Raw genomic sequence first — 144,179 nt, forward strand, 5'->3', positions numbered from 1 at the left:
TAGGAAGGTATCGCCCCTCCACCAGAGGAGAAGGAAAACTGAGACTCAAACAGATTTTGTCCAAAGACTTACAGCTAGTAAGTGATGGAGCTGGGAGTTACATCCAGGAACGTATGTTGTCTCCAGAGCTATGTGTTTTCTATGTGCTAACTATACCACACTGAAATAGAGGAGATGTAAACTGTGCTTTAGAAATGTTCTGAAATCCATGTCATAAGCCTGCAGCACAGTAGTGGGCCACTGGCAACCACCAGCAACAGATGGCTGAGGCAGGGCTTTTTAAACAAAAGCCACACTGTGCTCCAGTGGAGGAGCTAGTGGTGCAAACAGGAGAAAGCACCACCAGAAGTGGCTGAGGCTGTGAATGAAAGCACAGTGCTCTGTGGAAGGACTCATCATTTCACACTGGGCTCATTAGCATTTCCTCACACACAGGCAGTGACCACCATTGTGGGGCATCACCCTCGGATAAGGCACAGCTGAAATATCAGATGCTCAGAGGTAAATTTAAAATTTTATATCTGTCACTCATATGAAGCATATGAGTGCTTCATAAATACGAGGCATTAAAATGATTCAGCATCTACAAAGCAGTCTGGGAAGAGGAACGGTTTTGTCTGACTGGTCTCATAAAGCTTATTGACTGCCAAAACAATAGTGTCAAAAAGGAATTCGGTTCAGACAACTCAGGGAAGCTTATTATACTGCCAACTTGAACCTTTCTTCTTTTCCCACTAAAACATGTTTTGGAAAATCTATGTATGTATCCTATTGTATAGGGAACTTCAAAAGGCTCCAGTGGACCACTGCAGAAACCTCAGAATACTGTCTTGAGAATACTTCAAAGATTTCCAAAACACATCAGGATAAAACATCTGCACTGTAAATTCAAGATGCCAATTGGGTTGCCAGCAAAGACAAAGTTTAATATTCCCAGATGTTACTATACAGTATCTATGATATGTTGGCTGAACAGGGTATGCACATTTGCACAACATGCTATTTTTTCAAAATGTAAATTTAGTCCCTGGAGATATAACAATAGCAAGGCTGAATAAATTGTCTAAAACGTAAAATTCATATTTTTTTGTTAGTTTAAAAGATGGGGAAAAGAGAGAGCAGTAAAGCTAATTCATATATTAAATGGCATTTAAAAAATTGAGATAGTACCCTCAAAATCTTAAAAGCGTGAATAGATCTGAAATAAATAGCTTTTTATTTTGGCAGTGATTATTCCCATTACCAGCACTTCGTAAGGACACAATGAAAGCTAAGTATGCTAAATTACTTAATCAACTCTCTTTTTCAGAGGATATCATAGCATACTCCATTTAAAAAGCATCTTATATATTAAGACTATTGACTGAATTCTTTCTAGAGTGTTCAAAACAAAATGAAGCATGATAATTTTACATCAAAGAAGCCATACCTACATTAAAGAACTATTTTGGAGGATTTAGTAGTTCACAGCATCTTTGTCCTTGTGGGAGGTCATAGCAAGGATGGAATTGTGGAAGCAATTTGATTATGGAAGTTTTCTTTTACTTCACTTCATTTGTAGTTAAGCCTCAGTGGTGATAACCATAAAAAGTATTTTTAAGTACAAAGTTATTTTGGTTAACCCAAAGAACAATGTTTATCCGGTCACTGTCTAGTTTAATTATTAAAAGGATTTTGAACTCAAAATATCATTATTGAAAGCAGAAAGGAAAAGTTGTCAAGTATGTATGCCCTTTATACAGGTAATACGGCTGAAGTATCAGTCTCCAAATACTTTGGTTTTGTCTAAGGATCTTCAAGGTAGAGGTCAGTAAACTAGGTTTCTAGACTCTATCACTAACCAGTCAGGTGACCTAGGAAAAATAATTGCAGCTCTTTGGAACTATGTTTCTTCATTTTCAAAATAACATTGGATTGGACTAGTTTTTCTGACGAGCTTCATCCCTGGAGGACCTCGTTTCAGCAGCTGTCTTGGGAATCCTGATTGGGAAACTTTGATTAGTCTATGTGGTTAATTTGAGGTCAAACATACAATGGCTATCAAGTGTTAGGCTCAGATCGTCGAAGTCCTGAAGTTTCCTTCCAACACTAACAGTCCTTATTGGGACTTATTTGGTGCCTATCCTTCAATCATCATCAACAATAATGAGTTATGGAATACCTATTATTTTACCACATTGTGCTAGTCAAGGGGATACTAAAAGGTTTAAAAGATTCCTGCTCGATCTGGTTGGGAAGATGGGTTAGATAGATAAAATTAAGGAAACAGAGTAATGTGTACAGGATAGAAATGACAACCTAGGCCCAGGGCCTTTGGGAAGACCTTCACAGAGGGGACTTTAGAAAGGTTAAGGTAGAATGGGGCGATAAGGTCTTAACAGACAAGATAAATGGAGTCACCAGAAATATGAGAGCTGGAATATTCAATGCCTGGCTTGGAATAAAGAGTAAGGTAGTTTGGCTGGAAAGAATTGTGTTATTAGTTAATGAGCCTTTAATCCCAAATTGTGTACAGCAGCTTAGCTGTTATTTTAGCAAATGTGGTAGCTATTGTTGCTATAGCTATATTTAGCCAACCTATGGTACATCAGACTATCCAACTGTTTACAATTACTTTTATTAACCCTAGGGAAATTATTGATGTGTCTCAGAATGTAACATTGACACAGCGGAATAATCGACGAATATTTATTGAATCCATATAGTGTGCAAGTCTTTATGGGGTATAAAACTGGATTGGAAAGTTTCTTGCCCTAAGGGAACAAACCAGTTGCATTTGTCTGAAAAAGACTGTATCTTTCCTTCATGCATGAAGCTTAGTTTCGCTGGTTACAAAACTCTTGGCTGATAATTGCTTTGTTTGAGGAGGCTAAAGATAGGGCCCCATTCCCTTCTAGCTTGTAGGTTTCTGCTGAGAAAATGCTGTTAATCTGATAGGGTACCTGGTGCTTTTGTCTCGCAGCTCTTAAGATTCTTTCCTTCAGGCCGGGCGCGGTGGCTCAAGCCTGTAATCCCAGCACTTTGGGAGGCCGAGGCGGGTGGATCACGAGGTCAGGAGATCGAGACCATCCTGGCTAACATGGTGAAACCCCGTCTCTACTAAAAATACAAAAAATTAGCCGGGCGCGGTGGCGGGCGCCTGTAGTCCCAGCTACTCCGAGGCTGAGGCAGGAGAATGGCGTAAACCCGGGAGGCGGAGCTTGCAGTGAGCCGAGATCGCGCCACTGCACTCCAGCCTGGGTGACACAGCGAGACTCCGTCTCAAAAAAAAAAAAAAAGATTCTTTCCTTCATCTTAACTTTATGTAACCTGATGACAAAGTACTTAGGTGATGATCTCTTTGCGATTAATTTCTCAGATGTTCGTTGTGCTTCCTTGTATTTGGGTGTCTAGGTCTCTAGCAAGGCTGGGGAAGTTTTCCTCCATTATTCCTTCAAATATGTTTTCCAAACTTTTAGATTTCTCTTCTTCTTCAAGAACACTGATTATCCTTAGGTTTTGTTGCTTAACATAATCCCAGACTTCTTGGAGGCTTTGTTCATATTTTCTTATTCTTTTTTCTTTGTCTTTGTTAGATTGGGTTAATTCGAAGACCTTGTCTTCGAGCTCTGAATTTCTTTCTTCTACTTGTTCAATTCTATTCCTGAGACTTTCCAAAGTATTTTGCATTTCTTTTTTTCTTTTCTTTTCTTTTCTTTCTTTCTTTCTTTTTTTTTTTAAAGACGGAATCTTGCTCCATCACCCAGGCTGGAATAGAGTGGTACAATCTCAGCTCACGGCAACCTCCACCTACCGGGTTCAAATGATTCTCCTGCCTCAGACCCGCTGAGTAGCTGGGATTACAGGTGCGCACCACCATGCCTGGCTAGTTTTTGTATTTTTTTTAGTAGAGACGGGGTTTCACCATGTTGGTCAGGCTGGTCTCAATCTCCTGACCTCAGGTGATCCGCCCACCTCCCAAAGTGCTAAGATTACAGGCGTGAGCCACCACTACCAGCCAGCATTTTGCATTTCTATAAGCGTGTCTATTGTTTCCTGAAGTTTGCATTGTTTTTTATGTTATCTATTTCCTTGAATATTTCTCCCTTCACTTCTTGTGTCATTTTTTAGATTTCCTTGCACTGGGCTTCACCTTTCTCTATTGTCTCCCTGATTAGCTTAATAACTAACCTCCCGAATTCTTTTTTAGGTAAATCAGGGATTCCTTCTTGGTTTGGGTCCATTGCTGGTGAGCTAATGTGATTTTTGGGGGGTGTTAAATAACTTTATTTTGTCATATTACCAGAGTTGGTTTTCTGGTTCCTTCTCATTTGGGTAGGCTCTGTCAGAGGGAGGGTCTAGGGCTGAAGGCTGTTGTTCAGATTGTTTTATCTCACAGGGTGTTCCCTTGATGTAGTACTCTTGCCCTTTTCCTGTGGGAGTGGCTTCCTGAGAGCCAAGCTGTAGTGATTGTTATCTCTCTTCTGGATCTAGCCACCTATTAAGTCTACCAGGCTCCAGGCTGGTACTGGGGGTTGTCTGCACAGAGTCCTGTGATGTGAACTGTCTGTGGATCTCTCAGTGGTGGATACCAGCACAGTATTTGGGGTGTCTTCTGGGTCTTGCAGGAGGAATCCACTTCCTTCAGGTCACACCCCACTTTTGTGTATTGGATGTGGCTTCTGATGATGATGACAATGATAAGGATGCTTGCTCTCCTCCGCCCTCTGCAGGGTTCCCCTGGGCACTGCACTCCTCCACAGTCACTTTCCTCCTGACACCTGCCTCACTCTGATGTTTTCCATTCCAAAGTTTAAGTTCCAAATAGAATACATATTTTTTCTCCCTGACACATCATCTCCCCTGCACCCCACAACAAGCAAATATAAGAAAAACAGAAACCACTTCAATTGATATCTCCATCCCCCACAAAACAACAAAACCCCACCAAACCATTCTTTCTCTGACAATTCCTACCCTTGGTGAATGGTACTACTTCCAACAACCCAGTCCCCAGGTCAGAAGATTTGGGCACTGGGAGAAAGGCACAGTGGGATGGGGGAAGATTGTGTACCTGAAAGGGTAGGGACAAAGGATTTCCATGAGGCCGAGGGATGTGTTCCTCCTGTTCATTGTATTTCTACAGGACCTATAACAGTAATTGGCACTGAGTAATTGGTTAGTAAGTATTTGTCAGATTAAGCAGAAATTTGCTCAAACATAGAAATCATTGCCTTATCAAAAGGGGGGAATACATTACTATATCCTTTTGTTCTTTCCTTGACAGCATAAAGTTTGATCCACAGATTCTTGAACTGGTATGATTAGTACTTTGGTTCTGTTTCATCAAAGGCTGAATAGACTTTTGTGAGCTAGCTCCGAAATTTAAGCTGCGTTTATAATAGGACTTCTGAGGGAAATGGTATGTAGCATTTCAAGCAGCCAATTTACAAGCATGCTTTTGGAACACATCTTGTGTATAAAATTGGGGGTTCTCTGTATTCATTATGACAAATATTAAATGGATGTGTCAGATACTAGACACTAAAGGTGTACTGAAGAGGGCAAGATTACTTCCAGTGGGGTAGGTGAGAGAACTTTTCAAGATGGAGGATTTATGCAGAGCCTTTAAGAATAGGTAGGAGTTGGAAAGGCAGAGAGAAGGTAGAAGGGCAAACTAGATGATAGGAAAATTATGAGCAAATGCAAGAATTAACAAAGGGAACAAGGGGATAATGAGTAAATGTTTAAGTTGTGCACAGAAGTATCTGATATGTAGAAAACATGTTACCACAAGAGTAGCATTTTAGCAAGATTAACCTCAGGGTTATCTGTGGCATGATTTGGAGTTGGGCAAGATTGGAAACAGGAAAATCCATTAAGAGTCTGTTTCATAAGTCCTGACATGAGTTAATGGCCCAAACAAGAGTGGTAGTGAATATGCAAAGAAAATGGAAAAAGACAATAGGAAATGAATTATATTTTATTATTAATACTTCACAGAGCAGAAGATATATCCAGGTCTTTTGTTTTATAGCAAATGTATAAACTACAGTGGCATGTTCTCTGAAATATTCATTAGTAGGGCCTTGCATTATTTCTGTTGAAGGTACTTTTGTTCATGTAAAAGACATATTGAATAATATATAATTATACTGACAGTTGACCTTTTCATTATTAAAAAGACATACTGGCATTACTATTTATAGAAAAACTGTGGATTAAAAACCTGAAAAACTCTCCCGTTGTAAATAATTTGGAAGGCCCGGAGCAGTGGCTCACACCTGTAATCCCAGCACTTTGGGAGGCCGAGGCAGGTGGATCACCTGAGGTCAGGAGTTCGAGACCAGCCTGGCCAACATGACAAAATCTCATCTCTACTAAAAATACAAAAATTATCTGGGTGTGGTGGCGGGTGTCTGTAGTCCCAACTACTTGGGAGGCTGAGGCAAGAGAATCGCTTGAACCCAGGAGGTGGAGGTTGCAGTGAGCTGAGTTTGCACCGCTACACTCCAGCCTGGGTGATAGAGCAAGACTCTCTCTCAATAACAAAACAAAACAAAAAGCATTAAAAAATCATTTTGAAATTCAGGGTAAAAGAAAACATATCCATGCACCAAAAATGAAGAAGGAATTGAAAACCAAAGTGGTGCCAGGGAAGATGATGTTATGGGTGCCTGAAGAGTTTGTTGGTCTTGTTAACCTAGAGCCTCGGGTTTACTCTTCCATGTAAGAGCAGGAGAGACCTTGGGCCAGTGACAGGTTAAATTCCCACATAATGCTAGACTTCTCAAAAAGTTGTGACCTCAAAAAAAAGGGCTAGCTAACAAAAATATGCCTACCAACACAGGAAGGCAAAAGAAAGCTTGATTTTCATGTATGCTCCGTATGGACCAAAATAGTATCCTCTTAAAATTCGTAACCATAAGCCCTCATTTGTCATTTGAACTCACACCACCTGTAGAACCCAGGAACACTCCCACACTGAAAAATTAACCTAAAAAAAGTAATCAAGGCCAGGCTGGTAAACCTCCAGGGTGCTTGGTGGAGGCAAACGCAGTATCTTTCTGGAGGGTACCTCTTACACCCTAGTTGCACATAAATTCCATACAGCAAGCAGAGCAGATAAAAACTTACCAAAGACACAAGGAAATAATCTACTATGAGTGAAAGTTAGCAGATATATCAAATAGCATGATCATATTTCAAGAACTTCAATTAATAGAAGTATTGATTAGTTATTACAAAATCTTTTTTTTTTTTTTTTTATATGGAGTCTCACTCTTGTTGCCCAGGCTGGAGTGCAACCTCCACCTCCCAAGTTCAAGCGATTCTCCTGCCTCAGCCTCCCAAGTAGCTGGGATTACAGGTGCCAGCCACCAAGCCTGGCTAATTTTTAGTAGAGAGGAGGTTTCACCATGTTGGCCAGGCTGGTCTCAAACTCCTGACCTCAGGTGATCCACCTGCCTCGGCCTCCCAAAGTGCTGGGATTACAGGCGTGGGCCACCGCGCCCAGCCTACAAAATCTTTATATACTTGTAGACTTCAAAAAAGAAATTAAAAACATTAGAAAAGAACAAGTCATTAACTTTAAAAAAAGATATTTTGAGACCTCATTCTGGGCAGGTTATTGGGAAAGGGGAGAGAGTTGGGCACAAAGCAGGGCTAAGATGAATGTCTGGGAATTGTCAACACTTCAGACCTCGTGTCCAAGGGGCTAGTGTGAACTTCCATTCTATTCAATTAATGCTGATATTTAAAATGTCAGCTTTTCTTAGTGAAGCCTCGTGACACGGATCTTCATTAAGTGGTGGTAATTTGAGTAAAATGGTGGAAGAATAGTGGCTGTGAAATTCTGTTCAGTTGAAAGCAAGACTCTAGCCACCAGGTAGCAGGGGTGGAGGGGTCAGAGTAGGGGTGGAAGATAGCAGCTGACAAGGACTTGGGTGACTGTCAAGACCCTGGTCAAGAGGGCTTGAATGTAGGGAAGATATATATACCAGCAGAGAAATGAGTTACAAGATAAATTGGGAAAGAAGTCCTGTAATACAGATTAGGCAGGCATGAGGAAGATAGAAAGCAGGAATGACATAGTTCAGGGTTGGAAACAGGAGTACCCTGGATACCAGACTTAGGTTAACATGGCTAGTTCCAGACCCTACATGCTGATGGGAATGGAGTTTCCAATGTGCTGCCAGGTTTTCTTGCTCAGATCTTGAGCAAATTTAGGGCCTAATGCTAGTTGGAGTTTCATGATGCAGGAACTGATACAACCAACTATATTTATATATCCACTTATCTCTAGATTGTGCAATACCCTTAGGACTTAAAAAATGAAGACTCTTGCATTAGTATTGGTTAATAAAACAACTGTCATCCCTTTAACTTTCTTCAAAACATCATGCAAAATACTTCTTTTTGCAGACATGACTTCTATTTGAATGAATATTGAATCTCAGTGAACACATTTATGATAAGTCCATCCAATTCTGCTATCTGGCTTCCACTATCACTAAAATTTCTTTTAAGGCGTTTATGAAAAAAAGCACTTTTTTCAGGAGTAATCTTTACAGGAGTAATTTTTCATTTTAGAAAATTTTACTTTGAAATTTCCAAGATTCCCCCCCAAGTTTAGAATGTTTTCTGTTTTAGAAATGGAATCCCACTTGACCCTCATCTCTCCACCCTAATGGCCTGCTGTATTGCTGTCCAGCTGCAGGTTCAGTCCAGATGAGCTGCTCTCTTCTTTCTGGAAATAGCCTGCAGCTTCCCTACTCCTAGGGTTGAGGGTTTGCTTCTGAGAACCACAAGGTCGTTCTGGCCCTTTTGGGTCAGATCTCTTGGGAACTGATGCTGCCCAATTGCATTTGAGATTCCAAATTCTCCTGGACCCTTGACTCAAATGGCTCCTTGTTCTTCCCCGCTGCCCTCCACAGAGCCCTCCTCCTCCTCAGCCCATTCTCTTGCTGTCTCCATCAGTCTCCAGCGCACAGTTCCTGCTTTAGAGGAGTTTCAGCATTCTGTTCAGCTGGGGCTGTGCAAAATGCTAGGAGTACCAGCAATCTTCCAGAGTTAGAAAGTGCTGTTTTCCATAAATAAAAATAGGATTCTGAGCTTCTATGTTTGACTTTGAAGGCAGAGAGAAAGTTAAGGAAGATTAGTTTACAGTGTGCTCTAAAATTTCCAGTGTATTCCATGATACATCTCATCTTGAGAAATGCCTAGGAGAAAAACAAGCTAGGTCAAAGTACTTGAGGTGAAATTGGTTAAATAAATTTATAGAAATCTGCATACTATCCTTGCTCATAGAAATTTGCAATCCACAACAGCATGCTAACAGCCCTGAGAAGCCCTGTAGTAAGGCAACCTGTTTGACTTTGATTAATACAACGTTTTCCAAACTTTTTGACCTCTGCAACTTTTTTTGGAATAATACATATTATCATCCAGAAGCAGCTAGAGTGATGGGGACCACACTTTGGAAAACGCTAGAACCACTTGCATCTAACGGCATTGACTCAGGCCTCATTTCCTTTGCAGCTACTGTTGTCTTGCCAGAGAGGCCCATTTTCCCCTTCTGGACCTTTCTTCTTTCTTGGTCTCTGTGATGTTCCTTATTCTAGTGCTCCTCCTACCTCCTCATGGTGTCCTAAACCTGGGTGTTCTCCAAGGTGCAGGCCTCAGCTCAGTTTTTTCTTTTCTTCCTTAGGGGTCACATTCTATATATCGTCTTCAATCATCACTCGTATTTGAACTTAAAAAAATGAATCCCTACTATCTCTCCAAGCTCTAGTGCTGCGTCTCAAAATGCCCCAGAACGTTTTCACTTGTATATTTTGCTGGCACCTCAAATTCAACAGATTTATGTCTCACTTTCCATAAAATGCAGGGTTTTTTGGCCTTCCCCCAAGGACTGGTCACTTTGGCTATGATTTTTGTGGACAATATTTTTTAGAAATATTAAATAAGGGCTTCATTTGAATAGAAACCTGTCATTTGGCATTATTTTTTGCTGACATAGACATTGGTGGGGGGAAAAGCTCCTCAAAATCTAGCACTTTCAGCCCTGCATTATGTACTATGGATACTAGATTAAGAGAAACTATGGTGGTAAGAAATGATATCACTCTTTTTTTTTTTTTTTTTTTTTTTTTTGAGACGGAGTCTCGCTCTGTCGCCCAGGCTGGAGGCAGTGGCCGGATCTCAGCTCACTGCAAGCTCCACCTCCTGGGTTCAGGCCATTCTCCAGCCTCAGCCTCCCGAGTAGCTGGGACTACAGGCACACGCCACCTTGCCCGGCTACTTTTTGTGTATTTTTTAGTAGAGACGGGGTTTCACCGTGTTAGCCAGGAAGGTCTCGATCTCCTGACCTCGTGATCCACCCGTCTCAGCCTCCCAAAGTGCTGGGATTACAGGCTTGAGCCACCGTGCCTGGCTATGATATCACTCTTAATGTCCTTTTTTAAAATCACAAAGGATAACCTCTATTTAGTCACCAAAGTTAACTATATAACATTTAAAATATAAGGCAAAATGTCAAAAATGAATAGCCTTCATATGCATAACCAATAACCAATTACAGTCCATAAAGTTACAGAAAAATCCCATTTTAATAGCAATAAAGAAGATGAAAAACTCAGGAATAAACATAATATGAAATATGAAAAACCTAGATGTGAACAATTTAAAACACTCCTGAAAGCCAGAAAAGTAGACGTGTGCAAATGGAAAGACAATCTCTATTCTTGGGTAAGATGAGTCAATATTATAGACATATCAGTTATCCTTAAATCAATTTACAGATTTAATGCAATCTCAAAAAAATTACCAAGATGCTTTTTTATTGACTTATACAAGTTGACACAAAGTTCATGTGGAAAAACAAACATGCAAGAATAGTCAGGATAACACTGAAAAACAAAAACTACAAGAAAAGAAAAACACTGAAGAAGATAAAGTACTTCATGTAAAAAGGGGGTTTTAAGAAAATAAACATTTATCTGCCTGCTTTTGCAAAAGGAATGCAGGAGGGATAAACCAGAAACAATGAGATTGGTTAACTACAGGCAGTGGACAAAGATGGGGTGGAAAGAATGTGTAGGAAGAATGAGGGGAGAGTGCCACTTCTCTGTGTAGACCTTTTGTTTTTGCTTTGCTTTGTTTTTGAGACAGGGTCTGGCTCCGTCACCTGGGCTGGATTGCAGTGGTATGATGATGGCTCACTACAGCCTCGAACCCCAAGGCTCAAACAATCCTTCCACTTCAGCCTTTGGAGTAGCTGGGACTACAGGTACGCACCACCACACCTGGCTAATTTTTTTTTAATTTTTTTTTTTTTGAGACAGAGTCTTGCTCCGTTGCCAGGCTGAAGTGCAGTGGTGCAATTGCGGCTCACTGCAACACCCGCCTCCCACGTTCAAGCAATTCTCCTGCCTCAGCCTCCTGAGTAGCTGGGACTACAGGTGCGTGCCACAATGCCCAGCTAATTTTTGTATTCTTAGTAGAGATGGAGCTTCACCAAGTTGGCCAGGCTGGGCTCCTGACCTCAGGTGATCCACCTCCCTTGGCCTCCAAAAGTGCTGGGATTACAGGCGTGAGCCATCACGCCCGGCCCGCCTGGCTGATTTAAAAAATTTTTTGTACAGGTGGGGGTGTTACTATGTTGTTCAGGCTGGTCTTGAACTCATGGGCTTAGGTGATCCTTCTGCCCAGGCCTCCCAAAGCGCTGGGATTACAGGCCTGAGCCACCATGCCAGGACTGTACATCTTTCTGTATAGCTCTGACTGTCATAAACATGGTAACAGCCCACATATGCACCTCCCCAAATAAATAATTAAAATCACCCAGGATGTGGGGGAACCCCAAATGGAATATGAAGAGTGGTGGATGAAACTAAGTGTATTAAATGAATAACATAATCACACTGAAGTAAGTGGGGAAGGAAAGAACTAACTTGAATATCCTTGGAAAATAGTATTTTGACTATAAACTGTAAGATGAAAGACCAAAAACCTGGATAGAAATATTGTACTCTAATTAGTAAATTTGTTTCTTGGGGAGATTGGTTTGCAATTCTTAAAGTGCTTCATGTGTACACATTATTATGACTGAACAAATAAAAAAATATATTGTGGATAATAAGAGCCAGGTTTCCCACTGTCAGAGAAAAAAGTTACAAATAAGGAAACAGGGGAAGGCTAAGAATGAACTTTGTGTTGGATTAAAATGGAAGGTATCAGTATAAACTCATGGTTTTATATACACATACACGCACAGATATTTTTACAAATAAATGCAGACGTGTGAGTGTGTTAAAATACACACATAAATCCTGTCTTTCTGGGCTGAGAAGACCTGAAAGAAATGATGACCCAGGAATATTGGGCATACCTAACAAACAGATATTGGTTTCTTTTCTTTTCCTTTCTTTTATTTTTTTATTTTTTTTGTGTGAGATGGAGTCTCACTCTGTGGCCCAGGCTGGAGTACAGTGACACAATCTTGGCTCACTGCAACCTATGCATCCCAAGTTCAGGCGAGTCTCTTGCCTCAGCCTCCTGAGTAGCTGGGATTACAGGTGCGCACCACCACACCTGGCTAATTTTTTTGTATTTTTAATAGAGATGGGGTTTCGCTATGTTGGCCAGGATGGCCTAGAACTCCTGACTTCATGTGATCTGCCTGCCTTGGCCTCCCAAAGTGCTGGGATTACAGGTCTAAGCCACCACGCCTCTCCCAGATCTTGGTTTCTAAATATCATTCTCCATTAAGAGAAACCAAGGCTCCTTGGAAAATGATTGCTTCTGTGTCTGGGGCAGGGAAAGTAGAAAATTAGTCTAGAATATCTTCTAGCACCAGAAAATAAGGAAGTAAAGAATTGCTCAAAAGACAACACAGGCATTTTTGGAAGGACACAGAAATCAACTTGAAAGATAGCCAATTGACCAATCTGGGAAAAATTGAGCAAAAAAAAAAAAAAAGTTACTTGTTGATTATAACCAATAGAATTCCTGAAATAAATAACCATACACTTATACTGATATAAATAATCAAATAAATAAATAAAGGGGGAGAAGGCACAACTCTTCTTTACAAGTAGAATTTAAATGAATAAATGTGGAAAAAATGTTGAAAATATTACAGAAAGTCACCATTAGGCAAACACCAAAGCAATCATTGTTGCAAGCAAGAACCATCCACCAATACTAAAGTTGCTGGACAAAAGTATGATTACAAACAGGATTTTTCATAGTTTCAATGTAGCTCCCACAATGTGCTTATTAATTACAAAGAAAAGAAAGTTACTTTATAATGGAGAAGCCTGGCAGATACTACCTTAACTAAATGATCACATTTAACATTACCAGTAATAAAATATATTGACGTGTACCCCGTAACATGATGTACTGGCAAAGGCACAATGTCGCTTCAATGGTATGCTTACCAAAAACATATAACCTCAATTTATCATGAGCAATATCAGGCAAATTCAAATTAAGAGACATTGCACAAAAGAACTGACTAGTATTTATCAAAAGTGTCAATGTCATGGAAGACAAAGATAAAAGAAAAACTGAGGAACTGTCACTGATTGGAAACTAGGGACATGACAACTAAATGCAATGTGAGATCCTGGACCAGAAGAAGGAAGTTAGTGGGAAAATGGAAGAAATTAGAATAAACTTTGTAGATTGGTCAATTGTATTATAATTTCCTGGTTTAAATAATTTTACTATGTTATATTTTATACTTAACAAATACATGTACATTTTACAAATACAAGTATACTACATTTACAAATACCACTTTGTATTTACATAAAATAAAAAATTCTATTTCTCTATTAGATATTAACATTAGAGAAATCTGAGTGAAGGGCATATGAGAATTATCTGTACAATGTTTGCCACTTTTCTATAAGTCTAAAATTATTCAAAATAAAAGTTAAAGACAATTAGATAAATTAGGACATGATTTTCAGCCATTAGGAGTAAATAATACTCAAGAACTGAAATTAAAAGAAACCTAGTGAAAAGGCAATGATATTTAATTTAATTTTTGGCCTGTTACAGTATATTTTAATCCAATTTACATTTTCTTTAAAGTATTTTCTATGTAGCTGAGTAGCACAGTAGAAGCATGCCGGGCCCATAAAGTATTTTCTTATGACAACATAATTTGGCAGGGCTGGTAAGCTTAATATGTTTTCTAGTATGCCCATTTTTTCCTAAAATCTTGCGTCTTGCTGTTAACATATGGTTCAACATGATAATGGGCATTAAGGAAAAGTTGAGAGATATAAGAAAAATATATAGGTTACTTAAATGACCTTTAAATTGTTGTTAGAGACCAAAGTAAATTTATTATTTTTAAAAAGTAAAGTATTATCTTTGTTTACCCTGACTTCATTTCATTTTAAGACACTAAAATTGCTTTCCATATTTGCATTTTTGTATGTGCACAACTATACTCCTAGATATATAAGCTAGTTCTCTTTTCTCAGCTGTGTAGTGATCTAGTTACAAATCCCCTGGAGAAAACTGGATGAGGGAGTTGTGTGGAGAAATTGAATTATCTGATCCTTTCCTAAGCTAGTGAAAGGCCTTCTTGAGTTTTTAATACTTCAGCCTTAGATTGCAGTGTAGATGCAACTAATGTGCTTGGAGTGCTCCATACAAAAAATATCCTTTTTTTTCCTGAACTGGAGGCGTAGCCTGACAGCACTACCGGCATTTTAAATACAACTTTAAACAAAGCAGAGGCAGATAGGATTTTTAATACTTGGAATTAGGTTCTTTACTTGCAGTAAAATGCAGACAAAACTAAATAGAAGATAAAGTTCATGTGGATTCATGTGAATAACTGGGTTCAACAGGGAAGAGAAGAATATTCAGTCAATTTAAAAAATCCAGAGAAAAAATGGAAACGATTGCTGTGATTGGCAGGAGGAACTACTATCTGATATTAGTCGTTTTTATTCCTTTTGAGTTTCTGTGCTTTATTTCTGGGATACTGTTAAGAAAAAGAAAAAGGAAGTTGGCAAGATACCAAATATTTCATACTAACCAGCAGCTTAAAATGGTTGCTTTCAATAATGTTGAAGAGTTATATGGTGTGATGTTTTCATTTTATGTAGAAAGGAAGAAATTGCTATGAACAAAGCATGTTGTGCCTCTGAGGAACTGTGAGGTTCAAGCATGTGCCAAAACAAGGTTGGTCATTATTCTTGTGAACGCTGAGATATTTAATGAGGTTTCAAATATCTGAAATTACTGAAGGTGCATTTTCCATTAGCCCAGTTAGTTATTTTTCAGATATCCAAATTTTGGAAAGTCATTTGGTATCCTGGCAAGGACATATCACTCACCCTGAAGAGTGTAGTAGCTGTGCAACATGGCAATATAAAACCTCTCTTAGATAACATTGCCTGTAACTTTGAATGTGTTTGCATACTCTTTCAGTAGCATGTATTACACTGTGTTGAAATGGCCTGTTTGCTTGACCATCTTCTCAATTGGATGGTAAATCCCTGGAGAGCAGACATTGACTTCCATTCACCATGTATCTCTAGACGTTGAGGACCCAACACTCCAAAATGAGATTCAATAATTACCTGAAGAATGAATGAGTGAATGAATCTCATTCTCTACTATAGATTCTGATTCGAACAGAAGGCAAAGGAAAATGGTGATGACCATGCTGTTTTGCATTACCTTCTAGATGCCAGCTTTGTGTTAGAGGGACCTATTTCTCCATCATGGTAGCCTCTTCCTCAAAGTAGTTCCAAGTATTCAGGAGTCCTTTCAAATTTCTGCTTTCTTAGGGTAAACTCTTTACCAGTTATTTGCCAATGCTCTTGCTTCAGGGTTCCTTAAGCCTCATTGCCATCCTTTCAGCTTTGTTTAGGGGCTATGAGGTAAAATGTAATGACTCAAATACGGTTTAAAACCAATGTCAAATTAACAAAAGGGTCTATAACTGATCTACGAAGTTTGCCAATTTTTCCCTGCTTAACACATTATCTAGTATTCAACAATAGAAATCACATATCCATATGTGTCTTGCCAATTTGTATACAGTCTTTTTTTTTTTTTTTTTTTTTTTTTGAGATAGAGTCTCCTTTTGTTGCCCAGGCTGGAGTGCAGTGGCATGATCTCTGCTCACCACAAACTCTGCCTCCCGGGTTCACGCCATTCTCCTGTCTCAGCCTCCCGAGTAGCTGGGACTACAGGCGCCCACCACCACGCCTGGCTAATTTTTTGTATTTTTAGTAGAGATGGGGTTTCATCGTGTTAGCCAGGATGGTCTTGATCTCCTGACCTCGTGATCCGCCTGCCTCGGCCTCCCAAAGTGCTGGGATTACAGGTGTGAGCCACAGCGCCTGGCCGGTATAGAGTCTCAAATAAGAATAATCAAACAATAATGTATTTGGTTGTTCTGTCTGCACATATTCTCTCATTATTACCATAAGAGTGAATCTCTGCCATGGAACATCAAACATGGAGCTGGTTAGAAATAGCCTGTCAGCAGTATAATTAATAGGCTGTCTATTATGCAAGACCTAGATGCAGACAGGTTAGAGCACTTGCTATATTAGTCACTTTTAAAGAAGTTCTACCCAGTGTGACAAAACGCCTTTTTTCCCCAAATGGTAAAAGTGGCATAAAAATATTCCAGGAAGTTTAGAAGGCAGCAAAAATAAAAATAAAAATCCCATGTTGCCTTGATAGAACAGTGTTACTACATTTGAGAAATCCCATCCAATTTCTTTATATACATGCTTTTTGCATACTTGTATTCACAAGAAAATACATTTTGCATTCTGCTGTTTTTCCTTAACATTGCATCATTTACATTTTTCATGCTATTACATGGATTTCATACATATTAATTATAGCTTCAGAAAGAAAGTATATCCTTGTTAGCCAGGTCTGGAAGCACAATATACACCAAAGGATAAGGCAATTGTATGTGTGTTTTTTGCTTTATCTTAAAAATGTTAAAATGTATTGCTAAGGTGATTTGGTGTTGACTGTTTTTGTTAGCGTTGTTTAGGGTTAATTATATTTATGAAAGAAGGTAGTTATTTTCACAGGTATATAATACTTCTATTGAAGGCATCTTCAGTTTTGTTCCTCTTGATTAACCCAATTATCTGAATTCCCCCTCCTGCCCACCCCAGGGGTTGTAATTAATGCATCATTAGATTTTACTACTTCTTTCATAGAAATGAAAAATATTAAAAGGTTTAGATGACTTGTCCAAGTTTTAAAACAACAGTATCCATAGTACAGCACTATAATTCTTGTATATATACATATATATATACGTGTGTATATATACATATATATACGTGTGTATATATACATGTACATATATATACGTGTGTGTGTGTGTGTGTGTGTGTGTGTGTGTGTGTGTGTGTATTTTGAGACAGGGTCTCACTCTGTCATCCCAGCTGGAATGCAGTGAGCAATCACAGCTCACTGCAGCCTCAAGCAGATCCTACCGTCAGGTGCATACCACCACACCAGGCTAATTTTGACATTTTTTATAAAGATGGGGTTTCAGTATGTTGCCCAGGCTGGTCTGGAACCTGCCTCAACCTCCCAAAGTGCAGGGATGACAGGCGTGAGCCACCTCACCCAACCTCAAGCATATTTTCTCCCATTTTCCTTCTTGTCGCAGGTCGCATTTCCCCCTGGCCTGGTAAATCATTCAGCCCGTTCACTTGGACAAAGTAATTAATCCAGAGTGAGACCACGCAAGCAAGGACAATTAAAATTCTTCCCTGAAATGAATACAGCATTAGGAAGTTGGAAGAGAGTAACTCTCTTTACTCTTGGGTTGCCAAGCCTGGAAGATGTCAAGTTGGTGCTGCTGGCTGCTATTTTTTCTGCCATCTGAGAGAAGACATGTCTTCAGTTAAAAATAATAAAGCTGAACAGAGATGAGAGATAGAGAGCTGGAGGACTAAGCTATTGGTTCCTAGAACCCTCCATTCTGTTCTGTGAATAATTTCTGTATCTTTTCTTCCACTATGAGGCAATAAAATTAAACTTTCTTAAGCTGAGTTTGTGTGTGTATTTTTTTTATAACTTACAACCAGAAAAGTCCTAACTAATACAGTTCCTGTAACTGTAGATAAGACATTACCACCACCAGCAAAGAGCAGTCAATAGAGTAAAAAGATTCAGCTCCTTATAATATGGTAAAGCTATGAAAATGAGGCAACATATAGGCTCAAGGTGGAAGAATATTTTGGAAATGTAGCATCTTAATATATTTTGAAAAGCAGTTAATATTTGAAGAATCTAGGTCCACTACAATCAATATTGTAGATATTTCCCAAAGCATGGTCAAATATGCCATAGTTTATGTGAGAGTGTGGTAGCCTAAAACAGGGGGTAAGAACAGAAAGCGATAAAAAGGTAATATGTAACAGTCCTGAGTTGGTTATAATTTCTTAGGAATTATAAATGGAGAAAAGGAGTTGAGGGATATAAGGATGAATGACTGTCACATTTATCTACCCTTTTAAAAATATCTTTGTAAACCTTATATATTAGATTGCTTATAGTTGTCTACAGCTTGTTTCTAAAGCAGTAAAGAGTATTAACAGAGGAACTTAAGGCATTGAAGCATAACATTGTTACTGATATGGTTTGGATTTGCATCCCTGCTCAAATCTCCTGTACAATTGGAGGAGAGGCCTGGTGGGAGGTGATTGGATCATGGAGGCAGATTTCCCCCTTGCTATTCTTGTGATAGTGAGTTTTCATGAGATCTGATCCTTTGAAGGTGTGGGGCACTTCTCCCTTCTCTCTCTCTTCCTCCTGCTCCACCATGGTAAGACATGCTTGCTTCCCCTTTGCCTTCCACCATGATTGTAAGTTTCCTGAGGCCTCCCAGTCATGCTTCCTGTTCAGACTGCAGACTGTGAATCAATGAAACCTCTTTTCTTTATAAATTACCCAGTCTCAGGTAGTTCTTTATAGCAGTGTGAGAATGAACTAATACAGTTACTTCAGTGTTTTTAACTATATTAACACTCTATTTGGGTTGATTGATTTAACCATAGTTAATTCTGTTGATGGGGTATGAGGGAGTAATTTGATAAAAAGGTCTGGATTTATATATTGTTCTTAAGTAAATAGTAATTTTAAAGGAATCATAGACAAAAATGTTATCTTGCTGACACCTTTTTAAAAATAAAATATTTACCTTAAAATATTAACATTCTGTCAGAGAAAATTAAAATGTAGATAAAATATCTTAGCATTTCAATCTTAATAAAGTGTATATTCATCATAATAACTGCTTATTTTCTTATATTTAATACAGCAACATGAAAGTCTAGATTAGGGACATGAAAATATTCTATAATAGTTTTGCAAGAAAGTGATTTTTTTAGGGCTAGCAACAAGACTGTTAATGCCATGCATTGATATTTTATTTTAAAAATTGTGTAATTATTTTTTTAGTAACATATGGATTCCCCAGCACTTTTGTTTTATAACTCATTTTTTAAAATTCTGGTGGCTTGTTTTCTTGTATTTCCCTCAATTGTGGTGATCTTAAACAGATCTTGAGTTTTAAATCTGCCATTCATTCTAATACAGATGCGTAAATATATTTTCTCCAGTTGCCTATTTATTACAAAGACAGTTTATTTGTGGGCACCATACAGACATCTGCATGTTATTGGACTTAATTTTTGGTAATAAAGACCTCCCACATTACAGATTCTTTCCAGCCTAAATGTGTCTGTGTGGGAAGCAAAAGAACCATCAGTCGGGGGAAAAAGTGAATCCATATGGTGCTCATGATTCTACTTCCCTGGCTTAAATGAAGAAAGAGTTGAGTATAGACAATGCCCCCAGCACATCTCTGTTTTTTTTTTTTTCTAAAAAGCATGCTGCTATGGTTTGAATGTTTGTGTCCCTCAACAACTCATATGTTGAAACTTAATTGCCAATGTGATAGTATTAAGAAGAGATGGGGAATTTAGGAGGTAATTAGGTCAAGAGGGCTCTGCCCTTGTGTATGGGATTAGTGTCATTATAAAAGAGGCCCAAGGGAGTTTATTTGCCCCTTTTGCCTTCTGCCATGTGAGGACATGTCCAAGGTGCTATCTATGAGAACTGGGACCCCCAAGACACTCAATCTACTGGTGCCTTGATCGTGGACTTTCCAACCTCCAAAAGTGAGGGCAGTACATTTCTGTTTATAAATTATCCAGACTAAGATATTTTGTTGGAGCAGCCCTAATGGACTAAGGCACTTGCCATAATAAAGAAGATTGGTGTCAGTTCCAAACCAGTACCTTTGAGCCAGCTCAGTTCATGCATGTACCATGTATCAAGCCATGGGTACTTAACTTAAATTTTAAGGGCACATTCTATTTTGCCTCTAATCTTGCTCTGTTTCTCTTGCATCTGTGTCTAGTCTCTGGCTCTTTCCAGTCTCTTCCACTTTGGGGCTCACTTCTACCCTTTGGATATGTTTGATTTTGGTTTCCCCAGTTGAATCTTCATTACTCTCCAGGGACTTTGGCTTCAGTTCCCACACAGGCCCTATGATATGGAGAAATCTTAAACTTCAAATCTGCCAAAAAGTAGTCAAAATATTGTGTCTTCAGCTTTATAAAAACGACAAACCAAAATTGATAATATAACTTAAAGTGATGATATGTCTTCTTCGTTATTACAGTTATACATAATTCTCCACTGTGAGGAGAACGGACAGGGCCAGAAAGCTTTTCTTTTGATTGATAACAAAGTATCTGGAACAGCTCATTTCTCTTGGTCAATAATACCTACGGGATGAGGAGGAAATTGAATCTCATGTATTCATTACCATCAGTGTTACCTCTCTCTGCACAAACAAGAAAAACCTAATATTACCTTCCCTGTATTTCTACTATTCACAGCTGTTTGTCAACTCTGAATTTCAGCTATAGAGAAGACACTACTTCCTAAGACACTGCTGTGTTCATGTCAGTGTAAATTATTGGGTAAATTTAAATGCAGTTTAAGAAACTTTCTTTTGCTGAGGGAAATGAAAATATGACTTAACCTTAAAAAATATTATGGGGCCGGGCATGGTGGCTCACGCCTGTAATTCCAGCACTTTGGGAAGCCAAGGTGGGTGGATCATGAGGTCAGGAGTTCGAAACCAGCCTGGCCAACACAGTGAAACCTGGTCTCTACTAAAAATACAAAAATTAGCCGGGCATGGTGGCACGCGCCTGTAATCTCAGCTATTTGGGCGGCCGAGGCAGGAGAATCGCTTGAGCCTGGAAAGTGGAGGTTGCAGTGGGCCGAGATCACGCCACCGCACTCCAGCCTAGGTGACAGAGCAAGACTCTGTCTCAAAAAAAAAAAAAAAGAAATCATGGTAAGACAAGGTCCTACTGGATTAGAGTGGGGGTCCCTAACATAATGACTGGTGTTATTTCTCAAGAAGAGAGAAATCTGAACACATTGACATGCAGGGGGAATGCCATGTGATGTGGTGGCAGAAATTGGAGTGATGTATCTACAAGGCAAGGTACATGGAAGATTGCCGGCAACTCCCTTCTCTGGAGCCTTACAAGACATCAGATAGCCCTGCTGACACCTTGATTTCAGACTTCTAGCCTCCAGAATTGTGAGAATGAATTTCTGTTGTTTAGCCAACCAGTTTGTGGTAATCTGGCAGCTCTGGGAAACCAACACACTAGTTAGGGAGGCAGAACGAACAGTAATAGAGATCTATGGATAAAAAGAATGGAAATATAGCTTTCTAAATGTCGTGGACAGTAATTCTTAGAATACAGGTTTCCTCTGCAAAAATCTAGTAAGCTGTCTGACATTTTGATTTACTGTGTGATTTAAAACGAGTTACCTCACCTCTCTGAACCTGTTTCTCATCAGTGAAGGGGGCTTTGGGTTACCAGCTCTGAAGCCTGTCCCACTTGTAATACCATCAATCTGTAATGCATATGATTTTTCTTTAATTGTGTAATTTAAGAAGCTATTAGGTTAAGAGAAAGTCACTCAGGGTATTTAGTTTCTCCTCTATCTGTCCCGTTCACCCCCGAAGGTGAGAAGTGTGTGAAACTAAAGTATCTTATTCTCCAAGCTGAGCATCATTTCGGGTGTATGTAGTTGAAGCACAAATTATCTTCTGGCTTAGGTGCTGCTCAAGCCTCCTTTCTGCCAAGCATGTTTGAAAAAATAAAAAAATGAACACCAATGTGTACCCATGGACTAATCAACCCAGCAATATAATGGAAAAGAGGGAATTCACGCAGCCTTGAATCTGGGCCTCAGAGGACTGCCTGGGCAGGCGGTTTAAACTCCTTTAAGCCTATATTCTTATCCGTAAAATGGCGATATTATTACTTTAATGGGTTGTTGAGAGGACGAAGTCAAATCGAATATATGTATATATATGTATACATGTGTATATATGTATATGTGTGCACATATGTATATATGTGTATATATGTATATAAGTTTGTGTAGATATATGTATATAAGTGCCTACTATCCAGTGGGCGTTTACAAATGTTACTTGCTTACAAAACTCTGGCTTACAGAAAGCACGCTAAAAAATCTCCCAGATCCCCCTGCCAGTCCCCTGGGTGAGAGACTAGCCGGGTACTTCGCTTTCCTCTGCGAAGACCCTACGCAGAGCCTGGAATTGGCGGGATGCAGCTCGCAGCGCCTGCGCCCGGTAGGACGGCGCGGGGGCGGGGCCGGCGGAAGCGCTCGAGTGTCGTTTCGGCTGCGCCGGAAGTTCCTAGCCGGGCCTGGTGGTAACCTTCGGGGCGTCGCTGTAGCTGCCGCTGGTGCTGCAGTGGGCTTTGCGGGTCTGAACCTCGGCGGGGCTAAGCTAGTTAACTGCCGAGAGTTGCCAGGTTTGCGGTGGAGGACGCTGAGGCCCGTGGGGGGCAGGCACACGGGCGCAGGGCCTCCCAGCCGACATGTCTCTAGTGGCGGAAGCCTTCGTCTCCCAGATTGCAGGTAGCGCGGGTGGCCGTAGACCCAGAAGGTGGCGGCGCGGTCTCGGGGAGTCGCGTGGGGTACAGGGTGGAGCATTCCTCCACCGTTGTGGCATTATACGCTGAACCCAGCCCAGAGGGTGGAGGCAGGCACGGACTACCAACCTTATCTCACGCATGGAAAAACTAAGGAGACACTTGGCCAAGGTCACTCCGCAGGAGCTGGAGTCGCGTCTCCTTCCCTTGGGCGGTACTTTGTCCCACCTCCCCATTCTGTTGGGAGGTGCTGGAGTATGAGGAGGAGGCCTTGGATTGGGATTGAGGTGGGGGGCGTGACCACAGGGGCAAACATCTGAACGCTTCAGTCTAAGAGTAGGGGCAGTTTCTGGGTCTTGGTACCCAAAGTTTAAGGTGACTGTCACTAATCAGTTGTTACCTATTGTTGTTGAGGGAACACCAGACTTCTTGCTTCCTCTCCCAGCGACACAGTAGTGCCATTTGCTAAGACTCTAGGAGTTATTTATTTATTTATTTTGTGAGACGGAGTTTCTCTTTTGTCACCGAGGTTGGAGTGCAGTGGCACGACGTGGCTCCCTGCAACCTCCGCTTCCCGGGTTCAAGCAATTCTCCTACCTTAGCCTCCTGAGTAGTTGGGATTATGGGCACCAGCCACCACGTCTGCGCGGATTCATTGAGATATTTTTAAATCTGCATGTACTTTAAAGAAATACCTTAGAGTCGGTGCATTGAAAATGACTGATGTATATAGATTTCTGATTTCTCTTATTGAGGTTCTTATTTATTGCCATGAAAGAATAAATATTGTTGAGAAAGTGAGGAGACCAAACATAGGTACTTTGAGATACAGGCTGATAGAATTAGTCATAACTCCCTAGCAGTGTTTTCAACATGAGTACAGTAATGAAGACAGTCACCACAATAAATAGGTGCATTTGAAGTAATAAGATAGTATTTTGGAAATGGGAAGTACAGAATGTGTCATAAAATTTGCTGGAATGTTTTTTACTGCTTTGCGTTTGTGTAAACATACATTTCTTTTTTTTCCTTCTTCACTTGAAAATATTATTTTCTAGAAGAGAGAAGCTCCTACTAGATTGCAAGCTTCTTTAAAGTAGGGATCAAACTTATTTTATTCCCCATTGTGTTCATAGTCAGTTGGTGCTCAGTAAGTATTTGTAACCCAAATCAATGACTAATCTTGAGATTTCAAGGAATGATTATTTCCATTTTTACCATTCATATTGAAAACAAAATCAGGCTTATATAGTTAGATCAGCGATTTAATTTAGTTTGCTACTATGTTTAAAAAAAAAAAAAAACCTTCACAGTGTATGTTGAGAGTGGTTCACTGGCTGCATGTGTCCTAATGTGTGATTTCTTTTAATGAGAAAATGATGAATGTCTTTTAATAAACTTTTGATACTGCTTTAAGTAGTGACGTTTAAAAATTTCTAGGCATTTTGTCTGTCTGCCGTCTCAGCTATTTGTAGTGATCTGTTACTCTAGGAGAAAGCATTGAAAGATGGATAATTCAATAAATGGTGTTGGAACAACTCGTAAGTCATTACACCACATGAATAAATTCCAGATAGATTAAAGATCTAAATATAAAACAACAAAATTGTAATAAAATAATTAGGGGAAAACATAGATTATTTTAATAATTCTTGGATAGCAGAAGAGGTCTAAGCAAAACTTAAGAATTCATAATCCATAAGAGAAAAAATTGGCAGATTTGATTGCAGAAAGAATTTAAAAACTTTGGTGAAAGACATCTAGGAAGTTAGTACAAATAAGAAGAAGACAAACCAACAGAATCAAGGACAAAGGATTGGAACAGGCATTTCACAAAAGGGTGAAATATAGATGGACAGTGAACAGATGAAAAGATGTTCTGTGTCACTAAAAATGTATAGCATCCTCCCGCCCCCCATCAGATGGACAAAAGTGAATATGATTTCTAGTACTAATAGGGCATGGGGAAAACAGTTACTCTCAAACTATTGGTTCTGTAAGTTAGTATTACTTTTTGGGGACTTAATGTAGCAATATTTATTAAAATGACATTCTCTCTCCTGAAAATTCTGCTTATGGGGGTTTATCTGATAGAAATGTAAAGACCAGTACTTAAAGAAATATACAATGATATTAATTGCAGCATTATTTGTAATAGCGAAAAATTAGAAATATTTTCAATATATGTCAAATTATTGTGTACCAGTCCAGCAATTCCACTTATGGTCATGTATCCAAAGGGATTGAAATTGTCTAAGAGGTATGTGCACTCCCATGTTCATTGCAGCAGTATTTACAATAGCCAAGATATGGAAGCCACCCAGGTGTTTATCAGTGGATGAATGGATAAAGAAAATGTATATAAGATACAATGGAATACTATTCAGCCTTAAAAAAGAAGGAAACCCTATCATTTGTGATAGAATGGATGGATCTGGAGGACATTATGCTAAATGAAATAAGCTAGACAGAAAGACAAGTAGTGATCTAAAATCTAATCTTTTTAGGGAAATCTAAGAAAGTTGATCTCCTAGAAACAGAATACAAAGGTGGTTACCAGAGGCTGAGGGGACAGAGGTGGGAGATGGGGAAGAGGAATGGAGAAGAGGAGATGTTGATCAAAGGGAACAAAGTATGTTTGACTAGAAGAAAAAATTTTAGTGATCTATTGCACTGCAAGGTGACCACGGTTAATAATAATGTATTATATATTTCAAAATTGCTAAAGGCTTAGATTTATAATATTCTCACCACAAAAATTTAAGTTGGTGTGGTGATGGACATATTAATTAGCTTGATTGATTTATTCTATTCTTTGATTTATTCTTTAGATCAAAATACCACGTTGTACCTCCTAAATATACACAGTTATTATTTGTCAAAAACGTACAAAAATTATGATATGGTCACATTTTTACAGATCCGAAAATGAAGAGGTGTATTTGTTAAACACATTGTCTTGAAAGCTATGGTTATATTAAGTAAAAAGTTATATATTTTGTATGAACTCATGAAATCTATATAAACATATGTATATTTATATATGTTAATAATATTCAACTAATTTTAAGTAGCGATTGAGATAATAAAAATAGAGTGTTGGTAGAGGGTGGAGGAACTTTATTTCTGAATTGTTTGAATTACTATAGTGTGCATAGTTTTGTAATTTAAATGATTGTAATTGTTAAAATTTTTAAGATTATATTTTGTCAAGAAGTGGCATTACATTATGGATAAGGAGGCTGTCTTAATCTGTTTTGTGTTGCTATAATGGAATACCACAGACTAGGTAAGTTATAAAGAAAAAAAATTTAAGTCTCACATTTCTGGAGGCAATGAACTCCAGCTTCAAGGTGCCAGTATCTGATGCGAGCCTTTGTGCTGCATTATCCTGTGGCAGAAGGTGAAAATGCCAGGGAGGGCAAGAGCCAGGGACTGAGAGGGCTGAACTTGCTTTTATAACAACCTACTCTTGGGATAAAGAGATGAATCCATTCATGAGGGTGGAGCCCTCATGACCTAATCACCTCTGAACAATCCCACCTCTTAATACTGTCAGAGTGGCAATTCCATTTCAGCATGAGTTGTGGAGGGGATATTCAGACTATAGCAGTGGTTAAAGTAATAATTTATCAGAAACACTATGTTTGACTTGTAAATGACTTACAAATGTGACTCAAATCCAGCAACTGTTCTCAATATTCTGTTTCTGATAGTACAGGTTAGAGATATGTGTCTATGTAGACCTATTATAACTTAAGTAATTATGAATCTGTTTTTGTAATTGAGAGCTCTAATTTATAGTGTATCTAACACTTTGCTTATTACCCTTCCTTCCTGTGGACATGAGCTAACACTGAGTATTTCTTTTGGAAATGTTTAACGATATCTGGCATCTCTCTGTGGTATTCTTGAAGTGACTTCTTTGAGATCCTTATTCATAAGGATATCTTTTTAGAAGTCTTCTCTGAACTCCCCAGTTTAAGTGAACTGCTTCTGCCTCCTTACTACCAGTATTTCCCTTGCCAACTTTTTTCAGTTATTATTCCTAAATAGTACTTGTTCTATCCATTTCTACTGCTGTTACCTTAGTTCAAAGCTTTGTCATTTTTTGCTTAGATAACTGTAGTAGTGTCTGAAATGATTTCTCTGCTTCCAGTCTGGCTTCCTTCCAGTAGAGTCCATACACTGCAAGCCTCGTGGGTTTTTTGTTTGTTTTAATTTTCTTTAAAAACAAAAAAACAAAACCTCCTCTTGTTTTAACATTTTGTTGGTTTCCCATTGTCAGTAGAACAGCCTCATGTCTTGTCACTTCTTTCCTTGCCCCTTGCCTGAGATGTCCACTTTGCTTGAATAACTCCTGTTCATCCTTTAAGACTCTGGGCACCATTTTAACCATTTAATGTAAGTCTACTTGACGTTTTTTTCCTGTCAAATCAGAAAGGTTTGTTGTTGAGTTTTTTTCCTAATAATGATAATGATATGTTGCCATTATGGAAAATGAAAACAATCTAGAGATAAAGTAAAAATTACCTGAAATCATACCACCCAGATGAAGACTTTAGAATTCCATCCTCATCATTAAAACTTTGATGAACAAAGCTATTTCATTCTCTTTCCCTGAATTAAAAAAACGACGTAATATATAATATGCATAATTTTTTGTAACCTGTTTTGTCATATATTGGGATCTCTTTTCATATCTGTGAATGGAATTACACATCATCATTTTAAAATGGTTATATAGTATTTCATTGTAATGAAGAAGCCAAAATTTATTAATGTAGTATTACTTAGATGGGTATTTAGGGAGTTGTTATCAGTCAGTTCAACCAGAGAAGCAGATGTACCAGGATATCTGTTTCTCTCTTTAGCCACACACACACACATGCATGTGCATACACAAACACATGCAAAGAATTGGCTCTTAATGTGGGGGCTGGCAAAGTAAGTGCAAAGCATGCAAGGCAGGCAGTCAGGATGGGGAGATCCAGGACTAAGAGAGCACTGGCAAGAACAGGTACTGCTTGGAGTGTCTGATCCCAGGGAGGACTTAGACCCTTTTTAAAAGGGCTTTCAACTGATGAAATCAGGCCACTTAGGATACTCTCCCTTTTGATTAATGTAAAGCTAACTAAGTAAGGACTTCAATTATATCAGCAGAATCCCTTTATGGCATCACCTAGATTAGGGTTAGAAAAGCTAGGAGGAAGTGTGTGTCTGCTACAAAATGACTATTGCCTCGCTTCTCTTCCCGGCACCTGGCGAAGAATATCCCTTGTAGCCCACTTTAACTGGAGACGTAGTAGAAAGGGAATTTTGGGAAGTGTGTTCAGTGTAGGTAAGCTGATGTGTCCCAAAGCCATCACATGTGTGTGTGATTTTGGTCTGTTGTAAGCAGTGCTCACATAAACATATTTTTGCATCTGTTCAGTCGTGTTTTGGAATATATTTGGTTTTGTTTTTCTTTCTTTTTTTTTTTTTTTTTTGAGACGGAGTCTCGCTCTGTTGCCCAGGCTGGAGTGCAGTGGCCGGATCTCGGCTCACTGCAAGCTCCGCCTCCCGGGTTCACGCCATTCTCCTGCCTCAGCCTCCCGAGTAGCTGGGACTACAGGCGCCCGCCACCTCGCCCGGCTAGTTTTTTGTATTTTTTAGTAGAGATGGGGTTTCACCGTGTTAGCCAGGATGGTCTCGATCTCCTGACCTCGTGATCCACGCGTCTCGGCCTCCCAAAGTGCTGGGATTACAGGCTTGAGCCACCACGCCCGGCCTGTATATTTGTTAAAGTGGAAGATAATTTTGAATTTTTCTTTTAGCTTAATATGGAAAGAAATGGTAAGTTATCTTTTTGAATGAATAGTTGTTTCTCTACATGATGATGTGCTGGATTTAGAATTTTTTTTTTTTTTTTTTTTTTTTTTTTTTGAGATGGCGTTTTGCCCTTGTCACCCAGGCTGGAGGGCAGTGGCACAATCTTGGCTCACTGCAACCTCTACCTCCTGGGTTCAAGTGATTCTCCTGCCTCAGCCTTCTGAGTAGCTGGGATTACAGGTGTCTGCCACCATGCCCAGCTAATTTTTATGTTTTTAGTAGAGATGGGATTTCACCATGTTGGCCAGGCTTGTCTTGAACTGCTGGCCTCAAGTGATCCGCCTACTTTAGCCTCCCAAAGTTCTGGGATTACAGGTGTGAGCCACTGCGCCTGGCCTAGAATTTTAAAAGAAGGATAAAAATGGACCTGGATGTTATTAAAAAATAGTTTAAAAATATTTTATAACCTGTATATTTAAGTTTTCATTTTTTTTAATGGCAAGATTTTTCAATACATTACTCACATTTTTTTTTTTTAAATTTCGTTCTTCAGTTGGGTATGAATATATCATAGGGGAGGATTGTGTAATCCCATTTGGGCTACATGACCACATTTGGAGCAGCTAAAAGGGTAGAATACTTGGGTGGACAGGCCTAACTCACTTGCCCATCCCTGTGCCAGTAGTGGCTCCAGGTATTAGGGCTCCATAGTGCCACCAGATACACAAAAGAAGGGAGAGAGGTGTAGAGCACTAAACAGCGGAAATTGGCTGCAGTGTGGATTGCTTCCTTCACCTTGCTTTTACACTTTCTTTGGATTTTGAAGTGAAAAGTCTAACCTGGGTTCTTATTCAGCTACTTCCTAGCTGTGTGAACTTGGGCAAATTAACTGCCTGTTTAAGTCTGAGATTTCTCATTTGTAAAATGGTGAAAATAATAATATGTTACTTTAAAGATACAATTTTGGTAAAGCTTTAAAAAGTTATTTGTGAATAACATATAATTCAATAATAGGAAGCATCTACATAGTTATTGCCATTATTAAAATTACTTAGGAATGTATCCTAGAATACTTTGTTATTCCAGGATATTTATTTCAAGATATATGCTTCAGCCATGTTTGTCTTCATTATAAAATTGAATCTTGGTATAAGTCATATTGGTGGTCTGTTAATTAGAATTGCCATAGCTGGTTACTGATAATAAGAGTAAGCTTTTGAGCTACCGTGTTAAATGATTTATGTATGTAATTGCTAATAGTAACAATTTGGTCTTGTTAGATAGGTATTTTGTGGATATGAATACTGAAACTCAGTATAAAGGTTAGGAGTAAGATCATTGGAGTAAGAGCTGAGTTCTAAGCTCAATCCTGCTTCTTGTTCTGTGATCTTGGACAAGCCTTTCTAGTCCTCAGTTTCCTCATTTGTAAAAGGGGATAATAGATTTTACAATGTATATTAAGTGTCTAGTATAGGGTGGTTGATAATAAATGTTCAGTACATGTTACTTTCTATTGTTACTTTTATTGCCCAAAAGCCTTTCACCTTATAGTAAGGGGTCCTTTGAGGATATTAACTCTTAACATCTGGTATCCCATTACCATTTTGGACAGAAGAAAATGCCCAAAGTATTCTTATTTTTCTTTACTCATATACCATCTTTTCTGATTTATTACTCCATTGGTGCCTTGCCATATTTTAAGCACATCAGTTAGTTTCATCATACTATAATTTATTAATCTTTTGAAATAAGCATGATATCTGTTCTGTTCTTTATTTAGAAGCTCAGTAAACTATATAAAGGATGAAAAAAGAATGGTCGGAATATTCCATTTATCTCATTGTGGGCATTTGGGTGCTTAATTATTTAAATTTGTTAATAACTTCATTTAAGCAGTAGCATTAATTTATAGTATGAGCTAGGAAAGTAGTTTTGCAGGGTTCCATGGAACCCATATGTAAGCATCTTGAAAGTAAGTGTGATCAAAACGGGTATGTTCTTAAAAATTTGTTTTTATATTGGTAATAAAGCGCTTTCATTCCGTCTCTCCTCACATGAGTACTGGGGAATCTGGACTGTAAAAGCATTCAGAAGAGTTCCAGAGGCTAAAGGAAGTACAAAATATAGGTTTAAAGGCTTTTGTAATATAGAAGTGATGCTATTGCTCACAGTGAAGAAAATGATGGTAAAGGCTTGTACATGCATGTATCAGAATATTTTAGTGATGGCAGGTGCAACAGGTAATTGAAAAAATACAATGCATTAAATTCTTTTTTTTGAGATGGAGTTTTGCTCTTGTTGCCCAGGCTGGAGTGCAATGGCACAATCTTGGCTCACCACAACCTCCGCCTTCTGGGTTCAAGTGATTCTCCTGCTTCATACTCCTGAGTAGCTGGGATTACAGGGATGTGCCACCACACCTGGCTAATTTTGTATTTTTAGTAGAGGCCTGGTTTCTCCACATTGGTCAGGCTGGTCTCGAACTCCCAACCTCAGGTGATCTGCCCACCTCGGCCTCCCAAAAGTGCTGTGATTACAGGTGTGAGCCACCGTGCCCAGCCTTAAATCTTTTGCTCTTGAAAATAAAGATGTTTTGTTATTTTTACGTAGATTTTGGGGATTTTCCAGTATTGAGGAAGGCACTGAGGAATTACTAAAAAGTTATTGAACTGACCGTCAAGTTTCAGAGAATTAAAAAAAAAATCATATTAGTCATATGAATAATTTTACACAGTTGTGCTTATGACTTTGGAGATACGAAGCTGAGATTGAATGGTGCAGATGGTAAAGCAAAACAGTGATAAAATAGGTTATACTTCAGACTAGAGGCAAGATATAGTTTATTGACAGCAGTGGATCCTGTACTTTATTATACCATATTCCTGAGTAGATTGAAACTAATTTTTTTTTTTTTTTTGAGATGGAGTCTTGCTCTGTTGCCCAGGCTGAAGTACAGTGGGGTAATCTCAGCTCACTGCAACCTCTGCCTCCCAGGTTCAAGTGTTCTCCTGCCTCAGCCTCCCAAGTAGCTGGGATTATAGGTACCCAACACCACACCTCGCTAATTTTTGTATTTTCAGTAAAGACGGGATTTCACCATGTTGGCCAGGCTGGTCTCGAACCGCTGACCTTATGTGATCTGCCCGCGTCGGCCTCCCAAAGTGCTGGGATTACAGGTGTGAGCCACCCCACCTGGCCAAAACTAAATTCTTAAGAGCAGTGTTATGTAAATTTTTGAAAACTTGGATAATAAGATCCCTTCAAAGGCTTGTTTTCTGTTAATGGAATAGTTCATAGGCTGTAATTTGAGTTTTAATTTTCTTAATGTGATTTATTAACATATTATACTCTGAAATTACATGATTTTTAGTTGTTAACTTAAAACTGGTGATGGGTGCCCCATAAAATTTGTCAGTCTTTCTTGAAGACTTTTGAGTTATTAATGTTAGCCCAAGCTTGCCATATTTTGGTGAAAATTGAAAGAAAATGCCACCAAACTTCTTAATATTTTTCAAACATTTTTGAAATGTCTTGATAAGCAGTTATCAGATGAACTGAAGATATCAAATACAGATGAGATATTGAAAATTCAGGCTTCTCTTTTTTTTGTTCAAAGACAGAAGTTATAATATTCAGAAAATCCAGGAATAGACATTTATATGTAGAAGAGAAGTATTTGCCTTGCCAGTAAGAGAAATGCATGCTTTAATTTTTTGTTGCTTTGTAAATGAGCCTCTCCTCTATTCTTGAACACTTTTCTTATTTTTATATGCTCTATAAATGAATGATGGCTTTGAACTTTTTTACATCAGTAATAAAAATGAAATTTGATTGGTTAGTAATAAAGAAGCTTCTTTTCATAAAAACAATCATTTTGTCATGACAATTCTCATTAACTGTAACTGTGTTGGCAAAATAGAAACCATAAAATGCATTTCACTGTTTTTATGCACTTAGCTATGTTTTTTTGCTGATTATATATTTTATCTCTAAGAACTTGTATAAGCCAAAGAATTTCTTCATAACTTAATCTGTCTTTAGATGGAAAAAAATAGACTTTTGATGTGTATATTTTTTCCAGTGGATACAGTATCTTTGAGTATTACAATGGTATTTACCCCCACGTGGTCATATTTTATTACCTGGTCAATTTAGAGCACTAATTAGAACTTTATATGAATAAATTGTGTCATTTTTATAACATGAAGAGGCCATTATTATTCAAACTGTTTATTTCTGTAAAGTAATATTGGCGGCTGACTCTTCAATGATCTAGCCATTTTTTGATCTCCATTTCTTTTGATTGTTAGCTTTTATGTTATAGAAAAATGTTTTGGCATCATGACTTACAAGTAATGTTTCTAACTTTCTTATTTTATACATTTAAAGAAAGATTATGTGTCTTTATAAGAAATAACATGAAAATAAAAGTTGCTATCTAGTTTTCATTAGATGCTATCATTGTTATTTTTACTATTACTGTTATTACTGTTCATCGATTTAAGATTCTAATTTGGCTAGTCCAGGAGAACTAGTTACATAATGTTAACTTTTTAAGTGATAATTGACATTTGTTATTACATTGAGATTGTGAATTATTTTTGATGTATTTTCTCCCTAAGCAGTGTTCTCCTTTTTGCCATCTACTTGCACTGATTTTCTCATACTAGCATTTGGTGGCTGTTTGGAAAATATAAAATAATTTTAATATTAAAATAAATATTTAGAAAAGGTGCTAATGTGTGAGAAATTACAGAGTGCAAATTAAAGGCAAATATAAAGTATGCTTTCATTATTTACTGTTTTGGATTATCTTTGTATCATAGGTAAATGACTATTGGTCTGACTTCTATGAAAAGATATAGTTAGATTTGACTTTAGCTAGAGTTGTTTCTCTCTTGGAGTCTCTTTTGTTTCCTCAATCTGTGAATAATACAGCAACTGCCATTCAGGTCAGTTTTTAAAGATGGATGTAAGCCATTCTAGTCACTGGGTACCAAATCCTGGAGGTTAGGGAGTCATGGTGATGCGGTCAGCAAATTGGAGATACAGTGAGATTTCAGGAAGGCAAAGATTGAAGATATTGGATTAATAAAGTGAAACTGACTGGAGGGAAAGTGCAAGTGTCAAAATCTATGTCTGAAGCAGTAAAGTGGAATTTATAAACAATGTCAGGAGTCAGCTTGGTAACTGATTTAGATAAACAGGGAATTCTGAGGCTTCAGATGAGTCGACGTTTTGTGTGATTAATAGTTTTAGATAAACAGGGAATTCTGAGGCTTCAGATGAGTCAACGTTTTGTGTGATTAATAGTAGCTATCAAAAGTCTTAACTGTCAAGTTACTTTTGCGGTGTAACAAACCACCCTAAATTTAGAGGTGTGTAACAGCCACTTTCTTATGTTCATGGATCCTGTGGGTCAGTAATCCAGACAGGGCACATGTTGCGAGTGGCACAAGGTGAGACATAACCATATCCACACACATTTGTGTCTTTCCACAAGGTCAGACTTTTGATGCTTATTCAGTCATAAAAGCAATAAGAAATATCGAGTTGCTTAAGGAGGCAATTCTCCTTAGTACTACCTGTTGACTCAGTAGTCAGAGCTGTGGCACATAGACTAAACCAATCCACAAGTCAGTCAATATTGTAAACCACACGTAGTAGTATACTTAATATATAAATGTTATGGATTAAAATTTCCACATCAAACGGTAACATTTAACATCAAGAGAAAAGGGGACAGGAAAAGATGTAATGAACCAGTCTAAGGAGAGCGTCGTGGACAAGGAGTGTCCTGGGCTGATCTGGACAGTTGTCAGTGTCTTGCAAGGAAGAGTTCTTGATTTGGGCAGAGCATTTGGCAGCAGATGCTGGGTGCTGATCTTGAGTGACTGCCAGACAGTGTCTTAAGATGGCCATCTTGAGTTGGTGGAGTTCTGCTCTTTTTATGGCCCTCAAATCTTCTGGTGAGGACTGATAGTAAAAAGTGTGTCTGGTTATGTCTTTATCTGGTTGGTACGTGTAGTCTCTGTTGATTAGATGAACATGTGGTCCCGGTTGGCATGATGCCTTTTTAAATGTAAGGTGGAGTCTTTTTCTAAGATAGGGTTACTTATGTATAGGGTGCTGTATACAGCACAGGAAAGATGGTTTGTCTCTCACTCATGATGTCTGGGTCTTCAGCTGAAAAGACTCAAAGGCTGGGAATGATCCAGTGGTTGAGGGTTGGAAACATCTGGAAGCATCTTCACTTACATATCTGACAATTGATTCTGGCTAGGACTTCTGCTGGGGTTGTTTTCTGGAATGCTTACATGTGGCTTGGCTTCCTCACAGCTTGGTGGCCTGAGAGTAGTCAGACTTTTTATGTAGTGACTCAGTATACCACATACAAGTGCCTAAGCTAGCAAGGTAGAAGTTGCACCACCTTTTATAACCTACTCTCAATTGTCCTGCAGCATCACTTCCACAATATTCTGTGGGTTACAGTGGAGCTACAAGCCGGCCCAGATTCAAGGGAAGGGGAATTATAGGACAGGAATTACTGTTGTGGACGTATTTAAGACATATACTTTGCCACAGTAACCAAGCTGGTACTGCCTGTTTTCGTTAGATCTGGGAACTGACAAAGCACACTCATGACTGAATAGAGGTTCTAAAGAAGGATGGGGATAGATGGGGAGTTGGGGGTGAGTAGTGTGGGTGGTCTTGTACATTATAATTAGTTACCTGTGGAACTCTCTGAAGCTAGTGATGCCTGCCTAAACATGCATGCATATACAAATACTCCTTTATTCTCACCAAAGGCCTATTATATGGAAAAATTGAGGATGGAGTTAAGAAAAGTATAGTTTTCAAATACTCTATGTGTCTTTGGTTAGGAATCACTGAATGATTTGGAGAGAAAGTGAATTCTTGAGTTTACACTGTTGAATTTGGTACCCATTGTTGAGATGTTATCATTCCTTAAATTGGTTCAATGATTTTATTTTTAGAGTTTTAGCAGTGTTTTTTGTTTTTGTTTTTTGCTGTCAGATACCTTTCAGGCTTTAGATAGCAAAAGACCTGCTTGTATTTTCTGCAGAATATGTTCATTGAGTACCTAATTTGAGCTAGGTGCTCTGCCAGGTGTTGGGGGTGTAAAAATAAGTAACAATTCTTGCCTTTCTTGAACTTATATTCTTTTGCAGAAATAGATCATTTTAACATGAAGAGCTATATCCTATAGTAGAAATCTGCACAGAGGTATCTAGTTTAGTTAGGCTTTGCTGAACATTTTGCCTCCCTTTCCTCAAACTGCGTTGGGGGTGTTAGGTTTTTGGTAAATATCTAAACTCGTCTTCATGCCCCCTACCTTCTATCTGGCATGTTTTGGATTCTTTTTTTGGATCCAATTCAGATTTCATCTCCTTTTGTGAATTCTTTCCTGTTTTCCTCAGGCAGATTTAGTTATTTCTTCATGAATATTTCTATAGGGCTTTATACACACTTTTGTTCTAATGTGGATATTAAGAATTATTGATTGAAAATATACTGTGAGCTGGAGACTTTATAGGGTACTTACATAGTTTATCTACTTTTTTTTTTTTGAGATGGAATCTTGCTCTTTTGCCCAGACTAGAGTGCAGTGGCACGATCTCAGCTAACTGCAGCCTCCATCTCCTGGGTTCAAGCGATTCTCCTGCCTCAGCCCCCTGAGTAGCTGGAATTATAGGCGCGCACCACCACGCCTGGCTAATTTTTGTATTTTTAGTAGAGAAGGGGTTTCACCATGTTGGTCAGGCTGGTCTCAAACTCCTGACCTTTTGATCTGGCCACCTTGGCCTCTCAAAGTGCTGGGATTACAGGCATGAGCCATCATGCCTGGCCAGTCTAGTTTTATTCTTCCAATAACCTAACAAGATAATTAATATTTCCCTCTTTTACAGTGAGGTAATTGAGACAAGAATAGGTTAACCAGTTTGGCCAAGATAACTCATACAATAAGTTGTAGAATTGGGAGGGGAAGCCAGGTATGTGTGACTCTGAAATGTATGTTTTTTCCCTACACCACCTGTATTTGCTTAATGTATTTTAAATGGTTATGTGTACCTTAGTCACCCCTAATCCCAACTCCCTCTTTGTTCTTCACTTGCTCAACAAAATTAGATCCTAGAGGGCAATAACAGTTTTATATTCATCTTTGTCTTTGTATTATAGTTTTGAGTACATTTTGGATGTTTATCACCTGTTTGTTCATTTAAATGCTTTTAATATTTTTTAGGGGGAATCCTCTGAGCATTTTCTACTGTGTTCTCATATTCATAGGGAAAGTCTTTGATGGAAAGACTATTACCTCATTTCCTGTTTTCTTCTTCTTGGAGAATCTTGCAGTTTTGTTAACATTTCAGGCAGTATACTAATAAGTCAGATTCTGTGGGGGATAATTTGTTCTATAACTAGCTGGGAGTAATGAAGGAAGAGCAATAGTTTTTTGGTTAACTACCTTGATATGAGATAGCGAAGTATATGTACAGTACCTGGAACCATAATCACGTAGTAGATACTTAAAAAAAATAGGTGCTGTCATTACAGTGATTGTATTTGGTTTAGATGGGAAGAACTACTTAGTTTGAAGGATATTTGTTTTCTATCTCTAGAGTTAGATTTAGAGAACCATTAAACTATTGCACTGTGAAGGTTAATGTTATTGAGGTCTGATAGTTGTGTGGGGCTGTTTTTGTATCTGTTTTTTGGCCAGATGGATTGGACCTTTACTCTTAACCAGCTGTTTTTCTATAGTTCTGCTGTTGATCTCATACTCATTTTTAGTTCTGTGAAAAGCTCAGTCATTTTAAATTTCAGATTACCATTTTGAAAATGAAAATTAAAAGTTTGAGTACCAACTACAAGACTCTTCTCTGTTAATTTATCATAATCATATGCAGTTGGCCTGCTTTTTATTGGAAATTAATGAAAAATAATGGATTTTTTTTTTTTCTTTTTGTGATGGAGTCTTGTTATGTTGCCCAGGCGTGCCTCAAACTTCTGGGCTTAAGGGATCCTCCTGCTTCAGCCTCCCAGGTAGCTGGTATTACAGGTGCACACCACCATGTCCAGCTATGATGGATTATTTTTATAATGGATCAAAGTCTAAACATAACCATTTGAGAACATGACACATACATACTTATTAAGAAAGAATGGAAGGTTTTAAATTTGACTTGTATTTATTTACTTTACCCTGAGTTATTGGCTTGTTGGTGTTGTGAATTTGTTTTCTTGACCCTTGTTAACCTCTAGAAGTTTGTCGGGTTTACGAAATTGGTCCTTGAATACCATTTTGAAATTGATCTCTAGTTACAAATAGATAGATATCACAACTGATGTTCATAATTCCTAACTTATTTTTACTTTCCTTATCTAATACTTCTAATGGAAAAACTATCATGTTACCACTTTGATTCCAAAGTAAGTGTGGCCTGAGTTCATTTATCTTAAAGGCTTTTTCTTGAACATTGTAAAATAGCAACATGTTACTAAGGCATGTTTTAAAACATGGCTTTAAGCCATAGCCACAATGCTTAAGGAGAAAAAGATAGTCAAAAATCTTCTTGAAAAAAATTTATCTACACACATCCTTACTACCATTTTCTCTGAGATAAACGAATGAAAGAGATAAAAAGAACGTAATCTTATCTCAAGTGCCATCTGTGTCTCTAGGATAGTCTTTGTTGTGGTGTTCACAGACCATCTGCATCAGATTTACCAGGAGCGCTTGTTAAAGATGCAGATTTTTGGTCCTCATCTCTACAGTATCAGAATTTGAGTTTAGGAAATACATAACTGTATCAAGTTCCTCAAGTGTACAGGAAGAGTTGAGAACTACTGTTGTAAGATAATTATAATTGCTTTAATTCTAATAATTATTACCCAAGAATGTTTATTTGTGAGCTCTGCAGGAGGTTAGCTAATTTAGTTGTGTGTTCACCGTAGAGTAATACTACTTGAGTTCAAATCCTGGCTGCTGTCACTTACTAGCATTGTGACTTTGGACAAATTACTTATGCTTGTGCCTCAGTTTTCTTATTGTAAAATTGGGAAAATAATAATAGTATCTACCTCATAAAGTTGTGGGGTGTTTAATATATGTCAAGCACTTACATGTACAGTAAGTACAATAAGTCTTTTAAGATTTTCTATTCAGCTTTCTTGAGATATAATTTACATACCATTTTAAATTTATAATTCAATGATTTTTAGTATATTTACATAATTGTGTGACTATTACCACAATCTTTTTTTTTTTTTTTTTTTTTTAATTTTCCACTCACCTCTCCAGTTACCACAGTCTAACAGTAGGTTTCCATCACCTCCAAAAGAAACTCCTTGCCCATTTGCAGCCACTCCTCATTGCCACCACCAGCTTGAGTCAACCATTGGTCTACTCTGTTTCTGTAGATTTGCCTCTTCTGGACATGTCATATAAATGGAATCATATGTTTTCTTTTGTGTCTGGCTTTTTTTTTCATTGGACATAATGGTTTTTGAGGTTCATCCATGTATTCATGTTGTAGCATGTATCAGTACTTACTTGGTTCTTTCTTATTGCCAAAAAGTATTCCATCATATGGATATACTGCATTTTGTCTGTCGATTCACCAGTTAATGAACGTTTGAGTTGCTTTCCTTTTTGACTATTGTGAATAATGCTGCTATGAACGTTTGTATATATGTCTTTATGTGGATATTTATTTTTATTTCCCCTGGGTGAATACATAGGAGTGTAATTGTTGGGTCATATGGTAAATTTCTGTGTTTAACATTTTGAGAAACTGCCAAACTTTTCATGGTCCCACCAAGCAACATGTGAGAATTTTCGATTTCTCCACATTTGCAAAACATTTGTTATTGTCTGTCTTGTTGATTATAACCTTCTTATTGGGTGTGAAGTGGCATCTTATGGTGGTTTTTATTTGTATTTCCCTAATGACTAATGATGGTGAGTATCTTTTCCTGTGCTTTTTGGCGGTTTGTATATCTCCTTTGGAAAAATGGCTATTCACATTCCTTGCTCAATTTTAAAAGTTGGATTATGTTGTCTTTTTATTATAGGGTTGTAAGAGTTTCTTACATATTTTGGATATATGCTGTGTGAGTTTTGCGGAATCTTAATTGCTATCATTATCATAATCATCATCTGCCTAAATAGAAGTCTAGTTTGTATCTGGCCGGGAGATAGATTCTAGTTATTCTCTGGTTTTATTGGGCTCCAACTTTGGTTGTGAGAGGGAAGTTCTGCCTTCATTTTTCTGTGTTTTCAATCTTTGTTGCTTTTCATCTTGTGCTTCTAGAATGGCAGGGTATTAAGACCCATCTGCCTTGGGTATTCGACTGTCCTCATTCATTCATTATTACTCACTCTGAGTCTTTTTTTTTTTTAATTTATTCTCGAGATGGAGTTTCACTCTGGTTGCCCAGGCTGGAGTGCAGTGGTGTGATCTTAGCTCACTGCAACCTCCGTCTCCCAGGTTCAAGCGATTCTCCTGCCTCTCAGCTTCCCAAGTAGCTGGGATTACAGGTATGCACCACCATGCCCGGCTAATTTTGTATTTTGTATTTTTAGTAGAGATGAGGTTTCACCATGTTAGCCAGGCTGATCTCGAACTCCTGACCTCAGGTGATCCACCCACCTCAGCCTCCCAAAGTGCTGGGATTACAGGCGTGAGCCACCGCACCCAGCCCACTCTGGGTCATTTTAGTCTTTTGCTTACTACCTTGTTCCAAATGAATGGGTTCCTGGAGATAGTTATTTGTGGAATATTATTTGAGTTATTTGCCGTAGTTCAGTAAATTGGAATTCATTTGGTATTTTGGAGATTATACACTGTCGTGTATGTTTTTTTCCTTGGTTTTTGTGTAATGTGTAGCCCAAACAGAATTAAGCCTTGTTATATGTATACCAGATAATATTGTCATAATGAGGTAGACTTCAGTATTTTTTAGTGTTTTTAACTTCAGGCGTTGTAAAGGTACACATAAGGAGACAGGCCACATGTGCCTCTAAAATAGAAGTGCCTTATGGGCAGTTACTTGGTTTTCTTTATAATTTTGCCTTTAGCTCTTAGAATAGTGCCTGACACTTTATATGCATTCAATGTATTTATTGAATGAATGGTAAAACTGATTTGTAGCTGTGGCTAAATTTACTTTCTGAAATAAGATATATGTATAATTTACTATCCATATTTATATACACTGAGTATCCCCAATTTGAAAGTCCAAAATCTGAAAATGCTCCAAAATCCAAATTTTTTTGAGTGCCAACATGATGCTCAAAGGAAATGCTTATTGAAGTGTTTTGGATTTTTGATTTTTGGGTTAGGGTTGCATAGCTGGTAAGTATATAATGCAAGTATTCCAAAATGTGAGAAAAATCCAAAATTTGAAACACTTCTAGTGTCAGGAATTTTGGATAGGGGATACTCAACCTGTATGCAACAAGCGATAATGGATATACAATAGACTCTTATGTCAGTCAGTAAGTTTCTTTTTCCTAAAAACTTATGATGATAGGTAGCCAAAGGAATAGTTCTGGTCTGAATCTTCTTCTAGAAGAATCTTCTGGAATCTAGGACTACTTTTGTATTTGTGTCTAATACTTATGTATTTTGTCCTAGAATGTTTGCTTTCTGCTTCAGGATTTCTATTTTAATTTAATTGTATCTACACCTGCTTGCAAGTGTGTTTTTTAAGTAGCCTTACCACTGTGCTACACAATACTGCCTGCTTTTTTTTTTTTTTTTTTAACGTTTATGGAAATGACAGTGTGACGCTGCACTTTCCTGTTCTCCAACACAAGCCATTTCTGACATAAACACTAATCTCTGACTATTGAGATAATGGGAAAATGGTTTTAAACACCTTTTGTGGGAAGAGTCACTTCTGCTTACACATCCTGTATCATATCATTAAACATTCCCTATGAAACACTATCTAAGGGGCATTACTATTTAATAATTTCATGATCATCATTATATAGTGTTATTTTTGACTTGCACTATAGTTTGCATTTTGATTTTCTTTTGAATTTAATACATAGCCCTTAAAATTCCAGTTTTGATAAAGTCCCATATCATCATATTTTAAGTCTAAACATCTTAAAAATCTATTTTAAATTAAACCTTCATATATTGCCTAAAACTTGATGGGTTTTGAACATGGTGTCTATGTTGATATCACTGATATAATTAGTATAATATTTATGTCAAATTAACAAATTTCCTTCTTTTCTCTGTGTGTCTTGCAGTAACTTGTCCATGTTTAAGAGCTGCCGAATGCTCTTTGAACATTTTGTTCTATTAGCAGTATTTGCATATACAACTTTGGCAGGAAGCCATCCAAATTTGGAGATAGGCTACACATGTTTCTTGCTTCTTTTATATAACACTGTCTAAATAGTCTTGCTGTGCTGAAGAGATGACATCTATGAGGTTTCGGAATCTAGTTGCCTAAGGATAAACTGAGTTTGACTTCATTAGTGCACAAATGATAGGTTTGTGTAGAGTTATTACAGCATTAATCAATTTGATGGATTGGAAATATGACAGAACTGAAGCAGCATGTAATATTAGTGCCTATTATTCTACAAATTATGTCTTCACCTACATTCATATGGCAGAGGAGTCATGTACATCGAGAGTGCAGAACTTAAAAAAAAAGAAACAAACAACAGAGGACATCTCTTTCATGGCCCTTCTCTTATCCTCTTACATTAGATCATTGAGAGATGGATTTCAGAATTAGACTAATTTTTTTTAGGTCATAGCACTTTCATACTTTGAAATACCTTGATTTGAATGGAATAAATAGATATTTAATCCTAACCTAATATTTAAGAGAATACTACAAGTAATATATAAAGTCTTTAAGAGACTTATGGCCATACATATGTGAATTTATTGGTTAGCAGTCATTTCATTAAAAATGATAATGGATTAGTAGTAAAGAATATTGATTTTTTGTTGTATTGGTTGATAAAGCTTAAAAATAGGTAACTTAAAGGTAATTAAAATGAATGAGAAGCAAATACTGTTTTTGGGGGTTGTGGGTGTTGCTTTATCATGTGTGCATTTCTAACATTTATGCATTATTTATTTTATGGCATTCAAAAGTTCAAGAATATGTGTCACTTCTTTTTGATTTTACTTTGTTCTCCAACGTAAATACTCATGAGCTTCTTTAAGAAATATTAATTTGCAAAAAAACTCTCCCACTAAAGCCTGAAACCTTAAGCAGCATCTCTTTTGCTCCTGGTAAAGAAGACACTAAATGTAGCATAATCAGGGCCTGGGCAAAATTGGGAAATAGGTAAAGAACTAACTGGACTTTTAATAACTAATTGGATATGCACTTAGTTATGAGGTGCTCTGATATTTGCTTTATTTCTAGGTATTCTTTTTGTCTGCAATATAGGGATATGTTTCTTCTTTATAAAAATGATAAAAATTTAATGGATCTTTTGTTAGAGAATACTATTAGAATAGTAATTCTAATTTTAAAGAGTGAATTAATGTAGGTCACTAGGAGTACCTTAGAGTAAGTTACTGCTTTAGTATGAAAGTGGTACAGGAATTTCTTTATCATGAAATAATTAATTTCTAAAAGGTGGGTAGTTTAATTTAGAACTCTTATAATAAAGATATTAGCTTAAATGATGCCTATATAAAATTTAATCGTTGTTAATTTAAATTTCATATTTTGGCATGTATTATTGTAGAAGTCATCTTCAGTTTGGAGCAGTTGAGGAGCCAAGATTTTAATTAATAACCTCGGGACCACAAGAATTTTTCACATTCTAGGAATTTACCTCCTAGAAAGAGAGAAAAGATATTGACATAACAGTATGATAGAGTAGAAAATGATATATAAGAAAAATGCAAACTGCTGTGGACAGTATAGATAAAGGAGAAATTAGATTTGCTTAGTCCTAAAAGCCTTTTTGATGGATGTGGCATTTAAACTTGGTTGAGAAAGGTATAGGATTTGGGTATATGGCAGTGAAGGAGTATTCTGAACTTAAGGGGAACAATTTGAGCAAAGTCACAAAGATGAGAAAGTATGAAGTTTGTGGGGGAAATTTGAAGTACTCTGGTTGATACAAGGGTCATGTTAGGGAGGTAGTAGGCAGGGATCCCCATTCTCCTCACTAATTCATGTGTGTTCCCCCCGCAAGCTTTCTCCTTGGTCAAAAAGGATGATTTTATCAGAAGAGAGCAAGACTCTTCCTTGCTCCAGAGTACATGAATGACTGGGTTTCCTGCAAAAACTTCAAATAAGTTGTTATTTAATTAGAACGGTGTTCTCCAATGTTGGATGAGATGTATGTAAGAGCAAGGGGTGATTACTGACTTTGTCTGACCTTGGGAAAGAGAAGAGTAGAGAAGAAGTTGTCCTTTTGGATTTTGTCTTTTCCCAAACCAAGAGATCAGCTTTTTATAAGGTGTGGATAATAATTTTCATGATTCATATATTTACATATGAAGACAATTATAGAGCTCGTTTCCTAGAATGATAGCTACGTGGTTGATTTGTAGATTCATTGCCCAGTTTAGGATTTCCACTTTGGGCACTCCTAGGGAATAACTAGTTTTTTTTTTTTTTTTTCCCTTTCATGTCATGCTTTACATGTAATGTATGTGCAAGACAATCCTTTGAAATACAGGAAGAAAAACATATAAATTAACTATATATTACTTACCTTTGCACTAACCCTAAAACTGGAAATCTCTTTCTATACAATGTTTTTTTTTTTTTTTTTTTTTTTTGAGACGGAGTCTCGCTCTGTCGCCCAGACTGGAGTGCAGTGGCGCGATCTCGGCTCACTGCAAGCTCCGCCTCCCGGGTTCACGCCATTCTCCTGCCTCAGCCTCCGGAGTAGCTGGGACTACAGGCGCCCGCCACCACGCCCGGCTAATTTCTTTTTGTATTTTTAGTAGAGACGGGGTTTCACCGTGTTAGCCAGGATGGTCTCGATCTCCTGACCTCGTGATCCGCCCACCTCGGCCTCCCAAAGTGCTGGGATTACAGGCTTGAGCCACCGCGCCCGGCCAATGTTTTTTATTAAATATATAGTTTACATCAGATGTTACTGCTGTATCACTCCTCAGTTCAACTTACCTGGCAATCTCACTGTTCCCCTTTCCATTTCCTATGACTCTAACCCAAGAATCACCATTTATGAAAATTTCATGTCCTTATCAATAAAAATTTGAGCATGCAGGCCTGAATTTAGAAATCATAAAATTGTTAATTGCTGAGCCGATATATCATGCAAATTATAAAACATATACTAAAAAAGAAAGTAGAGTTAGAAAAGATAAAAATTCGAATTCCAGGAATTTTAGGCAGCTATGTAATATTTTTTTGAGTTGTGTTATTGGTTGTAGTGTTGAAGTTGTTTGAGTAAAGTTTATTTTATTTTTTATGTTTTGCCATGAATTTTTGTTATCTTCCCTGCTACATTCTTAGCCTGCATAGTACAGAGTAATAACAACAATGATGATACTGCTAATAATGAAAACAAATGTTTATTCAGCCGGCATTTACTGATAACCTGCTATGTGCTAGGTTCTAGGGATGAAGTGGTAAGCAAAAATCAGACGTGAATGGTGGATTCATGGTGCGTATTTTCTCATGGAGAAGGTAAACAATCAACTACTTAAATGTAAAAATACAGACGGGAGTGCATGCTATAAGAGCTTGTAAAAGGAGTGTTTGAACTATTAAGGGAGGTCAGCGAAGACTTCCCTGAGGATAGGACTGGCTACATAATTTTTAAGGCCTAGTGCAAAATGAAAATGTTCAAAAATTACTCACTTTCAAGACTGAGACAGCAGAACATTAAACCAAGCAGGGGGCCCTTCCAACTGCAGGCCCTATGCAACTGCACGGGCTATACGCTCATGAACCTGGCTGTACCTGAGGAAGTGATTTTCGAGCTGAGATGTGCCAGTATCATAGGAGGATAAAATTGTTCCAGGCAGAAGAAACTGCAGGGGGGAAAGTGGTGCATTCAGAAACTGGATGAAGGCCAGTGTGGCTGGAGTGCAGAGTCAAGGTGGGGAATGTGTGTGTGATGAGGTAGGCTGGTAGAGAGGGTAACTTCAGAGACCAAGTAGAGCCCTGTAGGCCATGTTGAGGATTTTGGTCTTTATTCCAAGAACCACATGTAACTATTGATGTGTCTTAAACGTAAGATTTACTTTTGATGTGGTAAGAAAACAAGTAACTTGCACTTTGACTGCATTGGACAACTTTCTTCCTCAGCCTCCATTTCTTGCCAACCCCCTTTTTAGAAACTTTCTGTCTCACCTTCTATGTTTTTTCTAAGGCTGTCCCTTCATTTAGGTGTGTTTAAAATGGCACTTCACACCAGAGGTGCTTTTGGTGTTAGAAACTGAAAATAGGTAGAGTAGGCGAGTCATGACATTTTATTTACTATTGAAGTAGTTTGTGGTCTAAAACGTTTCAGGTCAACTGAAGAAAAACTAGTAAAATATAAAAATGTTTTATTATTGTTTTAAAATGATTTTTCTTTTAAAATGCCACAGATTTTTAAGATGTATATTGTCAGCGCCATGATTTTAAATCCTTAATCTCTCTTTTACACATGCTGAGGAACAAGGGGTGATTACTGACTTTGTCTGACCTTGGGAAAGAGAAGCGTAGGGAAGAAGTTGTCTTTTTGGACTTTGTCTTTTGCATAATAGGTATTCCCAAACCAACACATAAGCTTGCTTTCTGTTAGGTGTGGATAATAATTTTCATGATTCATAGGTTTACGTATGAAGACAGTTATAGAGCTCATTTCCTAGAATGATACCTGTGTGATTGATTTGTAGATCCATTGCCCAGTTTAGGATTTTCACTTTTGGCACTCTTAGGGAATAACAAACTAGAGATTTTTTTTTTCTCTCGTGTCATGCTTTACATGTAATTATATGAGCTCTGTCACTGATACGGTTTGGATGTTTGTTCCCTGCAAATCTCCTGTTGAGATTTAATCCCCATTGTTGGAGGTGGGTCCTGGTGGAGGTGTTTGGATCATGGGGGTGGATCCCTCATGAATGGCTCAGTGCTATCCTTGATAGTGAGTTCTCTCTTTGAGTTCACACGAGATCTGGTTGTTTAAAAGAGAGTGGCATCTCCCCACCTTCTCTTGCTCCTGCTCTTGCTATGTGTGACACCTGCTCCCCCTTTGCCCTCTGTTCATGTAAGCTTCCTGCAGCTCTCACCAGAAGCAGATGCTGGCACTGTGCTTCTTGTACAGTCTGCAGAACTATGAGCCAAAACAAACTTCTTTTCTTTATAAATTACCCAACCTCAGATATTTCTTTACAACAATACCAACAGCCTAACAGAATCATGTAAGGTGATGCACTTAAGTCAGTGATATTTATATTCTCTGAGCTGCTCATGGGTAAGATAGGCAGCTGGTCATTCTTTGTATACTCTACCATTTCCTGTCTACTGCATGATAAATTGCAATTCCTGGCTGCTGGCTAAATGGGTTTATATCAGTCTATTTGCCTTCTCTTTTTAAGTCATAAATTCTATTTGTGATGAAAACACTGGATGTTTTGGTAGAGTTACCTTCTGAGAATTTATTTTCAATAATGATTTCTGAGTTGAAACAGAGTTTATGTCTTAGATTGAGTAAAATATTCACCCTTTTCACCTATTTCCAGCTTTAGATTCTTAATAACAGAGCTTTTGGTATTTGTAGGCAGCTTCTTTGATCTTATTTGCAGTGAAGTAGTATGTTGCAAACTTTCTGTTACTTTCATGTTTGTCTTTTGGATGAGATCTGGAGAATCCATGGGGGTGATGATGAATTAACTTTTTTTTTTTTTTTTTTTTTTTTTGAGACAGAGTCTCACTCTGTTGCCCAGGCTGGAGTGCAGTGGTGCGATCTTGGCTCACTGCAACCTCTGCCTCTGGGGTTCAGGCAGTTCTCTTCCTCAGCCCCCTGAGTAGCTGGGATTACAGGCGCCAGCCACCACTCCTGGCTAATTTTTGTATTTTTAGTGGAGATGGCCATCTTGGCCAGGCTGGTCTTGAACTCCTAAGCTTGTGATCCACCCGCCTTGGCCTCCCAAAGTGTTGAGATTACAGGCATGAGCCACCACACCCGGCTGATGAGTTGACTTTTAACTGAAATTACTGACCACATAAATTGCTGTTCATATAAGAACTCTGTTATGTTACAGAGTAGTGAAGTAGCTTCTGATTTATCAGAGAATACTTAGATTATATTCAGCATATGTTTAATACTAGTGTATGTAAAGGTTGGTGCCAAAATAATTGCAGTTTTTAGCATATCATTTGTTGGATCCTTCTTTGTAAAAGCCATAAAATATCAGAATCACCAATTTTAACACAGTAATACAGGTTTAATACAGTTTTTGGGCAAAAACTGCATTACTTTTGCAGCAACCTAATACTTCATTGTTTTAAAAATTTGTAATGCATGCCTAGTATGTGCACAAAATAGCTAACCAAGAGTTAAAATTACCACAATTTTAAATTAGAATGTCCTGTTACCTTAACATAGATGGTAATATTAAGTTGAGTAAAACTTTAATTAGCCAGCATGTTTAGGGAATTAAATGGTAGGTTTAATCAGATATCTTCTTTCTTTTTACAGACAATTAACATCAACTGTATGCAAAGCATAGTACAGTGTATGGTTCACAGATGCATATGACACATCTGTGTCTCCAAGGAACTTGATTTCAATATTTACTCTTCGAAATGTTGTGAATTTTATTCCTATGCTTTATTGCTAGTAAGATTAATATAATGCATATGATTGAATCTTTGATGATTTAGAATTTTATAACAAACGAATCTCATTGTATTGTTTTTAGTATAGATGTAAGCAATATAGGTGTGCTGACTATACAATTTATCCGAAAAGGTTATTTTTTTGAGTAATTTGCTGATGTCAGCTTGTTTTTGTTTCCTTTTATTTTAAAAACTGTTATACAAGTTAATTGGTTCTTAATGAAATTTTACTTTGTTAAAGTTGTGACAGCAAAGTATTTTGTTTCATTGCTGTGTTGGTATATGCGTTGAAATTCAGTAGTCCTTATATATATGTGTAATATTGTGGGGAACAGCATACAAAATTATGTGTAGTTCATTATTTACTTGATGTTTTCATGGCATTATCTCTAAATATGAGTTTAATTTTGTGTAGCCCAAACCAAACTAAACCTAAAAGTCACATTTGTTATTTATTGTAATAATACTGTGTTTTTCTTTTTATTCTAAAGTATAAGTAAAAGCAAATTAAGGAGTTCCTTTTTCCCATTCCAGGGATTGCTTTAGAACATTTTAAATGATCAGTCTTTAAAAAAAAAATGCTTCACATGTATAAATTTATTTTTAAAAATCAGCCAGAATTATTATTAAAGTTATTTGTTGCTATGTCACAGAGACTAAATTAGTATAAACACAATTAGAAATATAACAATTATTATCAAATCTCATATATTTAGTTGCTGAGAGCAAATGTAGTTACGTTATTAAAATGGGTGATTCTGATGTTTTGTGACTTTTACAAAGAAGAATCCAACAAGTGATATCCTGATATCCTATGTATTCTGTCAGTGGAGCCATTGCTTCTTAAGTGCAGTTGATTAGACAAAGTTCAAATCTAGTGCTTTTCCCAAACACTGGGAGATTGGTAATATTCTCTTTGTAGCTGCAGTCTTCTCTAGATGAGAGATTAAGGGTCAAGTCAAGTTTCATTTCAGGCCTAAAATTATCTTTACTGGCATTATTTCACATTGTAGTTACGTAATGCTTCATCACGCAACTTTGCTCTAATTGTGTTTGTGGGGTGGTGTTGGTAGGGTCAAGGCAATGAAATCTTCTGGAATACAACAGGATTCCTCTGTATTTTTAAATACTGCCAGATTGTGGGGAAAGATGGACAGTTTGATACAGATATATTTGATTCTTTCATATAATGTCCGCTTGAAAGTTTACTTTGTTAAAAGTTTACTGTAAAATATTAAAAATATTATTTCACTACATTTTTTTGTAGTAAATTAGACATCAGTATCTTTTTATACATATGAGTAATATTTAGAATATGTCTGTGTTTGAAAGAAGCTAACGGAATTGTAGCATATGGGCTATTTTGTTTTTTTAATTTTCATTTTGGATTGGGCAAGGTATCTTCCCCTCCTCCCCACTAAAAAAAAAATCAGGAAACGATAAACCAAACATGCTTTTAAAACAAGTTTTCTGACCTACTTATACTGGTTACCATAGAATCTAAGATAGTGTGATTAGTTGCCGTGTATACGTCAACCTTAGCAATTGACTTTAAATGCTCTAGGCAAATGTACATGATTATTAATTTGGTTTGTTATTGATACGTTTTTGCTCTATGTGCCTAATTATCACTGCCTTGTTTCCATAGCTGCAGAACCTTGGCCTGAAAATGCTACGTTATATCAGCAATTGAAAGGTAAATTCTTGTTCACAATTAAAAATGGCTTTGTATCAAGCTGTATGTATTACAAAAAAATCCTCAGTAATACAATTTACTGCAAAGAGAATATAACATGTAAAAGAAGGGATTCCCTTGTATAATTCGTCTAGGAGGTTTTACCTAAACTTGTATCTGCCAGTGTAAACCAACTATTCATGGCCTATAAGGTCCTTAGTTTATTATTGACTTGTTATATTGGCTGCTGTAGGCGGTGTAAAATGATGTGGTTGCAGGAGAAGTTGGCAGATTTACTGCACCAATAGCTGAGACAGCAGATTTTTGAAGTCCTGTGGTAAAGTGGGCTCTCAGTAAAAAGGAACTGTTAAAATGTATAGGCTAGGATGGTTCAGGCTCCCTTTAGCAGCTCTTCATATATCATCAGATCACATTATGGACCCCATTTGGGGCTTAGCAGCCTGCTACAGTTGTCAGAAGACTGCAAAGTAATGAAGACTAATAGGCAGCAGCCCTAGTCTTCTAAGCATGGAATTTTTATTGCAGCAAACTTGTCATCTTTCTTTTGTGTGACAGACCTAGATACACTGTGCAATATTAACTGCAAGCTGGTTTTATATTATTGTGAGTGCTTTTACTTTTAACTAGAAAGGTTTCAGCAGATTTTACTTAATTTTAATGAAACATTTCTTGAAAACGAAAAATGAGTTTGATTTTAAGTGAACAATTTTAATTACATTGCTGATAAAATGAGATAAGTGATCAAATAATTTTAGAGGGAACTGTCCTAGTTTATCATTATTTGTGATAATTTAATCAAAATTATAATTATATAATAACATTGATATAAAACTTTTGAATTTAGTGGTAGGCAATACCTTTGAAAAAATATAAATACTTTTTAAAAATAAAAATATTATATTCTATTTGGTTAAGTTATGCTTCATTGTATTTCCACAGGGGAGCAAATTTTACTTTCTGACAATGCAGCTTCTCTTGCAGTGCAGGTAAATATGTAAATAATATAATATGTTTTTTACCCCCTACGTGATTTGCATCATTTTTCATTACAATTATATTTTTCCCCTTCCAAAAAGTCTGATACTATATGTTTAGATTTTTTCCTGTGTGATTTACCATTATCTATATAACATTGCTTGTTTGTGAAGAATAATTTTATTATGTAATATTCAGTTAATTGTCAGTATATAAAATAAACAAATTTTTTTTTTTTTAGAAATCACTTTGATGTGGTAGGCACATTCTGTGTCTCAGCAGTTGGTTTGCTTTTGGCTGGATATGATGGTGTTGATTATTTGGGGTAATATGTTCATTTGTGGACTCACAATTATTTCCTAATTAATTTTTTAAGATTTATTTATCACATATTTTTAAGCATTGTTTTGCTCATTGCACTCATTGGCCTCTAACTTTAATCTGTTTGGTAATCTTGTAGCAGTGTTCTGGTTCTCTAGCCACTCCTGATATATTTATTGATTACATGGGTGTTTATTATTCCCAAAACCATTTATGAAATGTAATAGTTCTTCAAGTTGTATATACCATTTGTATAATCCAAAAAAAATTAGTGCCCCTGTAAACTTTAAGCTGCATTATAGGAAAAATAGGATACTTGCAGATGTTTTGCTTAAAAAACAATGTTTATGATGTAGGTTATGGAATTATAGTTATCCAATCATTTTGCATATTTAGCTGCTATTTGCTTAGCTTGTGTAGTTTAACATAGGACTGAGCATGTAGACTGTATCCACTAAATGTCTGTTGTATGAATAGTTTATAAGTGTGGTGAAAGTAGTCATGCCTTGATAACAAATGTAAAAGTAAATGATTTGCTGTGTATAAAATAATATTTTAAATCTTTATATCTTTGGAAAGATAGTTTCAAGGCACTGTGAATATTTTAGTTGAAGCACTGATTCTTAACCCTTTTAAAATTGCTATTTTGGGGATAACCCTTTCAGGATCTGACAAAAGCTGTAGAACATTTTTCCAGAAAATATACCCAGGCTATTCTGCATGTGGTTTCAGTAGGTTTACTGAGTTTCCTGCTGAAGCTATCTGGATCCCCTAGGAAGAGCCCCTGAAACTACGTAATAGTAGTTTAGGAAGTGCTGAAATAATTTTCATCAAATAGAAAGGTATTTTGGGTAGGAATATACAGTGTTTTTCAACTGGGCAGCTCTTTAGTACTCCCCCTACTGCCATCCTGTGACATTTGACAATATTTAAGTGTTTTTGCTTGTCAAAACTGTTGAAGGGTAGAGTGCTATTCTCATCTATTGGTTAGATGCCAGAGGTGCTGCTAAAAATCCTAAAATGTACAGAGTAGTCCCTGCACAACAAAGAATTATGCAGCCCCAAATGTAAATAGATTTGTCAAGGTTGACAAACCCTGGAATAGATGAGTTAGCCAGTTTTCAGTACAAACCAAAATACCATTATATTACCATTTAAAAAAATTAACGTTTTAAATAATCCAGAGAAGGGAGGAGAAAATAAATCTTAGTGTGTATTTTATTTGTTAATTCTATTTTTATGATTTCTATTAATTTGCTTTCTTATGGTTTCTCAAATCATAGTTGCAATTAAAAATAAAACCAGAAAAAAGGACCTTTTACAATGTAGAATTTTCCTTAACCATTTCAATGTTTTTATCCTACATATGTCACTTCGATGATAAATTAAGCAGCATATATTAAAATTTCTTGGTTTTCTTCAATATTCTTTGGCTTGACAGCTGATAGTAGCCATGACTATAAATGTGACTTTTCCAGATATCTGATGTAAACTTTATGGAGTAATTTTCTTCTATATAGTGGGCCAGCATTCGTTTAGAAGAATCAGTTAAAGGCCTACATTTGATGTATAAAATTGATCAAAACAATGTGACAGGTATCCACAAACTGGATTATTTTCTAGAAGATACCAGATATCAAACATCAGGTATTTTAATAGTCTGCCAGTTAGGCCATTAGGAAATTTAAATTTTACTTAACATATACACTTGGTGTTTGTTATGCCCCTGAAACTAAGTGGTTAGGTCTTTTTGGACTCTAGGAACTTTTATGATTTCAGTTTAAAAATAAATGTTTTTTTCCTGTAGGTATTTCCCCTTAGATTTTCTATCCTTCACTCTTGTATGTTGAGTATAGTGAAGTATTAGCATAGCATGTTTCTCTGGTCCCTTGAGCCAAATGTGTATATATGCAGTATTATACACACATGCACACGCTAGAGAGACAGAGAGAGATCTTCCATTCTGTACTTGTGCTTTGAAGGACTTAAGCTTATACTGATTAGAAACAATAACTTTGATAATAATTCTCTGTTACTATTCTCTCTTACCCCCAAGTCCAAACCAGCCATCTAATAAATACATAGCATTGGTCACATTTGTGATTTGAAATTTTCTAGAAGCCTCATTTTAAAAAAGTAAAAAGAAATAGGCAGAATGTATTTTAATAATATGCATTATTTTACCCAGTATATCCAAATATTATTTTAATATGTAACCAATACATAATTTATTAATGGGATATTTTTTATATTAAGTTCAAAATCTGAAGTGTGTTTTACACTTACGGTACTTCTCAATTTGTGCTAGCCAGATTTCAAATGCCCAGTAGTCTCGTGTAGCTAGTGGCTTTTGTGTTAGACACTGTTATTAATAATAGAATACAATATGAGCAAGACATAATATACTCTCCAAGGTTTTGGCAAAAATTGTTTTGTTTAAGAAGTTTGTGTCTATTGACTGAGTATATGCTGTCTTTTATAGAAGATTCCAATTGGTATCTGTTTCAAAAACAGCAAACCCTAAATAGAGCTCTTTGTTTCAAGTTTGCTCAAATATAAAATAGAGATATAATAGAAGCTATCCTGTTGGGTAGGATAGGATTGAATATGTTAACATTGAATATGAGAATTGAATATGTTAACATATGTAAATCACTTAGAAAAGTACCTGGCATATTGTAAATATGCAATGAATGCTGGTTGTTACGTTTTTCTCTCCTAATACTTTGAAAGAAATACACATATTCAGTGTCAGTAAGAGGAATGGAAGCTTGCAGGCTTGATAGTACCTGAAAACACTAGAGTAATTGAAAATAAATGTTATGTGTAAGAAGAATCTTGTTTGGACATGCTTGTGTTTGTGTGAACATTAATTTTTGTAATCATTATCTAAAAATTAATATTGAATGCTTTAATGCAAACAATTTTATTAATACTGAATAATATGTTTTAAAACTATTTATTGAATACTTTTATTGCATAAGACACTCTATTAAAAGCTTTTATGTGCAGCATTGCGTTCAGTCCTTCCCATGACCCTAGTGCAGAGTAGTATTATTATCCTCATTTTAAAGATGTGGAAACTGAAGCTCAAAGATGCTTCGCCCACATTCATAGAACCCACAAATTGTGGAGATAAACAGAAAACAACAACAACATTGGCTGAGTGCCACCTGTGCTTGTCACTGTGCTGAGCTCTTAATTCATACTAACCCATTTAATCCTTATAACAACTGTATGAGGTAAGTGCTGTATAGGGTAGGTATCATAAATAATTCTTTCACACAGCTACCCTATGAGGTAGGTACTATTATTATTCCTATTTTCCTACAGATTAGGAAAGTAAGGCAGAGAGGTTAAACAGTGAGCTCAAAGTTAGATAAATAGTGCTTGGCAGAGCTGGAATGCAGACCTAGGAAGTCTGGATCGACAGTCCACACTCATAATACTTGGCTGCATATTGGTCTAGTCCAGTGATACAGATCTTGAAGTTTTACCTAACAATAAGTGATCATTTAATCACAAATTATTTCTGACATTTCTTAGTAAATTATGTCTTATGATTAATCGTTTACATTAAGGAGTAAAAGAAAATGTCTTAGCTTTTGTATCTTTGGAATGGGATAAAGATAATCTTACCTCTATAATATTATGAAGCTCAAGGTAGGTAATAAATGGGAAATTCTTTTGAAAAAAGTGAAAGGAATAGGAATGTAAGATGTTGAATACAGAATTAGTGCCTATTTTGACTGTAAAGATTTATGTACTTATTTTGTGAGTGTCTTTATATAATAAAATGTTACTTTCCAATAAGTTTTAGAAGTCTAATGTGCTATCCATTGTGCAACAGAGATTTTCTAGTAAGTTTTAGAAAGAATTTTGCTTTATGTATGTGAAGCCAGTTTTAAAAATCTGGGGGTTTTTTTTGTATGGCTTAATCTACGTATTATAAAAATTTGAAGTTGTTTTTGGAGTGTCTCAAACTGATGATCATTATTAGAATATTGCATGAACAAGTAATCTTTTTCCTTACTTTTTACTTCAAGTTAAGAATAGCATTTAAGCTCAGGTGTCCTTGTTCCATTTAATATTTTTACTTTTTCTTATTGTTTGTTAATAAATGCTTTTCTCTAAAAGTGAAAGGGAAGACAACAGAAAAAAACTATTTTCTTTCTGTTGAATATAGTATATAATTTGAAAGTCAGCATTTTGTTTTGTTTTGCTTTTTTGAGAAGGAGTCTAGCTCTGTCGCTCAGGCTGGAGTGCAGTGGTGTGATCTCAGCTCACTGCTGGCATGATCTCCACTCACTGCAACCTCCATTTCCCAGGTTCAAGTGATTCTCCCACCTCAGCCTTCTGAGTAGCTGGGATTGCAGGGATGCACCACCAAGCCCAGCTGATTTTTTTGTATTTTTAGTAGAGATGGGGTTTCACCTTGTTGGTCAGGCTGGTCTTGAACTCCTGACCTCAAATGATCCACCTGCCTCAGCCTCCCAAAGTGCTGGGATTACAGGTGTGAGCCACCACACCTGATCAAAAGTCAGCATTTTTATAGGCCCCATTAATGCTGGGACATAAATACTCACATTTCAGATTTGATGATAAATGCTTAGCTGACCCTTGCATTTTCCTTCTTTTAGCAAATGAAGCTTTCTAGAAGGATGGATTAATTATTGGTTAAATGATAATATCCAAATGTAGTGTTTGAGAAAGAGCAGGAGAGAGGAATATCTGTCTGTCTTTTGAGGCTGCAGGTTGATTACTGCCTTAGAGACAAAACTTTGAGTGTGAAAATACAGCTGCTGTAAATTTGTCGTGTCATTTAAATGGCCATAGTAGATAGCTACCTGCAGAATTTTAGAGGAAATGATTTTGAATTTTCAGTTTGGTTGGATACATTTTGTTTTAAACGAGTTGTTCAGGGTTTTATGCCATTTTAAAGGGTCAGTTTAAACCTGATGTAAATAGAACTAGGATGGACATTAGTATATGTATTTTAATAAATAATATAATATTCTATGAAAAACCTTTAACAAATTGACAAAACTTTATTAAAGCCTCAAAGTATAAAATTTTAGGTTTTTAAAATTTGTACATTCCTCTTAATTTGATTGTCCTCTGTCAGATGAGGCTTCTGAATTCACTTTCAGGGTTAGGTGAAGGAAAGGAAAGCTAAGGGATAAATATAACTTAGTGTACATTTATGAGATACAGAGACTTGTAAAATCCTTTTCAGTATTCCAAACAAGCAAAATGGAGTCTGCAGATGTTTGTTTGATATCAGTGAGTTTAAATTCTTCAGACTGATTGTCTTACATTACATTATTATAGTTTGTGTGCCAGAAATGTTAAAGCATTTTGGTGATTTATGCTTATAAGACCTTGGATTATTTCAGTATATAAAATGTGATCTTTATCAAGATAATTGTGAACTGAAATTGCAAATAGAATTTAGCAGTTTAAAAAACAAATCTCAATATTAGTTTCTCAACACTTAAATGGCATGGCGTATATAAAACATTAAAATTGGTCAGTGTAGAATTTGTGGAAATGAAGTATATTCCAAATAGAAATAGGAGTTGTTGTTTTTAGTAATTCGTGAAATAATGTGAAATGGTTATAAAGGGTAATGGTTTGCTAATATAAATATATATTTAACTTAACAAAATTCACACTCCTGCAGTTCTGAGAGATTGCAACTTAGAATAACAACTGTATACTTTTTTGTTTAAAAAGTAAATAGCAAGCAGGACTTTATAATTTGTTGCTATTAAACAGAACAATAAAGATACAGTAGTAAGATGGAAAAACAACAGCCTTTTTTTTAAAACAGAAAAAGGCTAGAATTCTTCATTATTAGATATACAATATCAACATATTCAATCTAGCAACATTATATTTGAGCTGAAAATATACTTAAATTTGAAGCCATACACTACCCTGTGTGAGTGAAACATCTTTCATATAGTTCTAAGATGAAATTACCCTTGAATGAATAGCATCTTCATTTATCTTCAAACCCCTTCTGTGCTTTTAGTGAATCTATTCTTTCAACATTCTACAACAAGAATTACATTATACCATTATACCAGAGTACTTCTGCAGTGTGAAATAGATTGGTTTGGAAAATGAACCTGGCTTTGCTATAAATTACATTCACAGGTACAAAGGAATTTGTTATTTTGTTTAAAATAGTCATAAATATAATTAAGGTCTTAATTTATGTTAAACTACAAATATGGCTATTATGGTAACTGGATTAGGAACTTAATCTGTCACTTCAAGAATGATACCTAACACTTTTCATTTATAACCTTAGATACTTTATTTCAATTACAGGGTCTGCAGCTGTTTGATATAAAAATGAATTATTTTATAGATAGATTTGTTCATGGTTTTTAATTTTAAATCATGCCTCTTCAGTAAGGTAGAAAATAATTCTTCAGTTGTCACAAATTTTCCTTTGTGTCTGGTTGAAAAAGGATATGAATTAAAATTCACAACCATTTTTATTTTGTGTCCTGAAAATGGCGTTGCATGCTTGAGAATAGTCCTTAGTGAATTCTTACATAAAATATTTCAAATTTAATTAGGAAGTGAATAGAAGCTTTGTCTTAAAGAAGAAAAACTTGATGTCTGCTGTCTAAGGATAGCTTTACCTGGTTGGACTGAAAATGGATTGCTACCTGTCTAGAATTTGAATAACTTTGTTCATGTGACTTACATAAATTTAGAAGCTGTGTTTATAACCCCTCGAATCCCGTGGTATTAATCAGTGTAAAGTATCTAATCTTTAAAAGGTTATTAAAGGCAATTCTTTAAAATTTTGTTTTACTTTTATATTTTTATTGGCAAGCAATCCTGATTTTATTGCTTAGGTGCAACTAAAGAGAGTGTGCTGTGTATCTAACTTGAAAGACAAATGTTCATTTTGTCTTTGGAATAGAGAAGAGGAAAGAAGACATTGGTGCTGGTCATTGGCAAGTGTTTCAATACTGAGTTACTATTAGTTAATTAAAGAGAAATGAGTGTATTTTATGTTCCTGCCATCTGCTAGTTCATCCTAAGAACTTTAATTTTTTTTGTTATTATTTTTCTCAGTTGGGAATTTTTTTCTAAGTAACAAAATTTTAAAGCATTCATTATAGGAACTCAGAAAAAGAATATATATATTTTTTCCTTTTCTCCCCAACTGTTCATTCAGTGGCAACTATGTAACTGCTATGGTGTTAGGTTCCTGGGTTACAAGAATTGTTCTTTCTGTACCTTTGACTATTTTATAACTCTTGCTTAATTTTGACCCTACAACTTTATGAAAGTAGTAAACAAGATAGACATGGTCTGTATGTACTAATGAAGCTTATATTCTTGGGAGGAGGGGCTTTTATCCGTTCATTTATCGGTTTTATCAGTGTGTTATTTATATGTAATTCTCACAGGGAAAGCTTGTATCTTTCTCTATTCTAGTTGTCTTTTTTGTTGCTTTCGGAAATAACCTGATTTTTTTCTATAGCTGTCAGATGTTGATGTATCTAAAATTGACTTAGATATTCCAGGAGTAGTTTCTAGGTGAGAGTTTTATTAAGGAAGGTCAGTCTATGAAGTGATATGTCTTCAAATGTGCTCTCAAATAACATTTCATATTTTTTGGTAACAAATTCACTCTCTTTAAAGCTTTTTATGCTTATTGAATTGTGGTTTCTGTTTTCTACATAGATAATAATTATTATTATTATTTGTACTTTTAAGTTCTAGAGTACATGTGCACAAGGTGCAGATTTGATATATAGGTATACATGTGCCATGTTGGTTTGCTGCACCCATCAACTCATCATTTACATTAGGTATTTCTCCTAATGCTATCCCTCCCCCAGGCCCCCACCCCCTGACAGGCCCCGGTATGTGATGTTCTGCCCTGTGTCCAAGTGATCTCATTGTTCAGTTCCCACCTAAGAGTGAGAACATGTGGTGTTTGGTTTTCTGTCCTTGTGATAGTTTGCTGAGAATGATGGTTTCCAGCTGCATCCATGTCCCTGCAAAGGACATGAACTCATCCTTTTTTATGGCTGCATAGTATTCCATGGTGTATATGTGCCACATTTTCTTAATCCAGTCTATCATTGATGGACATTTGGGTTGGTTCCAGGTCTTTGCTATGTGAACAGTGCTGCAGTAAACATATGTGTGCATGTGTCTTTATAGTAGCATGATTCGTAATCCTTTGGGTATATACCCAGTAATCGGGTTGCTGGGTCAAATGGTAATTCTAGTTCTAGATCCTTGAGGAATCGCCACACTGTCTTTCACAATGGTTGAACTAATTTTCACTCCCACGAACAGTGTAAAAGCATTCCTATTTCTCCACATCCTCTCCAGCATCTGTCGTTTCCTGACTTTTTAATGATTGCCATTCTAACTGGCGTGAGATGATACCTCATTTTGGTTTTGATTTGCATTTCTTTGATGACCAGTGATGATGAGCATTTTTTCATGTGTCTGTTGGCTTCATAGATGTCTTCTTTTGAGAAGTGTCTGTTCATATCCTTTGCCCAGTTTTTGATGGTTTTTTTTTTTTTTTTGTAAATTTGTTTGAGTTCTTTGTAGCTTCTGATATTAGCCCTTTGTCAGATGGGTAGATTGCAAAAATCTTCTCCCATTCTGTAGGTTGCCTGTTCACTCTGATGGCAGTTTCTTTTGCTGTGCAGAAGCTCTTTAGTTTAATTAGATCCCATTTGTCTATTTGGGGTTTTGTTGCCATTGCTTTTGGTGTTTTAGTCATGAAGTCCTTGCCCATGCCTATGTCCTGAATGGTATTGCCTAGGTTTTCTTCCAGGTTTTTTATGATTTTAGGTCTAACATTTAGGTCTTTAATCCATCTTGAATTAAGTTTTGTATAAGGTGTAAGGTAGGGATCCATCTGCAGCTTTCTACATATGGCTAGCCAGTTTTCCCAGCACCATTTATTAAATAGGGAGTCCTTTCCCCATTTCTTGTTTTTGTCAGATTTGTCAAAGATCAAATGGTTGTAGATGTGTGGTGTTTTTTCTGAGGCCTCTGTTCTGTTCCATTGGTCTATATCTCTGTTTTGGTACCAGTACCATACTGTTTTGGTTACTGTAGTCTTGTAGTATGGTTTGAAGTCAGGTAGCGTGATGCCTCCAGCTTTGTTCTTTTTGCTTAGGATTGTCTTGGCAATGTGGGCTCTTTTGGTTCCATATGAACTTTAGTTTTTTCCAATTCTGTGAAGAAAGTCATTGGTAGCTTGATGGGGATGGCATTGAATCTATAAATTACTTTAGGCAGTATTGCCATTTTCATGATAATGATTTTTCCTATCCATGAACATGGAATATTCTTCCATTTGTTTGTGTCCTCTTTTATTTCATTGAGCCGTGGTTTGTAGTTCTCCTTGAAGAGGTCCTTCACATCCCTTGTAAGTTGGATTCCTAGGTATTTTATTCTCTTTGTAGCAATTGGGAATGGGAGTTCACTCATGATTTGGCTCTCTGTTTGTCTATTAATGGTGTTTGGGAATGCTTGTGATTTTTGCACATTGATTTTGTATCCTGAGACTTTGCAGAAGTTGCTTATCAGCTTGAGATTTTGGGCTGAGACAATAGGGTTTTCTAAATATACAATCATGTAATCTGCAAACAGGGACAATTTGACTTCCTCATTTTCTAATTGAATACCCTTAATTTCTTTCTCTTGTCTGATTGCCCTGGCTAGAATTTCCAACACTATGTTGAATAGAAGTGGTGAGAGAGGGCATCCTTGTCTTGTGCCAATTTTCAAAGGGAATGCTTTCAGTTTTTGCCCATTTGGTATGGTATTGGCTGTGGGTTTGTCATAAATAACTCTTATTATTTTGAGATATGTTCCATCAATACCTAGTTTGTTGAGACTTTTTATTGTGAAGGGCTATTGAATTTTGTCAAAAGCCTTTTCTGCATCTATTGAGATAATCGTGGTTTTTGTTGTTGGTTCTGTTTATGTGATGGATTACATTTATTGATTTGCGTATATTGAACCAGCCTTGCATCCCAGGGATGAAGCCGACTTGATTATGGTGGATAAGGTTTTTGATGTGCTGCTGCTGGATTCGGTTTGCCAGTATTTTATTGAGGATTTTTCGCATTGATGTTCATCAGGAATATTGGTCTAAAATTCTCTGTTTTTGTAGTGTCTCTGCCAGGCTTTGGTATCAGGATGATGTTGGCCTCATAAAATCAGTTAGGGAGGATTCCCTGTTTGGAATAGTTTCAGAAGCAATGGTACCAGCTCCTCTTCATAGCTCTGGTAGAATTCGGCTGTGAATCTGTCTGGTCCTGGACTTTTTTTGGTTGATAGACTATTTATTATTGCCTCAATTTCAGAGCCTGTTATCACTCTATTCGGAGATTCAACTTCTTCCTGGTTTAGTGTTGGAAGGGTGTATGTGTCCAGCAATTTATCCGTTTCTTCTAGATTTTCTAGTTTATTTGCGTAGAGGTGTTTATAGTATTCTCTGATGATAGTTTGTATTTCTTTGAGATCGTTGGTGATATCCCCTTTATCATTTCTTTATTGCGTCTATTTGATTCTACTCTCTTTTCTTCTTTATTAGTTTTGCCCAAAACCAGTTCCTAGATTCATTGATGTTTTGAAGGGTTTTTTGTGTCTCTATCTCTTTCAGTTCTGCTCTGATCTTAGTTATTTCTTGTCTTGTACTAGCTTTTGAATTTGTTTGCTCTTGCTTCTCTAGTTCTTTTAATTGTGATGTTAGGGTGTCAATTTTAGATCTTTCCTGCTTTCTCTTGTGGGCATTTAGTGCTGTAAATTTCCCTTTACACACTGCTCTAAATGTGTCCCAGAGATTCTAGTACATTGTGTCTTTGTTCTTATTGGTTTCAAAGAACATCTTTATTTCTGCCTTCATTCTTTTATTTACCCAGTAGTCATTCAGGAGCAAGTTGTTCTGTTTCCATGTAGTTGTGCGATTTTGAGTGAGTTTCTTAATCCTGAGTTCTAATTTGATTGCACTGTGGTCTGAGAGACAGTTTGTTGTGATTTCAGTTCTTTTACGTTTGATGAGGAGTGCTTTACTTCCAATTATGTGGTCAATTTTAGAATAAGTGCAATGTGGTGCTGAGAAGAATGTATATTCTGTTGAATTAGAGTGGAGAGTTCTGTAGGTGTCTATTAGGTCTGCTTGTTGCAGAGCTGAGTTTAGGTCCTGGATATCCTTGTTAACCTTCTGTCTCATTGATCTGTCTGATATTGACAGTGGGGTGTTAAAGTCTCCCATTATTATTGTGTGGGAGTCTAAGTTTCCTTGTAGGTCTCTGAAGACTTGCTTTATGAATCTGTGTACTTCTGTATTGGGCGCATATATATTTAGCATAGTTAGCTCTTCTTGTTGAATTAATCCCTTTACCATTATGTGATGGCCTTCTTTGTCTCTTTTAACTGTTGGTGTAAAGTCTGTTTTGTCAAAGACTAGGATTGCAACCCCTGCCTTTTTTTGTTTTCCATTTGCTTGGTAGATCTTCCTCCATCCCTTTATTTTGAGCCTATGTGTGTCTCTGCACGTGAGATGGGTATCCTAAATACAGCAGATGGATGGGTCTTGACTCTTCATCCAATTTGCCAGTCTTTGTCTTTTAATTGGAGCATTTAGCCCATTTACATTTAAGGTTAATATTGTTATGTGTGAACTTGATCCTGTCATTATGATGTTAGCTGGTTATTTTGCTCGTTAGTTGATGCAGTTTGTTCCTAGCATCGATGGTCTTTACATTTCGGCATGTTTTTGCAATGGCTGGTACCGGTTGTTCCTTTCCATGTTTAGTGCTTCCTTCAGGAGCTCTTGTAGGACAGGCCTGGTGGTGACAAAATCTCTCAGCCTTTGCTTGTCTGTAAAGGATTTTATTTCTCCTTCATTTATGAAACTTCGTTTGGCTGGATATGAAATTCTGCGTTGAAAATTCTTTTCTTTAAGAATGTGGAATATTGGTGCCCACTGTCTTCTGGCTTGTAGAGTTTCTGCCAAGAGATCTGCTGTTAGTCTGATGGGCTTCCCTTTGTGGGTAACCCAACCTTTCTCTCTGGCTTCTCTTAACATTTTTTCCTTCATTTCAACTTTGGCGAATCTGACAATTATGTGTCTTGGAGTTACTCTTCTTGAGGAGTATCTTTGTGGCGTTCTCTGTATTTCCTGAATTTGAATGTTGGCCTGCCTTGCTAGGTTGGGGAAGTTCTCCTGGGTAATATCCTGAAGAGTGTTTTCCAGCTTGGTTCCATTCTCCGCATCACTTTCAGGTACACCAGTCAAACATAGATTTGGTTTTTTCATATAGACCCACATTTCTTGGAGGCTTTGGTCATTTCTTTTTACACTTTTTTCTCTAACCTTGTCTTCTTGCTTTATTTCATTAATTTAATCTTCAATCACTGATACCCTTTCTTCTCCGTGATCGAGTCGGCTGTTGAAGCTTGTGCATGCGTCACGAAGTTCTCATGCCATGGTTTTCAGCTCCATCAGTTCATTTAAGGTCTTCTCTACACTGTTTATTCTAGTTAGCCATTCGTCTAACCTTTTTTCAAGGTTTTTAGCTTCCTTGAGATGGGTTTGAACATCCTCTTTTAGCTTGGAGAAGTTTGTTATTACTGACCTTCTGAAGCCTACTTCTGTCAGCTCGTGAAAGTCATTCTCCATCCAGCTTTGTTCCGTTGCTGGTGAGGAGCTGTGATCCTTTGGAGGAGGAGAGGTGCTCTGATTTTTAGAATTTTCAGCTTTTCTGGTCTGATTTCTCACCATCTTTGTGGTTTTATCTACCTTTGGTCTTTGATGTTGGTGACCTATAGATGGGGTTTTGGCATAGATAACCTTTTCGTTGATGTTGATGCTATTCCTTTCTGTTTGTTAGTTTTCCTTCTAACAGTCAGGTACCTCAGCTGCAGATCTGTTGGAGTTTGCTAGAGGTCCACTCCAGACCCTGTTTGCTTGGGTATCACCAGAGGAGGCTGCAGCACGGCAAATATTACTGCCTGATCTTTCCTCTGGAATCTTCATCCCAGAGGGGCATCCATGTATATAAGGTGTCTTTCAGCCCCTACAGGGAGGTGTCTCTGAGTTAGGCTACACGGGGGTCAGGGACCCACTTAAGGAGGCAGTCTGTCCGTTTTCAGAGCTCAGACACTGTGCTAGGAGAAGCACTGCTCTCTTCAGAGCTGTCAGACAGGGATGTTGAAGTCTGCAGAAGTTGTCTGCTGCCTTTTGTTCAGCTATGCCCTGCCCACAGAGGTGGAGCGTAGAGGCAGTAGGCCTCCTTGAGCTGTGGTGGGCTCTGGCAAGTTCGAGCTTCCAGATGGCTTTGTTTACCTACTCAAGCCTCAGCAATGGCGGACGACCCTCCCCTAGCCAGGGGGCTGTCTAACACAGATCGATCTCAGACTGCTGCACTAGCAGTGAGCAACGTTCTGTGGGTGTGGGAGCCACCGAGCCAGGCCTGGGAGAGAATCACCTTGTCCGCTAGTTGCTAAGACCTTGGGAAGAGCACAGTATTTGGGCAGGAGTGTCCTGTTTTTCCAGGTAGTCTGTCACGACTTCCCTTGGCTAGGAAGGGGAAATTCCCCGACCCCTTGCGCTTCCTGGGTGAGGTGACACCCCGCCCTGCTTCTGCTTGCCCTCCATGAGCTGCGCCCATTGTCCAACCAGTCCCAATGAGATGAACCAGGTACCTCAGTTGGAAATGGAGAAATCAGCCGTCTTCTGCGTTGATCATGCTGGGAGCTGCAGACTGGAGCTGTTCCTGTTTGGCCGTTTTGTGGCTGTGGGCCAGATCATTATTGTTTTTAAGTTGAATTCCTGTTACTGTTTTCTAAAGCAATATCAACTTACTGATATTTGTAACTATTGATTTTTTAAAATATCTCTGAACTTAACGAGTTACATCTAACTTTTTAAAACAGTGAATTCTGAACCCATAAAATTACAAAATGCTAATTTTTGCTATAGTTTACTAGCTTTCTATGAACTTAGGTATGTTTGCATTTATTTTTAGGAATATCTATGGCTTGTTCATTAAGCAGATGTTTATTGAGACTTTATTGTATGCCGAGGACTAAAGTAGTAAACAAGATAGACATTGTCTATGTATATTAATGAACCATATATACTTGGGGGATGGAGTCCTTCTGTCAGTTCATTTATCAGTTTTATCAGTGTGTATGACTCTAAAAATTATTCATAAACATTTATATCAATATTAAGATATCTCATTTTTGCTTTGTTAGAAAAGATTATATTATATAATTATATATATTGAAAACATAAAGCATATATTCATTATTCTTTTGAAAAGTTCTATTGGGCCAGGCGTGGTGACTCACGCCTGTAATCCCAGCACTTTGGGAGGCTGAGGCGGGTGGATCACCTAAGGTCAGGAGTTTGAGACCAGCATGTCCAACCTGGTGAAACCCCAACTCTACTAAATACAGAAAATTAGCCGGGGGTGGTGGTGCATGCCCGTAATCCCAACTGCTTGTGAGGCTGAGGTGAGAGAATCGCTTGAATCTGTGAGGCGGAGGTTTCAGTGAGCTGAGATCGCACCATTGCACTCCAGCCCGGGCGACAGTAGTGAAACGCCATCTCAAAAAAAAAAAAAAAAGAAAAGTACTTTTGGTTATTTTTCTTTATTCTTTTAACATCTTTCTAGAAATTTTTATCTCAGTACACACTCTTGGTATTTTGATTTTATAGAAGTAAATGCAATTAAATTATAGTATGTAATAATTATTTTAATTTTTCTCATAAGGAGACATAGGAAAAGGTAATAAAATAAATGAAGCCAGCTTTCTTTTGAAGTCACCGAGGTTAAGTGGTCTTCCTTCCTTTGCAGATGAACAAATGAATATTTATTATTATGAATGCTGTTACTACTATTAATAATAGTACCTTATATTTTTTGAATTACTCTGTGTCAGATAGTGTATAAAGTGTTTTACATATAGAACTTCAGTTAATCTGCCTGATTGTCTAATTTAGAAATGAGAAAACTTCTGAGGTAAAGGTACTTTCTCAAGCTAACATTTCCCAGGATTCTACCCAGAGAGCTCTCTCTGATATTCTGCTCATTAACTTCTTATTGTTCTAGACTGATTCTTTTTTTTTTTTTTTTTAAAGGAGATAGGGTCTCACTCTGTTACCCAGACTGGAGTGCAGTGGTGCAGTCTTGGCTCACTGCAACCTCCATCTCCCAGGCTCAAGTGATTCTCTCACCTCAGCCTCCCAAGTAGCTGAGATTACAGGTGTGCACCACCACCACCCAACTAATTTTTGTATTTTTAATAGAGATGGGGTTTCACCATTTTGGCCAGCTGATCTTGAACTCCCGACTTCAAATAATCCACCCGCCTTGACCTCCCAAGGTGCTGGGATTATAGGCGTGAGCCACTGTGCCTGGCCTTACTGTTCTATACTGATTATTAAGACTGATGCAGAGGATTTCCTTCTTTTAAATGTATGTTCACTCTAGTCTTTTTTTCACTTAGGTAACTTGCTTTTAAAATCTGTACTCTGTTACGATCCATTAGGTTCTGCTAGGGTACTTAATCAGTAAAATGTGTTGGTAGTTGCCCAGTCATGAGTGGTAGGGTTTATGACTCAGCAACAGAAAGTAAGAATAAAGGATGGTAAGGACAGCAATCTCAGTGAGGCAGCATCATTTCTGTGCACAATAGCCACCAAGGCTGACTGTTTCCATTCAACCACGTTGAACCCTTTTTACCATTTTCTGAACTATGTATTGCCTTTTTTAATTTTTATTTTAATGCAGTTAAAATAAAGGATATTTGATATTTTAAAAAGTGTTGTAGAGTCTGTTCCCTTACTCCTGTCAGAAACCATCGTATTTAGGGCTGGATGTGGTGGCTCACGCCTCTAATCCCAGCCCTTTGGAATGCCAAGACGGGCAGATTGCTTGAGGCCAAGAGTTCACCACCAGCCTGGCCAACATGGCAAAACCCTGTCTCTGCTAAAAATACAAAAAATTAGCTGGGTGTAGTGGTACATGCCTGTAGTCCTACCTACTTGGGAGGCTGAGGCATGAGAATTGCTTGAGCCTGGGAGGCAGAGGTTATGGTGAGCCGAGATTGCACTGCTGCACTCCAGCCTGGGTGACAGAGCGAGACTCTGTCTCAGAAAAAAAAGAACAACAAAAAACCAAAACCAATATATTTACTTTTTTCTGTAAATGAATTGGGTTACTTTTTGGCTTTACATTTAGTTTCACTGATTTCCTGCAACATTTCTTTCTGGGATATTATTAGTATATTTGGGATTGAAGACTTGAAATTAGATATGTGTAATATTTAAGATGTTTTGTTGATTTGCACATTAATGTTATTCTGTTTACCTGATTTTCTTTATCATAAGACCTGCATGCTTACTTTTGACATCCCGAAGATTGGGCCATAGTTACTGAGATTTTAAACGATTCAAGCGAGCAGTGGTTCCTTCATGTGTAACTTCTCAGTAAATTTTCAGAAGATCATACTGTTCTTATGGGACAACTTCTTAGCTTCTTAAAGCTTCTCATTTAACCAAGACGTTAAATTGACTTTTCAGTTTTTAAACTTGGTAGGCTATAGATGCAGGAAGCAGAAAAGACCAGAGATGAAGACAATCCTTGATTATATTTTTATTCTGCCTGACATCTGTAGTTCTTCTTATTTCTTAACACCTTGATAAGTATCATACCTGCAGGAAGTGCTAACAGATGTATTATGTACATTTGTAGGCACGTCTGTCAGTTGTGTGCACAAAAGAGGTTGGGTGGCCTTGAGGATTGGGCTTCTCAAATTTTTAATAGAACTTGCTTATCTGGTTTTCAAAGCACATGGCTGTACTCTTAGCAATTCTAGGCCTTTGAAAAAAGAGTAGAGTTGTCTGCTATTCATTTCTCGTCAGAAGTCTATCCAAAAAGTGATAATTAGAGACGATGATCTAAAGACTTGTAGGTCCCCTTCCTTCCACCAAACCTGCTCACCTCAAGTTTTTCCTTGGTAAATACCAGTTCCATCTTTCTAGTTGTTTATGCCAGAAACTTTTAGTCATTTTTGGAGATCTTTTTCCTATATCCACATTGAGTTATCAGCAAAACTTCTTGATCCTCCCTTAAAAATATAGCTAGAATCTGACGTATCACTTTCATCACTCCCACCCTGGTCCAGGCCACCATCATATCTTGCCTGGATCATTACAAAAGCTTCCTAATTCGTTCTCCTGCTTCAGTGGTTCTGCTCTCAACAGTCTAATCTCTCTATAGTTGTGTCCTTTGAAGTGTTCAGTTAGATTACGGCAATCCCCAGCTCAACACCTTCTAATGATTTCTTGTCTCACTCAGTAGAAGCCAAAGATCTCACAATTACCTATAACGTCCTACATGATATTTTTGGTTGCCTCTCTGATCCCATCTCTTAGTACTCACTTCCTTACTCCCACATAGTCATACTGGTCTTGTTAACTGTTGGTGAAACATAGATGAAACACAAGCCTGCTTCAGGCCTTTAAACTTGGACTATTCTCCCCTTAGATATCTGCATGGCTTGCTCCCTAACTTTCTTAGGTTTATGGTCAAATGTTTCCTTATTAGCCCTTATCTGACTACCCTATATTTAATAGCCATACCTTTACACTGCTTTGTATTTCTAAGTAGCAGGAATTACCATGCATATTTTCTGGTTTATTTGCTTGTTATCTGTCTCCATTGTGATGTAAACTCCATAAGCACTGAGACTTTATGTTGTCCCAGTAGCTAGGGCAGTCCTTGATACATAGTAGGTGCTCAGTATATATGTATCAAATTTATTTTTGTAGGTACTCAAAGTTATGTCTTTCTGGCAAGTTAGCTCACCAGGAAGTTTCATAGTGGACCAGATAGCCTTTGTAGGCCTTTTTGAACTATGTTTTAATGTTTTGCTCTAGGTGGTTAGAAGAAACAGCGTCATGAAAAGCATTTTTGCATTTGGCGTTATGTCATCTTATGTAATTCAGTAGCCCTTATTAGAGATTCCAGAGGAGAAATGTCTTTTGGAATTTAGTGTAAGAAATCCAGTTGAGGAGCAACCTTACTCTTTATTTTTTGAGTTTTTGTTTGTTTGTTTGTTTGTTTGTTTGATTTTTGTTTTGACAAGGTCTTATGCCTATCACCCAGGCTAGAGTGCAGTGGTGTGATCATGGCTTACTACAGCCTCAACCTCCTGGGCTTAGGTGATTCTCCCACCTCAGCCTCCCAAGTAGCTGGGACTACAGGCACACACCATCATGCTTGTCCATTTTTTTGTGTTTTTAGTTGAGATGGGATTTTGCCATGTTGCCCAGGCTGGTCTTGATTGAACTCCTGGACTCAAGTGATCAGCCTGCTTTAGCCTCCCAAAGTGCTGGGATTACTGGTGTGAGCCACCTTGCCCAGCCAACCTTATTCTTTTTTGAAGGCTATAAATATTCCGTTGATGGATGCGTCACAATTTGTTTTAACCAGTCTTTTATTGATAGGTATCAAGCTGTTGTTATTATTTTGCTGTTATAAGTAGAGCTTAAGTGTGAATATCCTTACACATATCTTGTATAATTTTTTACATATATGTTCATATTATATACTTATAGCAATAACATTTCTAGTTCAAAGGATATGTACATATAGAATTTTGGTAGACCTTACCAGAGTGCTCTCAAAAGGTCACATTGATTGTATATTACAACCAGTGGTTGACTATGAATGGTGTTTTGGATTTTGACTTAAGTGTCTTTTTAAAAACAAAACAAAACAAAACAAAAAAAAACCTTTTATTTTCAGAAGTTTCTGTTGCTTTGTTTTCAAAAATTCACATGACTAAAACTAGACGTTATTGTTTACATTTTCATATGTTCATTTATTTATTCATCTGGTAGTCATCATCTGCCTGTTATGTACGAGGCACATAACTTCTTTCCTTCCTTTTTTCCCCTCTTCCTTTTTTCTCTCCCTCCCTCCCTCCCTCTACACCCTGATCTCTGTTCTTTTTTCTCATCTTAAGATAGTGATACTTGTACATACCTTATAGGGTAAAGTTCTTGTGCAAGTACTTGGCATATAGTAAGTGCTCAGTAAATATTCGCCATTATAATTTTTCTGTGAAGTTGTCTTGCTCTTTGCAGTTTTGTTTGCCAGTTCCTTTTTCTGTGGTTTGTTTTGGCTCTATATTTTGTTTGAGGCTTTCCTCAGGTATCTGTTGATCTCTGCTAACAATTTATAGTTAAGAGTAAGGCTAAGGAGATGAGGGACTTTTTGACATGTGGCTGTCACTGTAGGTTGATTACATATTGAGAGGTCATTTTTGTTACTCACTATTCCTAGCCCATCCCACCCCCAATAAAACCATCAATATGTAGATTTCTTTTCTCTAGAGAGATATCCTGTAGTGATATCCTATGTTTGGGAGCTGAGAGGGGAGAGGGATCCTGTGTGAATCTTGTTCAGTATGTATACTTACCTTTAACTTTGCCTCTTTCAGAGTGACACCTCACCCAGTGCCCTCTGCTGTTTGGGTCCCTCTAGTTCAGTTTCTCCAAAGAATAAATCTTTCTCTTCTGCCAGACTGGGGGAGGGCTAATTGTCTGATGCTTAGTTAGACTTTCATCCAATCCTTTATTTGCTGTCCTATATCTCACCTCTGCCTTCTGTGTTACTTGGTGCTTCCAATTTTGGAATCTTCCTAGTTTCTGTGATGCAAATGTATTGATTTTCTACTGTGCAAACTCTTAGGTTTCAGCTTCCTCTGCCCTGCTAAGTCTGCCTTCCATCTTAGAAAAATGGGTTGACATCTTTGGTCTGCTTTTGTCTCCTCTGCTATTCTTTATGTTTTTCTGGGTGTATACCTTTTCTGTTTCTTCATTGTTATTTTAATAGAGTTTTTTTAAAGGTTGCAGAGATAAATGTGTAAGTTTAGTCCTTCATATTTAACCAGTTATTGATGATCTGGTAATAGTTTTTTTTTCTTTCAATTTTTTTAAAATAAAAAACCCTGCCCCGACACCCTACTCTTTCAAGTGAATTTTTAGATGTTATGAATTAATGTATTCAATATGTCGAAACTACATCAAGCTGATTAAATTTCAGGGTCTTAGAAATCAGATACAGGCAGTTATGTTCTGTGTGCATATACATATGTGTGCATTTAAGAAATTTCCTACCAGGTACTCACTATATATAAAATATGGGTGCAGTTTTAATGCATTCTTCAGTTCTTAGTTTTCACATATTAATACATTTGCCTCATCATTTTAACAATTTGAGTTGCTCAGCAAATGAGTAATCTTTATATTCTCTCAGAAATTGGAAATACGGTATTTAATGTGTCACCATCATCAAAAGTTGATTGTATCACTTGCAGGATTTTTGGACTCTGTGCTATCATGCAGCTTTTTAAAAATATGTTTGGTATAATCACTTTCAGATGATGTCAGCTTCTCTTGCTAAGGTCTCCTTTATGTACTGATTACTGTTGTTATATATCCATGCTATCTGATAGACATCATCACATCACACTGTGATGATGGAAGTGTTCTGAATCTGGACTGTTCAATAAATACAGTAGCCACTAGCCACATGTGCCTGTTGAGCACTGGAAATGTGGCTAGTGTGACTAGGGAACTGAATTTAAAATTTTATTCAAACAATTAAGGCGCCACATGTGACTAGTGGCTGCCATATTGGACAGCATAGTTATAAAACGTTACTCTAATAGGATGTGCTAAGTGTTTTATTCAAATTATTTTATGCTGTTATTCATTTAAATTAGTTTGGAATAAAGTATTCAACGGAGGAATAAGAGTTAGCTGAGTTGTTCCAAGTTCATTATTCATTATTATAATTTGAAATACATTTTTCTTTGACTTCCATAAGAATAAAAATATGCAGATTGCTATTTCTGAATTGAAAAGAGGATATGTTTAGGTGAGTGTGCCATGCCAGTTATTTGGAGTATTTTTGTGTGCTGATAAGATATTGAAAGTCAAAGCGGAAGGTGAAAGTGAGCCTCTCCAGTGTTTTCTTCCATCTTTCAAGAGAAAGAGGAAATACTGTTTGAACCAAACCTTGCTATTGTTTTAAAGTTTTCATATTATTGAAAATAGTCATGGTAATGTTTTGGTTTTGCTTTTTTTTTTTTTTTGCATGATCATAGCTCACCTTGAATTACTGGGCTCAAGCTATCCTCCTACCATAGCTTCCACAAGTAGCTGGGACTATAGGTGCCTGCCACCACAGTGCTGCTAATTTTTTTGTTTGTTTGTTTTGTTTTGTTTGTTTTGTTTTGAGACGGAGTCTTGCTCTGTCACCCAGGCTGGAGTGCAGTGGTACGACCTCAGGTCACTGCAACCTCTGCCTCCCGGGTTCAAGTGATTCTCCTGCCTCAACCTTCTGAGTAGCTGGGACTATAGGCATGCACGCCCGGCTAATTTTTGTATTGTTAGTAGAGTCAGGGTTTCACCATGTTGGCCAGGCTGGTCTCAAACTCCTGACCTCATGATCCTCCTGCCTCGGCCTCCCGGAATTATAGGCATAAGCCACTGCGCCCCGCCTGTGCTGCTAATTAAAAAAAATTTTTGTAGAGAGAAACTCTCACTATGTTTCCCAGACTGGTCTTGAACTCTCAGCCTCAAGGAATCCTCCCTCCTCGGCCTCTGGAAGCACTGGGACTCGCCTGTTTTTGCATTTTTAAAGTTTGGATGAAAATGCTTTGTGACATCAAACTTTTTTGTGAACTGCAGATTAATTGGTTAACTAGAATTATGTTATCAGTTGAGGTCTGTAGTAAGTTGAGTGTCATTTAATTGGTAAAATTGTCAGTTAGTTTTTATACAAAAATAAAAAGCATGGGACCAAGAAGCATGGGTTTTGGGAGTTGAAGGTTGCATTGAGCTGAGATTGTGCAACTACACTCCAGCCTGGGCGACAGAGTGAAATTCTGTCTCAAAAAAAAGAAGCATAGGTTTGATTGCAGAACATTACAATTCTGCTTTTATTTTAAGTGAAATACAATATTTTTGGAATATTAATTAGCATAGTTACCACTATGCATGTAGTTTAGCAAAATATACTATATTTACTATTTTATACAGTATTATTATTGTTAACAGTTGAATATTATTCAGGCCTTTGAGAAGATATATTAAACAGTTATTTCAGACTCTTTTTTTGTTCTACTGAAGGCCTGAATCCCTTCTTAGTTTCTCATTCTCAGCAAGTGAATTCTCCTTCCATTTCATAAAATATGAGCACTCACATTCTTGTTCTTTCGTATCAACTTGCAGTCATCATCACTGATTCCCCACCACCTCTTGCATTACAGTGGAAAAAGTTTCTTATTCTGACAAAAACAGATCTCTCCAGCTAAGATCTTATTTCCTCCCTTTTTACCTATTCTTTTTTTTTTTTTTTTTTTTTTTTTTTTTTTTTTGAGACAGGGTCTCATTGTATTGCACAGGCTGGAGTGCAGTGGTGTGATCATGGCTTACTGCAGCCTTGACCTCCCAGGTTCAAGCAATCCTCCCACCTCAGCCTCTTGAGTAACTGAGACTAAAGGTGTACACCACCATGCCCAGCCAATTTTTTAAACTTTTTTGTAGGAATGGATTCTCCCTATGTTTTCTAAGCTGGTCTTGAACTCCTGGCCTCAAGTGATCCTTTTGCCTTGGCCTCCCCAAAAGTGCTGAGATTATAGGTGTGAGCCACTGCTCCTGGCCACATGGATCTTGTATATCAGTTATTTCACTTGTTTTATGTAATTTCAGCCTATCTCCATTATTTTTTTTCTTTGTGTTTTAATAAGCTCCACTCTTCTTCATATGTAATATGTAATAGAACCCTTCTCCTTCCTTCTTCCTTTTTTCCTGATCCAGGCTTTTTGAAAGAACTGTTTATGTTCATTTTCTCTAATTCTTTCCTTACAAGCCATGCTTTGACATGATTTTGATGCATGCTGAAGTTTGAGAATCACCACCCTACCCTATCTTTGTGGGTCAGTCCGGAAGCTCACTATTATCGCTATGAATTGGAATCACTGGTTATAGGTTTTAGAGGACTCTTAGTTTCCACTTAGACACAGAAGAATCAACTTCTGGTGGGGCAGGATGGTGTTTAAACTTAGAAATCATGACTGTAGGTGAATTAATTAAGATGAGGTTTGGCAGTGAGTGACAGAAACCCAATATAGTGGTAGCTTAAAAAGATAGTTCACTTCTCGTACAGACATGGGTAATCCAGGTTTGGTGACTACATGATTATCAGGAACCTACCTAGGCCCCTTTACTCTCGTTGCTCTACCATTTCCAACACTCAACTGCTACTTCCTGGTTCTGTTTGGCTGCTATAGCTATAGCCATCCCTTTTACATTCTAGTCAACAGGGAGGAAAAAGAGGAGATATTTTCCCCTTTTAAAGAAACTTCCCAGCAGTTGTCCAGAACTTTTAGTCCATTTGGCCATACCCAGTTATAAGGGAGCCCAGAAAATAAGTTTTTATTTTAGGCAGCCTTGTTTGCAGATGTAGTTTCTATCACTGTAGGGAAAGGGGAGAACATATGTGACAGGAATAACAGCCTCTGCCATGATGAGCTCTTGGGAGCTTTGAATGGCTCAATCAGTAAACAGTATTGCTTATTATAAGTAGTGCACTATGAAAGGTTAATTGTGGGAAAATGAGGGAGACTGGGGGGAGGAGAACAGAATTGCAAAAAAAAAAATTAAAAATCTCCCGCTTGGTTTTCTAAGAGATTCCGTTTACTTGGGGAGATCAGACATGCATACATAAGTTACAGAGCAATGTAAGAATCAGAGGATGTAATTAGGGGGGGAATCAGACTCATGTGGGATTTATTTTTGGAGGCAGGCATCTCTAAAGGACTGGAGTTTTGAGAAAACAGAAGAGAATTGACATACTTTTGGGTAAAAGGAGTTCTTTGTAGAAGAAATTAATCACTGTATTGTACCCTTAACACTTAACAAGAGTCTTAATACTTATTTCTAATCTAGAGCTGAGGAAGGAATTATAATAAACCTATGAGAAATCTCTGTGAGTAAAATGATAAATAATATCCTTGTTAATTTATTAATTTATCTTACTTTTGACATCTATTTATAGTACTTTCAATTTCAAAATAGATAAAAGGTTTGTCTTCCAATCTGTATGTGGTAATTAGAACCATTGCAACTTATGACTTCCCAATTGAATAACTGAATGATTTTATAGAAATAGCATAGTAAATTTTGTGAATAGAGAAAAAGAAGCCAAGGAGTCATAGAAGAGAGAACAAGGGGAGTGAACGTTGAGTATTGTAAAAAACAGTGGGCTTGGCAGAGTTCACTGGTGTCTTAAAAACATTTAAAAATGAATTAGTGTGATCTAGTAATAGAGTTTTGCATTTTTTTTACTTAATATTATAATGTGTACATTTTTTCTTGTAAAAATTTTTCTACAGCACATTTTTTCTTGTGGTAAAAATTTTTCTAAAGCATGAGTTTTAAAATTGGTTGTATAGCATTCCATAGTTTGGATTTACTATAATGATTTACCCCATACCCTTATTATTAGACATATAAATTGCTTATAACATTTTTGTAACTATGAACAAAGATAAACAGTTTAAGTCTTTAAAAAGTGAATTAGTGAGCACAGAAGCTACCTGTTGGAATATAGAGTATTACTGGAGAGAACTTTGAGGTAGCAGAGATAGTATTTTGAGTTTTACTCTAAAATGAGGAAGATGATGATCCTATAGAAAATAGTGGAATGAAGCAATTAATAGCTTATAAAATTTGGACTTTAGTCATCTACTTAAGAAAATTAAGGCAATATATAGTATTGCTGGTTTACATAAACTAATACAGTAACATAAATGTGGATAATTTACATTTTATTCCTTAGGTATACATACATACTTTAAGTTTCATATATTTACTGATGTCTAAATCATACTGATTTTTAAATAGTGAAATGACATTTTTTTTTTTGTTTGGAAAACAAATCCTTCACTTTCAATTGGTTCATTATTTTCTAATAGAGTTTTGTAGTATGAAACTATTCAGTTTAGAAAAGAAATGCATACAAATTTCTGTTCAATTATGCATATGCTTTTACTGGGCTTATTGTATGTATCTTGATTTACAGGCCTTTTTGCAAATGTGTAACTTGCCTATCAAAGTAGTTTGTAGGGCAAATGCAGAATATATGTCTCCATCTGGTAAGTGTGTTTTTTTTTTCTTCTCTGTTAATATTATGGAGTGATAAAATTATAGTGATAGTCCAGTTTGTATCTACATGTTAAAATGTCTGATTTTTTTGTTTACCCTTTGAAGAATCTTTCCATGGTTTTAGAAAGTAACAATTGCAAATTTGACAATCTTGGGGTTGGCATATCTATTCATTTCAACTGTGATCAGAGATGGTTACTGACTTGTGGAAATGGTTTTAATAGTAAGGGAATTATTTTAAATAGTAAATGTTAAGGAAATACATGATCTCAGATTTCCCTAGTCTTAATGTACATAAGACTTTCCTGTTGAGAAAACAAATTTTAGTCATAATGAATCCATTTATTATTCAACACGTCTAAATTATATTCTCCCGTAATACAGGTGGAAGAAGAGAGATTGTAGACAAATTAATTTGTCATTAGATCTTGAAGTCATCACTGAATGTTTTTGGTTTCTAGGTTTTTTTTTTTAATGCTTAATTTTAACAGGTTTTGAGATGCATTAGCTTTCCTATTTTTAAAAATCAGTATTATCTTTATGTCAGTAGATTAAAGTAGTTTTAAATAAATGATTCAAAGAATTTTTAATGTAAAAATGTGCTACAAAGCTGATAAATAAATGTTATATGTAATTATGGATGATTATTGTAATTATGGTTTTGTTGGAGCAATAAGTAGAATTACTCCTTTTTGAATAAATTATTAAGGATAACTGATTGGTATAAGTGTGTAACATTGCTTTTTAGGGAAACATTTTTCATTTTGGTATGATAATTTAGGAGTGACTTGTGTTAAACTTTTGTTTTTCCACCTTAAGTTTTTAAGGGTGGCAGAAATTGTTAAAAGGTATGAAGACACCCCTTCTGTACATACTGAATATTCTTTTATATAAATACCTGGTTTTAGAGGTTTATGAATAGACATTTAGAAAACACTTCCATAAAATAATTTCTAGGCTTGTAAATGTAAACATATTTTAGATTCTTGGAGGGCATTCATTGACTCATTTTGTGTTGGTTTTATACACAGATTTTAGGAACTACAGAATTCTGGTGAAATAAGTTATATTGTATTCTGTGCATCCTTTTCCTCTATGTAGTCATACAAAAAGAGTTTGTATATTTATGTAAAAAGGTTAGTAATCTAATACTAAAGTTCAGATCTTTGGCAAGTGAGAAATCATATAGTTTATCCACCTGTTTCCTAAAATTACTATACTTACTGTCACTTAAGTAGATAATGTATTTTCTTTTTATTAGACTGTGCGAAAGACAGATAAATGTTTTAGAGACATACAAAAATATACATTCTTTCATAGGAGTCGCCTATAGGTAGATGAAAATGGCACTTTCTACTAAGATGTTTAAATTTTATATCTCAGACTGGTATTCTCTTTCATTTAATGATTTGAGGTGATCAGGGAAATGTTTTTTATTGTATTTGCTTCTTTGATCTTGTGGCAGATTTTTAAAGCAGAGAGCATGGAATAGTCAGAAGACCAGTTGACTTAAACTCTTATTTCCTAAAGAGGTAGGAAATCTTCAACTAATCCCTCTGTGACTTTGTCACATATTAACTATTTCCTTGAGAAATTTCACTTCTCTGAGCCTCAGTGACTTTATCTGTAATATAAGGTAGTCGGATTAGATGACATCCAATGTCCTATTTCTTGCATTCTTTGAATCTGCCAACTTGTTTGGCAACATATTCTTGCTTTCTTTAGAATAGAAATTTTAGAAGTGATTATTCTGTCTAAGACGGTAAACAAAGCCCTCACTTTTCTTATATGACCTTTGATTGGTACCAGAAAATAACTGTCTTCTGTGTTTTTGCCTAATACCTGCAATAATAAGGATATAACATTGGCTCCATTTTCATTAAGCAGGCTAGTGACAGAAAACATTATTCAATTCTAATTTGTTGTCTTTGTTTTTATATATCTCTATATTTAGAGATACATAAGATGAATACTCAGTTGACTATCCACACTTCTTTTTGCTTCAGAATTGACAGTACTCAGTGTATTTTTAAGAAAAATAAAAATATATACCCTGTTTTCCAAGAACCTGAAACTGGTCATTAAAAATGAGGAATATGCTTTGCTCTAAAAATATTATACCCCCAAATACTCTTTAGTCTAGGTACTAAATAGTTTTCATTCTCAGATCATTTGATCTCAGGGGACCTGTAATAATTCTCGTAGTATAGTAGTTACAAAGATTTTATCCCAAGTTAAGAAAACAATATGGCCTAATGCTTAACCAGATAATATTTTTTTTTTTTTTTTTTTTGCAAGATTTATAAAGCAGTAGAAGGAAGGAATGCAGAATTGGCAACAGGGAAATATCTTCTCAATACATCTATTGAGTCGTGTTCCAAAAGGCCTGCCTTCTCTTTGTAATGCATGTTGTCCTATGGATGCAGTTGAAGCTTTTGTTAGGCCTGTGTACTTCATCCATTACCCCCAGGCTGACTGAGCCAGAGAGGAGTGAATCTATTGAAAAGGAACAGGAAGAAGCCTGCTGGTAGTGTGAACTCTGTTTGAACTAGGTCTGACAGCAGGTTTCATTCTTTAGCATTTGGAGTAGACCCTTCTTGCTATTTGGAGATTATTTTGTTCTCTCATCTCTAATAATTCCATCAAGTATTAGTATTTGTTAAAGTGAAATATTTCTTTTTTAATGTGACATTTGTCTATAGAAGCTAGTTTTTATAAACATACTATTATTTTTTCCCACATGTTGGGAACATTACTCTGTATTACAACCCACCAACTAGCATGCCTTCAAAGATTGTTAATTCTTTTAATTCTTGCTATTTTGAGTCAAAGAGATTACTGTACAATTACTTGCTTAAAATGTTGATCTCAGTATCAAAGACATAAAAGATGTAAAAATATTTTTTAAATGTAGTTTACAATATAGATTGATTCACTGTACTCTCAAAAGAAAGCTTAGCTAAATTTCTTTGAAATATATTAGTGGTCATGTACCAATGTCCTGGCTTGGTTCATGTAATTTGGATAATTAGTGTTTGCTGCTGTATGGTGGTATGTTCGTGTTGGCTCTGAAAAGAGAATGTTATGTGATCTGTTATTATATCTAAGTGAGAACTCTAGAAATGAATTTACCTGTTCTTTTTTCTAAAGTTGGTTAGTAATCAGTTTAAAAACTTACAGAATTTAATATACACATCTGACAAAAATTTTCAGAAGTTACAGTTTTATGAAATCCCTGTTTATAAATATCTGAGTTTTGTGTTAATTTTTCTTTAATTATCACAAACTTTAACATACTGGAAGTATTTTTATAAATACTTTTTTTTCTCTCAACAGGTAAAGTACCTTTTATTCATGTGGGAAATCAAGTAGTATCAGAACTTGGTCCAATAGTCCAATTTGTTAAAGCCAAGGTAATAAAAAGATATTAAATGTATTTGATCACAGTTACTAAGTCATTCATCATTCTTTAATGTGTCTTAACATTTACATTGATTTCAACCTAGTTTTATAAAATGCCAATGCAAACTACTGGAAAATATTTCTGAAGCGTAAGTTAGTATTTTTTCATGATATAATGGCAAAAGAGGTAGCTTTATTTTTCTTTATTAATGTCAAATTTATTAAAGGTATGTAATTTTAATATCTAGTCAAAAGAGATGGTTTGATCTTTACAAAATGGTAGATAATTTTCTAACTTATGCTTATGAGAACTGTGGTCAGAAATGAAAAACTATTAGGTTTTGAAGTGTCTGGCTGACCTTTGAAAAGGGAGATACAGGAGATGTTCGAAGTTGAATGTATTTATCCATTTGAATGATGCTGCTTTTCATTTATTCAGTTTAGATTTTAATAGTTATTAAGGAACAACTCCCATTAGTGTTTCTGAAAAATCATTCCAGACTTTTCTTTTTGCGTATCTAGAAAAACCTAGATCATACTAGTATGTATTATTTTGCAACATACCTTTTAAAATCATAAATATGTTTGGAAATTCTTCCATATTAATAGCTGTAGATATATATCATCCTTTCCCATTGGTGTATAGTATTCTACTGTATTGGATATATATATATATATATATATATATATTTTTTTTTTTTTTTTCCTTTAACACGTCCCCCCCATATTAGATAAATTAGAATTTTATTTACTCAAGTTTATTGATGGGCATTTAGATCATGGCCAATTTTTTGTTTTTATAGAGTACTAAGATAAATTTTCTTGTATGTACATCTTTGTATAAATTCCTAAGAATGGTATTGTTACCTTAGAATAAATTCCTAAGAGTGGTATTAGGATGTCATAGGTTATGTACTTTTTAAATCTTGTAATAGATTGCCAGATTGAACTAACGATTATACCATTTTATGTATCTCCTAGTTACTATAGTGTATTAGAATTTTAAAATGAGTGAAGTTTTTTCCCCATATCTTTACTAACAGTATTTTTTTCATCTTTGACCACTTTATAAACAGCACATGTCAGTCTTTTGGTATTTCCTTTATTTCTAATAAGGTTAATTAATCTCTTAAACAAGGTTTGCTGACCATTCTGTTTTCTTCTTTTGCGAAGTAGTTGATAATGTAATTTTCTCTATTGAAAGATACGTTTGAATAATGACAAATAAGTACATACTAATATTTTGTGGTGATAGCAGAGTGTTAAATATGCTTTTATATAACATAATTTTTGGGGGGCATTTTGGAAGTTTAATTCATGGTATAGTTGCATGTTATATTATTTGTTAGTAAGATAACTGAAAGTTTTTGTATATTTAATATGATGGTCTTTTAAATTTTTTTAAATTCCCTTTAGGGCCATTCTCTTAGTGATGGGCTGGGTGAAGTCCAAAAAGCAGAAATGAAAGCTTACATGGAATTAGTCAACAATATGCTGTTGACTGCAGAGGTAAAATACTAGATGATATGGCTTGAAAATAAGCTTTTTCTCTCATGCTCATAAAATATAATCTTTCTAATGGGTTAAAGTTATTGAGAAATGGGAAAATAGTCAAGTAATTCTAGAGCTGAGATGGCTACCTAAATTATTTAATTATTACCTTTGAACAAGTTACCTGACATTTTCAGTTCTAGTTTTTGTGTTTATAAAAAGGGGTGATTCTTGCCTACTCATTATTTTACTTTGGCCTTTTGAAATTTACTTAAATAATATCTGTAAAACACTTTAATGGTGTTTAGACACGTATTGTGTGAATAAAAAATATTTTTATATCGTACCATCATTACATTTAATAATTCTGGATAGCAGCTAAGGAAAACAAACCCCTACGTATGTGACTTATGAAATTAGCTTATAAAAAATTGCCTTGGCAAAAAATTACTTTCTTTATCCTTTTCCTCTTTGGTATCCTAAAGTTTAGTGACTGTTCTTTTGTTCCTAGCTGTATCTTCAGTGGTGTGATGAAGCCACAGTAGGGGAGGTGAGTGGTTCTGTAACATTTATCTTAATTAAAATTTAATGAGAAAACACTTTTGCTCAGAATCGCAAGTCCCTGCTCATAAATGAAACATTGTGGTTTATACCATTAGTGATACAGTTTTTCACTTACTTTAATTTTGCTTGCACATACATTTTAGGGAAGCTGTGTGTCATTGTTTGATATAACGGGTTGCAAAGTACATAAAAGTTTATATATTTTTAAAGAGAATGGCTTAAAATTTTAATTTTTTAGATGCTCTATTTATGTTCTTTGAAAATATATTTCTTTTAGAATTCTATTTGTAAAAACGGGCATTGTTTTTAGGAAGGATCACCTTTTTTACAAAATCTTTTTGCTTTAGATCACTCATGCTAGGTATGGATCTCCTTACCCTTGGCCTCTGAATCATATTTTGGCCTATCAGAAACAGTGGGAAGTCAAGCGTAAGATGAAAGCTATTGGATGGGGAAAGAAGACTCTGGACCAGGTCAGTTCAGGTTGAAGTTGACAAAACCCTCAACTTTTGTGCATTAAAAGAATCATTCTTTATATTGGTACTCCTTTAAAAAAAATTTTTTTTTATAATATAAGATTTGCAAGAAAACCATTTGCTGTTATTTTCACTAACATGAAGTAATTTTATTTCTAAAAATTCATACATGCTTGATGTAAAGCAAACAATACAATGCAGATATGTGTAAAAAAGCAGTGAAACTTGCCTGAAATCTCATCACCTAGAAATTGCCACCCTTAACTATTTGGAGAGCCTTCTTCTAGATGTTTCTTAGTAACATTTTCTCAAATGGGATCATTATGCCTGCTACTGTATAACCTGAGGGTTTTTTTTTTTTTTTTTTTTTTTTTTTTTTTTTGAGCAATACATGTGGATACCTTTTATGTAACTATAGATCTGCAGCATCGGGCTTTAAAATAAAAAAAAGCCCTGTTAAACACAGTACTTAATATATCTATATTTATCTGCATCTATCTATCTATCTGTCTATATTTTTGCTACTAAAGTAGCAAAACTTAAAAATACTTAATCTTGTCCACAAGCATCATTAAGTTAATTAATGCCCGTCTTTTCCAAGGCTACCCTTAATACTAGCCAACCATCTCACTGATGTGTGCCATTGGCCACAAGGGGGTTTCAGTAAATGAATAGGGATAGAATAAATAAAAATCTATCTCCACTAGTGGGAAAACAACTCAAATGCTTTTACTCATGGTGGGTCAATGGTGTTACCTTTATTAAGCAGATTTTTCAGTATATGCAAAGCCATTTGAATATATGGATTCAGGAAGACACTTTTGTTCTTGACAAAATCCTTATAAGTAACTTAAATGTACTTGTAGTTTGAAGGAAATTCACTGAAATTTTCTTCCTATTTCTTATATAGAAAGTATTATGTGTGTATGTGGTCTATAGTCTTATTAAAATATATTATAAAAGGTTAACCTAAATTTATATTTTTGTTATAAACTGTGATACAAGTTATGTTTTTTATTGTTTTGCTAACTGATATACTTTTCTTTGGGGTTCATTGCCTGTGTTAGGTCTTAGAGGATGTAGACCAATGCTGTCAAGCTCTCTCTCAAAGACTGGGAACACAACCATATTTCTTCAATAAGCAGTAAGAAATTTTACTTTTTTAAAGTTAATTTTCTGTACTGTTAGGTTGCAAATTTCTTTTTTTCATAAAAGAATTGCTTTTTCAAGAAGAGATTTAGCTATTTTTATAATTTTTGTACTCAAATATTTTTGTGACACTTCTTTACTCTCAGGCACAGTGCTAGGCTCTAGGAGACTTAAGATTTCTAAAATATGGTCCTTATTAAGAATTTCTCTTAAAGGCAGTCATGTAAATCAATCATTGTATGATAAGGTTTTAATGAGGTAGTTCAAGGTGCTATATATGGAACTACAAAATCTTAACAAAATTCTAAACTTGTAAAGTACTATTAAACATGAAGAAAAGTAAATTACTATTAATGTAACTGTAGTTTTCTATGTAGAATGATACCTGGAGGACTAGAAGAGTCAATAAAACTAAATATTAAAAAATATTGTTTGATGGACAAGCACTATTATGAACTTTTAAATGTTAATGAAAATATTTGTAAAACACAGAAATTAATATAAAGGATGTAGGTTAAATATATGTGTATGTATGTAAGTTGAATAATGTTTCATTGACAGATTTACTTTTGCAGTTTTGAAAAGAATCTAATGAAGGCAAAGAATGAATTTTTCTTTGTTAAAAAATTATAATTTTAATATATCAAAATCAGCTGTCCTGTGATCCAGTGTAAGATGGGCTTAAAGCATTTTAATCTTAAAACTTTCCCTAGAAAGTCTAACCTTTTCTTGGCATTTTAATAAAAATTATTTGATTTTTAGATTAATAATTTCTAAAAGGCTTTATTTGCTATTTGTTATATCATCATAAGCATTCCTCTTCTATAACCATATCAAACATATTTGGGTAAAGATAACATTTGTAGTAAAAATGACGATGATGATAGTTTGGAAATTTAAGTTATATTAATCTGTAACACAAGTAATATATACTATATATAATTGATATTAAAATAAAATCTAGGGTCTGTTGCTCTTTGAAGCAGAAAAGTCACAGAATTCAAACCGTGAAATTCTAGTAGGTAAAGCTTCTAGGACTCTGTTCCTATTTCTAGTGATATTTGCTATGCAGATTCTATTTTTCAGTCCCTAGCACAAGAGAAATGTATCCAAATGTCAGTATTATGTGGTTTCTTTTCTTTCTGACACAGGAATTCTTAGGAATTGAAAAGCTCAGAAGGAGTGTGTTTTATTGAAATACGTTATTCTATTTTAGTTGTGTTATGCACTCTGTGTTTAGAGGAGGCCAGGAGAATAGATCTAACTTACTTTTCTTCTCAGTTAAACTCATTGTCATTGTGTCAGTAACCAGAGGTTGGCATGTGACTCAGTGGAAACATCAAGATATCATTTTTCTTCATAAGGGCACAATTACATTTAATCTTGTGATGAAAACTTACAACAGTTCAAACACCAAAGGCTTGCTTTTGCGGAACTATTTAACTGATGCTATGATGTACAGTTTTGACATAATTTTCCTTTACATGATACTTAGATAAACATTTTCCCTAAAAATAAGATTAAAGATAGAAGAGATTTAATTTTTAATTTTATTCAATCATTTAATTAATATTAAAATGCAAATAAAGTACATTTAGAAAAAAGTAACTGGTATTTCACTTTCTGTGCCAACATTTTTCTCATTCCTTTATCTGTAGCAGGAGTCATTACTTTGTGAGATACTATGCTGAATAGAGCTGTGGCTTAAGTCAGGATACATAGTATTATACTGCAAGACAGAGGGTCTGAATTCTATTCTTGGCTCTGACATATCTCTGAGTTACTCTAATTTCTCTAGGTATACTCCAGTCCTAAAATTAGAATTAACCCCCTACAATTAGAATTAATCCCCTAAAATTAGAATTAACTTTCCTTCTAGCTCAACCACTGGGGATGTTGGGAGGACTCATGAAAGAAACCAAATACCTGTACTTGATGACAGAAAAGGAAAAGGGTAGTTAAGAGAGATCTTACAGAAAGAATAGTAATTGGGAAAAGAGGCCAAAAAGCAAGGGGCTTGATTTACAAAACTTGAGTGACAGCCCTAAAGATAAGTGATTGGGATGTAAAGAAAAGATATGTAGATCATTTCTAGTACTTTAAAGAGATGAAAAGTTAATAATGGGAAAGAACAATTAGGAAACACCCAGACAAAATTAATGCTTTTGAAACTAGATGGTACTTTGAAGGTATCAGAAATAAATGTGAAATAATGAATAAGCAAAGCAAAAAAGATGAGTGCCAGAAAAATCTTAAATGGAAAATGTTAGGAAAATGTTGAATTTTACTGTTTTTATTTTGATATTCAAATGACAAAACAGTAGATAACCAACATGAATGTGGAAAGAATAATAATATAAGAAGGCATCAGATTTCTTAGGACCTTAGAAATATATTTGTTACCCTGGAATATTTTTCTAATAAAAAGTCTATAAAGATAAATCCAATAATATACGAAACATCTTAGAGCTCACAGGTGGGGAATTGCTATCTGTATTTGAATTATAATCACAAACTATTTGGTAAGCAGAATGGTGGAAAGTTAACGTTTTCACATAATATAGCAAGATAATTAAAATTGGAGATATATGAAGATCTTGACTTGATTAAACAGTTCAGTAGAAATACTGGATAAAATATTTTTTTGTTCTTGTCTTCCATGTGAGTTGGAAATATTTTTCTGAATTTGTTACTTCTCTTTTTTTTAAGTAAGTCATGTTTATTGATGTGTAATTTACATCCAGTAAAATTGGCACTTTTATGTGTGTAGTTCTATGAATTTTAACAAAGACATACAGTTGTATAACTGTCACCTATCAACTAAAATATTAATTGTACTTTTTAAAAAGAAAGACTTGTTGGAATCAGTAATTTATATATGTCAGAGTCAGTATAAAGAGTTGCTCAAATTCGGAAAAGTTACAAAAAATATGCTTTAAAGGTTAAATGTTTGTGGATATATACAGTTATGCCCTGTATGGCAACCTTTCAGTATGTGATGGACCAAATATATGAAGATGGTCCCTTAAGATTGTAATATATTTTTACTATACCTTTTCTATTTTACTATACCTTTCCTATGTTTAGATATGTTTAAATACACAAGTATTTGTGTACCATAAATACACGTTATCACTGTGTTACAGTTGCCTGCAGTATTCAGTATGGAAATGTTCTGTACAGGTTTGTAGCCTAGGAGCAATAGGCTGTACCATATAGTGTAGGTGTATAGCACCATCTAGGTTTGTGTGAGTAGACTCTGATGTTCACACAGCAAGAAAATTGCCAAACAGTGCATTTCTCAGAATGTATTCCTGTTAAGTAACACACAATTATATGTGCTTTGGTTTAATCTATTGAGTTATACTTTTGTTGATATTCTTTGTTTTTTTTTTTTAATTATACTTTAAGTTCTAGCGTACATGTGCACAACGTGCAGGTTTGTTACATATGTATACATGTGCCATGTTGGTGTGCTGCACCCATCAACTCGTCATTTACATTAGGTATATCTCCTAATGCTATCTCTCCCCCCTACCCCCTCCCCACAATAGGACCTGGTGTGTGATGTTCCCCTTCCTGTGTCCAGGTGATCTCATTGTTCATTTCCCACCTATGAATGAGAACATATGGTATTTGGTTTTCTGTTCTTGCAATAGTTTGCTGAGAATGACGGTTTCCAGCTGCATCCATGTCTCCACAAAGGACATGAACTCATCCTTTTTTATGGCTGCATAGTATTCCATGGTGTGTATGTGCCACATTTTCTTAATCCAGTCTGTCACTGATGGACATTTGGGTTGAATCCAAGTCTTTGCTATTGTGAATAGTGCCACAGTAAACGATATGTGTGCATATGTCTTTATAGCAGCATGACTTATAATCCTTTGGGTATATCCCCAGTAATGGGATGGGTCAAATGGTATTTCTAGTTCTAGATCCTTGAGGAATTGCCACACTGTTTTCCACAATGGTTAACTAGTTTACAGTCCCACCAACAGTGTAAAAGTGTTCCTATTTCTCCACATCCTCTCCAGCACCTGTTATTTCCTGATTTTTAACGATTGCCATTCTAACTGGTGTGAGATGGTATCTCATTGTGGTGTTGATTTGCATTTCTCTGATGGCGAGTGATGATGAGCATTTTTTCATGTGTCTATTGGCTGTATGAATGTCTTCTTTTGAGAAGTATCTGTTCATATCCTTTGCCCACTTTTTGATGGGGTTGTTTGTTTTTTTCTTGTAAATTTGTTTGAGTTCTTTGTAGGTTCTAGTTATTATCCCTTTGTCAGATGAGTAGATTGCAAAAATTTTGTCCCATGCTGTAGGTTGCCTGTTCACTCTGATGGTAGTTTCTTTTGCTGTGCAGAAGCTCTTTAGTTTAATTAGATCCCATTTGTCAATTTTGACTTTTGTTGCCATTGCTTTTGGTGTTTTAGACATGAAGTCCTTGCCCATGCCTATGTCCTGAATGGTATTACCTAGGTTTTCTTCTAGGGTTTTTATGGTTTTAGGTCTAACATTTAAGTCTCTAATCCATCTTGAATTATTTTTCATATAAGGAGTAAGGCAAGGATCCAGTTTCAGCTTTCTACTTATGGCTAGCCAATTTTCCCAGCACCATTTATTAAATAGGGAATCCTTTCCCTATTTCTTGTTTTTGTCAGGTTTGTCAAAGATCACATGGCTGTAGATGTGTGGTATTATTTCTGAGGCCTCTGTTCTGTTCCATTGGTCTATATCTCTGTTTGATACCAGTACCATGCTGTTTTGGTTACTGTAGTCTTGTAGTATAGTTTGAAGTCAGGTAGCATGATGCCTCCAGGTTTGTTCTTTTTGCTTAGGATTGTCTTGGCAATGTGGGATCTTTTTTGGTTCCATATGAACTTTAAAGCAGTTTTTTCCAATTCTGTGAAGAAAGTCATTGGTAGCTTAATGGGGATGGCATTGAATCTATAAATTACCTTGGGCAGTATGGCCATTTTCTAAAGTAACTTGCCAAAAAGTTGCTATCTTTATGTAAAATCACATCAATTTTTATATGCTCATGCCCATATATAATTCAGTACCTCTGGAGTTAAACGTGGATATATATATTTGCAGCAAATAACATTTTGGCCACTTCAGGGGTACTTCTGGAGCACTGTCATTTGAGCATACATTGATAGTTGAACTCTTTCAGAGCGTTCATTTATTGATAAAGGGTGCCCATCTATATTACTGGAAGTTGCATCAGGGAATATATTCACCTTTTTTAGGCTCTAGTACAAGAAGCATAGGGTAGCTGGCAGTAAACAAGGATTAGGAAAATAAGTTCTAAATTGGTAAGATAAGATGTACCTCCTAAGAAATATGTTTAGGGATGTGGAAGAGTTGGTGTTTGTATTATTCTCACCAGGTGCCTCAGCTCAGCTCCACATTTATCCACTCTGCATCCTTGGTTTTTTGCAGGGATCTATTCATTATTGATTCATCCCCGTGCTGGTAAGATTATGGTGCTGTTGAGTCTAAGGACCTTGAGATTTTTTTTTTTTTTAAAAACTGTACTGTTGGCTACCCATTTAAACATGGCCACAGATTGTACATTTGACTTTGATTAACACTTCATGAATGTGTCAAAAGAGTGGAAGGCTTTCAAAGAATGTAAGTCACTGCTATTGAGAAAATAAAATATTCCACACATCTTAAGATGCTTTCTTTTTTAATCCATGTATTTATTCAGCAAGTGCTATTTCAGTTCCTTAGACACTGTGCTAAGAACTGGGAATATAAACATACATGCATCATTGCCTTTAAATAGCTTGGAGTGTAGTGAGGGAAACAGTTAAGTGAACACAGTTATAATATGGTATGAGAAGTGTGTCACCTTTTTATTGGTTCATTCAACACAAATTTATTGAGAACTTGCTTTGTGCAAGGAATTGTTCTAGGTATTGGGGATACAGCAGGAACCAAGCAGGTGAGGTCCTTTCTCTACAGGACTTTCTGGTAGAGGAGATGCACAATAAGAAAAAAAAAAAATTATATGGTATTAATTACCAAATGTAGCATTAAAAAAGGACCACATGATAAGGAGTGACTATATGTCTACTTCAGTTTGGGTGGTCTGAGGAGACTTTAAGATGTGCCATTTACCTTATTCTAAAAAATAAGGAGCCAGTGTGAAGTCAGAGGAAGAGTGTATTTTAGGCAGCAGGAATAGTTGTAGTCAAGGCTCCCTAACTGGCTTGAGTTTGTTACGTTCAAATGCAAGAAGCAGGGCCAGTTTGGGTTGTGTGCTATGAATGGTAGCATATGAGGCTAAAGAGGTAGGCAGAGGCCAGATTATCAAGGCTCTGTGTGCTTAGTGTAAGGAGTTTGGCATTTTAGTATAAGTAGAACAGAAATCCATTTGAATATTTTGTGCTTGGAGTTTGTATGATCTGCTGACATTAGTCATTCTGACTATGGTATGGAGAATGAGTAGAAGCAGTAAGACACTTTAGGAGGCTATCTCAGTGACAGATGATGGTAGGTTACACTGTGAGATCATAATGAATAAGTAAGTGGTGGTATTCAGGGCATATTTTGGAGGTAGTGTCTCACCAGACTTGCTAATGGATATAGGAGGGTGAAAGAAAGGACTCAAGAGTAGCTCCTAGATTTTTGGCCTGAACAGCTGGTTGGATAGTGGTGCCTTTATTTTGGGAAGTTTGGGGGACAAGCAGGTTTGAGATACTGTAAATTACTGCTATTGAGAAAATAAAATATCCCACACATCTTAGTCAAGAGGCTCCACATCCTGCTCCACAGATATTCCACATTGAAGTGGAGACGTTATGTAGGCATTTGAATGTATGAATCCAGAGCTCAGGGGAGACATTAAGACCAGAAATAAATATTTAGGAGTCAGTGGCATCAAGATGGTATTTAAAGCTGTGCATCTCTAGGATATTACTTATCAATAGCAGTCAAGGCCACATAGCTAGTGACAGTATTGGGGTTCAAATTTAGATTTTTACCAACCCCCAAATTTATTCTGCCAAACCAGATTACTGCAACATATTTTCACGTTTATCGGGGGAGACCCCACCCTTGATATTTAACGTGGGTTCTTTTCTATTTCCCTAAGTGTCTCGGCTGGTCTAAGAAATAAACAGAAAGAGTACGAGAGAAAAATTTTAAAGCTGAGTGTCCGGGGGAGATATCACATGTCGGCAGGTTCCGTGATGCTCCCTGAGCCGTAAAACCAGCAAGTTTTTATTAGTGATTTTCAAAAGGGGAGGGAGTGCACGAATAGGGTGTGGGTCACAGAGATCTCATGCTTCACAAGGTAATAAAATACCATAAAGCAAATGGAGGCAGGGCCAGATCACAGGACCACCGGAAGGGGCAAAATTAAAATTGCTAATGAAGTTTCGGCATGCATTGTCATTGATAACATCTTATCAGGAGACGGAGTTTGAGAGCAGACAACCTGTCTGACCAAAATTTATTAGGCGGGAATTTCCTCTTCCTAATAAGCCTGTGAGTGCTACAGGAGACAGGGCTTATTTCATCCCTGCGGCTTCCACCGTAAAAGACAGCCACCCCCAGGGGGCCGTTTATAGGCCTACCCTCAGGGCGCATTCTCTTTCTCAGGGATGTTCCTTGCTGAGAAAAAGAATTCAGCGATTATTTCTCCTATTTGCCTTTGAAAGAAGAGAAATGTGGCTCTGTTCCATCTGGCTCACCGGCAGTCAGAGTCCAAAGTTTTATCTTCCTTGTTCCCTGAACATTGCTGTTATCTTCTTCTTTTTTCAAGGTGCCTAGATTTCATATTGTTCAAACACACATGCTCTGCAAACAATTTGTGCAGTTAATGCAATCATCACAGGGTCCTGAGGCAACATACATCTTCCTCAGCTTACGAAGATGATGGGATTAAGAGATTAAAGTAAAGACAGGCATAGGAAATCACAAGGGTATTGATTGGGGAAGTGATAAGTGTCCATGGAATCTTCACAATTTATGTTCAGAGATTGCAGTAAACACAGGCGTAAGATATTATAAAAGTATTAATTTAGGGAACCCATAAATGTCCATGAAATCTTCACAATTTATGTTCTTCTGCCGCGGCTTCAGCCAGTCCCTCCGTTCGGGGTCCCTGACTTCCCGCAACACACGTTTATGTAGGCTAGCACATGTTTTCTCAAAACCTTTATCACTATGGGACTCAGAGTAATAATTAGCTCGTAATTATGACATTTTCTTGTTTTAGTAATATTGCATTAGTAATTATTTTAATATAATGTAAATTGGTGATGCCCCATTTATAGATCATTAGTAGTGGGATAGATTTCATTTTGTTGTTAGTAATATATAATTAATGAGAAAAAAAACCCTAGAAATTTTTATGTTGAAGCCATCCTTAAGATTTTATCTCCTTCAGAAATCTAAGTTACTTTAAAAGTGGTAAAATTAAAGTTGTATCTTGTTACTGATTTGTGATTGGGTATCATTTTTTTAGTCCTGTCATCACAGCGAAATCCTTTGTGCTTTGACAGCACTTTGTTTATGCATCTATTAAAATACTTAAATTGTATTTATTAAAACAACTTTATAATTTATGTTTCATGTACATGTCATAGAGTATTTTTCTTATTTTTATGCCTCACATTTGGTATAGTTTCTGGCACATTGGAGATCTGCTGTATTTATTTAGTGACAAAAGTAACGAATTAAATGAATATGATCATTACATCTATATTATTTTAACACACTTAAATGTTGTTACTAAAGAAAGCAAGTCACACAACTAGCAAATCATATTTTTTTTCATATAGCAGAAACTCCAAGTAAAGTTATGTCAAGTTGTGGTAGGATTTGTTTCTTATGTGGCTTTTTTCTTTTAAATTGATGAATAAAATGATTTTTAAAAACATATCCACGGGGGTCTTTCGTGTATCTACAGGACATTTGTTCCAGGACCCCCACAGATACTAAAATCTGCAGAGTTCAAGTCTCTTATATAAAATGGCATAATTGCTTATGTAAATTTAATGTATTGAGAAAGAAAAAATGGTACAGTGTCTGCTTGTAACCTATGTACATCCTCCCGTATATTTTAAATCATCTCTAGATTACTTATAGTACCCAATACACACAATCTAAATGATAAGCAGTAGTGTGATCTCAGCTTACTGCAACCTCCACCTCCTGGGCGTAAGCCATCCTACCACCCCAGCCTCCTGAGTAGCTAGGACTATAGCCAAGCACCACCATGCCTGGCTAAGTTTTGTATTTTTTGTAGAGGTGAGGTTTTTGCCATGTTGTTCAGGCTGGTTGTGAATTCCTGAGTTCAAACAGTCCACCCACCTTAGCCTCCCAAAGTGCTGGGATTACAGGCATGAGCCACCATGCTTGGCCTGTGTTGTTATTTCTAATTGTTTAAAATATTTTGGATCTGAGGTTGGTTGAACCTGCGAATATGGGACCTGTGGGTGAAGAGGGCCAACTGTGTTTTCTGTTGTAAAAGTTAAATGCTACTTACTCACATTACTCCCGTTTCTACTTTTAGGCCTACTGAACTTGATGCACTGGTATTTGGCCATCTGTACACCATTCTTACTACACAGTTGACAAATGATGAACTTTCTGAGAAGGTGAAAAACTATAGCAACCTCCTTGCTTTCTGTAGGAGAATTGAACAGCACTATTTTGAAGATCGTGGTAAAGGCAGGCTGTCATAGAGTTGTGTTAGTCTCAGAAGTCTTAACTTTTGAAAGATGTTTTACTTGAATGTTAGATATTGATGTCAGAATTTTAAAACCAAATTACTGCTTTTTGAAACCTCAAAACAAATTATATAATGTATCTTATATATGTGCTTTATATTGTTATTTGTGTATACATTAAAATCTGAATTATTTCATCTGATATGTCATATTCTGTATCTTGAAATTTTTGTTTCCTTGAAACATGCATGCATATAAAAATAAAGCTTAAACAACTATATGGATATTACATTTACTTTCTTTTGATTTTTCTGAAAGTCATTCACTGAAGTTTACACATGTGGAATAAACAGTGTCTTTTCTAAGGCAAGTAATTTGTGTTACATACTCCCAAGATTCCCTTGCTAGATACATGGTGAAGCAGATAATGGGAATAAACGTTCTTAACAAGTGTGCACTTAGAAGATATGGATGGTTTTAAGGTAATTAAATCTTGGTACAGATTTGACATTTAAGAACGTTCTTTATATAGAGACTTAATTTAAAAACATTTCATCAGAGCAGCTGTGATTTACATTTGATAAAGGAAAAGGTTGAGGAACCTAATTTTTTTGAGACAAGAACATTTTAATAATGCTCTTTTATTCCTTTGCGGGGAAGGGAAGATAGTTTTCACATAAGTATTAACAGGAATTTTTATGTAAACATTAAGGATTGTATGTTGTGTCCTTTTCCAATTTTCTCATAGTTTATGTTGTATAAAACCAGGGATACTCTAGAGACAGATGTAAAAAATGATTTCTTAAAAATGGCTAGAATAATAGTACTTTTATACTTTATTTTTATGTACCAGGAAATTTTATCTCATTTAATCTTTATAAAAATAGTATGGCTTTGCAGACACTGCTACTATCTGGAGGCGCCTGCCGTCAGCCATTATCAGCTCCATGTTCTCCCGCATAGCTGTCAAGTAGGAGCTCCACATCTCCTTTGGGCTGTTTGCAGGCAAAGTTCTAAAGACAGCAGAAAACTTTTGTGTCCTGAGCACTGGAGAGAAAGGATTTGGTTTAAGAGTTCTAGCTTTCACAGAATTATTTCAGGGTTTATATGGCAGAGTGGTGACTTCATGCCACAATGGCACTGGTGGCATGACCATCTATGGGGAAAAATCTGATGAGAACTTCATCCTGAAGCATGCAGGTCCTGGCATCTTGCCTATGGCAAATGGTGGACCCAACACAAATGGTTTCCAATTTTTTATCTGTAGTGCAAAGACTGAAGGCTTAGATAGTAGGCATGTGGTCTTAGGAAAGGTGAGAGAGAGGTTATGACTGTCATGGAAGCCATGGAGTGCTTTGGGTCCAAGAATGGCAAGATCAGCAAGAAGATCACCATTGCCAACTGTGGACAACTCTAATAAATTTGAATTTTGTGTTAACTACTAGACTATTTCTTCTGTAGCTCAGGAGAGCAATCTTCCACTCCACTTGTTTGTAGTATCCCATAATCTTTTCGCTCTCACTGTAGTACTTTGGGTTCCATATTTTCCTTATTCCCTTCTACATCTAGCTAGATTGAATGGTTAAGTTTATGATTATAAAATAAAAACCTAACAACAAAGACAAAACACCATGAAGGTTATTATTCCCAGTTTACAGATGAGGAAATGGAGACACAAAAAATACCTTGTCCAGGGTCATAAAGTTAGTAAATGGTAGAGTTGGAATTCACACCCATGAGTCATGGCATCAGTTTGGCTTTTTTTTTTTAAGGTTTTTTTTTTTTTTTTTTTTGAGACAAGGTCTCAGTGTGTCACCCAGGCTGGTGTGCAGTGGCATGCTCATGACTAATTGCAGCCTTGACCTTCCCCTGGGCTCAGTTGATCTCCTGCCTCATCCTCCATGTAGCTGGGAGTCAAGGTGTGCCACCTTGCCTAATTTTTGTATTTTTTTGTAGAAACAGGATTGCACCATGTTGTGGAACTCCTGGGCTCAAGTGATCCACCCACCTTGACCTCCCAAGGCTCATGCCTATGTTGGGATTACAGGCATGAGCCATGGTGCCTGGCTGAGTTTGACTTCTCATCACCATGCTTTTTTTTTTATTTTAAGATAGAGGGTTATACCATGTAAAGGATTTATTAAGTTTGCCTTAGTCTAAATCGCATGTAAACTTTGAGTACTGTCTTTGGACAATAGTGCTCTTAGTAGCTTTCCTGAGCTAATATTGGATTTACATTGAATTTCAGGGTTGTTTTAGAAAGAATCATTATTTTTACAAAATTAAGTCTTTATGTCCATAAATGTGTCATGCTACCATGTTTAGGCTTTTTCTAATGTCCTTCATTAAAGTTTCATAATTATCTCCATGGAGCTCTTGACCATCTTTTGTTGATTATGTTCCTGCGTGCCTGTTCTCTCCATTTCTATTTATTATAAATGATATTTAATTGAAATTTAAGATTTTTGCTGTAAAAAATGTTCTCATGTGTGGAATCCATCTAGTAAAATCTTTTTGAGCTCTCTTATTCTAATGATCTTTCTAAGGATCCTTTGTAGTTTTCCATGGATAAAAGGTATAAACCCTAGATAATGGCAGTTTTGTTTCTTTTTAATCTTTAAAATTTTTGTTTTCTTATTGTGGTTAGTAGGACTTCTAAGGTAATGCTAAATAAAAACGAAAGATCCTTTTCTTTATTTTCTCTCTCTTTTTCTCCTCTCTTCCCTCTCCTCTCCCCTCCCCTCCCCTCCCCTCCCCTCCCCTCTCCTCCCCTCCCCTCCCCTCCCCTTTCCTCCCCTCCCCTCCCCTTTCCTCCCCTCTCCTCTCCTCTCTTTTCCTGTGTCTCACTCTGTCACCTAGGCTGGAGTGTATTGGCATGATCTCAGCTCACTGCAACCCGGGTTCAAGTGATTTTCCTACCTCAGCCTCCTGAGTAGCTGGGACTACAGGCACACACCACTGCACCTGGCTAATTTTTGTATTTTTAGTAGAGATGGAGTTTCACAATATTGGCCAGGCTGGTCTCGAACTCCTGACCTTATGATCTGCCTGCCTCGGCCTCCCAAGAAAGATCCTTTTCTTAGATAGGAATCAACATTAAAAAATTTTTTTTTTCTCTTAAAACATGGTAAATTTGTTTAAGTTTTTTGTGTACTTCACTGAAGCCTTATATATAGATCTTAACATTTTTTAAATTTTTTGCCTACTTGTTTTATGGTTTTGAGAGAATATTAGCAATTAAATCTTTTTTTTTTTTCATTTATTTTTAAGTTAATCATTGCTGGTGAATCAGAAAGCTTTGGTTTTTACATGCTGGTCTTTAATCAAGCCACCTAACTGATCGCTTTCATTATTTTGCTTTTGTTACTTTTGGATTTTCTAATGAGGAATAAGTCTTTTTCCTTTCAATGTTATGTCTCTTCCTTCCCCTTCTCCTTCTCTTCCTTTTTCTTTCCTTCTTTTTTTTCTTTTACTGCAGGGGCGAGATCTTGGTGCGCTATTGAAAGATAGTGATAGCAGACATCCTGTTCCCAGTAATAATGGAAATGCTTCTGGTATTTCACCATTCAGTATGGTGTATCAGTAGGTTTTGAGTAAACGTCCTTTCATCAGATTAAGGAAATTTCCTTCTAATTGTAAAGTTTTTGTTTTGGAATATTATGTGTCAGTGTGCTTAAGTCAAGAATGGAAATGAAATTCTATCAAACACTTAAAAATACTTTTAGAGTATTTATGGATGATTAAAAGATTCTCCTATTTTATTTACTATTTTAATTATTGTCAGTTGTTATTTAATAATTTAATATTGGGAGTTTTTATTTTTAGTTGACACATAATTTTACATATTTATGGGGTACAGAGTGATACTTCATGTATGCAGTGTGTGATGATCAATTCAGAGTAATTAGCATATCCATCACCTCAAACATTTTACATTTCTTTGTGCTGGAAACATTCATAGCCCTCTCTTCTAGCTATTTAAAAGCATATAATATTGTTAGCTATAATCACCCAGCAGTGCTTTAGAACAATAGAACTTATTTCTCCTATCTAGCTGTAATTTTGTATCCATTAACCAACCTTTCCTGATTTTCCTTTCCCCAATCCTTCACAGCCTCTAATAACTATAATTCTACTCCTCACTTCTATGAGCTCAGGGTTTTTTTTTTTTTTTTAGCTCCTACTTATGAGTGAGAACATGCAGTATTTATCTACATAGAAATGGTTGACTTATTTCACTTAACATAATGTTCTCCAGTTGTATCCATGTTGCTGTGAGTTTCATTCTTTTTGTGGCTGAATAGTATTTCACTATGTATATATACCACATTTTCTTCATCCCTTTATCTGTTGATGAACATTTAGGTCAATTCTGTATCTTGGCTATTGTGAATAGTGTTGCATTAAAGATGGGGGTATAGATATTTCATAGGTATACTGATTTCCTTTCCTTTGGATAAATACTCATAGTGCGATTGCTGAATCATATGGTCGTTCTGTTTTTAGTTTCTTGAGAAACCTCCATACTGTGTTTTCTAATGGTTGTACTAATTTACATTTCCACTAACAATGTATAAGAGTTCCCTTTTCTTGGTGTCTTTAGCGTTTGTTATTTTTTGTCTTTTTGATAACAGCCATTCTAACTGGGGTGAGACAATACCACATTGTAGTTTTGATGGACATTTCCCTGGTGATGAGTGACACTGAGCATTTTTTCATATACTTGGCCATTTGCATGTCTTTTGAGAAGTGTCTATTCAGGTTCTTTACCTGTTCTTAAATTGGATTATTTGTTTTTTTGCTCTTGTGCTGTTGAGTGCTTTGAATTCCTTGTATATTCTGAATATTAGTCTCTTGCTGGATGAATAGTTTGCAAATATTTTCTTCCATTCTGTAGGTTGTCTCTTCTACTCTGTTGATTGTTTCCTTTGCTGAAGCTTCTTAATTGGTTATTTTTGGATTTTTGCATATTGTTCATGGACTGCTTAGTTTAGAGTTTGTGTGTATGTCTGCTCTAGTTTTGTCTCTCAAGTTTTGTGAGCGTTTTGCAATGGTAGGAAACTGTCCATCTTTTTCTATGCTCTGGAACAGTTCTTACAGAATATAGAGTCCTGTTCTTTGAAGTTCAATAGAACTTGTCCATAAAACTTATTTTTCCACTCTTAGAGTTTTTTGGAAAGCCTGATTTGCTATTTTCTAGGTGCAGTTAGTTGGCTTTTTCATCCTTTGGGTATTGTACATGCAAGCTTTCTACTTCTTGAATCTATTTGAATAATCCACAATTTCCTAGAAGATAATGTGTTATTTGAAAAACTTTTTTTTTTTTTTTTTTTTGAGACGGAGTCTCGCTCTGTAGCCCAGGCTAGAGTGCAGTGGCCGGATATCAGCTCACTGCAAGCTTCGCCTCCCGGGTTCACGCCATTCTCCGGCCTCAGCCTCCCGAGTAGCTGGGACTACAGGCGCCCGCCACCTCGCCCGGCTAGTTTTTTGTATTTCTTAGTAGAGACGGGGTTTCACCGTGTTAGCCAGGATGGTCTCGATCTCCTGACCTCGTGATCCACCCGTCTCGGCCTCCCAAAGTGCTGGGATTACAGGCTTGAGCCACCGCGCCCGGCCTTATTTGAAAAACTTTGTAGAGGATGCCTCATCCTACCAGTTTACTTTCTGTGTGTGTGTGTGTGTGTGCTTCCTAAACCATATTTTGTATAAACATGTTGCTATTAATTAAAATTGATACATATGTTTGTGAGTATAGGCTATCTAAAGATAAGAATGCTTCATTTGTAAAAATAAGCATCTGCTATGTACTAAAGATGTAAACCTCTAAAATTTTAAATATGCTTATGTAAAACATAACTCGTAAGCAGTAGATGGAACTTGTTTATTAGGGGTGTAAAGGCACTAATAAGACAATGTAATCTTGAGCCAACTGAGTGTAAGCTGTGTTTAAAAAGTGCCTTCCCCAGTTATCTCAAATACCTAACCTGTCACACCAGCAATAAAAAATTAAGCATTGCCTTTGCATCCTCATAGCTGAGCTATGAGTGAGAATAGGTGATGTTTGGTTTTCCATTCCTGAGTTACTTCACTTAGAATAATAGTCTCCAATTCCATCCAGGTCACTGGAAATGCCATTTTTTTCCCCTTTTTATGACTGAGTAGTATTTGATGGTATGTATGTGTGTGGTTGTGTGTGTGTGTGTGTGTATTTATATATATCACATTTTATTTATCCACTCATTGATTGATGGACACTTGGCTGGTTCCATCTTTTTGCAGTTGCAAATTGTGCTGCTATAAACCTGGGTGTGCAAGTATCTTTTTCATATAATGATTTCTTTTCCTTTCGTTAGATACCTAGTAGTGGGATTGCTGGATCAAGCAATAGATCTGCTTTTAGTTCTTTAAGGAATCTCAACACTGTTTTCCATAGTGGTTGTACTAGTTTACATTCCTACCCACAGTGTAAAAGTGTTCCCTTTTCACTGCATCCCCGCCAACATCTATTATTTTTTGATTATGGCCATTCTTGCAGGAGTGAGGTGGTATCGCATTGTGGTTTTGATTTGCATTTCCCTGATAATTAGTGATGTTGAGCATTTTTCCATATGCTTGTTGGCCATTTGTGTATCTTCTTTTGAGAATTGTCTGTTGATGTCCTTAGCCCACTTTTTGATGGGATACTTTTTTCTTGCAGATTTGTTTGAGTTCTTTGTTCTTTGTAGATTCAGGCTATTAATCCTTTGTCGGATGTACAGATTGTGAAGATTTTCTTCCACTCTGTGGGTTGTCTGTTAATGCTGCTGATTATTTATTTTGCTGTGCAGAAGCTTTTTGGTTTAATTAAGTCCCATGTATTTATCTTTGTTTTTGTTGCATTTACTTTTGGGTTCTTGACTCTGGGGACTTGGGGAAAAGAGTGGGGGGTGGAGAGGGATAAAAGAGTATGCATTGGGTACAGTATACACTGCTCAGGTGATGGGTGCACTAAAATCTCAGAATGACCACTAAGGAACTTACTCATGTAACCAAACACCACCTGTTCCCCAAAAACCTACTGAAATAAAAAAATTTTTTAAATGAACCAATCAAAAATAACTGCAACAACTTTTCAAGACATAGACAACACAATAAGATAGATAAATTTAAAAAATTAAGTATTGAACATCATACCACCTCTTCTGCATCTTCTCCAGAATGCACAAACCTGGGTGAGAACTCATACATAGGCTATATAGTGATGAGCTATCCCTAAATATTTGACATTTTTGATGCTATTTTAGATAGGTGGTGTCACAAATTTCAATTTCCATTTGTTTGTTGCTAGTATATAGAAATATAATTTTTATATATTATAGCTCTTGTATCCTGCCATTTTGGTAAACTTACTTATTCTAGTATAACTAGACCAGTTACTGTATAACTATAGCTTCTTTGTAGATTCAGTCAAATTTTCTACCTACATGATAATGTCTGCAAACAAAAAATTTTACTTGTTTATTTTCAATTTGACTGATTTTATTTATTTATTTTTCCCCTAGAACCTCTAGTATAACATCAACAGAACTGGTGAGAGAGTACATCCTTGCCTTGTTACTAATCTTATGGGGGAAATGTTCACCCTTTCTACTTTTGTAATACAGACATTTAGTGCTGTAAGTAATTTTCTGTAAGTACAGCTTTAGCAATATCCCACACATTTTTGTATATTGTGTTTCAGTTTGGTATATTGTGTTTCAGGTATATTTCATTAAGTTCAAAATGCTTTCTAATTTCCCTTTTGATTTCTTCTTTGAACCCCATGTTATTCAGAAGTGTATGCTTTAGTTTCCACATATTTGGAGATTTCTCTCTCTTTTTTTTTTTTTTTTTTTTTTTGCTATTGACTTGCTTTGATTTCCTTGTATATTCTGGATATTAGTCTCTTGTTGGATGAACAGTTTGCAAATTTTTTTTTTCCAGTCTACAGGTTGTCTCTTCATTCTCTTGATTGTTTCTTTTGCTGAAGGGAAAGTAAACTGATTGTTACTGATTCGTAATGTAATTTCATTGTCAAAGAATTGTCTTAGTATAACATGAATAGTTTTACATTTGAGACTTTTTTGTGGCCCAGAATATGGTCAGTCTTACTAAATGTTCCATGTGCAATAGAAAAGAAAGTTTATTTTGCTGTTGTTGCATGGAATATTCTATCAGTATCAATTAGTGAAAGTGTTGGATGATATCAAGTTGGTTGATAATGTAGCTGATTTTTCTGCCTACCTGTTCTGTCAAGTATTGACACGGGGATATTAAAATATCTGGCTGTACTGGTGGGTTCGTCTTTTTCTCCTTGCTGTTCTATCAGTTTTTGCTTCATGTATTTTAAAGCTCTCATATTAGGAGCATAGATATCTAGGATTGTTCTTTCCTCTTGATTAGCTGACCTCTTTATTATTATGAAATGACTTTTTTTTCCATAAAAGTCTTTGTTTTGAAATGTACTTTGATAGCATAAATCCTCTAGCTTTCTTTGAATCAGTAGTAGTATGATATATCTTTGTCCATTTTTTTACATGTAACCTATTTGTGTCTTTATATTTCACAGTGAGTTTCTTGGAAGCAGCAAGTAGTTCTTTGTCATAATCTTACAATATCTACCTTTTTATTGGAGTGTTTAGACCATTTACACCTAATGCGATTATTGATATAATGAAATTTGAATATACTCTCTTGCTATGTTTTCTGTTTGCCCCATCTGTTTCTGTTTCCTTTTCTGTTTTTCTGCCTGCTTTTGTTTTAAATGTTTATTTTTTATCTCAACATTTTTTGTTGGTTCACTAACTGTAACTCTTCATTTTGTTATTTAGTGATTGTTTTAGGACAAGCTTGTCTAACCCATTGCCCGTGGACCGCATATTGCCCAGGATGGCTTTGAATGTGGCCCAACATAAATTTGTAAACTTTCTTAAAACATTATGATTTTTTTTGCAACTATTTTTTGTTTGTTTAGCTCATTAGCTATAGTTAGTGTATTTTATGTGTGGCCCACGACAATTCCTCTTCCAGTGTGGCATAGGAAAGCCAAAAGATCGCACACCCCTGTTTTAGCGTTTCTAGTATATATCTATGACTTATAATGTCCTACCGTCAAGTGATATTATACCATCTCACATATAAGAGGTTTACAGAAGTTTATTTTTATTTCTCTCCTTTCGGTTTTTGTGCTATTATTTTACTCCTACTTATGTTATATCCTCCACAATACATTACTATTTTTGTTTAAATGGTCAATTATTTTGTAAAGATATCCTTTGTTTCTTTGTATAGATATATATTTCCATCTGGTAAAATTTTTCGTCGGTCGAAAGGACTTTCTTAATCATTTTTTTGTAGTATGGCTTTACTGGTGATGAATACTTTTGTATTTTGTATATTTGAAAAAGTATTTCACTTTCACTTTTGTAAGATACTTAAGTATCAAATTCTAGGTTGACAGTTTCTTTTTCCCCTTTCAGCAGTTTAAGCCATCTGCCCTACTGCCTTTTCTCTTCCATTATTTCTGATGAGAAAACATCATCCTTATCTTGGTTTCTCTGTATGTAACATTTTTCCCCCTCTAGATGCTTTTACAATTTTTTCTGTATCCCCGGATTTGAGCAATATGATTGTGTTGTTGTTTAGTGAATTTTTTCTCTTGTGATTAGGGTTTGTTGATCTTGAATTTCTCGATTTACACTATTCACTAATTTTGGAAAAATTTCAGCCAGTATTTCTTTAAATATTTTTTTCTGATCTCCTCTTCCCTCCTTCAGAGACTCACATTACACATATATTAAACCATTTGGAATTGCCTCACAGTTCATTGATAATGTATTGTTGTTGTTACTGTTTTCCTCCTCCTCCTTCTAGTCCTTTTTCCCTTTTGTGTTTAGTTTGGATAATTTCTATTGCTATGTCATTAAGTTCACCTATCTTTTTTTCTGCAGTGTCTTATCTGTCATTAACCTCATTTTGTATATTCTTCATCTCAGACATTATACTTTTGTATCTAGAAATTTGTCGGCCGGGCGCGGTGGCTCAAGCCTGTAATCCCAGCACTTTGGGAGGCCGAGGCGGGTGGATCACGAGGTCAGGAGATCGAGACTATCCTGGCTAACATGGTGAAACCCCGTCTCTACTAAAAATACAAAAAACTAGCCGGGCGTGGTGGCGGGCGCCTGTAGTCTCAGCTACTTGGGAGGCTGAGGCGGGAGAACGGCGTGAACCCGGGAGGCGGAGCTTGCAGTGAGCCGAGATCACTGCACTCCTGTCTGGGAGACACAGCAAGACTCCGTCTCAAAAAAAAAAAAAAAAAAAAAGAAATTTGTCAAGAACTTTTGTGTCTCTATTTAACATGGTTCTTTCCTCTCACATTTTAAACATTTGGATGTAGTTATAACAACAGTTTTATCGTCCTTGTGTGCTTATTCTAACATTTGTGTTGGTTCTGGATTGGTTTCTGTTGATTGATTTTTCTCCTTATTACAAGTTTTTCCTGCTTATTTGCATGCCTGATAATTTTTTATTTTATGCCAGATATTGTGATTTTTTTTCTTGTGGGGGCTGTATATTTTTCTATTCCTACAAATATTATTTAACTTTGTGTTGAAATGCAGTTAAGTTTCTAGGAAACACTTTAATCCTTTTGGGTCTTTTAAAATGTGTTAGAAGCAGAATAATATTTAGTCTAGAGCTAATTTATTTCTCTTTTGAGACAAGACCCTTTTAAACACAGATGCTTCTTGATGTAGTTATTGGCATGTAACCCTGTCCTAAATTGAGGAGTATAGCGAATGAGTATCACTTTCATACCATCCTAAAGTTGAAAAATCTTAAATTGAACCATAGTAAAATGGGACCTTCTGTATTCTATTTAACACCTTGTGAATTAAGAAATTTCTCAATCTCACTGGTGCAAACAAGTACCATTCTTGCCCTTGTGTGATCTCTCAGTATTACTCCCTTTAATCCTTTTAGGTGTCGTTTTCCTGGCCTCAGATAGTTTTCTCATATTCATGCACTGATAGTCCTGATTCCCAGGGGGCACCAACTGCCGATTTGTGGAGTTCATCCTCACTACTCTGCCCTGCAAACTCTAGCTGCCTTTGTCTCCCTGGACTTTCCCCTCTACTTCTTCAACTTAGAGGGAGTCTACCAGGCCCTACTTGGGTTCCCTTCCCCTATGCCCTCTCCTGGTGTGATGTTAGTTAACTTTTTGTGTCAATTTGACTGGGTTAAGGGATACTACATAGGTGATAAGACATTATTTCTGGGTGTGTCTGTGACAGCATGGCCAGAAGATATTAGTATTAGATTCAGTAACAAAGAAGATCCACCCTCACCCATGTAGGTGGGCATCATCCAACCTACCTAGGGCCTGGATAGAACAAAAAGGTAGGGACAAGGTAAATTAGGTCTCCCTTCTGGAGCTGATGCATCAATTTTCTCCTGCCCTCAGACATCAGTGTTCCAGGTTTTCAGGCCTTTGGACTCTGACACTTAACTAGTCCCTATCCAAAACTATCCAAACTATATGCGTAAAAGGAAAGAAAGACTAGAAGAAAGGGAGAACACCACCACCAACAACAAATCTTCAGTGTCGACGAACTCAGAGACAATCTCAACCCTCTAGGCCTTCAGACTCAGGCTGAGTTGCAATACTGACTTTCCTGGTTATCTAGTTTGCAGATAGTATATCTGCAGTGGGACTTTTCAGCCTCCATTTCTTGAAACCATTGTTCCATGTATTTTGTCTGGATTTTTAGGTATTTCAGGTAGGCTAGAATTAAATACTAATGGAATACTAATATCTAGTCACCCGAAATACCTAAAAATACCCAGTCTCTATGACTCCATCTTAGCTGAAACTGAAATTCCAATAACATTTTAAGTTTCTAAGATTTCTATTTATTTTCTGTTTCATGTGTACAGGATACCCAGGAATCTCTGAAGATATATATATATATATATATATTTTTTTTTTTTTTTTTTTTTTTTTGAGACAGAGTCTCACTCTGTCGCCCAGGCTGGAGTGCAGTGGCGCGATCTCAGCTCACTGCAAGCTCCGCCTCCCGGGTTCACGCCATTCTCCTGCCTCAGCCTCCCGAGTAGCTGGGACTACAGGCGCCCACAACCGCGCCCGGCTAATTTTTTGTATTTTTAGTAGAGACGGGGTTTCACCGTGGTCTCGATCTCCTGACCTTGTGATCCGCCCGCCTCGGCCTCCCAAAGTGCTGGGATTACAGGCGTGAGCCACCGCGCCCGGCCTGAAGATATTATTTAAATTTATTTTTGGTTGTATGATTGACTCTTTTTTTTGATGATAATTTGTTGAGTTTGGGGTCTTTCTCTCATGGGCGTGGGGTTTTCTTTACATGTTGGACAGTTCTTAGTTGTCTGCTTATGTTTCTTTGCATTTGAGAATTAGTATACATTTCTCTGGGGATACTAGTTACATTACTTACCCTGCTTCTTCTCATTGTCTGTGATGAGAATCTAAGTAGAGTTTGGTGGCGGTTTGTCTTCTGGGTGTGATGTTCCTCATCCTTCTTGAGATTAGTTGTTACTTGGGCACTCCCCACAGCATCCTGAGAGCGAATACTGCTGTTGGCCCCTTGCTCCTAAGCAAAAGCTGGGAATTGAGGAAATGTCCCATCAGCCCGGCTGCTCTGAATTAATTTTCACCTGAATGCCTGGGATCTCCTCATGTACTTTGTATACGATGTCACTGACTTCTGGAGTTGGACTCTATTGCCTTTTTGAGACAGAATCTCACACTGTCGCCCAGGCTGGAGTGCAGTGGTGTCATCTCGGCTCACTGCAAACTCTGCCTCCCAGGTTCACGCCATTCTCCTGTCTCAGCCTCCCGAGTAGCGGGGGCTACACGCACCCGCCACCACGCCCGGCTAATTTTTTGTATTTTTAGTAGAGATGGGGTTTCACCGTGTTAGCCAGGATGGGCTCTATCTCCTGACCTCGTGATCCGCCTGCCTTGGCCTCCCAAAGTGCTGGACTGGGATTATAGTCGTGAGCCACCGCACCCAGCCTCTATTGCCATTTTTATGATAAGTTTCTGCTACTACTTGATTTCCTCCAAACTTATTTCTATATAGATCTGTGTGCTTTTTTAAAGTCGAGTTTGTCACAATTTCTGCCAGTCTGTTAGCAATTTTTTTGGTTTGTTTTCCATTGTGACTATGGACATACTTTCAAACATGTTTATCTTTTCTGACATAGGTATAAGGAGATGTAGACACATGTTCAATTATATAATGTTTCGTTATATGATGATACACTCTAACTCATTAACCAGCCATTATTAATAAAATATTTAAGTGGTGTACAGTGTGTATAAGGTATAATGAACATTCTTGAATATATATCTTTAAATAATTATGTAAATGTTAATGTGTAAAGCTCTGAAACAGTTTATTTGATTTGTTTACATTCCATTTAAACACTAAAGATATATAATATTCACTTTATTCTCACATACATACTGATGAGAGTGTATTGGAGGAAAAAGTATTATTGATTTCATTTTGAAAAACAGTGTTTCTTCCCCCTGAGTCCTACCTTCACTCCCCATTAGTGAAGAATAGTCAAAGACAATACCTTAAAAAAAACAAACAACAACAACAAAAAGAAACCAACAAAACCTTCAAATATACTAAGTAATTTGAAAACTTTACCAAATATATCAAATTACTAAGATATTAATTTAGGTGATGGATTAATTTATACCAAATATTTAGAGCAATATCCTAAGTTGCTCTGGTGTAATATCCTGAGTACATTATTCAGTGCTTTTCTGGTTTTCACACCCACATATTTAATATGTGAAATTTCAATGATTATTGAGTAGAAATGTGTGGGTTCCAGAGGGGAGAGCATACTTACATCTCTCTGCTCCCAAATAAGGTGTGTAGTTTGTTAATGTTGAACACGTAATTTTATTTTGGTTTAATCATACATTCAAAGAAAATACCATTCACAGTTGTTTCTGGAGGATTAACTCCTTATTGTTTTCTCATTACCTAAGGTTTAAAACTAAACTTAACAAAAGTTCTTTTAAAAATAATATGTTAAAAAAAAACCCTCAATATAAGTTAAACCAGAAAACTAATTTTATGGTGATTTTTTTCTTTAATTCAGAAATGTTGGCTTACCAAGTTTAATGTAATACACTTTCATCAGTGCAATGTTTCACTCCTATAAAACTAGAGATAATTAAAAATAAGACATTGAGGTGTTTTTTGTTGTTGTTGTTTTGTTTTTGTTTCTTACTTTTTGTTATACACATTTAGTTTGAACTCCTGGTCCTATTTACTTGTTTCTATTGAACAAGTAAATGATGTACTTAAGGATGCTATTGGGATCTTGTACAACAAACAGAGAATCTGAAAGACAAGATGGAAATGCCATCTAGAAAAAACATATGAGAGAATCTCTTTATTGACCACACATGTAATCTCAAAGTGAAAGTTAATGAAATTTAGGCAATTAATGCATTTTTTTAAACATATAGGCTTTTAAATGGAAAAAATTACTCTGTCTAGATGTTTATCATGATAAATAGTTGATGTTTTCAATAGACTGGAAAATTAGTTAACAGCCTATGATATATTCTAGAATAAAAGGCCATCATTGTATAAACACTAACACATATTCATATAATGTAAGTCCACTGAATCATTCATTTGACATGATGTTAATAGTTTTTTCTAACTGAGTAGGTTTCCATTATTTGTTCCCTTGGAGAATTTAGAAGTGCTGCATTTTCATTGGACAGCATAGGAAGCATTATTTTAGCAAGTTGTTCAATACCCATATAGTCTTTATTTCGCAGTATCATATTCTTATTTCATCACTAGAATAATACACTTGACAGTTAAGTTCTAATCAGGTTTCATGTTTACATTCTCCAAAGTGCTTATTTTCATTCATTCAATAAACACCATTTATTTTCCAGGGACTGTGCCAGGTAAGTACTCTGGATAAAGAACTGCTGACTAGTTCACTGCCCTGTAGCTGCAGGAGCCTACTTGTTGAGCATATGGTAAGTGCTTGACAAATAGTTAATGAGTGAACTTAGGCCATGGAAAAATCCCCAAATATTGTGAAATTAAACAACACACTTCAAAATAGTCCAGGGTCAAAGACAAAAATCACAAAATAAATTAGAAAATATTTTGAATTTAGAAGTTGTGAAAATACCATACAGTTGACCTTGAACAGTGTGGGATTGTTCAGTGTATAGTCAAAAATCTACACATAACTTTGTAATCCCCCAAAACTTAACTACTAATAGGCTGCTGTTGACTAGAAGCCTTGCCAATAATGTAAACAGTAGATTAACATGTATCCTGCATGTTACGTGTATTACATACTGTATTCTTACAGTAAAGAAAAAGAAAATGGTATTAAGAAAATCATAAGGAAGAAAAAATTATTTACTATTCATTATGAGGAAGTGGATCATCATAATGATCTTCATTCTTGTCTTCATGTTGAGTAGGCTGAGGAGGAAGGAAATGAGGGTTTGGTTTTGGTGTCTCAAGGGTGGCAGAGGCAGAAGAAAATCCATAAGTAGGTGGGCCTGTGATGTTCAAACCCATGTTGTTCAAGGGTCAAATGTATATCCAAATTTATGGGATTCAACTAAAGCAAAACCTACAGAGAAAATTACAGTGTTAAATGCTTATATTAGAAAAGAACAGTCTATAGTCAATGATCTCAGCTTCTACTTTTATAATCTGGAAAAAGAAGAGCAATTAAACTCTAAGTACTATGAAGGAAATAATTAAAAAGTGGAAATCAATAAAACGGGAAGTGGATAAGCAAGAGAGAAAATAAAACCCCAAATGGCATAGAAAAGAGGGACACAATAGAGAAAATTAATAAAACTCTAGATAATTCCAAGATAGTGGATGGTGGGAGATAGACTTTTAGGCAGGTGGTTATGGAACAACATCATTGTGGAAAAAACTCTTAGCTATACACAAAAATTAAAATGTATTATAGATCTAAATGCAAAAGTTAAAACTCTAAAGCTTCTAAAAGAAAACACTGGAGCTGGGCACAGTGGCTCACCCCTGTAATCCCAGTATTTTGGGAGGCTGAGGCAGGCGGATCACCTGAGGTTGGGAGTTTGAGACCAGCCTGACCAACATAGAGAAACCCCATCTCTACTAAAAATACAAAATTAGCTGGGCGTGGTGGTACCTGCCTGTAATCCCAGCTACTCCTGAGGCTGAGGCAGGAGAATTGTTTGAACCTGGGAGGCGGAGGTTGCGGTGAGTTGAGATTGTGCCATTGCACTGGGCAAGAGTGAAACTCCATCTCAAAAAAAAAGAAAAAGAAAAGAAAAAAGGAAGGAAAGGAAAGGAAAGAAAGGAGAAAGAAGAGGAAAAGAAAGGAAGAAAAGGAAGAAAGTAAAATATTGGGAAGAAACTTTTTATGACCTTGGAGTAGGAAAAGGTTTTCTATGTAGGATACAGAAATATTTACGAAAAACTTTGAAAATTGGACTTAATCAAAATTTAAAACTTTTGCTCTTCCAAAGACAATAAATTTAAAAAGGCTTACCATAGGGGAAAAGTTTTGCAATAATATGTTGGTCTTGTATCCAGAACAACAAAGAACTCAGAAATTAATAAAAAGCCAACTAAAAATACAAGGTTAAAAGATAAGCAAAAGACTTAGGCATTTTACCAAAAAAAAAAAAAAAAAAAGCATGAATGACCAATAAATACATTTTAAAAAGCTTAATGATATTAGTCATCAGGGAAATGTAAATTAAATCATAATGAAATGTCATCACACACCTATTGAAATGACTAAAATCGAAAAGTTTGATAATATGTGTTGAGAAGGACATGAAACAATTGAAATTCTCATTCACTGCTAATGGGAGTGCAAATTGGTGCAAGCACTTTAGGAAACTCCCTGTTTCTTAAACATATATTTACTATATGATTCAGTAATTCTACAGCTAAGTACCCCAGAGGAATGAAGCCATGTCCATACAAAGATTAATGCCTGGGTGTTCACAGTAGCTTAATTCATAGTATCCCACAATTAGAAGAAAGTCCAAAAGTCCATTTGTAGGTGAACAGATAAATTATGGTACCTTTAAACAATAGAATACTACTCAATAAAAAAAGTAACGAACAACTATTACTTGTAACAATCTGGGTGAATCCCTAAACCATTACATATGCTGCGGGTAAGAGAGCAGACATGAAAGTACATACTCTATGCATATATAAATTTTACAATACACAAAGTTAATCTATAATGACAGCAGATCAAGGGTTATCTGAGGTCAGATTTTTGTTTTTGTTTTTCCTTTTGTATTGAATGTATAAGGCACTTTGGGAGGTAATGGAAGATTCTATATATTGGTTTTGATGTTTATAAGATGTGCATATTTGTCAAAACTCACCAAACTGCATTTTATTGTATATAATTATAATAAAGTTGATTTAGAGAAATGAATTGGGTGACACCTTCTTCTGTTCCCTGAAATTTATATAAGATAAACATTGTAAGCCAAGTTATTCTTTTACTTTTTTGTTTTTTTTTTTTGGTTGTTATTGTTTAGTACCTCTCCATTCAGCCAGGGATCACAAACTCAGTTCAGAAGCCAGATATGTAATGAATAGAATGAAACAGACTAGGTATTAGACAAAAGGCATAGTAGGGGCTGTGCCAGAGTGTATAATGCATCCCTCTACCTTAAGGCATTAAAGTAAAATAATTAAAACAACTTGCCTGCCAAACCAAAATGTCTGTAGGCAGTATTCAACTTGTTGACCATCATTATGCGTTCATTGACTTGTGACTTAAAATATATACCACCATTTAAAGCACTTTCTCAATGAGGAGGCAAGGAATATCTTGGGAAGCTTTTTCAAATAACACGCAATCCCTTTACCATCTGCCTAATTGAGGACCACTGGTATACTATGTTGGTATCTAGAGCTAAATAATAATGATCAAGTTGATGGCACCATGTGGCTTTAGTTACTGGCCATTGCTAACAGTTTTCTTTTTGCCAGCAGAGAATGTTAATTTTGCTATGGATTTTAGCAAAACTACACTTGTGCACAATTGCGTTATTAGAGAAATGACAAGAGATAACCATATGTAGCTCTCAAATGGCCCACATTATAATGTCTAGTACTTGGGTGAAAATTCTGTTTTCTCGTTTATTATTCATTTATTCATACATTCAATAAATATTTAAATGCATGCAAAAATGAGTTCATGATTTCTTTTCTCTGAAGATACTTGAAACTTAGTATTGGGAGGGAGAAAAGCTAGGACTGGTATTCAGATGGTGAATGTTGCTGAGATGGGCTTAATGAAGCCTCTTAGGATCAGTTGGACTGCTAGCAAATGCTTCATTTCCTGTGGATTTCTTCCCTCACAAGCTAAGCAGAGCTTCAACAGTTCTCACAACAATTATCACCCACTTGTCCTGTAGGTCTCAAGTTTTTTTGCATTCGTCAGGTTGAAGGATTCATGGTATTAATCACAACTGAAGTTGTTATTTATCACATGCTGGGTGAGAAATAATAATTTTGGCATGAGTGGGACAGCAGGCCAGAGGTACCAAATTAAGTAAAACATCTAAACACTAGCAAGGATCATTTCTCTGATTAATGAATTGTTACAAAGAAAAAGTGCTACTCATTATCTGGTCTTACCAATACAAAGTGGGACATGTAAGAAGAAAAGTCCCAGCTTGCTCAGGCCAATTTTTCTGTTTATTTCATTCCTTTCTTTCTTTCTTTCTCTTTTTGACTGCACAGATTTGTGTTGCAGTCACACAATTTTTTGTTTTGTTACCAAATAGAAATGAAGAAATACCTTACATTTTACATCAGAAAATATTTCTGGCTATCGAAACAATGTTTTTAGTGACTTTAAGAATTTAAAGTAATTTTGAAATAGGACAAGTAGGTTACCTTTAATTTGTTGAATTACCTTCTCATATGTATATAAATTAAAATTTTTACTCTAAAGAGTCAATGTATTTTTCTTTTTCTATTTTGAATTGGATACTATTGCCAAAGGGCTTGTTTTAGAAAGGGTAAATTTTCATTTCTATTTTTTTTTCTTTGGCAATTCTGAATAAGAAAAACTCATTTTCACTCCGACCCTTAGAGCAATTTTTGTCTTTCATAATGCTATCCAAGAACTTCTACTTCTAGTCATGATGGAGAGGAACAAGGACTGGATGTATCCTCCTACTTTCAATAATTATAGAAATCAGACCAAATATATAAAACAATGGTTTAAAACATGAAACAACAGTTAGTTTAGGACAGTGATGCCTGCATGAAAAGAAACAAAATAAGCCCTTCAATTGCCCAGCTTCTGCTTAGAAGGCATTTCTAGGCTGCCTCACAGGAAAGAGGAGAACCCAAGCAGAGCCCGGCAGTCTCCCTGAGTTGAGAATACAAGAGTTCCAGGCCAAGAAGGCCACAGTAGGTAGAATTCACAAAGCAGACTACTGAAGAGAAGATAACTGCACAGAGAGACAGAACTCTGGAGATCTGTAGAAGGTTCTAGTCTTCAACTGAGTGTTGATCATCACATGCTTATGAAGAAACTTGACTAAGGCTGGGAAAGAACTATTGGAAAAGAGCAAGCAGAGTTCAGAGAGGGCTGAAAATAGTTTGTATTCTCCTTAGAGTGAGAAGACCATCTAATACATGTGGTATGGAAGTTCTCAGAAGGGTATGCCCTCAGTATTGGGGCCCAATTAGACCTAGACTAATGGTTGTCTAGAACTACCTAACAAAGCTTAAAAGCAAGCATCAAAATCAACATGGTGAAACCTTGTCTCTACTAAAAATACAAAAATTAGCCAGGCATGGTGGTGCATGCATGTAGTCCCAGCTACTCTGGAGGATGAGACGGGAGAATCGCTTGAAACCAGAGGGAGAGGTTGCAGTGAGCCAAGATGGCTGGTGCCACTGCACTCCAGCCTGGGCAACAGAGTGAGACTCTGTCTCAATCAATCAATCAATCAATAGAATTAGTTCCAAGACTGCTTTCCAGAAAAAAACCTTAAAATAGTTAAGGAACACAAAAATCTCCAGCACCTATTAATGTAAAATTCACAATGTCTGGGACCCAAGACAACATTATCAGGTGTGCAAAGAAGCAGGAAGAGAAAAATCAGTCAGTAGAAATAGACCCGGAAATGACACAGATGACACAGATTAGTAGACAAGGATGTTAAAACAGCTATTATATATTTCATATGTTCAAGAAGGTAGACAAGGGAATGCTATCTAAAGAATTATTCTAGGTATATTGATATTACTGGAACTTTGAAAGTGTGCTAAGGACTGAATAAATGCAAAAAAGCCAGGATTAGTATGATTAACTTTTCAGAAGATGCATTTCAGTAAGTATACAAAGGCTTGGGAAAAAATTTGTCATTGTATTTTCAAAAAATAGGAAAAGGGAATTATCCTGAATTAAAAATGCTGAATATTATATTTATGCTGTGTTAGAAATTATCTTAAGGTAATTTATATTTATATATGTGTATATATAAAGGAAAAAACAAAGCGTAGGTCTATATTCTTTTCATTTAGTATGCTGTCAAAGCTTCATAATATCTTTAATAATTACTATTGATTAATGAGACATTTCTGCTTCAAGTGGTTTTCTAACAGGAGTTAGTGAACATCATCTCTGTATACACCTAATCAGAAAATAATGTGCCAAATGAAAACTTGACTTCTAAAACAGTCCAAGAGAAAAGGTTACTTAAACTCATCCTTTGACAATAATTAATAATATATAGTATTTAAAGAGAGTTACAAATTTGTTAAATAATACATATCAAATTATATTGAGAGCACCCAATTGAGGGTAGTCAGGATATTTGTATATGGTCTTCTATTATAAGGCCAGAATGAAAATTTCAAATATAAAAGCCATCCACTAACAAAACTCAATCAAAATGAATTCATTGCAAACAAATATTTACTGAATATCTTTTATACTGCATTTCTTAGATTCTGAAAGGCATGCAAAGATAGATAAAGCCTCTACTCTCAAGAAGTCACAATATATAATGGGTAGATACCCAAAAATATGTAAATATTTAAATTAGAGTTCAATAAAACAATTCAAGAAGGAACATAGGCCATATAAAAAATGATGCTGAGTTTAAACATGTGAAAAATTACTGACATTTAATGAAATGGTTGTAGAAATCTTCATGGAGAAGGTAAACAACTGCATTTAAAAGGTAGATAGGTAGTCTGAACAGGGAAAGGCTTTTGGAGGTCACTCTATGAGTTAAAATTGCCTAGCAAGTTAATGGACAGTAGGTAAATCAATGTGATTGGATCAGAAGGTTTCTGTAGAATGGCCATGAAAGATAAAGTTTTAAATACAAATCTGAACTAAATTACAAGGGGCCTTGAGGGCTTATCAGTAATTTGGACATTTAGGCAACATGCAGTTATCATAGATGGAATGTGCAATGAAAACTGCTCTGGGCTTGGACTCCTGACTGCAGTTTGTGGCTGTGTACGTGGTCTCAGGCAAGTCACCTCCTCTCCAAATCTGAGCTTCCTCACTTACAAAATGGAAATGTTAGTACCTGTTCTGCCCACCTCACAGGTTTGCTGTGAAGATCAAACAAGTTAATTAATGTGAAAGTGCTTTGTAGATTATGAAGCATTCCACAAACCCCGCGTGTTATTTTCACTGGAGAGAAGAGTGTGATATGATTAAATTGGCCGTTGAGCAATTGATCGGGAAGTGATGTGTAGTATGCCTCCTGTAGCTAGGAGTAAAAAATGGAAGGTCATTTCATTAATTTAAGTTTATGTAATGAGTATCTGGATTAGGAAGGTCACAAAGAGGAAACAGAGGGGCAGATCTGAGAAAATTTGTAAGGAAAAGCTAATGAATGAGAGCAGATTGGGTGTGGTGAATGAAAAGGTAGGGTCCAAGATCTTGAGCCTCAACAGCTGAAAGGTATAGTTGGAAGAAAAGGAAATTGATGAGGGGTTGACAGTGTGGAGGCCAGTTTTGGACATATTGAGTTGGACATCCAAATGGAAGTGTCCATTAGACCATGGGTCCCCAACGGATCCAGTACTGGTCTGTGGCCTATTTGGAACCAGGCTGCACAGCAGGAAGTTAGCAGCACACAAGTGATGGAAGCTTCATTTGTATTTACAGCCACTCCCCATTGCTCATATTACCATCTGATCTCCACCTCCTATCAGATCAGCAGTGGCATTAGATTCTCATAGGAGCATGAACCCTATTGTGAACTGCACATGCAAGGAATCTAGGTTGTGTACTTCTTATGAAAATCTAATGCCCGATGATCTGTCACTGTCTCCCATCACTCCCAGAAGGGACCATCTAGTTGTAGGAAAACAAGCTCAGGGCTCTTACTGATTCTACATTATGGTAAGTTGTATAATTATTTCATTATATCTTTAATGTAATAATAATAGAAATAAAGTGCACAATAAATGTAATGCACTTGAATCATCCCAAACCATCCCTCTCTAACCACCCCCACATCCCCCTCTATGGAAAAATTGTCTTCCATGAAACCAGTCTCTGGTGCCAAAAAGGTTGGGGACCTCTGCTGTAGACAGTTTTAAAAGGCATGAATTTTCGCAATCTAATTTAATAAATCTCCCAAATAATCTTCTGTGACATAAGAGAGATCTTTAATAACCATGTTGTTGTATTTTTAGGGGATAAGAGAACAAAAAGCCTGGAAATTGGGGAGGAATAAACTGAGTGTAATTTAGCTCTACCAACTTTGACAATGCTCATTTAAAAACATGTAAATTAAACTTGTCAGGATAAACCCCTATGGGGCTGCTGGCCACATCTTAAAAACTCTCCAACTATAAATTCACAAAATCCATCATGTTTGTTTTTCTGTAATTTTATTATTAACATATGTATATTTCCATTTTCTTTCCTCTTTTCATTAATAGAAAGAATTACAGGTAATCAGAAGTGGTGAATATTTATGGAAATTCTGTTAACTACCTGTTATTTTCAATTGAGGGTATTCCATTTCTGGAACTCATGTTGAGTCACTACTAAGATGGGCTTGATAGGTTCAGTTTTGCTCATTCCCGTAAGCATTAACTGGGCCTAAATGGAACACATTTTCATTTTGGTAAGTTCATACACTTTAGTTTTCTAAAGTAATTTTGAGGAATTATTCAAAATTCACACATTACTTTTTATTCAAAATAGGTAACTTTGGTCAGATTTTCAAAGTCTGTGTTTGGAAGAGGTTTTGTTTCTGTCTGAAGACGGCAAATGGTAGAGGACAAGAACTCAACATCACATGTCTTCTTTGAGGCCTCCAACCCACTCATAGTTTAAAAAGGGAGATTGGCGAGATATTTTTATGTCCATGTGGATTTTATAGGAAGACAAACCCATATGTTTCTGATGAATTTACACTTAACTCATCAAAATGTAGGGCTTTATAGAAGCTATTTGATGTCTAAAAAGATCCCTTTGGGAAAATCTTTAAATGTAGTTATCATCCTCAATTGCTCCCTCTCCTTTAATAATAAGAGTGCATTATAATGTACTCTGCTTGAACCAAATGTCTAGATTTTGTAGAGCTCTTAAAAACAACCAACAAACAAATGCTATCTCAATAGTTTAGAAATGATGTTTTAGAATCTCCCTCTTCTCTCCTATGAGTGTGTATGCATGTGTATGCACGCATATATCTATATATATATATCTATGTGTGCATAGATATATATAAGAAAAATCCAATTTAAGTATTCCTAAAACTTCAGATCTAAAGAAGAGCTACCTTGTAATGTGATTTTGCAGGGATCACAGTTCCCTGGTCTGTATTAATGGCAAATCCCTAAAACTAATTATACCTAGTTGCAGGTGTAACCTTTTCTGTTTACAACTGGTGACGACAAATATGCCTTACACTACATTCTCTTCCAAAGGAATAAAATGCAGGTCATTTCTAAGGCATTTGGCACAGCAGTCAACCAGGGACAGCAAGGGTGCCCTTTGCTTTTCCCTTTATCAAAATATATTCATTCCAGTTTTCAAATTGCTGTTTTTGAGTCCTAAATCTCTACCCACACTAATTTCTGTGGGTCAGACTTTGACCCTGATTGGAACAAAATCTGGAGTCAGATATTCACACCGGAACACCTCCACCTCCCTGCGTGTCAGAAGCCATATTGCTGCAAATGCTTCACACACCTTGGAGTGCGGCTTGTGGAACTGATGAGGTGAGAGCGCAGCACAGTGGCGCCGGCCTGGTAATCACGGGGCTGAGGAAACACATACATCATCTGCCACACAGGTTGGCATTTCAAGTAAAAAACCTTCACACTGTGTAAGATGTTGGACAAATGATGGCCATATGCATGTTTGTCTGGCTGCAGATGGCTCTGCGTTCTCAGAGAGGAGAAAGCTGAGCTCGGCTCTTTTTGCAGATAGTTTAATATTGGTGACACAGTTTATGTCCTCTGCAAAAACAATAATGGAGGAGAAGGTGACATAAATTATTTGCAAATCGTTTGACATACGCAGGGCATTGTCCTTGCAATAATCACCATCAGTCTGTCAGTTTAAGATATGAACCGTGCCACTGCCATTTTATATCACTGTGTTAAGCTTTCACATGTTGTAATTTTACAGATTTGTTCATTGGAGAACTGCTGCAACACAAATCAAATTGGATTATGTTTAGTCATATACTCTATCATGCACATTGCTTAGATAAAAATAAAAAAGTACATTCCATGGGGTGGAAGATCTTGAGGCAATCTTCCATTACATATCTCTGTGAGGTGATAAACAAAATTCCCCATCTATACCATCACTCAACTTTAGTTCCCTTTTCAAGTTAGTGAGGTCATTTCTGAGAATCTTAAGTTTGCTTTCTCATTATAAAGCCATATAGAATGTGTAGAAGATGAAAATGATCTATGATAAGGATTTTTCTTAAGTATATTTTCTAATTTAAGAAGTTAATGTGCAATGTTCAATGATATAGACACTTTTAAAATTTATATATGGTATTATTGGATTTCTTTCTCAATTCCCCCAGAAAATGACTGTAAATGGTGATTAAATAGCAGATGGTGTTGTCCCTGTTTCTAGTGTATGAACTTAATGCCATATGGCATATTTTACTTATTGAGCTCTTGATGCCAATTGATGTTGAAAGCTGTGTTTTACAGTTTAACCATACATAGCAAATGCTGTAAATGCTTCTGAGTCATTGCTATATCGCGTATATTTGGACCAATTGATAAATGGACTTTAGAGACAGTTTCTCAATTTCCCAGTTTCTAAGAAAACAATAAATTCTAAAACAGGGCATTTAGAAATTGAGTACAAAAATTTCAAAAGAGAAATATGATCTGTTTTCATTTGAAAAAGTTACTTCCATTGAGTTCTATTAACAGAGCTGCATCTGCCTTCTGTCATTATGTAGTCCGTAAAACAAAGATTTATTACATTTCCATCTTTGAAATAACATCTTTTCTCACTGAAGGTGACCATTATCACTATGCTATTTTATATCTATACTGATAAGTGCAGTGAGGCAAGCATTTACAAATAGATTGTTTTAATCTATCTTACGTGATGCACTTAAATGGTACATCAGAGATTTGGCATTGCAGATGATTTCACATTAGGTGCATATTAGGTGCAGAGGATTTCAAGAAAATCCTTATAGTAGCATTAAATAAAGATATTCTTTACTTAGCACCAAGGAAAAAATTAAATAAATAAAAATTTAAATTTGATGAAGATATTGATAAAATCAAATATTGTATTTATAGGACTAACGTGTAAAAATGGCAATCATTCTGGCTGGGCGCGGTGGCTCAAGCCTGTAATCCCAGCACTTTGGGAGGCTGAGACGGGTGGATCACGAGGTCAGGAGATCGAGACCATCCTGGCTAACACGGTGAAATCCCGTCTCTACTAAAAAATACAAAAAACTAGCCGGGCGAGGTGGCGGGCGCCTGTAGTCCCAGCTACTCGGGAGGCTGAGGCAGGAGAATGGCGTAAACCCGGGAGGCGGGGCTTGCAGTGAGCTGAGATCCGGCCACTGCTCTCCAGCCTGGGCGACAGAGCGAGACTCCGTCTCAAAAAAAAAAAAAAAAAAAAAAAGGCAATCATTCTTTACTTTCTTCCAACAAACTTAACTAGTCATTTTATTTTGGGAGTTGTTGCCTACTTGCCGATATGAGCTCTATACCTCTATGTCTAACCTCCTATGGAATCTGTTTAACTGGATGTCTCAGAAGTACCTCAAACTCTACCAGTCTTTTCTAAACTACTTCTCCTCCAGTAGTTTCCCCAACTCTGTTAAAATCACCATCTAATCAGTTGCTCCTTTGTATTCCCCTACAACTTTCATGCTAATTTCTGTTATAAAAAACTTGCATACATTGTAGTTAATTGTTTTAATTATTTATCTCTGCGAAGAAACTGTTGAGTCTTTGAGACTTTGTAGGCACACAGATGCTCAGTAAATTTCTGGTGAATTAAATTGAATCATCTTTGGCTCTCTTTTCCTCTTCATCCGCATTTCATCATGTACTGTCAATTGTTCTCAAGTTCTCAAGTCATCTCTAGAATTCATCTCCTCATCTTCATTCTGTTGCTATTTCCCTAGTTTCAGACTGTCAACATTCTTCTCTTACATCTTGCTTATTGTTCCCTCCAGACTGAGGCCTCCTGTTTTTGCCCTCTGCTCTAGCTGGGTGCATGTTTCCTCATGGCCCATGAGCTGCTTTCTTCTTCCTGCTCCAGGGACCTCCTGGTCTTCTTATATTCCTATTATTTATTTATTCATTTATTTCTTACCAAACAGGTCTTATCAAATATTATCTTATTGCTAACCTCAGTAAGGCTTTTGTTGGCAATACAGTTCTTTCACATAATTTGTTAAATTTAATCCCTAAGTATTCCATGTTTTTGATACTATTGTAATTGGTATTGTTTTAAAATTTTATTTTCCAATTATTCATTATTAGTGTACAGAAATTTAATTAAGTTTTATATGTTGTGTTTGTTTATTACAACTTTGCTAAGTTCATTTATAAGTACCAGTAGCTCTTTTATACATTATTCCAAGATAGTCTCCATAGTCATCTTTATTATTTCCTTCCCTTTACTCACTTTAGGTTTAATTTATTCTTATTTTTTTTACCTCCTTAAGGTGCAAGCACAGATACTTTTAGGCATCTTTTTGCCAATATAAAAATACTAAGCACTGAATTTCTTTTGTGACACTGCTTTTATCTTTATGTCATCTTTTCTGTAGCCTTCAGTTCAAAATATCTTATAATTTCCTCTGCAATTTCTTCTTATATCAATGTGTTATTTAGAAGTGTATTATTTTAAAATACTTGAGGATTTTCTACATATGTTTTTGTTACTGGTTCTAATTTAAGTCATTACAGTTGGAGAACATGCTCCGTGTTATTTTATTACTTTTACATTTATCAGGACTTGTTTATTGTCTAGCATGAGGTCTATCTTGGTGAATGTTGAGTGTGCCCTTGAAAAAATGTGCATTCTACTGTTCCTGTCTGGAGTGTTCTGTAAGTGTCAGGTCAAGTTGGTTACAATGTTGTTCAAGTCTTTAATATTCTTAATGATTTTCTATCTAATCATTCTATCGATTACTAGGAGATGAGCGTTAAAATCTCCAACCATAATTATAGATTGCGTATTCACCTTTCACATCTGCTAATTCTTGCTTTCTGTATTTTGAAGCTTTATTAGTAAGTGAATGCACATTTAAAATTGTTAAATTTTCTTGATACATTCACCTTTTTCATTTTGTCATTATAAAATGTTTCTCTTAGGCCAGGCATGGTGGCTCACACCTGTAATCCCAGCACTTTGGGAGGCTGAGGCGGGTGGATCATGAGGTCAGGAGTTCAAGACCAGCCTGGCCAAGATGGTGAAATGCTGTCTCTACTAAAAATACAAAAAATTAGCCAGGCACAGTGGCAGGCACCTGTAATCCCAGCTACTTGGGAGGCTGAGGCAGAAGAATTGCTTGAACCCAGGGGGCGGAGGTTGCAGTGAGCTGAGATCGTGCCACTGTACTCCAGCCTGGGTGACAGAGTAAGACTCTGTCTAAAAAAAAAAAGAAAAAAGAAAAAAAGAAAGTTTCTCTTTACTCTTGGTTATACTCCTTGTTCTGATGTCTGATATTAATGTAGCCATTACAGTTTTCTTATAATTATGGTTTGCATGGTATATTGTCCTCATCCTTTTCTTTTTAACTTAATGCATATTTATTTAAATAGCATATAGTTGGATATTACTTTTTAAATTATTCAATGTGAAAATCTCTAACTTTTAATTGGAGTCTTTATTCCATTTACATTTAATGTAATCATTGATGTGTTTGGGTTTAAGTCTACCATATTCCTTTTTGTTTTATATTAATCATATCTGTTCTTTGCTCCTTTTTCCTTTATCCCTTCCTCATTTGGGATTAAGTGAATTTTTTTCGTATTTCAATTGAATATTACTATTGGCTTTTTAGTTAAGTGTCTCTTATTATTGTTATATTTTTAGTGGTTGATATAGGCTTTGCAATAAGCATCTTTATCTTGTCACAATCTAACTTTAAATAATAATATACCACTTCCTGATTAATGTAAGGACCTTACAATGGTATATTTTCCCTTTCCCCATCCAGTCTTTTGGTTCTTATTGTCATTCATTTTATTGATACATATATTATAAACCTCACAATATGCTGTTATTATTTTTGCATTGAAGAGTCATTTATCTTTTAATAAAATTAATAAATGAGCAAAAAATCTTTCATATATATCCACATATTTTTTATTTCAGGTTTTTCATTATTTCAGTCTGAGGATCTTCCATTAAACCCTTCTTGGAGGGCAGGTGTATTGATGACAAATTATGTTAGCTTTTATTTGTCCCTAAAAGTATCTGTATGCTATCATTTTAAACAATATTTTCTTAGGTATAGAATTTTAACTTGGCAATTCTTTCTTTAAACATTTTAAGGATACTGTTTTACCATCGTGTTATATGGTTTTGGATGTGAAATCTGTGCTCATTCTTTTGTTGTTGTTGTTTCTATTTTTGTAATGTCTTTTTTTTCTCTGGCTGTATAAGGTTTTCTATTTTTTTCCTAGTTTTCAGCAATTTGCTCATAATGTGCCTTGTTGTGGATTGTGTTTTGTGTGTGTGTGTGTGTGTGCATGTGTGTGCATGTGTGCACATGTGTATGTGTTCTTTTTCTTGCTAGGTTTGTTAAACTTCTGGAATCTCTGGAGTTATAGTTTTTTTCAAGTTTGGAAAATTTGTAGGCATTGTTTTTCTTCAAATACTATTTTCTGTTTTTCCCCTCTTTTATCCCTGGAAATACAAATACATGTATGCTGGATTGCTTGTTATTGTCCCAGATGTCAGCAAGACCCTGTGTTAAACTTTTATTTAATCATTTTTTTCTTTCCATACTTCAATTTGGATAGCTTCTATTGCCACGTCTTTAAGTTCATTGATGTTTTCAGTGTTTAATTTCCTAATTATCCCATCTTACGAATTAATTTTTCACTTCAGGTATTATATTTTTAAGCTTTAGACATTTACCTGGCTCTTTTTTAAAAAAAAGTTTTTTATTTTCTTCCTCATTATTTTAATGGCTTTCTTTAAATTTTTGAGATATTTATAAGAGGTGCTTTAAAGTTTTTTTAACTAATTCCACCATTTCTGTTATTTAACGATCTATTTCTAGTGGCTGATTTTTCTTTTGGTTATGGGTCAGATTTTCCTGATTCTTTCCACCTCCTTAAAATTTTGATAAAATGTTGAATGTTTTGAATATTACATTACTAAGTGTCTGGATTTTGTTGTCTACCTTTAAGGAGTATTAAAATTTGATTTTGCAGTTAGCTAAGTTACTTCAAGATCAGCTTGATCCTTTGAGTCTTGTTTTTAAACTTTCTTAGGGTAGTTCTAGAGATAGTCTTTACTCTATGGCTAGTTTAGACTTACTCTTAAAGCGTGATCCTTTGGAGTTTTTACTGAACAACCTGAAATTTCAACAAGGTTTTAAATTCTGTTGGTCAGATTTTGAATCTCTTAGCCCTTTTGAAATTCTAGCACGTATCTAGCTTACAGTTTTCTATTAGTTTTTTGCTTGGATATTTTACCCTCCTCATGTGTACTTAGCATATAGCCAAAGATTCAAGGGAACCCTTGTGCAAATTTTGAAACTTTCTCTGCAGAGTTCTCTCCTTCGTAGCACTATACACCACAAATTTTTGCCACCTTATCCTTTCTGATCTTCAGTTTTTGTTTTAACCTGGTGAGACCAATCTGCTTTGCTTGGCTTCCCCCTCCCTATAATATGGTCCACTAGGTGCCCTCAGGCAAAACACTGTGATTGTAGGGCTTATCTTATTATCTCCCTTCTATCTATGATCACATTCATGTGCTGCTTGTTGGCTAATATCTGAAAACAGTAGTTTCATATATTTTATTCAGTTTTCTAGTTGTTTATAGTGGGAAGACACATCTGGTACCAATTCATCTCTTATGATCAGGAGCAAGAAGTCCTTCCCTTATTGTACTTTTAATTTTTATTTCTTTTATTATTAGTGAGATTTGATACTTTTTCATATGGTTAAGGGTAATTTGCTTTTGGGTGTTTTTTTTTAACTAGCCCATTTAAAATTATGTTTTCGAACATTTCTCTCTGTCTACTTTTTTCCACTTTGTCATTTGTATCTTTATTTTTGTATGGTATTGCTTGCCATGTGAACAAACATGAAAATATTTGTTCAAATATATATACATTTATATAAAATAAAATTTTACCAATCAAACCCATCCACATTATGGAGGAATTCATCCATGTTTTCCTCTAGTACTTGGGTAGCTTCAATTCTTACATGTACAATCTATTTACCTGGAAATTGTTCTGATGCGTAGCATGAGGAATACATCCATCCACTTCACCCACATTTATCTTTTTATATATAACTCCCTAGTTATTCCAATGCTACTTGCTAAAAAGTCCATCTTTTTCTTCACAGACTTGACATGCTGCCTTTATCATATACTAGGTTTCCATATGCAATTGGGTCTGCTCCAGGGTTTTACATTTTGTTTGATTGTTCTGTGTATTAAGCACTGTTGTGGTAGCTGAGGCTCTATGGTATGTGTTATACCAGGCAGGACTAGACTCCTCACTGTTGCTCTTTGATTTCCTGGGTATTTTGGTTTATTTGTTCTTTCAAAATGAACTTTATAATCAACTTGCTTAACTCCAGAAAGGAGTGGAGGATGAGTGGGAGATACTCATTATTCAGAGGGTAAAAGTCTATAGAGAAAGTTCCATTTCAGGAGCATTTTGAAGATTAAGTTTTCTGAAGCAGGTGTGGCAGGGAGGAGTCATTGGGATAAAGTCATTTGGGAAGTTGGAACCAGACAGAGACATTGATGTTTTAGGAAACTACTTAGAAAAAACACGGAGAACAGAAATCCAAAAATAACAAGGAAACAAATAATAACATATCTTATTCTTTTTGTGTTAACCTGATTTTATGTGCCCCATTGCAATTTTTAGAGTTAATTTTTCCTAACTTTGGCATTTTCTATCACATAAAAGGACAGGATTGTCTGATGCCCTTTCATACAGGAAAAGACCCACCTGATCCAGTCTTAGTCAGATATGTGCACTGGATTGAGTAGCCACTAGCAGTGATGGCCTGCTGTAAGCCATCTGCCTTTGGTGTAGTGGGTGGGGCAGGGGATGGAGGTGGATCACAATGCCTTAGCAAAAGCTCAGCCTTTGAAATTAATCAGTTCTGGGCTCAAATCTCAGCACCACTACTTCCCAGTCATATGACTTGGGGAAGTCAATTTCCTCGTTTGTATAAAGAACATACTAATGTTTATCTCAGAGGTGCTGAGCTGGTTAAGTGTAACATAAACAGTAGTATTCTCTCTTCTCTCATTGTTATCTATTTTTCTTTGGTCTTTAATGCCAATTGACACATCCAGGAATCACAGATGTGGTCTTGGCGTGTTTTTTTTTTTTTTTTGAGGTGCAGTCTCACTCTGTTGCCCAGGCTGGAGTGCAGTGGCACAATCTCGGCTCACTGCAACCTCCGCCTCCTGGGTTCAAGCAATTCTTCTGCCTCAGCCTCCGAAGTAACTGGGACTACAGGCACCTGCCACCATGCCCGGCAAATTTAACACAGCTTTCTGAGTACCTATTGTGTGAGTCAGGCACTGCCAGACTGTAGGGATATAAAAACCAATTCCAGTGAAGTTCTTGTGGTTATGTGATTTCTAGATAATTAGGGGGAGACTAGAAGTTAAATCTCAATTTTATTTTGAAATCAGTTTCTGATTTCCTGATGCATAATGGGAAATAATAGGATTCAAGGTATACTAAAAACCCTCAGAATGTCCAAGAAATATAGTAGATAACCAAATAATTTCCTTAGCTGCAAAGATATTCCATGATTTGGAAATGAATTATACATGATAATTTTTTATTAATTCCTCTTGGCATTTTTACTATAAATTAATTTCTTAATTTAAAGAAATGCTTAACCAGAGGTGTTCTGTGCCCTTCAGAGGTAACGATGTATAAAAAGATATATACATATTCTGCATTCCCCCAATTATTTATAATTTTATTATTTTAATTGATGGCTTTAAAAATAATTTGTTCAGATCAGTGCAATATTCCGTGCCTTTCTGAGATTTACTCTATTGTGAGGAGTAAAACCCTCAAACATACATGTTAACAGAAACACCTAACACCAAACACCACACAGCAAATAAATCCACTCAAAATTTTCCATCTCTAAGCATAAGAGCCTTATTGACAATCTCTTCTTTCCCTATGTTAAATATAAGTAAGGTGTGTACTTAGCCCCTTGTCATTGTAGTCTTGTTAGAAATGCATCTAGATTCCCATAAAGGTGTCTTTCTTCCTGGTTCACACAAGTTACTACAAAATGTGAAGTATCATCGTTTTGCATTATATTGACTCGGGAATTTAACAAAAATAAAAACATCAATTCACATGCAATGTCTTTCTACTTTAGGCAAGAGCAAGATTATCATTGTGCTTTTCCCACTGTATCAGATCTACTGCTGTCTACCTAAGCACTAGTGGTCTCAGTGACATTGAACAGATGAATTATTTCATTAGTTTTTACATCTGTAGATTCAGTTGTGGTCTCCCTTTATGATGTGAGCTGGTAGAGTTAACAGATAAAATATAAGATGCACAGTTAAATTTGAATTTTAGATAAAGGATGAATATATTTTTAGTATAAGTATATCCCAAGTATTGCATGAGGCATACTTATACTAAAAAACTTCACTCTTTATCTGAAATTCAAATGTAACTGATGTTCTGTATTTTTTATTGTAACTAACTAAAAAAATTATATTGTAAATTATAAGCTAAAATATAATTATAAAAAATTATATTGTAAATTATATTGTAAAATTATATTGTAAATTATATTACAATTTAATTATTTTGTAATTAAATTGTATTGTAAATTATAAATTAAAAACTGTATTATAAATTGACAAGTTATGACCATATATATTTATGGGGTAAAAGTGATATTATGATATATGCATAAAAAGTGGAATAATTAAATCAAGCTAATTAACATACCCATTGCCTTAAATACTTATCATTTTTTGTGGTGAGAACATTTGACATTTACTTTCTTATTAATTTTGAGATATACAACAAACAATTAATAACTGTAGTCATCATGCTGTGAAATAGACCTCAAAAAAAAAAAACCCTCATTTCTCCTGTCTAACTGAAGATGTTCTATAATTTTATTTCCTAAATCTAGCAACCCTAGTTGTTTGACTTCTTGGAAAGAGAACATTCTCACAATGTTTGTACATACCTATGATGTTTAGTACAGAAGTATGTCTAATCTGTACTAACCTGTGTGTTTGTTTTAGGACAAGTGTTTCAGCACATCAATAGGTAAACCCTGACTAGAGGCCTTGGTACATCGTACCTGTTCAGCATTAGAACCTTTGGAATAATGAAATAAGAGAAACTATTCTGGGAATGAAAACACCCCCAGGCTGCTTTCCTTTCTGTCGCCCCCAGTCCATAGGGAGTCAGTCACTCTGAGCTGGATTACAGGGCCACTTTCTGTTGTCTGGCTCAGCATGAGACTGGGTGTTTCCATTTCACCTCCAACAGGTCACAATAGGAACAAAGTTGTAAGTCCAAGTTCAATATTTGGCTTTTGTTAAATATTTTATAACTACTGATTTTTCATGCCCAGAGTTTCCTTTTATTGAATATTGATGTCTGATTCTGTCTCTTCCATAAGAATTAAATCCACTCACACAAAGATTCAATCTGAAACTTGTGAGGAATTCTCCCCCTTAAGTCTGGGCATCCAGGGCCACCAGCAATGGTATTGTTCTCCTATGTTGCTCCCATTGTAATGAGCTTACAATCCGAATCTTTAGATCTACTGCAAGTTTAATTGAAAGAAGCATTTCAGCACTAAGATCTATTATCCAGTGAATTGAAGGGGAAGTAAGAAACTAATACTGATGTGTGTCTAGGGTCTACAAACATGCCCAATGAACAAGTATGTTAGCTTATAATTTATTTTGAAAAGAGGCTTGAAAAAAAGAAGAAAAGAAAAGAGGCTTGGAATACAAAATGTTAAATAATGTAAAGAGGTTGATATCTATAAATAAGTCTGACATGTCCTCTAGAACACGATCCCTTTTTCCAAATAAGGGTCCACATCTACAAGTGGTCAGTCCTTAATAACATGAGGAAACAGAAATGATAGAGTGAACATATCCCATTCTTGGGCCAGCATCTGAGTAGGAGAATTACCATTGTCAAAGGCCTACACACTTATCACATGAAGGCAATATGTGTTTTTAAAGTGGCGAGTTGTGCACAGGAGTGCCTCTGCTTAGTGGCGGCTTCATACCGGTCTGTGAAATTCATATAATTATTCTAAGAGGTCACTTGGCTATAGTAGGCTGATTTTGGTCTTGACCAAACTGCTGGTCACCTTTACTGAATTGCAAACATAATTTCTACAATTGTCGCCCTTGTTTAGCATATGAAAAATTTTTGTCCAGAAGAACATTCTCTTAGTCTTCTATATCATCCAGAAAGAGGTCCTTCCACATCCAGATGTTTCAGACAGTGGACTACATAGGGAATCAACATCTGTTATTGATTGATTTGTGATCTTTTCTCCGCCTTTTGTTGAAGGTTTTAGCAAGCAGCAAAATGACCAAAAAGCACGGGATCAAATTTGACTCAGACTGATAAAAATCTTACCCTTGTCCTAAGCCTCTGGAGTTTGGATTGGGGTTGTGAAACAGTTGTATTTATGAATCTAGTTAATTGAGCTCTTACTTGGAATGCTTTCACTTATTACACACTATTGAAATGCAAGTGCATTTTAGAAGCATCTGTGTACTATATTTATTAAGCTGCATGTGTCTTCCACATGCCAGTGACTTATGCAAATTCAGGGAAGGCATTCTCCTTCCCAGAACTTGTAGTGGTTCCTAGGATGCTGAAGTCCCATAATTTTATTGATTCTGATGTTAAGTATTTCAAATGCCATCAAGTTGAATTTTGGCAAAACAATTTATATTCTAGACAAATTTTTTTAAAACTCTCTGTTTGATGTGCTTGGGATGCTATCTAAAATGAGAGTCAGGAATGTGAGAATCAATTTCTGAGGCAAGCAGGCGAAGATCATGCCTTTTTAGGGGGGTTGTCTTGTATCAGCAAAGTCCTGGGTAAGTTAAAGACAGGAATGGGAATGCAGTGCAAGTTTCCATCCCTTCCTCTAGCTATTTATGGTCGTGAGGGCTGAAGGAAGGAAGAGGCTTTAGAGAAGGGGATTTGGAGGGAGACAGGAAGAGGATGCAGGGGGACAGCAGGAGCTGCAGCCACCATGTGGTGACTCTCTTGAATGGCTGCTAGTTGCCAGCTTCTGGCATGATTCTTGAGTGAAAGACCTTGAACAAACTTGTTTCTAGTGGCAGAAACTGAGGAGACAGCAGGGGACAATTTGAAGGAGGCTGCAGTTTTGCATAGGCCCTTGGAATACTGAGCTGGCCACAATCAAAGAGTAATGCTGGCTGGACATGGTGGCTCACACCTGTAATCCCAGCAATTTGGGAGGGCGAGGTGGGAGGATCACTTGAGCCCAGGAGTTTGAGACCAGCCTGGGCAGCACGGCAAAGCCCCATCTCTACAAAAAATACAAACATTAGCCAGGCGTGATGGCACGTGGCTGTGGTCCCAGCTACCCAGGAGGCTGAAGTGGGAAAATCGCTTGAGCCTGGGAGGTGGAGGTTACGGTGAACCGTGATTGTACCACTGCACTCCAGCCTGGGCAATGGAGCAAGACTCTCTCTCTCTGTGTGTGTGTGTGTGTGTGTGTGTGTGTGTGTGTATACACACATATGTATATACACATATATACAGCAGGGGACAATTTGAAGGAGGCTGCAGTTTTGCATAGGCCCTTGGAATACTGAGCTGGCCACATATATACACACACACATATATACGTGTGTGTGTGTGTGTGTATATATATACGTATACATAATGTTACTTAAACTCTTTTAAACTCTCCACAGGCTGGTGACACCAGTGGTCTGAGATGAGTAATGTAACTTACAAATAGCCCTGGCCATCATGGGACATCCCAATTGATTGAACATCTTCTGTAGTTTTTATCCACATCACCCTTCAAAGGGATCCAAGCTATCTGGGGAACTGATAATAGGTATGTGCAAGACCCACTGTTGGCTAGGTGCACCTTTTTGTAAGAATACTATCGACTACAGGAGTTTCAACCTATCCTTTTAGAACAATGTTTCCAAAATTTTTTCCAAAGCATAAGAACCATCTGAGTCATTTGTTAACATATAAATTCGCAGGCCTGTCTCTTGGAGATTCTGATTCAGGAGGTTGGTAGGAGAGTGAGGCAGGGTGGCGAGTGGTGGGATGAGGTCTGAGGATCTGTATTTTTAACAAGCACCTCACCCGGAGATCTTTATGATCATCAAATTTAGGAGACATTTACCTTAGATGGGATTAATGTATAAAATGCCCTGGTTGGCTGGATTTTGCCCAGAATTTGATGTCTAGGATTCAAAGAGTAAGTACATTGTTTATTGTTTTTCTTAATTTGATAGACTTTGGTACATTTCCCTTTTAGCCCTTATTAGGTGGGAGTCCAAATCTTTTAAGTCTTTCTTCCTGTGAAAACTGCTTCACCCACATGTCTCCAGCCATATCTGGATATTGAGTGTGAGGACCAGAATTGCATGCAGTTTTTCAGATGTTGATGTATTACTTACCATTGTGTTCAGGAGGGTAAGAATAAGTTTTCACCTCTCTCCCTTCACCACTTCCAGACTGCATCTCTTCATCTCTGCATTCCAACCACATGGAACAGCCTCCTTAGCACTCCATGGGCTGCCCACAGGTCTTTTTTTCTTCCTTTGTGCAACATCAAATCCTTTCAACCTATCTACATCTACCAAACTCCCACCACTTTTTTTGTTGTATGTTTTTGTTTTTGAGATGGAGTCTTGCTTTTTCTCCCAGGCTGGGGTGCAGTGGTATGATCTTGGCTCACTTCAACCTTGGCCTCCTGGGTTCAAGCGATTCTCCTACCTCAGTTTCCTGACTAGCTGCAACTACAGGCACACATCACCACATCCAGCTAATTTTTGTATTTTTAGTAGAGATGGGGTTTCACCATGTTGGCCAGGCTGGTCTTGAACTCCTGACCTCAAGTGATCTGCCCACCTCGGCCTCCTAAAGTTCTGGGACTACAGGTGTGAGTCATTGCACTTGGCCATCCCACCACTTCTTTTAGCTTACTTGAGCCCAATCATCTGGATATATGTTCTTTTTCCATATGGCATCATGTGGTTATGTCTAGAAGAGAATTTGTCACATTCCATCAATTTATTTGTCACCTTGTTAAACTATAAGCTTTGTATTTCCAACAGCAAGCATAGTGCATGGCACATAGTCTGTGCTCAGTACACATTTGTTGAAAGAATGAATGTTTATTTGTTACATTTTCTGATGTCATCCAACATTCATGTGCTTCTTTGTTTGCAGGAACATGGCAGGGGTAATGTCTTCAAAAAAAGTCCTTGAAGTCCAGCACAGCTGAAAGCCCAGATCCTGCAGTTTCACAAGAACATTTTGTATGGCCTCTCCTAAATGTTGACACTCATCTTCCAACTTATATCAAATCACAGTTGTGAGATACCTTTCCCCTGTTCTGTCCCTTTCAGTGCTTCACATAGTTGGTGTCTTGGCATCATCTGTATTCTGGGAGCTTTCTCTCTGTTCTCTTGTAGAATACTTATGAAACATCAGATGGCCCCAATTCTGATCTCTATGGAAACTCACTTTTTTTTTTTTTTTTTACCAAGAAAGATGTTTATTTCTATTTTCTTTTTGTTTTTAGCTCTTCTCTTTCTTTGATAAAACAACAGGCTTTTAAGAATAGAGCCCTCAAATTCATTAAGAGCCATTTGGATATGAATGGTTACAAATAGGACATATTTTGTCGGATTGGAATGGGAGAAAAGTCTATAAAAATATACGGACTGGGACTCATACCAAATAACATTATTTTGGGAACCATATTTTATTTTATTTTAATTACATTAATTAATTAATTAAATGTATTTATTGATACAGAGTCTCGCTCTGTCGCCCAGGCTGGAGTGCAGTGGCATGATTTTGGCTCCCTGCAACCTCTGCCTCCGAGGTTCAAGTGATTCTCATGCCTCAGCCTCCTGAGTAGCTGGAATTACAGGCATGTACCAACATGCCCCGCTAATTTTTGTATTTCTTAGTACAGACAGGGTTTCACCATGTTGGCCAGGTTGGTTTCTAACTCCTGGCCTCAAGTGATCCACCTGCCTCAGCCTCCCACAGTGCTGGGATTACAGGCATGAGTCACTGCACCCAGCCGAGAACCATATTTTAAAAAGAAATGGATACTTTCACAATGTGCATGAAAATGTCTATTAAGAATACATGTCAGCCAACTCAACTCAAAGTCCTTCTAAAGGCCTATTAGGTCCTATGTGGTCTGACCCTTGCTACTTCTCTGAACCCATCTCCCACCAAATTCCTCTTGCCCACTTGGCTCTAGCCAAAAGAGCCTCTGTGCTTTCTTGTTCACTCAGCCTGAATAATTTTCCCACCTGTTTTCCTTCAATCTCTGCTGAAATATCACCTTCTCAGTGAGTTTTCCTTTGGATACGCTATATAAAACCCACCTCCCCCATCCTGTCTGGCACTAGCTCCCTCTCGGGCTTTATTTTTCTCTAAAGCAGTCATCACCTTCTGAGGTACGTTCCGTGTATTTGTGATTGTTTTGTCTGTCTCCCCTACTTGAAGGTAAACTCCAGAAAGGCTGAGGCTTGTCTGTCTTGTTCACTCTGTATCTTCAGGACTTAGTCCAGTATCTGGCAACAGACTACGAGATCAATGAATATTTGTCATTCAATATTGAATTTAATTTCTATCATATAGTATTTGTAAAATCTGTATTATTACAAAAATGAAATTGTACTTAAGGAAAAGTAAAAAGTTACAGAATAATTAACTCCTAAACTATTGAGTTCTAGACAATTTCACTATTGAGATTTCAAAGTTTTTCATGGACTATTTCATTTCAGTGTTATTAAGGTCTTTTATGAGATAAGGAAAATATTCATCACAATTTATTATGGTGAAAAGTGGAAATAATACAGGTGTCCAACAATTAAGATTTGCTTAATAAGCTAATATATATCCATACATTATAGCCTTATACAGTCATGAAAAAATAATCTTACTATGAGAAAATGCTTCTGAGGTACGAAGTGTATAAATATGATATAAATATGCAAAAAAAATGATTTCAACTTTACTGTGGAGGATTGGAAAGAAATGGAAAGAAACAAGCTGAAATAAAAATGAAACAGAGATGCAGATGGTTTCAGTGAACTGCCCAAGGCCACACTGCTGGTGGTGAAGGAGCTGAGGGTCAAATCTCAGCCAACTGCTCTGCCTTAGCATTGTCCAAACTGTGCCTACTGCCTCTGCTTGCACGGTGCTGTGCGCATCAGTCTCACCAGCACCACTCCCTCCATCTCCTACGCATCTCAGGGCAGGGGCTAGTGTCTGTAACTCCTGCACCTGCACATGTGCCAGCTTACCATGTAGTTTTAGATTTGCTTTGGATCTTATACATCTTCTCCCTGAGATAATAGGTTTAGATGTCAGCAGGCATAAATCAGTCCTTTAGTTGACCAGAAAAATAATAGCAAATAGTAAATACTCTGCAGTGCTTTCAGTAATGACAATGAAACAAGCCTACCAAGGTTGAGTTGATTTTTTTGTCTTTTCCAGAACTGGGAAAGGATTTAGCTAAAATATGCTGGTCTATTAAAAATAGTCCCGACTGTTAAATTGTAAGTGTATCAGTTAATACCTTGGGCAACTCTTAGATTATGGCATCAGTTCATTTGAGGGCAAGCTCAGATATGAAACATCTTCCAAAGAATGATCACTGGAAAAGTTTATTTGGGTATTTAACCTACATACCGTGTTAGTAAATACAGCCCTAGACTAGAGTTTATAATCTCAGGAAAGTAGCTTACAAAATGGTCACCATTTATTCTTCTGTTTCATTAAGCAGCTATCTTGATATCCAAGATGTCCTGCTTATAAACAGTCATCTAAGAGGCCAGGGAGCAAAGAGAGCTGTGTGATGGATCACCTCAGCGGGCTGACTGCCTGTCGTTCTCACTGGCTCTAATTAAAAGACGCCTAAGTCAGAGGTCTGAGGCAGGGATGACAATAGGACAGCAGTCCCCAAAATAGCAGCAAAGGAAAATGGATGCCTTTGGGTGATTGCGTGATGTCTGAATTAATGGCCAGGAAATGAGCGATTATTGCATACTTACAGCTAGGCTGTTTCATAAAGCTGTGGCATGCTCAAAGCCATATACTTGAACTTGGGGAAATTTAAGAGAGGAATTTGTTCAGTTATTACTTGGCTGAATATAATGCATATCTAAGCAGTGCTTAAACTAAGGAGAAAAACACTTTCTGTTACTGCTGTTTTAGTATTGATGTTTCTAAAATAAGCACAGTCTTATGAAACTCATTTTATAATCACATGTAGTCTCTAGTCAGTTGTTGACTTAGAGAAACAGTTTTATTGCTACTGCTTCTGTTCCTGACTTATAATAATATTAGTTGGTATTTAAATAGCTGTCTTACTATGGAAGCAAAGCTTCTAAAATCTTTCTCTTCCTTTTTTTTTTCTTAAGAAAAAAAAAAACATATTCTCACAGCACTTCTATTTGGCAAATCGGTGACAAGCATCCTTATTTCACTGTGGCTTATTAGTTCAGCAGGTTAAAGCATCACACAGAAGAGGCCACAGTCCGGCGTTGGATTCCTTTGTGGGGGTGAGCTCCCCCAGGCTGCACTCCTCACCCTGTCACCATTTTGTAATGGTGTCCATTCATCACAAGCGGAAACGGGTGAAAGGATGAGGGTGGATTAGAGGAAATCCATCACCACTACTGGAAACCCAACGATTATGCCAGCCTCACAGACTGAGGGCTGGGAGGGGTCCAGGGAGTAATATTTGCAAACAACAGCATGGTATGCAAATGAGGAAACTGAGGTACGGGTACATTATATTGCTGGATTTTTGTTTTAAAGATCCTTTTAATGTGGCTAACCCGGTGAAACCCCATCTCTACTAAAAAATACAAAAAACTAGCCGGGCGAAGTGGCGGGCGCCTGTAGTCCCAGCTGCTCGGGAGGCTGAGGCAGGAGAATGGCGTAAACCCGGGAGGCGGAGCTTGCAGTGAGCCGAGATCCCGCCACTGCACTCCAGCCTGGGCGACAGAGCGAGACTCCGTCTCAAAAAAAAAAAAAAAAAAAAAAAAGAGATCCTTTTAATGAACTTTAAATCTATGTGATTTTTCCCTACTTTTTAGTCAGTTTGAATTTTTTAGACATAATCATTAGAACATTGGCTACCATCTAGCCTGCATCACAGACACCTAATTATTTCTTAAACTATCATGTGTTCTAAAAATAACCATCTCAAAAGTAATAGTTCCAAAACAGATGTCAAATGAAACCTTGCTCACATATATCCTCTCACAGAAAATGGCCTACCTTAGAGGAACCTATAGGGAATAAAGAAGAGAAAAAAAGACTGGAACATAACACTGACTTCAAAAGGAGGATGATTTTGGTTGAGGTAGGAGATGTTATATTTGGCCTGGTTTTGTTTTGCAGGACAGTTATTCTTAGAGTGGCTGAACTTCCTCCTGTGGATTTCTTTTATCTTGGCTAAACTCTTCTGTTTTCTCCTCATTTATTTATTTATGCTCCCACTGGTGGTGCCTCCGAGAGGCCCTGCTGCTTTCGGTCTTGCAGACAGTGCCATCAGATGCCCTCAAGGGGCCCTTGGTGCTGAGGTCGCCACCAAACGTCTCAAGTGTACCAAGCCTACAACCAAGTTAAATGGAATGACTTTGTAGGGATGAGAAAAGTCCATCTTGTTTCCTGACTTCACTCAGTGGCATGCTACTCTTTTCTCATAGCGTATCTTTGGTGAACAGTAACTGAGGGGAATAGGAAAGGCAGCCAAGGTCTGCAAATGCTATTTATATGCTTCCCTGACAAGCTATTTGGCTTCATTTTCCAAAGTGTTATATCCACAGATAACCAGCGTGTGCTCCTACCAGTCCAGGCAGCCTGCAACCTACATTTCTGGCTTATTTCCTATTTTTGAGTGGCCTCTGGACCTGGCGTCCCTTCTATGGACACCAGCATTTTCTGTCCCCATCTGTGTCCTGGTCAGGAAGTACCTGATTTTCACTGTCTGAAGTCATTCTTCTCGGGGACCCGCCTTCCCTGACTCCTGTGTTCCAGCTTCAGCCCCTCTGCTTCACTGGAAAGGTAACGTCTGGGTTTATCCCCAGCACTTTCCCACCCACACTCTCCATACCTTCTGATAGGAACAACAGCTTACTAATTTTGGGGGTTAGAAGGCTGGAGAGGAGTCTTCTTATCTCAGGCTTTAAGGAGGTTGTCTGAGTCATAATTAAAACCACAGACCCTGGGACAAGACTACTTAGGTCAAATCCCAACTCCATTGCTTTTAGCTGTGTGATGTTAGATAAGTTACTTGACCTCTATGGCCTCCACTTTTTCATCTTTCAATGGGAATATGGTGTCTACCTCGCAGGTTTGCAGTGAGGGTTCAGTCTCTTAATAGTTGTAAAGCACTTAGAACAGGCCAGGTAGAGTAACTGCCCTGTAAATGTTACTGAAATAATGAGAAATCTCTCCCCTTCAAATGCCTTGCCAGGAAATAAGCATCAGCTGCCTGCAGTTCCCAGCCCCTGGCAAAGGTGTGACTGCAGGATTAGTACATTTTCCCTCCATGAGCCCCTGTAAAGCCTTGGCCCTGAAGTCTCACTGTGAACTTTGGGTCTAGATCTACCGAGCATAGGGCCCTGCTGACTATGGGAGCTGTGAGGTGTGTGGGGGCTGAGTGCCTGTGCATGGTCTGTGAGGTGTGGGGTATGGTGGTAAACTGGAATTTCTCCGGGATAAAACATTTTGTATTCAAGACAGAGATATTTTTAGAATGAGAGAGAGCAACTCAAGGGAACTAGAGAGAAACTGGAAAATAAGATCTGTGAAAGACAGGAACACTCAATAAATAAAGGGAAAATTGGTTTTGAAGGAAATTTAGAGACCTTAGTTAACCTTCTCAGTATTAGCAACACATACTCACTATGTTAGTGACCCAAACATTTCCCTATCTTGACTAATAAGCTTAAAGCAGTCCTTAAAGATGTGTGTGTCAATGAGACAGAAGGGCCAGCACCACCAGCTCCTACAGGGCTCTGCAGTGTCCCGGAATCCCTTACAGAGCCTGCTCAGACCTTCTTGGAACTCTTCATGTTCCTAATTAAATCTGCTCTTTACAAGTGCCAACAATGAAGATCAAATAAATATGCTATTCCTAATCCATCTTACTGTCGTCTGTCACTTTTATTTGGTGACTAGTTATGGGATGCGTGAGAAAACTACTGTGTATGTTTTTAAAACATTTTGAGATGGCCCATATACTTAAATAAAATTTCTGAATTCTGAAAGACCAAGATGATTTTCCAATAGCCACAGATCTTGGACCTTGTTTCTCTTAATTACTGTAACTATAGAACTTGCTCAGTGCCTTATTCTAGGAGAGGCTTAATAAATATTTATTGCAGGCTGGGTGTGGTGGCTCACACCTGTAATCCCAACACTTTGGGAGGCCAAGGAAGGCAGATCACGAGGTCAGGAGATCGAGACCATACTGGCTAACACGGTGAAACCCTGACTCTACCAAAAATATAAAAACAGTAGCTGGGCGTGGTGGTGCGTGCCTGTAGTACCAGCTACTCAGGAGGCGGAGGCAGGAGAATGGCGTGGACCCAGGAGGTGGAGCTTGCAGTGAACTGAGATCATGCCACTGCACTTGAGCCTGGGCCACAGAGTGAGTCTCTGTCTCAAAAAAATATATATATATTTATTGCATGCAATTACTGAATATAAGGGCACATGTAACATCTGTTGTATCATCAGATAAACAGGATTCTGAGCTGTTTTTTTCTCCATTGGCTTCAGGTACATAGAAATGGATTGATAATTTTTGGTTTATGACACACTCTCATAGTTTTTTTGTTTACTTGTTTATTAATATAATTTTATGAAGTAATATATAATGATGAACCCACCATTCAGCAGGAAGCTCAGATTTAAAAAATAACCTACACCTAACTTACGGTTCCTCTCATTCTTTCACCCTGGCTCCACCCCCTGAGGAGGTAATCATCTAGAACTCTGTGATGAGTAATCATCTAAGACCTTTCTCCTGGGATGGGAGAGGAGAAGAAAAACATTCCCATGTTCCAAACTGGCCCAGGAATTTCTGAAACAAATCCATGTGCAAATTGGAGACTCTCTACAGACAGTCCGCATTGTTCAGGCCAAGGGAGTCTCTAGTCTGACCCCATTCATCTTCATAGAGGACTTTGCAGGCCTGTGATGAAAGGGGAAGGGTGGGAGGAATTTCTTTGCCTCTTGACATTAAATGTTTAACAAGGACATAATAACTGACTTTTTAAAGTATAGAATTAAGGCATTTTGTACTAGATTATCAGAACTCATATTCGTCTGTAGGCAAAAGCTATTAATAGAAAAGTCTTCTGTGAAGAGAGATTCTCTCATTCACTATATAAGGAAACTTTGCCCCTTATCCTTCAACTGCTCCAAACTCTTCCAATTGTTTCTTCTGGTATGACTTCCATATTCCCAGGTAAACGCATGCGACTCTTGAGCCATCTGTTTTACTGACAACCTATTGCATAGCCACTGTGGTTAAGAGGATGTAGCTCTCTTATGCCACTCTCCAGACTTTCCCCATTATTGTTGGTTAAATCAGCATTTCAAAGTTAATAACATCGTGACTATCGACATGGTTGGCTGAGCCAGGCAGTATCCCACGATTACCTTTCCTCTAGCCATGGCACTTTCACTTTCCTTGGAATGACTCATTCCCTTGAGTTTCATTGGATTTGTTTGCTTTGTGCCCATTAATATGTCTTTGCATACTTCCTAATGGTCTCCCAGTACCATTTCCCTCATGATAACCCATCTTATACTCTATCAGTCTCCCTCTCTGCCTGTCCCCCTGGCGTTTTTTCTCCCTGGAAACCTCTCTGGATCCTGGGTCTTCCTGCTCCAATCAGACCCAGCTGCCCTGGAGGCTCGTGGTCCTGGTTTCTTTCCTTGCCCCTTTCCTACATTTACCTCTTATTTTCTTGAAGCACCTATTTCCTTTCTTGTTTCACTATCTTATTTTGTGAGGGGGAAAAAAAAAGCACTCCTGAGAAAAAAGGGCAGGGGAGGTAATTATTTTGGTATTCTGTATCTCTTAAAATATCTGTATTCTTCCCTCACATTGAAATGATAGTTTGGTTACAGGATTCAAACTGAAAATGAACTTAATTGTCTTCTAGGTCCCAATGTAGCTTCTGAGAAGTCTAATGCCATTCTTATTCCTGATCCTTCATAGGTACCCTGTCTTCCATTCTCCCATTTAAAAGTTATTACAATTTCTCTTTCTCCCCAGTGTTCTAAAATTTCCTGATGTGGACATATTTCATTAATTATGCCAGGCTCTCACAGGGACTTTCATTCTTCAGAAATACATATTTCTGTTCTGGGAATCTTTCTTATATTATTTATTTGATCATTTTCTCCCAACCATTTTCTCTTTTCCTTTTTTTTTTGTCAATCTATTTATCAGCTATTCCATATCCTGGATTGATACTCTAATTTTCATTTTTGGGGGGTTTCTTTTGACTCTTTATTTTTCTCTCATTGTCTATTTCCTTAAGAGATTTTCTTAGATCCTTTTATTGCAATCTTTTTTTTTTTTTTTTTTTTTTGGCTATCAAATTTTTCTTCTTGGAATTTTTCATGTTCCTTATTAAATCTGCTCTTTACAAGTGCCAACAATGAAGATCAAATAAATTTTGATCAATGAAGATCAAATGAATTTGCTTGTTCCCTTTTTAGAGCTTCCTCTTATTTCATGCAATATTTTCTTTTATCCTGCTGAGAATAGTAATTGTGGTTTGGGGGATGTTTTCTTCTGCCCTTTGCATTGTTTCTCTTACCTCTAAGATCCTTTCCTCCCTCCACCTAGATTTCTATCCTTTATATTACAAAAGTTCCTCAGATGTCTGGTACTTCTGTGCTATAAGATTATAATTAAGAAAAACGGCTGGGCATGGTGGCTCACACCTGTAATCCCAGTGCTTTGGGAGGCTGAGGCAGGAGGATCACGAGGTCAGGAGATAGAGACTATCCTGGCTAACATGACGAAACCCTGTCTTTACTAAAAAATATAAAAAATTAGCCAGGCATGGTGGCATCCAGCCTGGGCGACAGAGCGAGATTCCTTCTAAAAAAAAGAAGAAAAAAAAAAGGTCGTATTATTTATAATACCTGTAACATTTTATTTTCTAAGTAGAAATTATCTTTGGTTTTCTGATATGTTTTTTTTTTTGTTTTTTTTTTGTTTTTTTTTTTGAGACGGAGTCTCGCTCTGTCGCCCAGGCTGGAGTGCAGTGGCCGGATCTCAGCTCACAGCAAGCTCCGCCTCCCGGGTTCATGCCATTCTCCCGCCTCAGCCTCCCGAGTAACTGGGACTACAGGCGCCCACCACCTCACCCGGCTAGTTTTTTGTATTTTTTAGTAGAGACGGGGTTTCACCATGTTAGCCAGGATGGTCTCGATCTCCTGACCTCGTGATCCACCCGTCTCGGCCTCCCAAAGTGCTGGGATTACAGGCTTGAGCCACCGCGCCCGGCCGGTTTTCTGATATGTTTGATAAAATTTAACAAAATGGAGGAATCAAAGTTTCCTCAGAATTCTACCTTCTACAGAAAACCACTATTAAAGAAAATCCGTCACATTTTAATGCATATGTAAACATATATTTACATAAACAGAATCATAACATACAGTGTTCGAAAACTGCCCTTTTCCACTATTGCTAGGCCATTAATATCTTTCCATTTCAATACATATACTATACGTTTTTTATTTTTTATTTTTATGTTTTCAAATAGAGTCTTGCTGTGTTGCCCAGACTGGAGTGCAGTGACGTGATCTCGGCTCACTGCAGCCTTGACCTCCCAGGCTCAAGTGATCCTCATGCTCCAGTCTCTCAAAGTGCTGGGATGACAGGCATGAGCCACTCAAATTCTTAAATGGCAATTTGTGTTACTTTTTCTTCCTTTAAACATCCTGAAGCTTAGACACAGAATTTGTATTTCTCAAAGACCACCACGGCCTCCTTTCACTGAACAACCATTCAGGGAACATACACTCAACAGAGGAAACACTGATAATTAATTAACAAGAGAAAGTTGAACTTGATATCCTGTTTGCACAGAGACAAAAAATCAGTCTTAAAAAATAGCAGATTGAAGTGGATGTTAAAAATATGCACCTTGACAGTGAGCACTTCTGTATCTCTTTGCATGAGATTACCTAGTAAATAGGGCATCGAATGGGACATGATTAGGTTCAAGTTGCTCTGATTTGCACCAACACAAATATGCATATTTTGTAGTGGGAGATGACAATAAAGATTCAAACAGGACCAAGCTATCTGTACTTTTGTTATAGTCCCATTGTTACTAATGCACAGTTACACTTAAAAAATGAAAAACAAACAAAAGAAAAAAGAGTGGGACACAATCACAGAAAGTCCAGCTGGGTAGAACTACTGTTGATCCGATTCTCTAGGCTGGGGGAGGGGCGTCTATGCCTGCAGCAACCAAGGGATTCCTTTATGGACTAAGAGTTAGGACAACTTCCAGTTTCAGCGCCCCCTCATCTTGCCAGGCAGTCTAAGCTATGACTCAGGTATAGTTCCCAGAGAAGTTGTCTCTGGATTTCCATGATTGAATACCCCAACATAAGTACATTCGTTTATTTAGGGGCTGTATATACACTATTACTTTATGTCACATGTACATTACATAAACCAAACAGAAAATTAACAATGATCTAAATAGTACCCATAAATAAAAAATTTAAATTTTCTATCTGTACCCAAGTATATCATTCCATTCTGGAGTCCACTGGTCTGGAAAGAAGGTACCATTTTCATCCATGAAATGAAAGGTCCTAGAATTTGCCTTTACAGCAAGTGAAGCACTTGATGAGAATAACGGGTCTGGAGAAGCTTATGTAAATTATCTTTTTTCCTTCTCAACACCCATCGAGTCCTCTCTGTATTATAGATCATCCTTCACTAATGGAAAATTCCTTTAATTAGACACTGGGATAGAAACACAGCTTCCAGAAATGTGTTTCTCCCCGATGTGATTTGAAAGTATTATGCTGGCTATTTTTATGTTCTCAAAGTTCAGGATCAAAGACGGAATTTTCAGATTAGTTGCAGGTTCTCCCTTTCTTCTCCTCATCCCACTTTTGTAACTGGATGTGCTTTAATTCAAAAGGAAACTTTTCAGGCCATTAAGCTTCAATACAGTTTAATGCCTCTGGGCTGAGAGGCTTGAAATCATAGAGATGCCTGAATAAATGTTTTAAAATAAAATCTGGAACAAAAAGCACACTCTTTTTCTTTACTGCAAATTTGTTTTAAGTTTTGTGATTTTCTGCCTTGTTCAAATAAAAAATCTTGCTCATGTCCATGCTGCAAAAGCCCCAAACAATGATGGCCCAACCCAGCTTTGGAGTGAATGGGCCAAGTCTCAGGAGACTGGGCTTCTTAGAGGGAGGAGGGCCTCCTCTGGCTTGTACTTTTAAAATAGTCCCAAATGACCAGTTTGCCTTCTAGGCCATAGTAACTCTTTTGCAGAATGAATAATATTTTCTTAAGCACTTTTAAGTTGTCATTCACAGCCTATTTTAAAAATGACTTATTGAGTAAAAATATGCTGTTTATAAGTCCCTATGTGCATATTTTTTTTAGAATGGCTAAAACAGTAGTTTTGTTTGCACACATTCACTGCAGAGGCCAAGAGAGATGCGATTGTGGTCAGACTCCCTCACAGTGATTCATGAAGGACAGTGCTATCCGCCTGGTCATCTTTTTTAGGATCAAATTGGATTTTAGCAATTGATTCACTTGAACTTGTACAGACCTTCAGCCCCACTTTTCAAATAGGGAAATTAAGGTCTGCATGTATGCAAATGACTTGCTGCAGGGTAAGCCAAAGGCAGTGGGGCAATGAGGAACACAGGTAACTTGGAAAGCTAGCCACTGTGTTGCTTATGAACTATAGTGAAATCTCCTTAGAAGAGCTCTGGTCAGCAAGACAAGAAGTGGGCTCTTACTTCTAGACTGGGAAGGATTTGCCAAGCAAATTAATAATCCACAAAGAAAGAAAGTTTAGTGTATATGCTATTTTAAGTCCAGGAAAGCAACCAGTCATGTATAATTGGCATGCTAATTATGAATTATTTCTCTATTTGTTAACCAGATCCCTAAGTTATCTGTTACAAGCAGTGCCTTGCTAGCTGTATGAGTTATGTATGGTTTACAGAAATGAAACTACATTGATTTAAAACATTCTCTAATTCAGATTAGACTGAATGAAGTTCATGTAGCAAGAACTCTTTGCTTCTTGTCCTAATTTTAAAAATTAGCTTTGTTCATGAATTTGCTGTCATTTAATATTTGTGGGGTTTGGAATACTTTTATTATTTAAAATTAACAATCA

The 144,179-nt window shown here is 36.6% G+C and overlaps 1 protein-coding gene across 2 annotated transcripts; it reads left to right on the forward strand.

Annotated features, from left to right (window-relative positions):
• The first annotated feature begins 22,757 nt into the window (after nt 1–22,757).
• On the forward strand, nt 22,758–96,051 carry LOC105483182 (metaxin 2). 2 transcript variants are annotated; one of them, XM_011743876.2, is made up of 10 exons: nt 22,758–22,992; nt 50,296–50,343; nt 51,283–51,329; nt 76,830–76,902; nt 80,249–80,325; nt 81,731–81,823; nt 82,317–82,355; nt 82,717–82,842; nt 83,913–83,989; nt 93,533–96,051. In XM_011743876.2, the coding sequence occupies exons 1-10, from the start codon at nt 22,953–22,955 to the stop codon at nt 93,702–93,704; spliced, it is 792 nt and encodes a 263-aa protein (XP_011742178.1). In that variant the 5' UTR covers nt 22,758–22,952; the 3' UTR covers nt 93,705–96,051. The 2 variants fall into 2 exon arrangements, with proteins under 2 accessions (XP_011742178.1, XP_011742177.1); XM_011743875.3 differs by lacking the exon at nt 22,758–22,992 and adding an exon at nt 23,039–23,220.
• The last annotated feature ends 48,128 nt before the right edge of the window (nt 96,052–144,179 follow it).

The sequence above is a fragment of the Macaca nemestrina genome, chromosome 11, assembly GCF_043159975.1.
Source record: "Macaca nemestrina isolate mMacNem1 chromosome 11, mMacNem.hap1, whole genome shotgun sequence".
NCBI lineage: Eukaryota > Metazoa > Chordata > Mammalia > Primates > Cercopithecidae > Macaca > Macaca nemestrina.

Coding starts and splice junctions, on each gene's coding strand:
- LOC105483182 (XM_011743875.3), top strand. CDS start 23,148: ATGGAAAAACTAAGGAGACACTTGGCCAAGGTCACTCCGCAGGAGCTG. Junction 81,824..82,316: donor ATATGCTGTTGACTGCAGAG/GTAAAATACTAG, acceptor TTTTGTTCCTAG/CTGTATCTTCAGTGGTGTGA. Junction 83,990..93,532: donor CCATATTTCTTCAATAAGCA/GTAAGAAATTTT, acceptor TTCTACTTTTAG/GCCTACTGAACTTGATGCAC.